Source organism: Dipodomys spectabilis, unplaced genomic scaffold (assembly GCF_019054845.1).
Source record: "Dipodomys spectabilis isolate Male_0828 unplaced genomic scaffold, ASM1905484v1 ptg000018l, whole genome shotgun sequence".
Lineage (NCBI taxonomy): Eukaryota > Metazoa > Chordata > Mammalia > Rodentia > Heteromyidae > Dipodomys > Dipodomys spectabilis.
In genome coordinates this window covers 9578265-9717610 of record NW_024870695.1, presented here as the reverse complement: position 1 = coordinate 9717610, position 139346 = coordinate 9578265, and the positions used below count along the sequence as shown (strand labels likewise).

Genomic DNA, 139346 nt, shown 5'->3' with positions numbered 1-139346 from the left:
CCAGCAGGTGAAAGACTGACAGCTGCCAGTGCTGATAATTTCCCAGAAATCCTTGCACCAGCTCCATTCCAATCCTCAAGAGGTTGTTGTTGTTGTTGTATGTTTTAATAGTTCCTCGGTCTTTCCTTTGTCCTCCTTCATTCCCTCTAGATTCTCAGCACTTTACCCAGGTAAAGAACAAGATTTTTTTTTCCCCCACTCCTACTCCTCAGTCTTAAGCCCTGGGCTCTTTGGCAGCTAGCTGCAGTGCCAGTCTCTATATGAGGAGGGTAGGGAGGGCTGAACTTGGTCAGGACCAGGCAGAGTTGGGACCAGCAGGGAAATGATATCTACAAATAGCAGTAAATTGTTCATTGATTTCTATACTGTTGTGGGGAGCCCTGGGACCAGCACGAACAGGATTGGGCTTGAACTAGAGAAGTGGGAGGGGTGATTTAGCCTGGAGCAGACAGGCAGGCAAGGTCACCTGGGCAGATACCCAGCATTCCAATGCCTCTCAGGTATCGAGGCCTTGTCAGTGATCCTACAGATGTAGTACTCTTTTCCACTCACCCTTGGAGACATTAGTTCCTGGAAAGTGGGCTCAGAATTTAGCTGGTATAAACTACAAGTGGAGAAGGGGTGGGAAATGCAAGTGAAAAAGATTCTACCACCCAAAATGCCTGATTTTCCATGATGGTCCACATTTCCTAGCCTCCTACCCTATTAGACCCTTATTCTCATAAAGAGATCAGAAAATCATCTTCATGCTTCCATTAAGTCTACCTGGCTCTGAGTTGGTTACATCGTTCCTATTCCTTGTTCTATGTCTTTGTACAGACTGCTCCCTTTGCCTAAAATGGTTTGTCCATCTCCTGTCTACAAAGCCGAGTCATACGCAATCCTGAAGACCCACACAAATCCTGACTTCTACTGCACCTTTATAGCTGTCTGCATCTTCTTGGTACTTCTATCCTTGAACTCCTGGGGTCTGTCTTAAGCAATCACACTCCTGCCTTAGTCCAACATACATGTAGTTTAAATCTCAGAGAATGTTGTATTCCTGTTGTTTTCTGGGCAACACTGGAATTTCTTCCACTGGAGGGTAAGGGCTTTGCTATCAGGAGCCACATCAAACTATCCTCACCCACATCCCTAACTTGCATCCAGAAATACAGTACATGGTAGCTACCTGGTCAGGCTGAGACATAGGCCTTGATCATTCCTGAGGCTGGAAGGAACCGCTGGGGTATCAGGTCTCCTTCTCACCAATTCAGAAAGTTGTGATGGAGAACAGGCCTGTATCACTCTAGAAGTTTCTGTCCCATCAACTACAAGAAGCAGCTTTTCAGCTCCTAAGCCCACACCACTTCATACTGTGATGTGAATGCCCCATGTCCACTATCCCAGAGCGCAGATGGTGACTTCTATGAAGCCCTTGAGTAAGAATAGAAAGCAGAAAGAGAATCCAGTCCAGAAGTCATTGCCAAGCCTGGAGCTGGTGGCTCATACCTATAATCCTAGCCACTCAGGAGGCTGAAATCTGAGGATCATGGTTCAAAGGCTGTCCAAGCAGGAAAGTCTGTGAGACTCTTATCTCTAATTAACCACCAGAAAACTGGAAGCAGCACTGTGGCTCACAGTGGTAGAGCTCAAGGATAGCATCCACGCCCAGAGTTCAAGCCCCATGACCAACCAAAAAAAAAAGTCATTGCCATCAGGTTGAGTCTTGTTTCAGCTCTGGACAAGTTACAGGGGTTCTGTGCCAGTGCCCAGGAGAGAAAAGAGGAGCCCCAAGATCACCTCTCAGGGAAGCTAGGGACAGCAGCATTTCTCAAAGGGAAAAACTGAACCTCCTTATTTGGAATGCTAGGGAAACTGAGGCCTAGTTGCAGACCTGACCATGGCATGCCAGTCAAATCAAAGAGCCAGTACCCATTCACTATATGGAGTTTGAGCCAAAGTTGGCAGCAGGCAGGACAGGGCATCACAGCTGGCAGATGCAGATCCCTAGACAGGCCCCACAAAGGCCAAGGGTAGACAGCCAGCCTCCCAAGCCTCTGGCCAAACCCAGGCAAGAGCTTCCAGGGATAGAGTGATTTCCTGTCACTCAGTTCCTGGGCCCAGAGCAGCTGCTCCCTTGTTTAATTAATGGCCCTGGTTCTGAGTCCTTGGTGAAGGGGGATCATGAGCCATCGCTCAGATCCAGCCTCTGTGGAGCTTTCATTTAAGCAGGAGAAGCCAGGAGGGGTTGGAAGGGGTCGGGACAGCTTACAGGGCTGACATGCTGAGAATCGTATCCCTTCTCACCTCTCATCCTTTCTGCCCTTGCTGCTTCTCAGCTCCTTGCTTCTCCTTCCCCTTTCCCAGGCCATTACTGCTTCTCTGTCCTCACAGGTCTCCAATCAACCTCATCCACAGCTTTCCTTTAAGCTTTGCCTTGATTCCTTCATCTTGAACCCCATACCTGCATCCTGAGCCTGGCTCTAGCAGGGGAGCAGGCAGAGCTCACTTCTTCCCACTTACAGCTTGCATTAAGGGTGATATCTTGAGGCTTTTCCTGTGAGATCAGTCCTGCCCAGAGCCATAACCCTATCTGACTAGCACTCTTAGCAACTGATACCTTGCTTAGTGGGTAGCAGCTGGACTTCTCTGAGTATATTCCAGGGCACCTCAACTCTGGTATGCTACTCAGTGCTGGCTAAGGGGTCATGAAGACCTAATCAGATAAGGATCTAGAAACCCAGCAGAAATATGACTGGCCAACTCAAAAAGCTCTAAGAGGCAGAGAAAGTCACATTGGTCTCAGTCAGGGTCAGGAAAGTCCAGCAGAAAGTGACACATGATAATAGCCAGTGATTTTTTTGGAGGGAGTTCTTGGTGGACAGATGGTCAGTAGAGAACACCTCATAATGGCTAGTTTGGGGTGGTCAGTCTGGGGAGATCTTAGTACAGGCCATTAATGGATGTTAGTTGTATAGATATTCGTAATGAGCACCATTTGGTCTTAAGAGGCCAATGTTGAAAGGCTTGTACTAACATACTAGTGTTGCACTAGCAGGGGTAGCTGGTCAGTAATGGGTGGCTGGGATGTCATTGGATAGTTGGTTGAGGTTTGGGTGAATCATTAGGTGGTCTACTTTTGAGGATGGTCAGCTTGGCTAGTCAGTGTTAAGAGGTAGATGTTTGGGGCAGAGGGTATGACTCAAAGGATAAATGCTTGCTTAGCAAGGACAAGGCCTTAGGCTGAGAATGTGACTTAGTAGTAGAGTGCTTGTCTAGCATGCATGAAACCTGGGTTCAATTCTTCAGTACCAGATAAACAGAAAAAGCTGGAAGTGGCTCTGTGGCTCAAGTGGTAGAATGCTAGCCTTGAGCAAAAGAAGTTCAGGGACAGTGCCCAGGCCCTGAGTTCAAGCCCCAGACTGGCAAAAATAAAAGCAAGGACAAGACCTTGAGTTCAATCTCCAGTACTACATACATACATACAGACACATATACATACATACACATACTTCAAAAAAAGATGTGGGTCAGTATTTAGAAATTGGGACAAGGTGGCCAATTATAACATCCCCAAGCATGGTACCCCTTCTTTTGTGTTGCATGGTGTCTAATAAAGGCCAAGCAATCCTGAGCCCAGCCCTAGGTTCCTGCCTCTGTCCTCCTCCAGCCCTATTCTCCATCTAAGCAAAGCCATCCAAGGTAGCAGTAGGAGCTTCATCTCTTGCAATCTCAGACGAGCAAAAGCATGTCCAAGTCCCCAGAAGTGATGCATAGGGTGAGCAGGAAGTAGAGTGCTTAGGGATGCAGCAAAACTACAGAGTGGGGTAAGGATCATGAGACCGGTACTCTCATTGATGAATTGATTCTCATTATTGATGATCCTTGGATAAATGTTGAAAGACGGAGCTGAAGGAGAGGATGGGGTTCACTCAGAGAAAGCCATGGTGTCGTTTGGCCACCGAGAATACAAATGAGATGCCTCCAGCCTGGCCCATACAGCTCCCTCTTGCAGCACTGGTGGGAGGTGGGGATGCACACTCAGGTTGTGTAACAAATGACAATGTGGGGGTTAGTTGGCTTATGATAGACAGTGAGCTATCATTCTTGTATGAAGTGTCCAAGCACTGGGCAAGAGAGATGGATTTGGACTTCCTGTAAGGACTATTTCTTCAGAGAGCAGGTTGTTCTCCCCAAGAGAGAGCTTCCCCAGTCAGGACTGGAAGTGTCCAAGTAGAGCAGAGAACATTCCATCTGAGGTACCAGCTCCCACCAGCTGTCCTTATATTGTCACAGGTGTCCCATGTATGCTGAATGATGAGAAATGGATGTTTGCTATGAGAAGCTAAGGGAATAGCTGTTGATGGCCATCATCAAGGCAGAGGGAAGGGCGTCCACTTAGAGCTGAATCAGTTTAATGGCGGGCATAGCAAGGGTCTTCAGGTAGGCTCCAAAAAGAGACAAGCTAACACAGGGAGGTGGGACAGAATTAGAGTTGGAGAGATGGTTCTGGATAGACCCCATGCTGCAAATGCTGTGACCATCAGAACACAGGAGTTGAGGCTTGCAAGATGCAGTCTAATGGAGGAAGTGCCATTTTTGCCTTAGGCGAATATCCCATCTGATTGGGGAGGCCCAGCCTGTGCTGTGGGAATCCGAATGTGATAAGAGAGACACAGTCTAAAGGGGGTGGCAGCACGTGCCCTGAGAGTGTTTATTGTTTGTGAGGAAATTGAGACTAGTTGTTCTGCTTGGAGATGCTCCAGGAGACCAGGCCTGACATAGGAGGCCACAATGGGAGAGCCACTGGGGCCCATAGACTTTTGCTGGATAGGTGAAGACCCAGGCATACCAACCTCCCCTCTCTAACTTTCTAGTGCTGGCCTAAATTCACTCCCATTGGCTGCTGGTCCCTGCTGTACCTCCTGCTTGCTGTTCCTGGCTCTGCTCTGTCCCTGGTGAATTATTGAAGATACTCAACCCAGCAGGAGGCCAAGGCTGCTGCTCACTGGCAGAGAGGTGGCCTTCTCCAGGTGTGCCTCTCTTATGCCAGCACATGTGTACAACTCTCTGCTCTAGCTCCATACTCTCCACCCTTTGCCCAAGCATCCCACCTACAGAGAGCCGCCAGGGAGACCTGGGCTCAGAAGATGGGCAACCTCTCTGTGTGAAACCTGGATCTAAGCAAGTTGTGACAACGCTTTGCTGTATGACTTAGGGCTAACTCTTTTCCTTCTGACCCTCTGGACATTGAGTGGGTTGAGTCTGGCCTCCCAAAGATCTCTACAAACCCTCTGGATAAAAGGCATGATGAAGATGAGTCTGTGTAGCAGACTCTACCACTTGGCCACAGACAATGATTTCACCTCCTAGAGCCTGTTTTCTGAAAATGGGCAGAAGGAAAAAACATCCTGAAGCTGGACACTGGTGGCTTGTGCCTAGGATCCTAGCTACTCAGAAGGCTGAGATCCGAGGATCATGGTTTGAAACTAGCCCATGCAGAAGTCTGAGATTCTTTTTTTTCCCTTTTATTTTTGTTTATTATTATTATTATTATTGTTGTTGTTGTTGTTGTTGTTGTTATTGCCAGTCCTGGGGCTTGAACTTAGGGCCTGGGCACTGTCCCTCAGTTCTTCAGCTCAAGGCTAGCGCTCTACCATTTGAGCTATAGAACCATTACTGGCTTTTTCTGCTATGTGGTTATGAGGAATTGAACCCAAGGGCCTCATGCATGCAAGGCAAGCACTCTACTACTACTGAGCCACCTCCCAGCCCAAGTCTGAGACTCTTATCTCCAATTAACCACCAAAAAGCAGAAATGGAGCTGTGGCTCAAGTGGTAGAGCACTAGCCTTGAGCAGCAAAGTTCAAAGCCCTGAGTTCAAGCCCCACAACTGACAACAAAACAAAACAAAAAGTTCAAGAACCCATAATAATTATTGTAAACATAATGAGATAAAGCCAGTCAAGTGCTTAATACAGTGCCTGGCATGTAGTCCATGCTTAAGAAATGCTTTGATAGCCAATGTTATTATTTTCCTCCCAGAGCTCCATATCTTGGACAGCTTTTCTCCAGCCCATCCCCACTTCTTCAGGCAACTGTACCACAGCTGTCCAATTTCTATTTCCTATGATCTCCTATGCAGACTACCAGCTCTTTTCTGCCAATGCCCCCTTCCTGTCCTCCCCTTCCCATGGACAAGGCCACACAGCCCCCTCCCTACACACTCACCACCACACAGAGGGCCCTCCACTGCTGGGCCCCCTCTCTGGCAATTATGTAGAGCAAACAAGAGCAGCTGATGAGAAAGGAGTTGCTATTAGCTTAACCTTTCGGGACTGAAGCTGCCTGGACGAGATGGGCAAGTGCACAGGGAGGGAACTCTGGCAGCAGGTGGACAGGGGGAGGGAGGAAAGGGAGCAGGTGGAAGGGGCCGTAGCTCTGAGGGACTGGTGGGGAGATATAAGCCCAGAGAAAGCCAGGAGAGGAACAGAGAACAAAAGGAAGACACAGGAGTAGAAGGAAGGAGACTGGAGCAGAGACAGGAGTGGAAGAGAGGTAGAGGAAGAAAGAAGGGCCCAGGTATCTGCATCAGATTCTTGTCCTGTCCATCACATCTTGACCCCCGGTGCACACAATAAGATGGCCCATCTTTTAGGTCTGTTATCTAATTTAGTTTTTTTTTTTGGTACCAGTACTGGGACTTTAACTCAGGACCTCATGTTCTTACTTGCCTTTCTTGTTCCAGGCTGGTATTCTACTGCTTGAGTCCTACCTTCACTTCTGGATTTTTGCTGTATAATTAGAGATAAGAGTCTTTTAGACTGTTCTGCCTAGGCTTGCTTCAAACCTGGATATACAGATCTCAAGCCTCCTGAGTAGCTAGGATTACAGGTGTAAGCCACCAGCGCCTGGCTTATCAGTTACTAGTGCATAGCTATGACCAAAATACTTGACAGAGAAACTTAAGGGAGGAAGGATTTATTTTACTCATGGCTTCAGGGGATTCAATCATGTTGCATGGCCCCATGAGTTTGGGCAAAATGTCATGGTGGCAGAAACATGTAGAAGAAGAGGCTGTTTGCCTCATGGTAGACAGGAAGCAGAGAAAAGGAGGAACTGGGGACCAGGTAAAATCTTAAAAGACAAGCCCTCCAGTGACCTTATTTCCTCCAGCTAGGCAACATCTCCAGAAACTCCCAAAATAGCATCTGCTATGGACCAGGCATTCAACACTTGGGGGTGGATTTCATAGTCAAACCATAACAGCACATTAAAGGCTAAAATGGTCAGTTTTACTCTATCTGACCCTAGGGAAAATCACTGAGTGAGGATTGCCAGAGCTGGGAGGGATCTCAGACACTGCTTGACCCAGCTCTTCCACCTTATATAGGGAGACTGAGACCCAGAGAAGGCTTCTGTTACAGTGAATGTTGATATAGACTGGGTAAGCATTCAGACTCATAACTGAGACCTTCCCTTTATATTACCTCCTATCCATTCTCTCCATGCATCCATGCATCTATGTATCCATTCACCCATCTGCTCTCCAATCACTGTAGGGACACAGCTCTCACTCAACCAGAGCTGGGCAGGTCAGTCTAATTTCCAGCCTGTAGGAGCTCTGATCTGGTGAGAGTGACCCAGATAAATAAGGAAAGGAAATACACTGTGGAGAGGTCCCTTAGAGAGACAAGGTGCCCACTGGTGGCATGACACATGATTCCCTGTCCTCAGTTGATTTGCTATTAAGGCGTATCAATATTCACGCATCACCTGTGTGAATCAGAAAGGCTTCAGGGGAGAAGTGATACTTATCTGGGGTTCAAAGGATACATTGGAGGAAGATGTGAACATTGATATTTTAAACAGCAAAGCCAAGCCAAAGGGCTGGGGGCTGGGGATGGAGAGAGGCTCTGATTGTCCCTTCCATCATCTCTCCTCTGACTCCTGGGAGGATGAAGTAGGTATGCAGGGAGGTGAAGAAGACAGATGATGGAGGCAGTTGGTCCTGTAAAAGTGGCCAGGAGCTAATTGAGTAAGTTTGCCAAGGGCATGATGGCTTAGATGGACCAGCCAGGAGAAGACAGGAGTGGGTGTCCAAGTGGGTGGTCTAGGTGAGAGTCCTCCCACCTGACCTGAGCTTGTCCAACCACAGAACCCCACCATGACCCATTCATGATACTCAGGAGGCTGAGGAAGACAAGGTGGAGGGGGAAGGGAGACCTGACTCACACTTTAGCCCACATCCTGGGCGAGACAGCAAGGAATATTTTTAGGAGCTCATTAAACAGGGAAGAAAGGAAGGGAAGGGAAGGAAGGAAGATGAGGATTATGCATTATTTTTCATCCAAGTGACAGCTCTGAGCATCTCCACTGGAACTGTCATGCAAAAGAAATGGCATGTCTAATATTATTATGGAACGGGTATGCGCGAGAGCCGATGTGCGAGTGAGCGTGCCAGATCATTGGGTAGGGGGCTGGGGTGAGCCCATGCGTATGACACCAGGAGAAGGGGCTGGAGTGTGTGGCAGGGTGGGGGCAGCAGCATGTGGATGTGGAAGGAGGTGTGGGGCACCGGGAGCCTGGACCTGTAACTGTGGGAACAACTCTGCGAAACTGTGTGTAATGGGGCATGCAGACTGTGTACAACTGTGTAATTGGGTGTGTGTAACTCTGTGTACGTAAGACATGGCTAGAGAGCTTGTACCCTGGAGCTGGGGGAACATAATCACAGGTGAAAAAGCAGCCAGAGTACAAGGTATTGAGCAGGTGAGAGGGTTACAGGGGGTGCAGAGGTAATTCCCAGGCAACCCCAGAAGGCAGTGGAGAAACAGAAAGGGTGAAGGACACATTGGGCCTAACCATCTTCATCACAAAGGGAAGCAGAGAAGTGGGCAGTGGCCCTAGCTCACACACTGACCCTGTCCTCTGTAGGGACTGAAGGACAGTACCAATCAATGTGAGTTCAACATCCTCTTTTTTTCTATATGCCAGTATTGGGGCTTGAATTCAGAGCCCAAGGTACTGTCCCTTAGCTTCCCCTTCCTCCCCTCCAAGGCTAGCATTCTGCCATTTGAGGCACACTTTCACTTCTGTATTTAGTGGCTAATTGGAGATAAGAATCTCATGGACTTTCCTGTTGGAGCTGGCTTCAAAGTGTGATCCTCAGCTGGGCACCAATAGCTCATGCCTGTAATTCTAGCCATCCAGAGGGGTGAGATCTGAGGATCAAGGTTCAAAAGCCAACCTGAACAGGAAAGTTTGAGAGACCGATCTCCAATTAATCACTAAAAAGCTGCAAATGAAACTGTAGCTCAAGTGGTAGAGTGCTAATCTTGAGCAAAGAAGTTCAAGGACAGTGCCCATGTCATGAATTTAAGTCTCAGGACTGGCACTAAATAGGTAGACAGACAGACAGACAGACAGACAGATAGATAGACAGATAGATAGTGATCCTCAGAGAGCTGAGTACCCACCTCCTAAGTAGCTAGGACTACAGGCGTGAGCCACCAGCACCATCCCAACATTTTCTTGTTAGGGCTTCAAATTTCCAGAACATTCTGGTGAGGTAGGTACTGTTACTATTCCCAGTTTGTGGATAAAGCTGGCCTTTCATACCTGAGCCTCAAGCTGAGAACTTTCCTGACATTACCGAGGCTGAGATGTGAATAAGCCTTAATGTGTCTTCTCATGCATAGAGCGGAGCCCAGGGGAAGTGACAGGAGGAGATCTGGGAGCCTTACAGGGTTTCTCTAGGGTCCTGGTGATGTGAGCCCAGAGTGTGGGGTACAGGGGACCTGGAGAGATGGGGGATCCAGAACTGGGCAGGGTGAGCAGACTCTCGACTGTCAGTGGCTGAGCTGTGGCACAGGCCCTGCCGACTCGGTAACTAAAGCCAACCTCGTAAGTGGCTAATTGATTTCTGTTCCCTGATTAAATGCGCAGCACTTTACATGGCAGCAGAAGGAGGTCAGAGCTCCCCCTCACTTCTCTAGTGCCGTGTGCGGAGAGACAAAGAAATTGATTTTCCAATCGATGCTCTGAGCAATGATTAAATGTTCTCTGCACAGCGGGCCTAATGAGTCCCAGAGGGGGCGTGCCGGCCCTTTAATTAGAGTCTCCCATGGGGGCCTGAGATTGGGATGCTTTAGAGTGAGGGGATTCAACTAGGGAGAAGACCTTATCCTCAAGGACTGGTGGGCTGGGCCTTTGGGGGAGCACTCTGGTCTGAGAGATGCTGTCTAGGGATTCCTGGGCATTGGGACCCAATGGAGGGGGTCTGTGGGCACAGCCTCTTGGAGAGGTTCTTCATCAGGGAGACATCAGAAAAACTCCTAGGCTAGGGCCTCTGAGGTGAGCCCTCCCAGAAAACCAGGGATAAGAGAGCTGGAGTCTGGAGCCCCACTAATCAAATGCACAGAGCCACTGATATGAGCAAAACCCAAGGCCCTCACCCGGTTGGTCCTGGGTACTTGGGAGCCAGCAGTCCTCCCTTTGGTCAGTCTAGCTCCTGCACTGGAGCAGAGACCCAGACAGGAAATGAATCCCTTCTAAGCGGCTGCTGCATTTTCATTACCCAGCTGCCCCATTGGAGGAACTGACTAAAGACTTTAGAAATTCAAATGAGGCTCTCCGGGGAGACTGGGGCTTAAACATTCCCCTGCGCAGGCGGCTTTATTGAAGGAATAAACTATATTTGCAAAGTAAGATATTGAGGCTGTCAGTTTCTCTTAGGGATATAATGAGATCCTGGGAGGGAGGGAGGGAGAGAGGAGGGAGAGAGGGAGGGACGGAGTGGAGGCCAGCAGGATGGAGCTCCCTAGGGTGGGAGCCCCAGCCAGGAACTCTGGACTGAGCTGCCATGAAGTGGACCAGGCAGAGCTCCACCCCTATTATGATCACCTAAGTGGAACCCAGCTCCTCCCCCTATCCACAGCTCACTTCCCTTGTCAGAAATGAAAGGTGGAGGCCAGAAGACAGATGGCACAGCTAGGTTCTGGAAACCCCAAGATAGTATAACTCCCTGAAATCCTTCACATACTTACCTGCCATCTCTGCACCCTGGATATCATTCTCTGCTCAGAATGCAGCAGAGAAAGGCAGGGTCCAGACTCTGACAGGAGCTATGGCTAAGTCTAGGCTCTATTTGCTATCTGTATGACCTTGGGAAAGTTACTTTAGCTTTCTTAAAGCCTCAAGTATCTCGCTTCTTTAAAGAGATTAAGTGAATTATTACAGGTAAAGTACTTAGTAGCTTAGTAGCACTTTACCTGTTTGTTTCTTTTTTTGTCACTTGTGAGGATTGAACTCAGGACCTGGGCTAAGTTCCTGAGCACTTTTGTTCAAGACTAGTACTCTACCATTTTGAGCCACAGCTGCACTTCCGGTTTTCTGGTAGTTGGTTGGAGAAAAGAGACTCACAGATTTTTGTCATATCTCAGACACCTGAGTAGTTAGGATTAAAGGTGTGAGCCACTAGTGCCCAGCATACCTTACCTGTTTTATAGATGACACTTCCAGCTAATAAATCCTAGCTACTATTAAAGAACAGGGGAAAGATATAGAAAATGGTAGTGATTAGCCACTTCTGTTCCTCCAAGAGGCCCCACTCTATTCTGACCATCTAAGAGCTAGTATGATCACCTTCACTATGTCAGCATTACCACCACCATCAGGCAATAATCAGCTTTGCAATTCCTTCTTACTAACTGGTAGTGGATCAAGGTAGAGCTATTATCCCTTTCTTTCATTTGTGGTGGTAGTACTGGGGTTTGAATTGGGGGCCTTATGCTGTGCCTGAGTCATAAACTTCAGCCAAAGAAAAGAACCCAGAGAACAAAATACCTGGGTCCCTTAGCTCACCACCTCAGAGCCCAGACAGGATGAGAGAGGTGCCAACCATCTCCCTCTACTCAGAGCTCCAGCATGGTGCTCAGGCCAAGGGAGGCCCTCATTCAGATCAGAAAAAGTAGGTGTCAAGTTTAATGGGTCAGGCAGCCACTGGGCTGTCTGTCATTCTCGCTCTGAGGCTGGAGGGAAGATTGGAATTGACAGTGTACAGGGTCCAGAGGACAGCAGATACAGAGCCTGCCAGAGGGGCCAGAGGAGGTCTGAGCTGTCAAGGCTGTGAGGAGTGATGTGCTGGGGGTCATTACATCTTTCTTGGTGGGACCCCAGTTTCTGTTGACTGAGAGGCCAGTGAGACCTAGAAGTAGAGACAACATGGCCAGAATCTGCTCCTACCTGGGGCATGACCTTGGGCAAATCATGAAAGCACCCTAGATCTGTAAAGTGTGGGTAGTTTTGTAGGGACACAGAAGGAAGATGGGTTAGAAGTCAAAGGACTCGGTGTTTATCTCTCCATGACTCTAACAGGTCCTTTGATATATCTGATCTCAGTGTCCTTATCTCCAAGAGGAGCTAGCACTATAGAACTAACACATACTAGGCACTTAGGGATGAGGTGAACCAGAGCTCTCAAAATCTGAGCAAGGCATTCTAAAATGAGCTCCTACCAGCACCACCAGCTCCACCATCTCTACCATCACCATCACCATTACTTTACCATCACTATCCCCACTATCACTCCTTCACTTCCATTACCACCTACAGCTGCCGCACACACAATATGCCAGCATGAGGAAACAGTAGAATATTCTGGCATTCAGATGGTCAAGGAGCAAAGATAAGCATCTCCACCCTCCTCCCCCCAAATAGGAGGTTCCCCTTAGAGTAGTCAGATTGGCTGGGAGGATGACATGAAGCCCAGATTCATGGGGTAATGGAATGCTGGGTCCTCTTGTACCCCAATAGCCCCTAAGCTCCCCACCTCTTACCAGGAGGAAAAGATGTAGTGGACACTATTGACAAAGGGGCAAGAAAAGGGGTTAGCATTAACTGAGGTCCTACTAACATGCCAGGCACTATCTCTTGGTACTTTAGATACTTAATCTACTTTGAGACTCTGGTTTCTTGTGACAACTATCAGCTACTCTATTTTTTTTGTTTTTTTGTTTTTGGGTCCGGTCGTGGGGCCTGAACTCTGGGCCTGGGCGCTGTCCCTCAGCTCTTCAGCTAAAGGCTAGCGCTCTACCACTTGAGTCACAGCACCACTTCCGGCTTTTTTCATTTTGCTTATGTAATGCTGAGGAATGGAACCCAGGGCCTCAGGCATGCAAGGCAAGCGCTCTACCACTGAGCCATCTTCCCAGCTCCTCTATTTTTTTTTTAGAGAGAAGGGAACTACAACTTGGAGGGGAGGGATTTGCCTGTGATCACCAAGTGGGTGAGTGTCCAAAGTAAGATTAAGTTTCATGCCCATACTCCTTCTCCCATTCCCCCATTCCCAGATGGCTTCATTGCTCAGAAGAGTATACCTGTAGAAGTGTGGAAGACAAGGTATTGATCTTGGGACAAAAGAGGTTTCCAGGTCTTTCTTCCTTCCTTCCTTCCTTCCTTCCTTCCTTCCTTCCTTCCTTCCTTCCTTCCTTCCTTCCTTCCTTCCTTCCTCTCTCTCTTTCTTTCTTTCTTCCTCTCTTTGCTCTCTCTCTCTCTCTCTTTCTTTCCTTCTTCCTTCCTTCCTTTTTCTTTTTGCTGATCATGGATCTTGAACTCTGGGCCTGGGCACTGTTCCTGATCTCTTTTTGCTCAAGGCTAATGTTCTACCACTTTGAGCTACAGCTCCACTGCCAGTTTTCTGGTGGTTAATTGGAGGTAAGAGTCTCATAAGCCCAGTGCCTGTGGCTCATGCCTGTAATCTTAGCTACTCAAGAGGCTGAGATCTGAGGATTGTGGTTCAAAGCCAGCATGGTCAGGAAAGTCTGTGAGACTCTTATGTCCAATTAACCACCAGAAAACTGTGTGGAGAGCCTTCATGGCTCACCAAACAATGGCATTGAGGCCTTGTCTACCCTGTGCCTCCCTGACCTCGAACCAGCTGTACACAGCAGGGATGTATGCATGCTCCTGGGCACACCCAACAAAGTCAAACAGTTGGAAGCTAAGGGGGCTGGTCACTTCCACCCTGTAATGGGAGCCCGTGGAAATCCCTGGCTTATGAATCCCCTAACCTCGGAGAGAGTGAGTGTAGATCTATCAGATTGCTGAACATAAGGCCTACACACTGTGCAATCAAGTCAGATCTGCACCTCAAGTCTAGTCTCAGGAGTCTGTTTCCCAGGTCTCGTAATGGGCTCTGTTGCTGCTTCACACATTCCCCCCTCCACCCCGCCCATCCAAAATGGATGGCAAAAAAAACTGGAAGAATCTCACAGACTTTCTTGCCAAGGCTGGCTTTGAACGCCATCCTCAGATCTCAGCCTCCTGAGTAGCTAGGATTACAGACGTGAACCACCAGCACCTGGCTTTTCCAAGTCATCTTGAAGCATCTTGCTGCAAGAGCAAGATGTTTGAGTCCTTAGGTTGGGCACTGTGACATTGCATCCTGCATGCTAGGGAATCCATTTGCTGTACATTCTGTTCATCTTTGATCAATTCTAAACATCAAGCAAGCAAGAACATTGTCTGGCTTTTTCACTGGGTCCCAGGACATAGCATAAGGCCTGGCACTGGGATGAGTAATGGTGGCTGAGTAAATACATGAATGAACCCGTGAAAACATGAATCAATCAGGATGTCAGGACCTGGAAAGCAGCTCTGACAATTGGAAACCAAGAAAACAGCAGACACCGCAGCTTTCCCTGCTTTTCATTATTATTCTTTCCTCCCCCCTCTCTGATTTTATAGAAATGGTAGCTCTCAGTTTACAGAGCACAAACTGACTGATGCCCCAAACCTAATACCCAGAGAGAGACCCAGAGGTAGAAGAATGACTACGTAACACAGCACCCAGAGGTATGAGGTGTAGGGACATCATTCTTGTGCAATAAAAAGCAGGTGAGGGGCTGGGAAGGTGGCTCAGTGGTAGGGTGCTTGCCTTGCATGCATGAGGCCCTGGGTTCCATTCCTCAGCACTACATAAGAAAAAAGAAAAAAGCCGAAAGTGGCACTGTGGCTCAAGTGGTAGAGCGCTAGCCTTGAGCTGAAGAGCTGAGGGACAGCGCCCAGGCCCAGAGTTCAGGACCCATGACCGGACTCAAAAAAAAAAAAAGCAGGTGAAATGAAGTTTATGCAAAATACACATTGAGCTCCTTGCAGTGGCTCTCTTCCCCATTCACCCCCTGCCCTCAAGGCTCTGTCTCCTGTATGGGTTCCTGGGCATGTCTGGAGAGTCTAGAGCTCTTGGTAACAGAAACTGGGCCCATACTTCAAAAATCCTGCTTCAGGGTCCAGATTCCTGGATCAGGTCTGGTTAGCACTGTCTATCCTTTGGGGAGAGGAGCTCAGTTGCTCCCCTACCCCATTTGTGACCCTGCAAGGTAAGGGCAAGCCACTGCTCATTGGTCTCATCTGGGCCCCTGTGGGTGATGAGATGGGCACTGATGGGTGAGTTGGCAGCAGGCTGGAGTGGCACGGCCAGCCGCCCTGGGCACTGTCTTCCCTGCTTGTCACCACTCCCGGCTGCCCAAGCAGCAAAGCAAAGCCGCAGTGACAAGATCCAGAGGGGAGAGGCTCCAGCGTGAGGGGGATGTGCTGGTGTCACAGGCCACTGGAGCGGCAACATGACAGCTTCTCATATGGGGGGAGCCTTTTGTCCCCAGTTCCTGGCCCCCCTGCCTTGACCCTTGTCAGTCTCCATTGCTTTGACTCGCTTTTGTCCCTGTCTTCTATTCCAGGGTGACCTCAGCTTTGAATGGCCCTCAGTCCATGCCTCTCTCCATCTCTAATTCCTTCTTTCCCTACCATCTGACCTCACGCCTATTTCCTCCTGTTCCCCTGCACGTATGCATGCATACACACACACACACACACACACACACACACACAAACACACACACAAAATAGGAGTTTCCCCCTGGGACCTGTATAACACCCATGGTGAGTGGTGTCTGGGGACCTGGCTCCTCAATGGCTTTGTAGATATGGGCTGTTATGCCTATGAGCATAAATGACATCAGTGTGGCTGTGGGAGTTTTCAAGTGTGTGTTCACCTGCGTGAGTGTGACAGTGAAGGTACAAAAGAGGTGAAAGAATCTGTGAGATGGGGGTGATTGTGACCATCTGTGTGAGCCCTCAAATGGGCTGCATGAGGTGGAAAGATGGGAGTAACTCTGGATATGGAAACTGAGCCCAAGGACAGATAAACAAATGCATTCCCCAGCAGCTGTTTCTGGATGTGGAGGCTGGGGGTGGGGGACATACCCCACTGGACTACCCCATTCTCTCCTTTTTGTCATCCCCAGCTCCCTCAAATCAGGCCACAGTGTGAGAAAGGGGGTAGTGAATCTGCTGAGCTCTACATAGGCCCCTGCCCGCTCCCTGTCAGCCACTGATCTGTTCGTGTTCCTATAAATATTTACAAATCCCAGCTGCTGAGGAGCAAGACATCCTCTGCCAGCTGGGGCTCCCAGCCTGGAAGCTGGCAGGGAGGAAAGTGGTAAGCAAGGACTGTGGGGGAGGGAAGGCAGGACTGCACTAGACAGGCAGGTGTTCAGGACTCCCCAGATCAGCTCCTAGTTCTGCAAAGCCCAGCCTGTGTGCCCTGTACAGCCAGCAATGCCATCTGCCCTTTGACCTCAAGAAGCCTGCCCTACCCCCACCTGAGGAAGAGAGGGTCCCTCATTGGTAGTCAGCCTCCTGTACCTGTTTGTCTGTCCGTGAAGGGTTCAGGAAGGAAGGAATCTTCCTATTTTTAAATTTTTATTAACTTCTTTAAAAATTGTTTCTTTTCTCTCTTTTTTTTTTCTTTCTTTCATTACTGGGTTTTCAACTCAGGACCTCAGGTTAGCCTGAATCTCCTCTTGGCTCAGTCTCCTGTTAATCTACTTAAGGACAACTTGATCATTCCTCAGGCTCTTTCTAGACAGGAGGAGGCTGATGGGGGCTACCACAACTTCAGTGAGATTCCTTCTCTATCCCAGCCTGCTAGGATCTTTGGAGCTGGGCTGGTTTTAAGAGTCTTGTAGGAGGAGTTAGATAAGAGCTGTAGGGAGGACTCACTTGTTGTAAGCCATTCACACTGTAGCCCAGCCTGGTGATCAGATATTCTGGTGAGCCAGACCCAGGGAGCAGAGATCGATTGTTGATTATTGACCCTCTAGTCCCATGCCCAGCCCAGTATCCGACATACCATAGGCCTTTGGGTAGCATGTGGGCTTGCCTTTCCTATGTTCAGATCTTTTTTTTTTTTTTTTGGGTCCAGTCATGGGGCCTGAACTCTGGGCCTGGGTACTGTCCCTCAGCTCTTCAGCTCAAGGCTAGCACTCTACCACTTGAGCCACAGCGCTACTTCTGGCTTTTTTTTCGGCTTATGTGGTGCTGAGGAATTGAACCCAGGGCCTCAAGCATGCAAGGCAAGCGCTCTACCACTGAGCCACCTTCCCAGCCCCTATATTCAGATCTTGAAGTAAAGCATTCCCTGTGGGACTTGGGAGTGAACTCCAGCTCTAAGTGGCAGAAGACATATTCCTGATAATTGGGCCCAAATATCCTGGGTCTTCAAGTTCAAGAAAGTCCAGTGTGGACCAACACTTATTGGGTACAACTGTAGTCTAAAAATCAGAGCTGGGGATGTGGCTCAAGTGGTAGAGGGCCTGTGTAACAAGCAAGGCCTTAAGTTCTAACCTCAGTTCTACAAAAAACCTTCAGATTGATGACTTAATATGAAAAATAACTTCAGATTGATGACTTATTTAGCCCCTCCTGAGTGGGACTCTCCATAACAAGGTCATCACTAGATGCTGACCTAGGTTTGTCCAAGAAGCCAGGAACTATAGTGTGTGTGTGTGTGTGTGTGTGTGTGTGTGTGTGTGTGTGTGTGTGTGTGTGTGTGTGAAAAGGGGAAGCAGGTAAAGGGAATTTTATGACATGACTGCTTGTGTGGAACACTCAGCTAGAAACTAGGCCCAAATGGGGATATTGAGGCAGGTAGGCAGAGGCTGTGCTCTTCCAGAGGGTGGAAACCAGGACAGTGACTTTCCATCTAAGTCTCTGGTGTCCAGTCCAGCTGTCTGCAGTTGGTTGGAGAATCTACATAATTTCAGTTTTATACAATGAGAAGGACTGGGGTATGCTCATATGGGCTACTTTCCTTTCTAGACTGTGGGGAGATGGAAAGGGAAAAGGAGCAGGGTGCTTAGGGATTATTTTTTCCCTTGGCAAAAGTCAATTCACCCCACCACTGAGAAAACTGGCCTTCTCAGTTGTCAGGGAGGAAGACCAGGGGTTGAGGAGAGAGCAGAGGGAAGGGACGATCTGAAGCTGGCATGTGCTCTGGAAGAGAGGTCTTGTGACAGTAGTGGTATGGGAAGGGTTAAAAATATTCCTAAAATAACCAAGTCAGAGCCTAAGCCAGCCGGCTAGTGCCGCTCCCTGAGAGCCAGATCTATAGCCGGAAAAACCAGCCTGCTCTGTGCCCTACCGCCTGCTGCCTGGCACTGTTGCTAATTAAGCCTTCCAGACCCTTCTACCAACCTCTCCTGTCCAAGCAGGGGGTTGAGTGGGTAGTAAGCAAGGAGCCTGTGTCTCATCTCACTAGAGACAGGGGACTCCAGCTAGAACCAGGAGTCTGGTACCCAGTATCCACCAGAATTGCACCCTGGCTTGAGTTAGGATGGGACACAGTCAGACAGATAGGTCCAGTGCTGACCTTGTGGATGAGATCAAGGCCAACAGGACAGATTCTACCAACACACACATCACTAGCATGGCAGGGTAGGGATCCTGGGAAGCACGTTAAGCATCGAGCTTCTCCTAGATCCATGCCCCCATGTTGGGCCAAGGAAGGATCAGAGGATCTCCTCCAAGAATATACCACATTTCCATTTCAGGGATAGGAGTCACTCCACAATGTGCAGAGCCTCTGGGAAATATAAACATGGACCCTATTCAAACACAGGAAGGAATTTCAAGGTGGTGACATCAGAACACTAAACTAAGTTCAATTCCCTTCTGAATGCAAGTTCTGTACATAGCACAGGCTACATACCCATGAAGCCAACCCTGTTCAGAGGTTCTATTGAATGAGCATTTACTAATCATCCACTGCTCAGCTCTATAATTTCACTAGCCCTACTATCTGAACTCTGCTCCTCCCGGTGAGTGTTCTCCTCCCTAACCAAATATAAGGATAAGAGGGACTAAAGGGCCCTCTCAGAACATGAACCATCCTGAACCCTGGCTAACACTGTTGCAGCCATAGTTCTACCCCTATACCTAGCTGTTTGGACCTTTCTGAGCCCTACCTTTCATTACTTCAGAGGGGCTGTGTGAACCACCTAGTAAGTACAGAGGTGCATGTTAAGCCCCTCCTCCCTGGCCATCTGATCTCTGACCAGTGAGATCCTGAAAAGAGCACGAGGGATTCCCGTCTTGGTTCTACCTAAGATCTGACCTATGATGCTGAGCAAGAGAATTCCTTCACCAGGGCTCAGTATCTCTATTAACTAAAGGGTCTATAAGATCGCTCTAGATTGTAAGGCCTACCTGAAGTAGGAATAGGAAGGGAGATTTTTTTTTTGTTTTTCCAAGAAAGGACATTGCTAGGACTAGGGGCAATGTCCTTAGTTCAAACCACAGTCATGGTAGAAAGGATAATACTTTGAAAAAGAAAGTCTTGTGCAGATATCCTGGGGACCTTCTCTCAGATGTTCCCATGCTCAGACTCAGAACCTGGGAAAACCAGTCACTTCCCATTAGCCCCAGCTCCTCCTCCCCCCTGCCTTTCCCAATCTCCCCTGGGAGTTTGGCCAGTGGGGCTAGAGGAATCAAGTCTTAGGGAAGGGAAGAGGAGGAGGAGAGGCCTGCAGACTGTGCTAGGCAGGCAGGCTTTCTCTGCTGCCTTTGCAGGAGGCTCAGCATAATTGCACTGCCTGTCACTCCTGCGTCCTGCTATCTGTCTCTCCAGCTGACCCCACGCACCCGCTATTATATTGGTTCCTGATGGGGCTGCGGAGCCTCATCACTTATACATGCAGCTGAGAGATGCAAGCGGGGCTCAGGGAAATAGCCCATCTCTTAGGTTTCCCCCGGCCTCAGTAAGGGCCTTTTCTGAGCTGTAACCCTGGAGTTGGCTCTGGGATGGACAGCTGCTGATCAGAGTAGGTAAAGAGGATGTCCAGGACTGGGCAGGTTCCTGAACGGCTCAGGCAGAAAACGGAGAGTTCTTTGGTGAAAAAATGAGAAAATCTGCTGTTGGGTGCTGGTGGTTCATGGTTGTAAATTCTAGCTACTCAGGAGGATGAAATCTGAGGATCACAGTTCAAAGCTAGCTTGGGCAGGAAACTCTTTGAGACTCTTACCTCAAATTAACTACTACAAAGCTGGAACTGAAGTTGTGGCTCAAGTGGTAGAGTGCAGGCCTTGAGCATAAAAGCTCAAGAAAAAGGGAGGAAGGAAGGAAGAAAGAAAGAAGGAAGGAAAGCAGGCAGGCAGGCAGGTGAGAAAGAAAAAGGATGGAAGGAAAGAGAAAGAAAGAAAGAAAGGAAGGAAGGAAGGAAGGAAGGAAGGAAGGAAGGAAGGAAGGAAGAGAATGGAAGAAAGGAAGGAAGGAAGGATGGAAGGAAGGGAGAAAGGGAGAGAGGGAGAGAGAGAGAGAGAGAGAGAAGAGCAGGCCACCACTCATTCTTATCTCCAATTCACCACCACCACCCCAAAAAAAAAGCTAAAAGGAGCCAAGTACTGGTGGTTCATACCTGTAATCCTAGCTACTCACGAGGCTGAGACCTGAGAATCTCGGTTCAGAGCTAGCCCAGTCAGGAAAGTCTGTGAGATTCTTTTTCTTTTTTTTATTTTTGCCAATCATGGGGCCTGAACTCTGGGCCTGGGCACTATCCCTAAGCATTTCAGCTCAAGGCTAGCACTCTATCACTTGAGTCACATCACCATTTCCAGCTTTTTCTGCTTATGCGATACTGAGAAATTGAACCCAGGGCCTCATGCATGCAAGGCAAGCATTCTACCACTGAGCTACCTTTCCATCCCTCTGTGAGATTCTTTTTTTTTTTTGGTCGGTCGTGGGGCTTGAACTCTGGGCCTGGGCGCTGTCCTTCAGCTCTTCAGCTCAAGGCAAGCGCTCTACCACTTGAGCTACAGCGTCACTTCCGGTTTTCTGGTGGTTTATTGGAGATAAGAGTCTCACAGTCTCTCCTGCCCGGGCTGGCTTTGAACTGCGATCCTCAGATCTCAGCCTCCTGAGTAGCTAGGATTACAGGCGTGAGCCACCAGCGCCCGGCTCTCTGTGAGATTCTTATCTCCAATTAATCACCAGAAAACTGGAAGTGGAGCCATGGTTCAAAATGGTAAGGCACTAGACTTGAGCACAAAAGCTCAGGTAAAGTGCCCAGGGTCTGAGTTCAAGCTCCATGACTGGGGGACAAAAGCTAGAGTGGAGATGTGATTCAGCTGGTAGCGTGCTAGACAGGAGTAAAACCAAAAGACAGTGCCCAGGCTCTGAGTTCAAGCCTTGTACTAGCATATACACAAAAAGAGTATGCAGAGGCCAGGCGCCAGTGGCTCAAGCCTGTAATCCTAGCTATTCAGAAGGCTGAGATCTGAGGATTGCAGTTCAAAGCTAGCCCAGGTAGGAAAGTCCATGAGACTCTTATCTCCAATATACCACTAGAAAACTGGAAGTGGCTCTGTGGCTCAAGCAGTAGAGCTCTTGCTTTGAGCTGAAGAGCACAGGGACAACACCCAGGCCCAGAGTTCAAGCCCCATGCCTGACCCCCCCAAAAAAAGAGTATGCAGAGCATCTGGCAATGGCAACAATATCCATCTTTATCTTCCTTCTTTTTTTTTTTTTTTTTTGTTGGTCGTCAGGTTTGAATTCTGGGCCTGGGCGCTGTCCCTCAGCTCTTAAGCTCAAGGCTAGCGCTCTACCACTTGTGCTACAGCACCACTTTCCTTTTTTTTTTTTTGTCAGTTGTGGAGCTTGAACTCTGGGCTTGGGTGCTGTCCCTGCACTCTTCAGCTCAAGGCGAGCGCTCTACTGCATGAGCCACAGCACCACTTCCAGTTTTCTAGTGGTTTATTGGAGATAAGAGTCTCACGGATGTTCCTGCCCAGGCAGGCTTTGAACCGGGATCCTCAGATCTCAGCCTCCTGAATAGCTAGGATTACAGGCATGAGCCACCGGCATCCGGCATCTTCCTTCTTTAATAAACATTTAAAAATCCTTCCAGAAGGGCTGAGAACGTGGTTTAGTGGTAGAGTGCTTGCCTAGCATGCACGAAGCCCTGGGTTTCCATTCCTCAGTACCACAAATACAGAAAAAGCTGGAAGTGGCACTGTGGCTGAAGTAGTAGAGTGTTAGCCTTGAGCAAAAGAAGCTCAGGGACAGTGCCTGAGTTCAAGCCCCAGGACTGGCAAAAAAACAAAAAACAAACAAAAAAACCCTTCCAGAAATCTGGAAATTTCCTTTCCCCCATCCCATCCCATCCCATCGCTGACTCCTCTAATTAGTCTCCAAGTCATCCTATTCTGCCTCTTGGCTTCCCAAGCCTAGAACCATCTCTTACCTAGACCACCAGAACTGCTTCCTAGTTAGTCTCTCAAGCCACATTCTTACTCTATTTTAATCTTTCTTCTCCACAGTAGCTGGAGTGATCATTCTCATCTGAAAATTCTAATTATATCACTCATTCAACACTCTTCAGTAGTTTCTAATTGCCCTTAGGATAAATTGTAAACAACTTGTCATAGCTCACAAGATTCCCACACGCTTGGTCCTTAGCACCTACTGTTCCTTCTGCATGGAATACTCTTCCTTCCCTCCCTCCGCTACCTCTGACAGTCATCTTCTTCAACTTGCCATCCTTGGTCAGAGCTTAATTTATAATATTGCCTCCTCCATGAAAACTATGCACATGATGAAGCCACGTGCTCACATAGCATGCCACACATTGCCAGGCAGCACACTTGTCAGGCTAGGTAGCAATTGCTTGCTTAATTGTCCAGGTTCCAGTGATACACTGTAAACTACATGAGGTCAGAAGCCTTTTCTGGCTCATCGCTATGTCCTGTGATAATAAATCTGGCAAGCAGTCAATTAAAAGGGGTTTATAGAATGGATGGAGGATGGATGAATAGATGGATAGAAAACAAATGACACCTCCTCTGCAAGGTCTTCCTGGTCTCCTCTGGGCAGGCTGTTTTTCATTTGTGCTTCGTAACACCTAGTTCAAACCCCTACCTGAGCCTTAGATTCCTCAGCCATAAAACAGGGAAAAACAATGCTATCTGCCTGACAGGGTTTGTACCATTAAATGTCATACGCCATGTAATAGTTTTAAATTCATGATAATAGGTTGTTAAGTTTAAAGGAGGTAATCCACATAAAGTGTTTAGAATAGGATCTTAAACTTCCTAAGTGCTCAAGGAGTTGGCTACAATGATTACATTGTATATATCATTCCTTTCTGTCTGGGTTCCCCAACAAACAGTAACCTCCCTGAGGGCATGGCTTAGACCTTCCTTTTGGGTATATGACCACCACCACCTTGCCAGTGCCCAACTAATTTTCAGTAATTGAAAAAAAAAAAAACAAAAACAAAGAAAAGAGGAATGAATGGTGAGTAAGGCTCACCTCCTTCATCACTCATAAACCCAGACACACACTAACTCAGTCTCTCACACATTCACACCCACTCATATTCATTCAGAGCACCTCAAAATACCAAGAAACAGCCATTCAATTTCCTAAACCCAGCCATGCATCAGTTAAGAGCTTTGCCTCCCCCCCACTTTCCTGTACCCCTCCAAGCTACCCCAGCATTCAGCACTCTACTCTACCCCTGGAATTGGGAAGGGGGGGGTGTAGGAGTAACCTTCACACTCAGCAAAAAAAGCAAAACCAGACTTGCAGCTTTAGTTATGGCACGGCCCCAACTACTGGGTTTGCAGGCCCTCCCGGCAAAAGCATCACTCCTGCCTCTTCCAGAAAACCTGGCCCCTGGTCTTGACCAGAGGTTGAGAAGGGGCTTCCTGGGAGCCAGAGGTTCATGCTTGCAATTCTGTTTAGGAAGTTGAGATTTGGAGGATGGAGGTTGGAGGAAAAGTCCTGGAGGCAGATAAGTCCTCAAGATTTCATCTTCAAAATAACCAGGAAAAAGCAGGACTGGAGTTGTGACCCAAGTAGTAGAACACTAGGCAAGCAAACAAGGGGCCCTGAATTCAAACTCGAGTAACAGGGGAAATTTTTTTTTTAAAGCCAGATGTAGTGGTGCACTCTTGTAATCATAGCATGTGAGAGGGAGCAGGACCCTGAGTTTGAGGCCAACTTCACCCCATATTGAGATTTCTTTGTCTCAAAAACAAATTAAAATAAAAGCAACAAGAGGAGGCTGGGGGCCAAAACTCTAGGCTTCCTTCTTGACATTTGGTTCTGTCTCTGAGCCTAGAATCTTAGGCTCATTTTCCCTCTCTCCAAAGCATAGAAATTTTCAGGAAGACGGTAGAACAAGGGTGAATTAAGACCTGGAGTGGTGACATTAGCTCTTTTTTTCTGGGATTATATAGAAGTCAGATACTGAACCCAGCACTTTACTTACTTACATTGTAGATCATTGAATCCTCATAATTACTCTTTTTCCAGAAGAAAACACTTGAGACCCGCTTGTGAAGCAGGTTACCTAAAACACTTGGTTGCATTGGCGCGGCACACAGGTCTTTAATTCTAGAATCTTCGATTAACAGGCTTTTGAGAATGGAGAAAGCATGGGGGAGTCTCCAGGAGTTAAGATGGGGAGACACCACTCAGTGAAACACATTCTTTCACAGTCAGTAAGGATCAACCCGGCTTGATCTTCAGGACCAGGAGGTCCGAGCACCCGCAGGTCGGGGCGGTCTCTTTGGGGGTGGAGGGGACCTGGGCGGGGCCTGGGCGGGGCCTGGGCGGGGTCTGGCAAGCCCAAGGGAGGGGCCCAACCGGTGGCTCAGTCTCACAGGCCAAGATGGCTGTTAATTAAAGTGCTGGCACCAGCTCCTCTCTGCAAAGTTTGAAGCCGTTATTTTCCACTCCAGCGAAGCGGGGAGAATCCGGCTGGGCTGACGGAGACGCCACACCGCGCCAGGGGAGCGGGCGGGCGCGCTTTCGGGGGCGGGGTGCGGGGCGGCGTGGCGTGGCGAGCGCGCCTCCTGGACGCCCCGGCGAGTGCCGGGGTGGCTGCTCCCGCCCCCTCCGAGGCCCCGCAGCCAGCCGGCTTCCCCCGCCCGCTCTGCGCGGGTGGCGAGTGGCGAACGAGCCCCAGCAGCTCTGCGAAGGAGGGGCCGCTGCACCAGTCCTGGCTTGGGGGAATGGGGGAATGGGGGGATGAGGGTGGGGCTGGGGAGGGGAGAGGACAGCGCAAATCAGAGTCCATGCATGTGCCCCTCGGGTCAACAGTTCGGTCGCTTTTATGGGAGTAATATCGCAGATACTGTGGGGACTGGCAGGCCAGTTGACAGCCAGGAGCTGTGGACTACTCAGCCTGGCCGGGGAGGTGGATGCCCTGAGCCGCCTCCTGCCCTCTCCCCCCTCGCTCTCCACAACCCCCCCCCCCGCACTTTAGACAATGTAATACCAAGAGGCTCCGTCGTCGTCGTGTGGAGGTTGGAACCGCTGGGAGCCAGACCGCGGGGTTGCAATCTCGACTCTGTCATTTCTTACTTTTGTGACTTGGGGCACATCTCTTAACTTCGCAGAGCCTTTGTTCTCCATCTATAAAATGAGAATAATAATGGGCTTTACATGTGGATTGATGTGAAGACCAAGAGATCTCGTACTTACAGGTCCTGACCCTGATTCAATGCTATATATTAATTTTCTTTTTTGGCTCGGTGATGAGGTGATATCACTCTTACCCGGCCCTAGTGCTTGTAAGATACTCTCCAAATACTGTCAAGTGCTCCCACATCGCTGTCCCTGTGTGCCATTCTATGGGCGAGGGTGAACAAGCTCAGCCTTGGATAGGGAGGGCCAGAGAATCATATGGACGATGAAGGGTCAGCAGGGCGAGATCATGAGCTGGGAAGGGATGTCTAGAGAAAAGAGCCTGGAAGTTTGTTTGTGGCTTTGGTTCCTCCCTGGTGGGCTGGGTTTAAAGGAGGGTGAAGGAAGTGCAGTGGCCAAGCACTGGGCCTCAAACAATGTGACAAATGTTTTGATGGAAGCAGACACATTTCAGTTTATGCAACCTAAACACTTTACTGCACTCGAAGAAGACAGCCTCTTCATACGATCTGATGGGGAGAGAAATTGGGGAGTCTATGGGAGGCTGAAGGGCTAGGGAGATTAGCTGCTGGAAAACATGACCACTGCCAAGGATATACTTAAACTGATCAACATCGAAAAATAACGTGGGATCCTCTACCTTTTCAGGATCCACATTTTTCCCTTGTCTTAGACAAGGGAAGAGGCAAGCAAAGAGGCCCCCAGGTAAAAACAGCCTGTCAGGTAACTGGATGAGGAAAGCAGAGGCGAGGGAGGGGTTGACTATCCTGGAAAATGGTGAGTCTCTGAACAGTCAGAACCAGACAAAAGGGGAAGTCAAGGCAGCTGCTTTGGGAACTCGAGATCCCTCTGGACAACCTTGAAAGCAAATGATCTAGTTGGGTGAGCAGCGAGACTTGAGTGTTGAAGGGCCTTTCTCAATTGTTCCTTTGCCTTCTCTTTATTTCCTTCATCCCTTTCTAGTCCTGCCCTCAATCTCTTCGTTCCCAGCAGATAAGGGGCATTACTCCTCGCAACTACTGTCCCCTGCGGGTTGTGGTCCTTTGCCCTTCCAGTTCTGTCTTCCTTGCAATGACCCTCGAGGCCTCGCCTCTCCCTACCCCAATCTTGCGCTTTCTAGCTCTGCTTGTGGCCCTCTCTTCCGTCGCTATGCCTACCTATACTCTAGGATCCGCTCCTGTTCATCGGACTTTAGCCCCCTTTTCATTTCCAAGTACCAGCGCATCTATTTCCCTGTCTCCCCTGGTCCTTAGTGGCGCCCACCCGCGTCTCAGAAGCCCCGCCTCCTTTCTACCCCTCCCGCCTGGATGCGCCCGCGGCCCAATTAGGCGTCGGCCCCGCCCATAGCCACGCCCCTCTCGCTCTCGGAGCCGCGCGGAACCCTTGGGGCGGGGCCCAGCGAAGGGGGCGGTGGCCGGAGCGCGGGGAGGCGGGAGGAACAAGGCGCGAGGCGGGAGGCGGCGGCCGCCTCACACTGTCCGGCCGCGCAGCGGGAGGGAGGCGCGAGGCGGGAGTCGCCGGCTGGGCTCCGCAGCGCAGTCAGCGCAGCGCGGCGCCTGGGTCCCGGCCCCATGCCCGCAGCCCCGCCGGACCGCCCTTGAGCGCGGGCACTCCGCCCGCGCCCCCCGCCCGCCGGCACCATTGCCCCGACGGCGCGGCCGGGTGGCCCGGCTCTCCCCAGGCTCCGCGCGGGCCGGAAGACACTGCTAGCAGCTGCCGCGGGCGTGGTGATGCTGTTGGTGCTGGTGGTGCTTATCCCCGTGCTGGTGAGCTCGGGTGGTCCGGACGGCCACTATGAGATGCTGGGCACCTGCCGCATGGTGTGTGACCCCTACCCCGCGCGGGGCCCCGGCGCCGGCGCGCGGCCCGACGGCGGCGACGCCCTAAGCGAGCAGAGCGGCGCGCCCCCGCCTTCCACGCTGGTGCAGGGCCCCCAGGGGAAGCCGGGCCGTACAGGCAAGCCGGGTCCCCCCGGGCCTCCCGGGGACCCGGGTCCTCCGGGTCCCGTGGGACCGCCCGGGGAGAAGGGTGAGCCAGGAAAGCCAGGTCCTCCCGGGCTGCCGGGCAGCGGGGGCAGCGGCGCCATCAGCACGGCCACCTACACCACGGTGCCACGCGTGGCCTTCTACGCTGGCCTCAAGAACCCTCACGAGGGTTACGAGGTGCTCAAGTTTGACGATGTGGTCACCAACCTAGGCAACAACTACGACGCGGCCAGCGGCAAGTTTACGTGCAACATTCCCGGCACCTACTTTTTCACCTACCACGTCCTCATGCGCGGCGGCGACGGCACCAGTATGTGGGCAGACCTCTGCAAGAACGGCCAGGTGGGCCAGGACGGGGGATGGGGCTGGCCTGGGGGCAGGGCACCTAGGGAGCCTGGGGCAAATGCGTACCCGATGGGAGTCGACGGGCCCTCCAGGCAGGCGTAGATGGAAGCTCCAAAGTGGTCTCCTTAAGCATCAGCGATCATTGGGCACCGTAACTCCTTGGTTTCAGGGTGCTAGCTCTAAGGCAGATACTGATGGGCACCGCGGGACGGAAATGGGGGAGATTATAACCTAACCAAGCCAGAGCACAGGGCTCTCGGGCGCGCGATCTGGCTCTGGGCAAGCAGATTTTGGCCATACCAGCTGAGAGCTCAGATTCAAGCTGACGCCAACGGGCGATTTAGGGAAGAACAAAGCTCTAGGGTACCGGGTAGGGAGAAGCAGACTCTACGCCCGCCCGAGGGCGCTTAGACGCGTGGGGTGCGCACAGGCGGAGAAGGCGGATGGCAGGAAATGTTTTGGGCACAAAGGCAGAGAGGGAGTCGGGCGCGCAGAAACCTTAGCTGCAGTAAATCGCCTGCCCAGGAGAAGGGACTTTTGGGCTGATCTGACATTCTGCATAATCCGAGAATGCAACCCCGCTTCCCACTGTGCCAGAGCTACCTAGCCCAAGAAGGCAGCCTCCGGGGAAAAGTTTTTCCTCCAGAGGCGGGGCGGAGAGATGGAAACTCTTCCAGGTCCAAGTCCTCCTTGAGCCTACTATGTGGTGATCCTGACTGTTCCCTAGATTGCGCCAGGATTCTGATCCTGGGACTGCCTATGCACAGCGCTCTCCTCAGAACCACCCAGTTGGGGACCAACAAAGACCCAACCCTGTTCCAGAGTGACAAACCTACCTAGGTCTCTGGCTACTCTACCTTCCTTCCTAGTGCTCCCAGATCTTGGTAGCTTGGGAGCGCCAGGGGGCGTGGTCATCGTGAGCTTTCTCTTAGAAGAGGGATGTCAGGTCAGACTAAATCTGGGCTAGTGAGAGGTAGTGCCATTGAGACCAAAGACATTGGAACCCCTCCCACCATCAGCACTAACCTGAGAGTCTGCTTACTTTGGGGTCTGTTAAGCTTGGAGAAGGGGATAGGAATACATAGAAAACCTGTGGGTGGAATCTGTCCCTTTTTCTCTTTCTTCTACCCTGTAGGTTTCTCCCGCACCCTCTCAATTCTGTCTCTCCTTTCTGCTCATGTCTATCTCCTTCCTGTGTCTGACAATCCTGTATGTCTCTCACTGGCTTTCTAATGTCTCTCCTCTGGTCTAACCCCCCCCCCCTTCTGTTTGTTAATGATTGTGTCTCTTTTTCACTTGTATCAGGCTTCCTGGTATCTCTGTTCTTTGTCCTTGCTTCCTGATCAAATGGGAGATTCCAGTATCCAGCAAGTACTCATTCTGCAGACAGCCCCATGTTTCCCCTTATTAATCACCAATAAGGGATGCAGCAATGTCACCTTCATTCATGGAATTTCTTTCTTGCCCCAAAGTTTGAGCTGGCTAAAACCTGAGGTTTTAGGACCTGAGGGTTTGTCTGGATAGGGAAGCAATCAATAGGCCATCATTAGGCCCTAGACCTTGTACTACCTCGGGGAGAAAAACAGCCTGAGAGATGAAGCAAGAGGAGGCCTCATAGATGGCATGTTTGGGGTGATGCCACTTTAGTTACTAGGAGGTAAAATTGTTCCCAGAGCCCCTTCTTTGCCCTGTAGTAGAAGCTGTGCAGGAGAAGCAGCATCTGATGAAGGGGACTCACAAGACGAAAGACCACAGGCTACTAGAAAAAGATGGATTTGGCTAGTATTTACAAAGCTTTGTTTTTTCCCTTGGTGGTCCTGGGGTTTAAACTCAGGAATTCAGGCTTCCTAGGCAGGCACTACTGCTGCGCCAAGCCTCCAATGAGACATGTTACTCAGGACCACTCTCTCCAAACAAAAACCCAACAGCAACAATGGGACGTACAGTCTTATCTCTCACATCCCTTTGTGACTTCTAGGTGCCCATGGGCTCATTTGACTCTACCAGTCATTCCACATTAGTTTGGAGCCCTACTAAGAACCAGGTTTGAGGCTTAGTCCTATTTGCCCAGTAGGACTTCAAGGCCTACGTAGGTAGGAACAGCACTAGTATAATAACACACCTCAATGAGTAAAGGTAGGCTGAGAGCCCAAGTCGTTACTCTTATCCCCAAGATAGGTAGGCTGGAAGAGTGGTTCAACATGTGTAGACCAACCTGACAGTGGGGAAAGGATGATGGTGAAGCTGGCCCATAGGTGAGGAACCACAGCTTGGGAGAAAAATAGTCAAGTGTAGGGAGAATATAAATGGCTCAGAGGTGAAAGAGAACATTTCAGTAAGTGAAGAAAACAATGACAGGGCTGGGCAATGGGTGGGAATGGAAAAGGGGAGTTTGCATCTCCCATGTCTTTCAGATCAGGGCATACCATGGGCTTTGTGTGCCTGGCTTCCTCTCTGCACAGAGGATTCCAGAAGTTCTTTGGGAAGGCAGTCAAATCTGGTTTTTTCTTGGGGCAAGACCATTTGGAGAGGGAAGTTGCCATCTTCATGCCTAGTGCTGAGATTCCTTGTCTGAGGTTCACTGACCATTCTCCCTGGGATTAGCTTTGTGTCAATACCCCTCAATCTGCTGGCCCCAATCACTGGTCATTAGGACATGAGGAGCCTGAGGAAAGGGGTTTAGGTTGGGCAGTGTTATGGGCAAACTGAGCTGTCCAAAGCCACCTCCATATTTCAAGGAGTCAGAGTGTATACAAAATTGATAAACTGGGCTGGGGTAGATACCAGAGCTTGTGGCCAAAGTGTTGCTTGGCAAAGGGGGAAGGGATCTGGGGAAGCCCTTGTCCAAATCGGCAAGGGCTTGGACAACAGGGGCTAATTAAGGTATAAATTGACCTAACTGGCAATCACCTGCTTACCTGGTGTCAGGATTCTAGCCTCTACTGACTTCTATCTTTCAGAGCACAGTGCTTGGCCAATTTATGAAAACACAAGTGTCCATCAGGGACCAGGCTGGCTGCCTGTGGGAGTTATACCTATGTATTCAAACCTACAGCCTCAATTTGGGACAAGGACACATTCTTCCCCCAACTCCTCTGGTCAGACCACTGCCTCAGTTTCCCCTCCTGGCAACTGGAGATATTTTGACAGTGCTGCCCTGGCCTCTCTCTCTCCCACCCCTCATCCCTTTACCCCCCACTCCCCGTGATGATCACAGACCCGCTTTCCTGCTTCCATGGCAACCTCAATTCTCCCACCTTCCCTTAGGCTCCCAGGAAGAACCAGACGCCTCATTCACTTCCAGTCTTGGGCAGAGAATTGGGACCCCTGGGTTCTGTTCCTGGATCCCCTACTGTCTGAGGATGGAAGGGCATAAATTCTCCCTGCCTCCATGGATAATTAGGATAATTACAGCAACAATCATGGTGATGAATAAATAATAAACAAGCATAACAGTTCTGATGCCTGTCACATCACCAGGAGATTCCTGATGACAGATGACTATATTCTAATGGATTTTGGCTATTGAGCACACTGTTTTAATGAGTTAAGGCTAAATTAATCTGGGTAATAAAAATAATTGTTATTAGTAGTAATTTATTAGCAAAGATAATGAAATGCATGTATTATAATAAATACTACCAGGATTAGGGCCCAGGGAACAATACAGAAGTTGGCTGCTTGCTTTCAGCTCTTTACTAAGTAGCTCAAAGACACAGCAAGATTGAAATTTTACTTTTCTTTGCCATCCAAATGGTTTTGTAATGGTGAAAGTTGTGAGATAAGTTCTGGTCCATCTTTCTAGACAAAGAACCTGACCTTGACAAGGACTCTTCCCTCATTTTGTTCCCTCCCATCTTTAGCTGGACTAGGAATTTTCCAGCTAATAGAACCAAATACTCCATCCAAGATTTAAGGAGGTGTTGAGGGGAGACCAAGGGCTGGAAGGATTTGGGATTTTGGGGGGGAGGATTACAAATACGTTGAGTCCTGTTCCTTGTGGCATTACTGCTGAGTCAGTATCTTTGGCCCAGATGATCTACAGTTCTGCCTCCAGAGTTACAGAGAGAATAGGCTCTTCCCCTAATTTGGCTTGGTTCAGTGGACACCTCAATCCTAGGATAGGCAGCAGGATGGAGAACTGCCTTCAGAAAAAGGAGCAGGTTAGAAATGTGTAAAGGGGAAGCCTGGCTGAGAACTTTATTCTGGGCAATCTCCCTCACCACAAGCCATGATCCAGGAGATGGCTCTACTCCTCTTCTCTATCCAGGATATATCCTGGGCAGGTCCCAGATTCTTTATTTTATTTTATTTTATTTTATTTTGTCGGTTGTGGGGCCTCAACTCTGGGCCTGGGCGCTGTCCCTCAGCTCTTCAGCTCAAGGCTAGCACTCTACCACTTGAGCCACATTGCCACTTCCGGCTTTTTCTGCTTATGTGGTGCTAAGGAATCGAACCCACGGCCTCATGCTTGCAAGGCAAGCACTCTACCACTGAGCCACTTTCCCAGCCCCATAGGTCCCAGATACTAAGGCTGAGGCATCACATTGCCTTAGCTGTTTGAGAGGAATGTCCATAGGTAATTCAGCCACCACCACATATCCTTAACATCTTGTGATAGAGCTGCTAAAAGTGACAATAGGCACCAAGCTATTGTCAACTACTCAGGAGGCTGAGATCTGAGGATCATGGTTCAAAGCCAGCCCGGGCAGGAAAGTCCATGAGACGCTTATCTCCAATAAACCACCAGAAAACCAGAAGTGGAGTTGTGGCTTAAGAAGTAGAGCACTAGCCTTGAGCTAGTGCAAACAGTCCTGGTTCTGGGATGGTAGCTTACTAGAAGCCTAGTATTGGACCAGCTGCTTGACCTGTGGAGCTAAGATGCGTCCTTTTGTTTATCCACAGATAGAAGCAGAGGTGGGTGTGGCTTAAATATAAGGCATCATTATTATTAAAGCAGAGAGGAAGGCAAGCTGAGGAGAGAGGGAAGGACGTCCAGGCTGGGCCATCAGAGGAGGTATCGAGGTTCTCATAAGGCCAGATGGGAAGACCCACTATAGTTGAGGAAGATCTATCTAGATTCCAAATTCAGACCCAGATGAACCTTGCCCTAGGATCTAAGGCTTCTCTATTTGTTTCCCAAACATGTTGTGTATATTAGGAGGGGTTGGGATAAGAATGTCATGGAAAAGCAGGCTGAGCTTCCAGAAGGGACTGAAGCTTCCTGCCATGTGGTCACCTTACCTCCCTCGCCTCTCATCTCCTATCCTTCACTGCCCCACTACCCATTCCTGCCCCAACCCCACCCGGCAGGTGCGGGCCAGCGCCATTGCCCAGGACGCAGACCAGAACTACGACTACGCCAGCAACAGCGTGATCCTGCACCTGGATGCAGGTGATGAGGTTTTCATCAAGCTCGATGGAGGCAAAGCACATGGCGGCAACAGCAACAAATACAGCACTTTCTCCGGCTTCATCATCTACTCTGATTGAGCCCTGCCCATCGCTCTCCATCCTCTGTTCTTCATCCACCAGGAACCCTTCCCAGGAGAGGCAGACACTAACCCATCCCTTACCCACTCCTGGCTGCCTGACCCTGGCCACCAGCCCTACCTGGCTGAGAAGCCCCCAGCTACCCTACTACCACCTAGGCTATAGCTAGGCATTTCCACTACAAACCCACTGGCAGTAGATGTCCTGATACCTTGGAGGCAGGATGACTGCAGGGCCGCAGCCTGCCCTATATGTTTATACAATAGGACCATTTATTGCCCACCCTAGCCTGCTAACAAGCACTAGCATAGGGGTGGCAGGGTGTGTATGTGTGGATGTTGTTTCCTGCACTGAGATAAGCTGCCCTTCCTGGGGGTAGATGGGAGGTGGTAGCTTCCCAGCACTGGAAAAACTCTGGCCAACTGGGCTCCATCTGATCAAAGTTATAATTAAAAAAAAAAAAAATTTCCATTCTGCAGGGGTTTCAGTATGTACCCTGAGGAGGAATACAAGAGGGCACCATGATCCATGCCCTCTAGATTGGTAAAGAAGTCTGTTGTAAGCTTCTGGAGACAACCAGATGCCAGAGTCAGAGCTACTCTAGGAGAGAGGATAAAAGACCTGCTACCCACTACAGCCCACGTGGGCTAGAATTGAAGCAGCTCAGTTACATCATCTTCCATGATGGAAAAATTCCATTTTTGCATTGCTGAAAGTGGCACCAGCATTCTCAAAGCACAGGCAGTCCTTAAACTAGAGACCTAGGGCCTCTTCCCTGTGATACTGTGTGTGGTCCTGGACAAGTCACTCCTCTCAGACTAGTGTTGAGTTAATGATGGCCATGTTAGAAGGAGCAAGCTTTACACTAAAGACTAGTGACCATGATCCAAGCAACTCACCTGGGGCCTCAGTTTTCTCATCAATAAAACATAGATAAGGAGAACTACCTTGCTTGAGGATTCAAGAGGTATTCTGTATGTGCTCAATAAACATAACTCTTATTATTTATACATCACTCTAATGTTTGAAAAATGCTTTCAAGTATGCCATCTTAGGTTTCCCCAAAACATCCTGGAGGTTGGATGGGTATATTTGCTGTCAGGAAGGTTAATGTGACATAGTTGCTAAGTCTTATGGCTGCATTTGAATCCAAGACACATTGTCTTGCCAAGGCCAAGTCTTTCTTCTAACTTGGGGGGGGCATGACATGCATACAGGACTTTCTTAAATAATTACAGCTAATTCTTAGCTGACACTCACTGTGCTAAACACCTTGTAAACACTTTATGAATATTTTCTCATGGATTTGTGAGGAGTAAGGAGTGGATCCATGGGAGATGAGCTCATGCCTTTTAACATAGAAGCTGTTATTTTTTTTCCATTCTATTTATTTTCATATTTGAGATGAGGCCTTGCTATCTTGCCCAGGCTGGTCACAAAGCCCCCTGTTTTGGCCTCCCAAGTAGTTGGAACTACAGGTGAACTTCACCATTCCTATTTATGCATTTTATTTCATTTTAGGGGGGGCGGGGGATCAAACCCAAGGTCTTATTGTGCTAGGCAAATGCTTTACCACAGAGCTACATCTTCACCTTGCTTTATCCATTTTAGATGAGGAAACTGAGGCTCAGAAAGGTTACATAACTTGCCAAGATCACATAGATAGGAACAAACAAATGCCAATATTTGAACCAAAGACCCAGTATATCATATTTCATAAAGAGCTAGGATTTCCAAAGCAGAATTGAGGCTGGCATTGGGGCAGCCCAGCCCTGCAGAGGCTTGGTGTATTTATAAGCATCTGCCCTGGGCAGCAGCCCTGGAGTGAGACTTTTGGAGACTCCAAGGATTTACATTGAGGGAAGGTCCCATCTGGCTCCCTAGTCTGGCTCAGCTGGAGAGGCAGGGAGGAGGGGCAGCCTCTCTCCTGGCCAGATCCCATGTATGGACCCTTGTCATGGCTGACAGACCTGAATGACTTCCTTTATTCTTCCTTCTCTCCCCTAGTTTCCCCCAACTACCAGCTGTGGCCATTTAATAAAATTAGCTTAATGCTTGTTCCTTCCCTGTGGGGTCTGGAGATTGAAATCTGCGGGTCCCCACAAACCCAATAAAACCCCTGGCAGGTCTGGCTGGAACTAAAGTCTCCAAGGGAAGAGTGATTAGATTAGAAAGTACTCCTCCTGCCCCCCCACCCCCCAGTGCTGCCCACTGCTCCCTGTGATTCTTTAATAGCCACATTGGCCTGGAATTACCCAGCTGCCACACCTGGGGGGCTTCTACTCTCATCCCAGAGGCCACAGGGACTGGCCCAAGACCTCTGTTATAATAAAAAGCATGTTAATCGTTTCTACAGTGAGTACCTCACTATCTGGCTTACTTGCTTTTCTTTTTGGTGACTTGACAATCGTGTCATTTTGGGAGATGGGATTGAAATCTCCATTTTTTGCAGATGAGGAAATGAGAGTTTGAAGAAAATTCATAACTTGTTCCATGGTTATGGAGTAAGTTTATATGACAGTTGGGACTGGATTGAAGGTACTTTCACTTTCTTCTTTAAAAAAAAAAAATCTTTTTGGGGGCAGGGAGGGGTGGAGGTGGGTCAGTCACAGGGCTTGAACTCAGGGCCTGGGTGCTGTCCTAAGTTTCTTTTGCTCCAGGCCACTGTTATACTACTTTGAGCCACACCTCTACTTCCAGTTTGGGGCTGGTTAATTGGAGATAAGAATCTCATAGATTTCCTTGCCCTGGTTGGCTTTGAAGTATGATTCTCAGATCTCAGCCTCCTGAGTAGTAGGATTATAGGCATGAGCTACCAGCACCCGCCTAAAAATTATCTTTAAGTAGTTGTATTAAGGAACTGCCCTTCAACAAAGTAGTTTATGACAGTTTATGAATACAATGCATCTTGATCAATATCATATCCCCTCCTTCCCCTCCACCCCTCTGTGAAACTAGGGTTTGAACTCAGGGCCTAGAGCTTGCTAGGCACTTGAGCCATGACTCCAACCCAATCAAGGACTTCCTCTGTTTTTTGGGTTTTTTTTTGGTGCCAGTTCCAGAGCTTGAATTTAGTGCCTAGGCACTGTCCCTGAGCTTCTTCAGCTCAAGGTTAGCACTCTACCACTTGAGCCACAACACTACTTCTAGCCTTTTCTGGGTAGTTTATTAGAGATAAGAGTCTCTTGGACTTTCCTGTGGTAGCTGCCTTGGAACCATGATCCTCAGATCTCAGGCTCCTCAGTAGATAGGATTACAGGCGTGATCCACCAGAATCCAGCTTTTTTTCTGCCTTTTCAAGTCTACGAGTGTTCTATACAGCCAGATGTTAGCTGCTTGTCACTTAGGTAACATCCTAGCTACAGTGGAATCTACAGTGCTTCTCCCATGAAACAGCTGTTCCCTAAGAGCAAAGTCTGTTTTTTTACCCTCAGACTTGGGGACACCCTGAGGGTAAAGGCTGTGTTTCCATCATCAGATTAGGAAGGCAAGTTGTGTGTCTCCATCAGACTAGGGGACCTTAAAGACAAAGACCATTTTTCTCATTAGATTGTCAGCCCCTTGAGGGTTGAGAGGTACATCTCCACTGCAACCAAGGTTATTCGAGTTCCTTGGAACAGAGACTGCCTCCCAGAAAGTGACTCTGATGGACACACTAGCCTAATTTTCTTTCTAGTTCTTTCCAGGATGAAGGGACCATGTGTACCCTTGGGCTGGGCTTTCCCTAAAGGGAAGACCGTCTCCTCAAACTTAGGGCTTTCCAAGAGCAGAGGATGTGTTTCCATCCCCCTGCCTCTAACCTCCTCAATCAGTAGTTTTTCAGGGGACAGAGTTGGGTGGGTGGTGGAAAGGAAGGTGGACAAGCGGCATGGTGGGTCCATACTGGAAGAAGGAAGCAAGAAGCCTCCCTAAGCTGCTTCCCCTTCAGAGAGATGTGTGATTAATTAGTGAGTAATGTCCTGCCAGGAGGGGAGTGTGACACAGGTGCCCCTGGAGCTCACCCACACAGAATAGTAGGCCATTTTGTGTCCAGGTGGCTGCCAGCCCAAGGGCCCAATGTCACCCCAGTTTCTGGGATTATAGGAACCAGAGGGGCAGTGGGGCTCACCACTGGGGGTTGCCCTAATTGGATGACTTTGTAGGAAAGCCAGGCAGGTGTGCTCTGCTCTCTACCTCAGCTTCCTACAAACACATCTGCCATGGCAAGGTCCAGGGGTTAATTGGCTCCTGCCTCACTCCTGGTAACCGATATTTCATTTACTGCTCAGAGGGGGAGAAGTCCAGACAATCAATCCTGGACAAGTATCCAGGAGGCAGCAAAACTGTTCTCGGAGGAGTTCTGAGCCCCAGAGGAGGAGATAAAAGGCAAAGACCTAGAGATAGTGGTCATGTTCAAGGCAGCTCTGGAGCCTCACCAGAGTTCTGCTGACCCTCACAACAGTCCCAACAACCCTAAGAATTAAGAGAAAATTTCAGGGGTACAGAGTCTTCTACCCCAACTAACTATGATGTTTCCCTATGCCCTGGTTCCTTTGCACTTATTTGTGTGCCCCCTCCCTCAGATAAAACTGTGGTAGGTTAGATGCTGTTAATAAGGTTATTTTCACACATGAAGAAGGTATATTTGAGAAGCGGAATTGGAGGTGTGAGCTCCTCACTCCCAGGTAACAAACTTAAAATCCTACAAATGAGGTGATAATAAAGTGGAAGTGAAAAGTCTACATATGTTTGGAACAGGAAGGGAATAGAAGGTTATTGAGAAGTGGCAGCCGGAGGCTAATGGGGTCAGAGGATTGTTCATTAATACCCATTCTTTTATTATTTTCAAATAGTTGTACAGAGGGATTTCAATTTAACATGTCCATTTAAATATATAATTCATTTTGATCATTGTCACTTCTTCCATCATTCGCCCCACCTATCCCATCTTCATTCATCTCATTTCTTAGTTCCATTTTCACATATGCACATTGAATATTATGACTGTATTTGCCCATTCTTCCTCTCTCAATTCATCTGCCCCCCCCCACCCTTACTTATTCCTCATTCCCCTCACACAAGACATGTTTCAACTTCCTGATACTCATTTTGTTAAGCTGTTCATTGTTCAAAGGGGTTACGCTATGGAAACACATTCCTGCATATTCCATACTTGAGTTTGTTTGAGCATGTGACATGGGGGTTTCAAAAGCCCATTCCCCTTGTACAGCCATCATTCTCCTGATGACTACTCAGTGCCTTTCCAGCTTCAGAGCTCCAGCTCAACTTATCCCTTTGCTCCATTTGGCTTCCTTCTCTTCTCTTCCACAATATTGAATACACCAGCACTACTCCCACCAAGCAAACAAATACACAGCTTCCTATACACAGCTCCTCTTCCTAGAAACTACTTGGAAAAACACCCCATCTGTGACACCTACCCTAGTCTCCTTTGTTCACTGGTTCTTTTAGCCAATATTTATTGAGTACCTATTATGTCAGGCCCCTCAAGGGCAGGAGATAGTGTGAAACTGTCTATCCAATGGGTGACCCATTTCCTACCTCATAGATTAGACAGAAGTCACAAGAGGAAGACTTCATCAATTTTCCACCATAAAAATCTACAAGTTTCCCTGCACCTGTGCCCTTTTTGTTTCTTTTCTTGCCTGCATGGAAGATGTTCTTCATCCCCTATCTTCCTCAGGGTGACCAAACTCAGGACTGTCCCAGTTTTAAAACTGAAAGTCCTGTATTCTATGGAATTCCTCAGTACCAGCCCGGCAAACTGAGGCAGTTGGTCACCCTACTCCCACCTGCTGGATGATATTAATAATTACGTGTGTGTGCATTGGTACTGGGGCTTGAAGTCAGGGCCTTGTGCTCTTGCTTGTGTTTTCCCCTCAAGTCTGGGACTTTACCACTTGAGCCATACCTCCCTCTATTTCTAGTTTTTTTGCTTGTACATTGTAAATAAGTCTTATCACATTCCTGCTCAGGATGGCTTCAAACCTTGATCCTCAGATCTCAGTCTCTGGAGAAGCTAGGATTACAGGTATGAACAATCAGGCCAGGTAGGGCAGAATATTTACTCCATTTTGTAGATAAGGAATCTGACCCTCAAGAGAGCCCAAGTATCAGCACTAGTTACCCATTGAGCCAGGACTGGAAACTTCCAATCCCCGTGCAAGGTTCTTTTGCCAGTTGCAGATCAGTATGAGACTGGCCCATCAGAATCTAAGCAGAGGGCAGCTATGGAGGATTGAGTCCTTGTCCACTGGTAGCAAGACAAGCCAACCCTCATATGTACCACAATCAGTCAGGAAATAGTCCTGAAGTAGGAAGGGATGCCAGTCCGTAGTTGAGAATCCCCTCTTAGAAATATGCATGTGTCACTTAGGCCATAGAAAAGGTAGGTTTAAAAACCTGTCCAGAACTGTGAGTGGCTTAAATGGTAAAGGACTTGCTTGGGTAGTGCAAGCCTTTGAATTCAAGCCCCAGTACTGGATAAATAAGCCCACCTGCAGTCCGGTTGCAGGAGTTGGCAATGAACCAATACCAGCAATGACAGAGAAGTGGCACCCCCGCCCCCACACACCGTACTCCCACCCCATATGCCAACCAGGCAGGTCTTTTTTTGTAGCGCACTCCTCTCCCTCAAGCTCCGGAGACAAGCCCTCGCAATCACCAGTAAACCGAGGAGTGAGTGCGCAGGCGCACCTCAACTGTGGGTTTTTTTTTTTTTTTTTAATGGTTTCTTAGGAAACAACCAATCAGAGGTCTGGACGGTGACCAATGGGAAGCCCGGAAGGGCCGACCGGCTAGTTTTAAACGCTTAGCGCCGGAAGGAGATTGGCGCGGAGGGGGAAGGTGGGGCGCGTGTTCTTCGGAGACTGTGGTCTCACGTCTGTGGTCTCACGTCTGTGGCGGAGGAGCCCGCAAGCAGGCGGCGACACCAGCGACGGGAACAGGCGAAGGGTAAGCTTTGGCCTTTGGTGGACCCCAGCCTCACACGCTGGGAGGCGCGGACCCACCTGCTTCACGCGGGAGCTGGAGCCAGCTCTCTTTTGTGCGGGACTGGTTTGGGGTGGGCACTTCCGTACACCATGTGTATAGGCGATCTGGACCTACGCTGGGCCCGCACGTTTGAATCCAGCTCTCAATACATCGGCTTTGCTCGTGAGTGAGGAGGACATTGATTTCCCCCATCCCCATCCCCTTCAAGCTAGAACTAGAGACCTGGGGCCCCTACTCAAGAGAATGGAGTAGCTACGTCCTTTCATTTCTCTACAGCTTCTGGTTGCAGCTGGGCTATACTACCTTGAACAAAGGGAAGGTTCTCCTAGCTTTGATTCTTCAGGGCACTAAAGTACTGTACCACAGAGTTCAGGGGATTTTATTGAAAAACATTCCTTCTCCCCTGTAAGGGAGAAACGCTGTGTCATATAATTCTAGCAACAGTGGTGGATATTTTTTGATACCTTAATTGAACTCCGAATCAGGTTTGACTACATTATTTTTCATAATAATATTATGGGATAGATAACAATATTATTTGCAGTTTACAGCGTTAGAAACTGAGGCACAAAGAAGTTAAGCCTAGAAGACAGCATCCACAAAATTTTTTTCCAAACCCTATTCTATTTCTTTTCCCATCAACAAATCCTATCAACAACTGCCTATATATTCAATTCTTCAGGATTCATTAGTGAATTTTTCCCATTCCAGATAAATTTTTTTTTTTTTTTTGGTCGGTTGTGGGGCTTGAACCCAGATAAATTTTTTTTTAATGTCTCAGTTTGGCTGGGCCCTGGTGGCTTCTGCCTATAATCCTAGCTGCCCAGAAGGCTGAGATCTGAGGATCAAAGTTCAAAGCCAGCCTGGGCAGGAAAGTCCATGAGACTATTATTTCCAATTAACTACCAAAAAAGAAAATTAAAGGAAGAAAAAAAAAAAAAACAGAAGTGGAGATGTGGCTCAAGTTAGGGCACTAGCCTTGTGCAAAAAGGCTCAGGGACAGCACCTAGGTCCTGAGTTCAAGGCTCAGGACTGGCACACACACACACACACACACACACACACATACAAAGGTCTCAATTTGTCAGGGTTTTTTTTTTTGTTGCTGTTTTTTTTTTTTTCTTTTTTTGTTCTGTGGTGGGGCTTGAACTCTGGGCCTGGGTGCTGTCCCTCAGCTCTTCAGCTCAAGGCTAGTTCTAACACTTGAGCCACAGCACCACTTCTGGTTTTCTGAGTGGTTTATTGGAGATAAGAGTCTCACGGTCCTGCCCAGGCTGGCTTTGAACCATGATCCTCAGATCTCAGCCTCCTGAGTAGCTAGGATTACAGGCGTGAGCCACTGGCGCTGGGCTGTCAGTTTTTTTATTATCCAGCCTAGCTGCATTTATAACCACTACTACCACCACTATCCCCAGTGCTGAGAATCAAACTCAGGGCCTCTAGTATACTAGGCAAGTACTTACCACACAGCTATACTCCCAGGCCCAGTACTTTTAAAAAGGTACAAGTAGAAAATGTTCACTTTTAGACACAGTTATAAATTTTTCCCTATCTGGTCACCAAGCAAATATAAACAATTGCCAGAGTATTGTGTAAACTCTTTCCACACCATAAATTAGGTTATAGATATACATGACTGAGACTTTTATTTTCTCTGCATGCTAGACCTCTCCCTAGGCATGCACTGAACTCTGTCTCCAGCCCTAAGTTATGAATATAAATGAGAAGTAAAAGCAACTGTATTTGAGAATTCTTAAAAAGCTTAATTTAGTCAAATAGAACATAATTATAATTTAAAAAATAATTAGTAAGAGGCTGAGGATATGGCTCAGTGACAGTGCTTTCCTAGCTTGCACAAAAGCTCTGGGTTCAGTCCCCAACGCTGAAAAGAAAAAAAGCTTTTTGACAGTTTTCTAAGGAAGAAAATTGAACCAAGAAGTTATGGAAATTTTTAATAAATCTTTTAGCATTGAAGAAACTGAATTAGTTTGAAATCTACTTTCAAACTAGAAAGCCCTACCAAACACCAGAAATAGAAAAAAAAAATTATTTTTCAGTCAGGGGACTTGAACTCTGGGGCTGGGCACTGTCCCTGAGCTCTTCAGCTGAATGAACACTCAACCACTTGAACCACTGTGCCACTTCCAGTTTTCTGGTGGTTTATTGGAGATAAGAGTCTCACAGACTTTCCTGCCTGGGCTGGCTTTGAATTGTGGTCCTCAAATCTCAGTCTCCTGAGTAGCTAGGATTACAGGCGTGAGCCACCAGTGCCCATCTTTTTTTTTTTTTTTGTGGGTCGTGGGGGCTTGAACTCTGGGCCTGGGTGCTGTCCCTCAGCTCTTCAGCTCAAGGCAAGCGCTCTACCACTTGAGCTACAGCGCCACTTCCGGTTTTCTAGTGGTTTATTGGAGATAGGAGTCTCACGGTCTTTCCTGCCCGGGCTGGCTTTGAACCGCCATCCTCAGATCTCAGCCTCCTGAATAGCTAGGATTACAGGCGTGAGCCACCAGCGCCCGGCGACCAGTGCCCATCTTAAATCTGTTCTTCTATAAACTCTCCTTCCCTATATTTATATTCCAGAAATGAAACAAAGAAATTACATAGAGATAGTTGTAAACAAATCTTCTGTAAAATATTAGCAATCCAGTAATAGCAGTGAATTAAAGGATATTATGACTATGTTGAGTTTATTCCAGGAATATAATGTGACTGACTGTGGAGGTAGAGGGTGGTAGTTAATAGTTCAGTGTTAGTAAGTATGCTTATGGTGCTCAGAGCCTTGATTTTCATCCTTAGCACAAAAAAAGAAAAATAAATTCGAAATAGAGGTAAATAGCCTTAAACCAACAAGTGTGAAATAATTGTAACATTCTCTATAAAATGAGTAAAAGAAACAAGAATGCTGCTATTCAATATTGTACTGGAGATCTTAACCAGACTGTAAGATAAGAAACATGAATTACAATGATGAGAAAGGAATAAACAAAACTATCATCAAGTACAGCCTATGGGGCTAAGGATGTAGCTCAGTGCTAGAACACTGGCCTCGCATGTTCAAGGCTTTGAGTTTAGTCCCCTGTGCCAGCAAAAAAAAAAAAAAAAAGATTAAAAATATAACATTATGAGGTTCCTTTTTTTTTTTAAGAGCACAGCTTCTTCCTCTACACAACCATGCACTATTCTGTGAGTACCAAGGTGAGAACAGGTATGAGCAGCCAAAGCCCAGACAGAGCAGCCTAAGGATGGGGTAGTATCTGTAGTTGACAGAATGAGGTCAAGTTCCTGCCTTGCTTGCTTACCACCTTCCTGTGCTTTCAGTTTCCTTGGTAGACTAGAGATGTAACATTGTATCAGTACTCACATAATGAGATTGTTGTGAAATTTAAACGGCACCATTTGTAAAGCTTTTAGCACAAAGCACTTAGCATAGTGTCTGGGATACTCACTGAAACACTCACTAAATGTCAGCTATAATGATTACTATTTTTAGACTTTTGGACTCAGACCCTTCCCTTCTCTGGTTCTTATTCATTCATAGGACAAATATTATTTAGCATCTGCTACATGCTTGGTCAGGTGCCCAGGGACCTGTGCACAGACTATGTCAAAAGCGGGTCCTCCCTCTTGGCATAAGCGTGAGAAACATGTATGAGAACTCTGAGCAGCATGAAGGGGCTTCAGGTATCCTTGCAGGCAGGGTATCCCAAGTATCCTGGGGCTAAGCTACTTCTTCTCTTCTTCATATCCCATTGTCTGAGCTCAGGGAGTCCCATTATGTCTTCAAATTCTGTTTTTGTTTTTGTTTTTGCTCTTCCTAGGGCTTGATCTCAGGTTAGTATTCTACCTCACTTGAGCCACAGCTCCACTTGCAGCTTTATTTATTTATTGTGTGTGTGTGTGTGTGTGTGTGTGTGTGTGTGTGTGGGTGTGTGTGGGTGTGGTTAATTGGAGGTAAGAATCTCATAGACTTTCCTTCCTCAAGCTGGCTTTGAACCTTGATCTCAGATCTCAGCCTCTGAGTAGCTAAGATTACAGGTGTGAGTCATCTGCACCTGACTTCCAGAGGCTTCTAACGAGCTTTTGCTTGTTGGGCCCATCCCTATGAGGGTGTGCAGAAGAGGCCACCCTGAAAACAACCGAATCTTGACTTCCCAACCTCAGCTCAGCAGCGCAACTAGCCTCTGGGTTTTAATGAGCTGCCCTGGGTTAGAAATAGGACGTGAATGTGGCTGGCTGAGAACCCTGAAGATCTTATTAAAGAATCATCTCCCTTGTACTTGGGGCTGAAATGCTCTTTCCAACTGAGGATCAAAGCAAACTTGACAAACGGTCTCTCATTAATCTCCCCATCCCCTTGAGGCGGAGCAGATCCGTAGCTATTCTCTCTGGCTCTCAAAGGGAGACATTGATGTGACACTGATGTGCTGTGACTCATGGGAAGACCTCCCCTAAGTCAGATACAGAACAAAGACCAGGACCCAAGTATCCTAGAGACACCCATGCCAAGTGACACCTGCATCCTGCAACCTTGGGGCCTCCAGCACTATCTCTGGAAGAAGGAAAACATCTCATTAAGCAGTCTTGGCCTCACTGGCCCTCAGGAGGCAGGGAGGAGGGAACTGTAAAGGTTATGTGCACTCCTTTGCCAGTGCCCTTTTTAATTTCCTGCTTAGAATGTTAGGCTGCTCTGTGGCTCCTCCTCAGCCAGAACCCTCCCCGTGGGCATCTGGGCCTGCCAGGAAAGCAGCCAATGTGGACGCAGACACTCTCTTCCTGGTAGAAGAGTGAGGCTCCCAGAGGCAAAAATGCAAGAATGAGAAATGGGAACTCTTTCGAGTGTTGAAAATTAGTTATAGTCCATAAATATCTGTGTTTGCAGAATACATAATGTAGTTCCATATAAGGGACTATAACTATTATGTAAACATAAGGGGCTCTTAGAACCATGTGATCATACGAACATAATATATAATATCATTATCAGACAGGATGACCAGCTCTGCGGTCAGGCTGCCGGAGTTGGAATGGGACTCCATCACTCACTACCATTGGGACCTTGGACAAAGTTGTTTAACCCTCTCTGTCTCAATTTCCTCATTGAAAAATGAGTGTAATAACACTATCTATCTTGGTGAGATTGAAGTAGAGATCAAAGAGTCGCTTTGAACAGTCTGATTTAGTGACCATTTAGCTAATATGTTTATTATGACAATCTGATTGCTGGGGGGGAAAAACCCTGAATTATACATATATAAAAAGGATTATTGTTGATTGATGTCTTTCCCTTGTTTGGTGTGGGGAAGAAATTAAGAAGTTTAGGGGTGAAGAGACAGGAGTTTCAAATCAGCTCAATTCTGCCACATTCCCCAAGGACAACCTGAGCTGTTTGCTAGATTATTAGGTTGGAACTCTGCTTTTCTCTGCTAAATGTCCTTGGTGATTATGACCGATCAGCAGGACTTAGCCATTACTGGGAAAGCATTCATCTATTCCTATCTCCCAGGAACAGCCCCTGTTAATATAAACCCTAAGTCTGGCTAAACTTTTCCAGGGTATCTGTGACTCTTACATTCCAAAAATTGTATCCCTACCTTTGGAAAGTTGGCAAAAAGGAGAAATGAAAACCTAGGTATAGAGGTATGGGAGAACCACAAGAAGAAATGGGTAGTAAGTGTGTGGAATTATTACCAGGTCAACATCTATTCTTACATCCCTAATGGGCGATAGTGTGTACAACTAAATAAAAAAGCTAAAAATAGAAGTAACTGTCATTATTTGCAAACTATATTATCATTTAATTGAAAGGCCTCGGAATTAATGGGCAATCTATTAGAACTAATAAGGAACTTTAGCATTGTAGCGAGATACACAATACAGATAACAGAGGCTTCTATCCTAGCAAAATATGAATTTGAAAATGTGATTTTAAGAGCAGCCCATTCACAATATAACTAAGACTGTATAATAACTAGTAATAAACCTATCAAGAAATATATGATATTCATGTGAGGAAAATTATAAAATCTTACTGAAGATTATAGAGTTGTGAAGAAATACAAAGAGAATCCATTTTAAATGAGAAGATTTGCCATCATAAAGATGCCAGCTCTTCTCATATTAATCTATAAATTCAAAATAATCCACATTACAAATTTTAGGACTTTTCATAGAATTTCATGAGCTAATTCTAAAACCATGTGCAAGAATAACTCCCCTCCCCACAAAAAGTAAAAGGTGATATATTAGAGAACTCCAGACATTACAATAGTAACATATGGATAAGAAATAGACCTATCAGAACAAAACAGAGTCCTCAAGTAAATTTATGTTTCTATGAAAATTCAGATATGTTTAATTTGGCATTCTAGCCAGGCACTGGTGGCTTACACCTGTAACCCTATCAACTTAGGAATCTAAGATCTAGAGTATTGTAGGCTGCTTTGTTTTGTTTTGTTTTTGGTGTCAGTCTTAGGGCTTGAACTCAGGGCCGGGGCACTGTCCCTGAGCTTCTTTTGCTCAAGGCTAGCGCTGTGCCACTTGAGCCACAGCTCCATTTCTGGCTTCTTTAGTAGTTTATTGGAGATAAGAGTCTCACAGACTTCTCTGCCCAGGCTGTCCTTGAACTGTTAACATCTGATCTCAACTTCCTGAGTAGCTAAGATTATAGGCATGCGCCATCAGCTCCTGACCAGAGGATTGTGGTTTAAAGCCAGCCTGGGCAGAAAAACCTATGAGACCTTGTCACAAAAATCTAAACAAAACAAAATCCCAAACCAACAGGCACTCAGGTAGGAAAGTCTGTAAGACTTATCTCTAATTACTTATCAAAAAGCCAGAAGTAGAGCTGTGGCACAAGTGGTAGAACACTAACCTTGAGCAAAAAAGCTCAGGGAGAGTGCCCAGGCCCTGAGTTCAAGCCCCAGGACCAGCAACTCCCCACCCTACCCCCCCCCAAAAAAAAGGGAAAAATAGCAAAAAGTAGGGCTGGGGGCATAGCTCAGTTGGTAGAGCTGAGCAAACAAGCCAGGTGAATGTGAAGCCCTGAATTTAAGCACTAGTACCACCAAAGGGGGAAAAATTGACATTCTAGATTGATAAGAAAGAATATACTTTTCAGTACATGGTCTTGATATAATTGCTTACCAATTAGAAAAAAATATTTGGAAAACATCATTCACAAAAAAGTAAGTTGTAGCCTAGCATTGGTAGCTCACATCTATAATCCTAGCTACTCAGAAGGTTGAGATCTGAAGATTAGAGTTCAAAGCCAGCACAGGCAGAAAAATCTGTGAGACTCTTATCTCCAATAACCCCCTAAAAAAGAAAAAAAAAAAAACTGGAAGTAGAGCTGTGATTTAAAATGGTAGAGTGTTACCATACAGCAAAATAGCTCAAAGATAGCACCAAGTCCCTGAGTTCAAGCCCCAGGGCTGGCAAAACAAAAAAGTTTTAGCTCCATAAAAAAAGAAAAAGTAGGGCTGGGAAGGAGGCTCAGTGGTAGAGCGCTTGCCTTGCATACCTGAGGCCCTGGGTTCGGTTCCTCAGCACCACATAAGCCAAAAAAAAAGCCGGAAGTGGCACTGTGGCTCAAGTGGTAGAGTGCTAGCCTTGAGCTGAAGAGCTGAGGGACAGCGCCCAGGCCCAGAGTTCATGCCCCACGACCGGGCCAAAAAAAGAAAAAGTACTTGAGAGAAACATTTGTTACTTTGGAGAAGGACTATTAGACATGACATAAAAGCCATAAAATAAAAGATTAACATTTTTGACTATTTATTTTGTTCTGGGGATTAAATTCAGGGCATTGTGCTTGTTCAGCTGGCACTCTACCACTTGAGCCATACCTCTATTCCTGCTTTTTCCTGGTTGTTTTAGAACTTATATAGTCTTTCAGACTTTCATTCCTGGGCCTACTAGAGACGGAGATTCTCCAAATCTCAGACTCCTGAGTAGCTAGAATCACAGGTGTGAGCCACCAGAACCCAGATCAGATAAAAATTTTATGTGCCTGTCAGTTCTGGGTCTTGAACTCAGAGCCTTGAGTACTAGTTTGACTTTTTCATTTGTACTGCTTGAACCATGTCTCTAATTCTGGCATTTTATTGGAGATATGAGTCTTGAAGATTTTTCTACCAAGGCTGGCTGAACCAGGATCCTTAGACTTCAGCTTCCTGAGTAACTAGGATTATAGACATGAGCCAGTAAATATGACGAAGAAATAGGGAGGTAAAAGAAAGTTCTTTCCTGATTATAAAATTACTGTAAAAATATTCAAGAAGCCAATAAAACATTGAGATTCCATGATTACATCACACTTGTGACCCCAGCACTTGTGAGACAGACGCAGGAGGATCTTGGGTTTGAGGCTAGCTTGGACGTCATAGTGAGTTCCAGGCCAAGCCACTCCATGGTGAAACCCTGTCTCCAAATAAACAACAAACAAAATGTCTGAGGGTGGTAAATATAAGACAATAGCCCAAATCTTTTTTTGTGCTTCTTCAAACTAGCACATATCAGCCGGAAGTGAAAGTGAGGGAATGTGTTCCATTCATAAAAGCAATTAAATCTATAAAATACTTGGGAATTATAATAAAAGGGCAATTTACACAACCTAGCTGAAAAGACAGAAAAACTATAAAATCTTACTGAGGAGCATAAAAATACCTGAACAGGCAATAACCACATTTTTTTCCTAAAAAGCTTAATACAATAAAATAAGCGTGTAAATGTAATGCAATTTCAGCTGTATATCCTAGTAATTGGTGTGTGTGTGGGGGGGTAATATATGTATGTGTTTGTGTATATGCATATTTGTACTGGGGCTTGAACTCAGGGCCTGAGAGCTCTCCCTTAGCTTTTTCAGTCAAGGCTCACATTCTACAACTTGAGCCACACCTCCACTTCCAATTGTTGTTTGTTTTCAGTTCTGGGCAATAGAACCCAGAGCCTAATTGAGCATCCCTCTAGCGCTTTTGTCTGTGCGCACACGCACACCAGTACTGGGGTTTGAACTCCGACTCGTGTTCTGGCTTAGCTTTTTCACTTAAGGCTAGTGCTCTACCCCTTCTACCAGCTTTTTGCTGGGCGGTTGGAGGTAAGAATCAACAGGCTTTTCTATCCAGACTGGTTTCAAACCAGGATCCTCAGATATCAGACTTTTGAGTAGCTAGGATTAGGGGTGTGAGCCAGCTAGCTCTATTTTGCTTTTGAGATAAGATCATACTCAGTTTGTCTAGGGCCAACCTCAAATTTAAAGTTAAAATCTTCTGCCTCTACTTCCTAAATAGCTGGGATTATAGGTATGTAGCACCATGCCTAGTGTTTGAATAGAGTTTTTTTTGAGAAAAGGAGATTCTGGGTTGGGCATAGGACTTATAAAACTTTTTTAAGGGGAGAGGTGCTGCTGGATCTCAAACATTGGGTATACTAGGACAGTGCTGTATCTTAAGCTAGACCCCCAGAAATAAGTCAAATAACACAAAAATGCTTAGGAATAGTGAAGAAAGTTTTGAAGAAGACTGATGAGGAATTCTTGCCTTATTAGAGTTAAAGCATGCTGTAAAGTAACATAGGAACATAGGTATAAGAGTAGAATAATAGCTTCAGGAACTAGTTATAGACCTCTGAAAACAGTCATTTGGATATGACAAAAGTAGATGCCAGGCCGGGCGCTGGTGGCTCATGCCTGTAATCCTAGCTACTCAGGAGGCTGAGATCTGAGGATCGTGGTTCAAAGCCAGCCCGGGCAGGAGAGACCGTGAGACTCCTATCTCCAATAAACCACCAGAAAACCGGAAGTGGCGCTGTAGCTCAAGTGGTAGAGCGCTCGCCTTGAGCTGAAGAGCTGAGGGACAGCGCCCAGGCCCAGAGTTCAAGCCCCACGACCGACAACAAAAAAAAAAAAAAAAAAAAAAGTAGATGCCAGGCACTAGTGGCTCATGCCTGTAATCTTAGCTACTTAGGAAGCTGAGATCTGAGGATTGAGGTTCAAATTTAGTCTGGGAAGAAAAATCTATGAGATCCTTATCCCTTATCTTAACTTGTGAATAAAGTTGGAAGTAGATAAATGACTCTAGTTGGAGAGCTCTAGCCTTGAGCAAAAAAGCCAAGTGAGGCCCTGAGTTCAAGTTTCAGTACCAGGATTTATTTATTTATTTTAATCTTAATGGGGCTTGAACTCTGGGCCTGGGGGGCTGTCCTCAAGCTCAAGGCTAGCTCTACCACTTGAACCACAGTGCCACTTCCGGGTTTTCCGGCCTTTCCTGCCTGGGCTGGCTTTGAACTGAGATCCTCATGTCTCAGCCTCCTGAGTAGCTAGGATTACAGGTGTGAGCCACCACGCCCAGCTTGGTATATTTTTTTTTAAGGAGGTTATGTTTCAAGTAAGAACAAGATATGTATTGTAATTGATATTGACACAAATATTCTTAATCTCTCAGACTGACAGTGGAGGCCAGACATTAAAAATATGGAGGGGCTGGGAAGGTGGCTCCGTGGTAGAGTGCTTGCCTTGCATGCTCGAGGCCCTGGGTTCGGTTCCTCAGCACCACATAAGCAAAAAGAAAAAAGCCGGAAGTGGCACTGTGGCTCAAGTGGTAGAGCGCTAGCCTTGAGCTGAAGAGCTGAGGGACAGCGCCCAGGCCCAGAGTTCAGGCCCCACTACTGGACCCCAAAAAAAAAAATATGGAGGAGAGCTGGGCGCCAGTGGCTCATGTTGTGATCCTAGTTACTCAGGAGGCTGAGATCTGAGGATCACGGTTCAAAGCCAGCCCAGGCAGAGAAGCCCATGAAACTCGTTTTGTTTTATTTTGGGTCCGATCATGGGCCTGAACTCTGAGCCTGGCCGCTGCCCCTCAGCTCTTCAGCTCAAGGCTAGCACTCTACCACTTGAGCCACAGCACCACTTCTGGCTTTTTTTTTTTGCTTATGGGTGCTGAGGAATCAAACCCAGGGCCTCAAGCATGCAAGGCAAGCGCTTTACCACTGAGCCACCTTCCCAGCCCCCCATGAAACTCTTACCTCCAATAAACAACCAGAAAACCAGAAGTGGTGCTGTAGCTCAAGTGGTAGTGTGCTAGCCTTGTGCTGATGAGCTGAGGGACAATGCTCAGGCCTAGAGTTCAAGCCCCGAGACTGACAAAAAAAAAAGTATGGAGGAGAGTCTGGGTGTCTGGCTCACACCTGTAATCCTAGTTACTCAGGAAGCTGAATCTAGGAAGTGGCGCTGTTGCTCAAGTGGTAGAGCGCTAGCCTTGAGCTGAAGAGCTGAGGGATAGCGCCCAGGCCTAGAGTTCAAGCCCCACGACCGACAAAAAAAAAAAATCAAGAGGCTGAATCTGGGGATCATGGTTCAAAGCCAGCCCGGGCAAGAAAAGTCTGTGAGGCTCTTATCTCTAATTAACCACCAGAAAACCAGAAGTGGTGCTGTGGCTTAAGTGGTAGAGTGCTCACCTGACCTGAAGAGCTCGGACAGCGCACAGGCCCAGAGTTCAAGCCCCACAGCGCGGATGAGCGCGTGTGCGCGCGTGCACACACAAACACACACACACACACACACACACACACACACACACTATGGAGGAAAGGACAGGAAGAGTCCCTTGAATGGTTAGGGGCACACTATGGTGGCTTGATCCTTATTCCATCATATCTCTGCACAGGTGTTGCCATGATGACAGTGGCGGAGGATAGCAAGGTGCAGGTGGTGGTGCGGGTGCGGCCCTCCACCCCTCGGGAGCTCGAGAGTCAACGGCGTCCTGTGATTCAGGTGGTGGATGAGCGGGTACTGATATTTGACCCTGAGGAGCCTGATGGAGGATTTCCTGGTCTGAAATTGGGTGGCCCCCATGATGGTGGTCCCCCTAGAAAGAAGGGCAAAGACTTGACATTTGTCTTTGACCGAGTCTTTGGTGAGATGTCTACCCAACAAGACGTGTTCCAACATACCACCCACAGCATCCTGGATAGCTTCCTTCAGGGCTACAACTGCTCAGGTGAGAACTTGAGCCCTGCTTGATACAAGCTTTGCCTCTGATTCCCAGGAAAAGAATTTCACATCCTTATTTATATCATGCCTGTAACTCAGGGCCTGGGTAGGCACTCTTCCTTAGCTTTTTCCATTCAGAGCTGATGCTTTTGCAGTCAGGCATCGGTGGCTCACTCCTGTAATCCTAGCTACTGAAGAGGCTGAGATCTGAGAATCACAGTTCAAAACCAGCCTGTACAGGAAAGACCGTGAGACTCAGATCTCCAGTTCACCAGAAAACTGGAAGTGGCACTGTGGCTCAAGTGGTAGAACACTTGCATTGATCTGAAGAGCTCAGGACAGTGTGCAGGGCCAGAGTTCAAGCCCCATGACTGACAAAAAAAAAGAGTCTCACAGACTTTTCTGTCTGGGTTGGCTTTGAACCACAGTTCTCAGATCTCAGCAACTGGTGCCTGGATTATTTTTATGTTTATTGTCAGCACTGGGGTTTACACTCTACCACTTGAGCTCCTCCCCCCGCCCCAACTTATGTGTCTTCTGACATATTAGACTCTCCTTCCCACTGAGCTGGGGGCACTCTATGGAGGCCCCCATTTGTTCTCTCTACCATGTGAGGCACTCACTGGGGCTTAACATACAGGAGCTAATCCGATACAATCTTGAGCTCTTGATGCTTAAAGTCTAAAGGGGGGAGAAGGCATACATCAGAAAAACATCCCACAAACGTGCTTATAAACCCAGGCTAGTGATGCAAAAGAAAGCACTGTGGGCCTGATGAAGGAAGGGATGGTCCCCATCCACAGTAGAGAGCCCTCTGACTGGGAATCTGCAGGTTTATGGGAATCAAAGGCTGAGCATAAGAGTGACGGGAACGGTGTATGTGAATGGCAAAGGAAAGGGACTTCAGGTAGGCGGGACTGGGCCCAGTAGAATGTGTTGGGAGCAGCTCTAGGAAGGTAACTCTGGCTCTGCTGCCACTTCCTCTTCATTCTGTGCCCTGTAGTATTTGCCTATGGAGCCACCGGGGCTGGGAAAACACACACCATGCTGGGAAAGGAGGGGGATCCTGGCATCATGTACTTAACCACTATGGAACTGTACAGGCGTCTTGAAGCCCTCAAAGAGGAGAAGCGATTCGAGGTGCTCATCAGCTACCTGGAGGTAGGCCTGTTCTCTCTCCAGCCTGTGTCATCCCTCATTCTCATAGTCATATAAAGAGAAGATGGAGTGGTAGAAAGTAGATAATGGGCCCAGGTGAGCCAGCAGGACATAGATACTGCACAGTGAGAAACTGCATGAGAGGAAAACCTGCCCTCCCTGCTCTTGGCATCCCACTTGGTCCTGCAGTGTGTCACTCATGGCAGCTGTCTCAGATACGCATCAATCTCATCTTTCCCTGTCCAGCAACTTCCTTTCTTCAGCCTCTGGACACTCAGTTGCCTACCCTAGGGAAGAATGTTCTCTCTCAGACCACTTCTTGCCATTTCTCCTCAGGTGTACAATGAGCAGATCCGTGACCTCCTGGAGCCCAAGGGATCCCTTGCCATCCGTGAGGACCCTGACAAGGGCGTAGTGGTGCAAGGACTTTCTTTCCACCAGGTAGATGCCAGATGGGGCTCAGATGGCTACCAGCCACCCTGGCTGCTCCTCTGGGGTCTTCTCACAAAGCCATTTGGGATACCCTGAATACTGCGGTGGTGGTATGGTGGCATTAATGAGGGGTGGGAGGGTACTGACAACTAGCCTTTCCTGCCAGGCACAAAGCACTGGTAGAGACCACAGCCCCTTTCCTGGGTGTCTCCTCTCTAGCCAGCCTCAGCTGAGCAGCTGTTGGAGATGCTGACCAGGGGCAATCGCAGCCGTACACAGCACCCTACTGATGCCAATGCTACATCCTCCCGCTCCCATGCCATCTTCCAGGTGAGCAGAATCAGGCTGAGCCTACAGCTGGGACTCATGATAGACCCAACTCCCCTAACCCCTGCCCTCTGCCCTCAGATCTTCGTGAAACAGCAGGACCGGGTATCAGGACTGACTCAAGCCCTTAAGATGGCTAAGATGAGCCTGATCGACTTGGCTGGCTCAGAGCGGGCATCCACCACCCATGCCACGGGGCAGCGACTACGGGAGGGTGCCAACATCAACCGCTCTCTGCTGGCTCTCATCAATGTCCTCAATGCCCTGGCTGATGCAAAGGTGAAGCATCACAGGCCTGATGCCACCCCACTCCCCCACAGGACAAGAACTGAGATCTGAACCCAGTGGTCCCTTCTCCAGCCCTGAGCCAAAAAGCTATGCCAGGCTCTACCCAATTCAATCTAGCCCAGCTGTCTTTCCCCTCACCCACTGGTTTAATTTCCAGGGCCGAAAGTCTCATGTGCCCTACCGGGACAGCAAACTGACCCGCCTGCTCAAAGACTCCATCGGGGGCAACTGCCACACAGTAATGATTGCTGCCATCAGCCCCTCCAGCCTGACTTATGAGGACACTTACAACACCCTCAAATATGCTGACCGGGCCAAGGAGATCAGACTTTCGGTATGTATCAACTAGGGATAGCCTGTGTGTATGGGTATCAGGGAGCACTCAGCCTGGGGACAGGTAGAGGAGGGCCCCAGATTGCTTCCTCAGATTCCCTAACCAACACCCCCATGCAGGAAAAGGAAGTTCCCTGGGCTCTTATCTTCTGGGAAAGTCTTCATAATAAGAGCAACTTTGACCCCATCCTCAGGAAGACTCCAAGATTCCAGCTAGACAAAGGCAGAGAATTCAGACTGTTTTAGTCAGGAGTACCATATATTCCAGTAAAATGATGTAATCATCCATATACATTAACCCAGACAAAAGCAGGGGTGCTCTGGTTTCTGCCACATCTGCTGGGCTTCGCCTCCTTGCTTCTCAGGGAGCCCTGTCTTGCCTGTTGGTCAGCACATCTCTGTGAGACAGTCAGGATTCAGGGCCACAGCCAATCCTCGGTCCCTTGCTGCGATCCCTCCCCTTCCCTAGTTCTTTTCCCCACTTGTAAGAATGAGTCACTGCAATGTGAACAAGACTTCCTGCACAATGCCTAGGCATGGAAGGTGGCTGGTTAAAAACTGCTTTGAATGAATAAACAAATCTCTTCCCTGTGGTCCCCTTCTCAGCTGAAGAGCAACGTGATCAGCTTGGACTGTCATATTAGCCAGTATGCCACCATCTGCCAGCAGCTCCAGGCTGAGGTGAGGAGCCCAGCAGGGGAGATGGTCCAGGGTAGGGAGTGAAAGCCAGGAGCTTGGGGGTGCAGCAGGGCTCTGTGCCCACCCCAGCCTCCTGTGCTTACCTGGGGCTCTGAGGACTGAGCTGCTGCTGTTCCAGGTGGCTGCCCTGAGGAAGAAGCTCCAGGTGTATGAGGCAAACGCTCAGGCCACACAGCAGGACCTCCCACAGTCCCACAAATTGGGCCCGCCACAACGGTCAGTTCTGATGCCATCCACCACTCCTTCTCTAATTCAAAGAGGACTAGGACTCCTTGTCTGTATTCTATTACCTAGGATTAGGGGTGGTTTCTACCAAGATGAGCAATTAATTGAGTGCTGTTAAGAATGTCCTGTGTCAGATGGGGAAGTGACGTCTCAACTATAAAAAAGCAAAAGGCAAGCCAGGCACTGCTTGCTCATGCCTATAATCCTAGCTACTCAGGAAGCTGAGCTCTGGGGATCACAGTTCAAACCCGGGCCCCCCCAAAAAATCTGAGAGTCTATCTCCAATAAACCTGCAAAAGAAAAAAAGCTAGACTGGAGGCAGGGCTCAAGTGGTAGAGTGGTTGAGCTACAAAGCTGAACAAGAGCTGGACTGTGGTTTAGTGGTAGAGTGCTAGCCTTGAGCAAACGAAGCTCAGGGACAGTGTCTAGACCCTGAGTTCAAGCTCCAGGACTGGCCAAAAAAAAAAAAAGAATACAAGATCCTGAGTTCAAGCCCTAGTACTGACAGAAAGAGAGAAAGAGGTAACTGGTTTTGGGGTTCTGCTGCCCATTATCATGAATGGCCTTTACTTTCTCTTTGTTAATAAACCTTACCTTATTATTGAGAGAGAGAGAGAGAAAGAGATAGAGAGAAGAAAGAAGCAGAAGGTTTAGAAGTTGGATGTGTCATTGGGTTTGGTGTGTGTGTGTGTGTGTGTGTGTGTCTCCCCTCCCCCCCCACACATATACTGGGACTTGAACTCAGGGCCTTGAGCTTAGCTATGCCCCAGCCCTTTTTGTTTTAGTTTTTTGATAGGGTCTCACATTTTTGCTAGGGCTGGCCTTGGACCAACTTACTTTTGCTTCCTAAGTAAGTGGGATTCTAGGCGTGCTTACTATATCCAGCTTGTTTGTAAAACTGGGTCTCCTGACTTTTTGTTCTTGATGGCTTTAAACAATGATCCTCCCTCCTGTCTCTGCTTCCAGAGTAGCTGGGATTACAGGAATAAGCCACTATACCAGGTTCTGGAGTTCATTGTTTTTTGTGGGGTTTTTTCGTCGGTCTTGGGGCTTGAACTCTGGGCCTGGGCGCTGTCCCTCAGCTCTCAGCTCAAGGCCAGCACTCTACTCCTTGAGCCACAGCACCACTTCTCGTTTTCTAGTGGTTTATTGGAGATAAGAGTCTCACAATCCTTCCTGATCCTCAGATCTCAGCATCTTGAGTAGCTAAGATTACAGGTGTGAGCCATCGCACCTGGCAAAGATGGTTTTATGTTTTTTGTTTGTTTGTTTGTTTTTGTTGTGGGAGCTCAACTCTGGGCCTGGGCGCTAACCGTGAGCTCTTCAGCTCAAAGCTAGAGCTCTACCACTTGAGCCACAGCGCCATTTCTGGCTTTGTTCTGCTTATGTGGTGTTAAGGAATCGAACCCAGTGCCTCATGCATGCAAGGCAAGCTCTCTACCACTGAGCCAACCTCCTAGCCCCTTTTTTTTTTGTTTTTAAACCAGAAAGTCCCTCACACCTTCATACCTCCCTTCTTCCTAAATAGGCTGCTACTTGTTATCTAAACATTTCATGTGGGCTTTACAACTAGGTATTAGAGATCCTGCCTCACTTGCTCATTGCACCTTCCCCCGCCCCACATCATGCCTCTCAAACTCTCATTTTCTCCTTGCCTCCCTAGCTCCTCCTTACTGCCCCAGCCTCCTAACCAGCCCTGCACCTCAAAACTCCACACCGAGTCTGGAGCCTTTCAAGAGGGGAGCCTTGGGACACAGGGCCAGGAACAGAGGAATGTGGAAGGAAACTCCCCAGACCAGCAACAGCTCCTACAGAACAAGGACAAAAACCCCAGTGATAAAGTATGTCTTGAGGACATGAGGCCTGGGCCCCAGGTGGGATATTAGAAGAAATAGCTATTCTCATTCTCTATCTGGATGTCTTACATCTGTCCTGTGCTTGTGACTAGGACCAAACAAGCCTTTCTGAAGTCCTGGTCATTCTAAAGCTGTTATTTTCCATTCCTGGGGGAAGGAAGGGTTTTAAGAGGTTATCTGCCCCCTCTACCTGTGCCTCCTCTAGGTTCCAACCCAGATGCCAGAGCTAAACCTCATGCATCCACTACCAGAGTCCCCTGGTCTGATCGTGCATCCGGAGCCAGTTGCAAACCACCTTTCACCACAGAAATTGGACATGGATCAATCTAAGCAGTAGGTGTCTCCTTGCCTCTACTCTGGAGTTCAAAGTGGGTTGTGATGGACCAGCCTCCTTGTGTAGGAACATGCATCACAAAGATCTCTGATTCTTGCTCACAGTCAAGTCCCTTTTTATTAGCATTATCTCATTTATTTATTTCTTTACTTGTTTGTGCTAGTAATGGGGCTTGAATTCAGAGCCTGAGCAGTGTCTCTTAGTTTTTTTGCTCAAGGCTGTCACTCTATCATTTGAACCACAGCTCCACTTCTAGTATATATGTGTGCATGTGTGTGTGTGCATGTGTGTGTGTGTGTGTGTGTGTGTATTTTTTAAATTGCTATTATAAAGGTGATATTCAGAGGAGTTACAGTTACATAAGTCAGATACTTCTAGCTTTTTTTGCTGGCTAATTGGAGATAAAGAGTGTCACATCTCACAGGCTTTCTTGCCCTTGATGGGTTTGAACCTCCATCCTCAGATCTCAGCCTCCTGAGTAGCTAGGACTACAGGCATAATCTTTTTTTTTTTTTTTTTGGTCGGCCGTGGGGCTTGAACTCTGGGCTTGGGCGCTGTCCCTCAGCTCTTCAGCTCAAGGCGAGCGCTCTACCACTTGAGCTACAGCGCCACTTCCGGTTTTCTGGTGGTTTATTGGAGATAGGAGTCTCACAGTCTCTCCTGCCCGGGCTGGCTTTGAACCGCGATCCTCAGATCTCAGCCTCCTGGGTAGCTAGGATTACAGGCGTGAGCCACCAGCGCCCGGCTACAGGCATAATCTTAACCGCTTTCAACTCCTTGTTATTATTACCTACTCATTTCCTGAGCATCATCTTTATTCCTTCCACAAAGTTGGCAGCCCAACAGGCAAGGGAAACTAAACACTAAACTCCATCCTGACAGCCAGCAGAAACACCAAGTTAGGACAGGCCATTGGGGCTAGCTAGCACTTGGCTTTCTCGTGTAGGGAGAACACAATGTGCAGCCAGGGGAAGCTGGACGACAGGCAGAGGAAGGGACAGGACAGCCTTCCTGAGCAAGTGTCTCTCTTGTGTTCTCACCAACAGCTTGTGGCTTATCTCCCCCCCAGAAGTAAACACAAATCTCCCATCACTTTTCAGCTTTCCAGCTAAAATAAAGCAGAGTAAACACAAACCTCCATCTTGAACCAAAGAGGAAAGGATATGGACCCATTCCTTGGGTCTCCTAGAGGATGCTGCTGTATATATTTTTTTTCCCTTGATCTCTAATACATAAATCCCCCACCACTTAGCTTTGCTATTGCCAATCCTACTCTCCCCTTCCCAGCACGCTTCACACCAGGCAGTGTATTTAAAGCTTCTGGACAGAAGGGCCTGTTTAATTTTATTTCTTGTTGGGGAGTGTCTGTTCCCGACTCAGCAAAAATGCTGTGGCCTGAATAATCACAGGCTCATTATCGGTCTCTTATTGCTAACTCCCTGAGGCCTAGAGAGATGGGGTACATTGGTGGGGTGCCCCATTAGTCTCCCAGGGAACAACAATGAATTCAAGGTCTCTCTGCTTGGTGTTCCTCCAGTATGAAGAGAAAGGATAAGAGGATATTATGATTCTCATTTCTACCTGGGGTTTTTTTTTGGGGGGGGGGTCTGGTCATGGGGCCTGAACTCTGGGCCTGGGCACCGTCCCTCAGCTCTTCAGCTCAAGGCTAGTGCTCTACCACTTGAGCCACAGCGCCACTTCCGGCTTTTTTCTTTTTTCTTATGTGGTGCTGAGGAATCGAACCCAGGGCCTCTGGAATGCAAGGCAAGCACTCTACCACTGAGCCACCTTCCCAGCCCCCTACCTGGGTTTTTTTTAGGGGGGAGATGAGCAGCTTCCAACAAGTTACTTCAAAACCCCTGGTTGTGACTTAGATCTCCCTGCTACTTGGTGAGGAAGTCCTAATAAAATACAGCAGAAGGCTTCAAATATTAAGGTTTATAGAACATCTTAGATCATCTCAATATTGGAAAAACCCCTGACAACTGCATAATCGAAAGTCATTTCTTTTGACTTTAGAGTTTTGAATCTTGGACCACTAGGGCACTGAACAAATCTGAGATTTTCCAGTTCAGTGGGTTTTCAAGTGGTTTTTTTTTTTTCCCCAGCTGCAGAGTCATCTCTTTACATGGAATCTCATGCTGAGGTCTAATATGTAGGACTGACAAGATAGAGTTACTCTGATTGGTGATGTTTGAAGCCTAATTTAAAAATGCTGGTATAAAAAAAAAAAAATGCTGGTATAAACCAACTCCCCATTTGTGAACGAGAAGATGAGGTCTTTGCCCAGGGTCAAGAGGTACAGGGCCAGTGTAACTCTCATGGTAGCCAGGTCCAGGCCTTTTTCCCCCAAATACCTATTTTGCTCAGTAGTCCAGTCTTCCTTATAATGTGTTGCTTGAGAAGATGCTGAATGAGTTTCTGCTGTGTCCTTTTTAATTTATGTCCTGCCCTCTTTCACAGAGGGCTGGAGGCTACTTTACTAAATGAGCTTGGTTCCCTGAGCAAACACTGACAGGGCAGTGAGGTGGGTTCATCCAAGTCCAGACAGGTAGTTACCTGAGGATAAATCATTTGCCATAAATAATCCCCACTGAGGTAATTGTGTTTATTCTTTTATCATAGAAAGAAAATTGGCTTTATGAGAATCCAAATTTACAGCATCAATAATCGCATTACCCTCAGAATTTCCTTTAAATAGTCCCTTAGTGCATGTGAAATACAGGTTGATTCACATGTACTTTTTCAAGGATCCTAACTATTAAACAGAAAGCACAGAGTGAATGCATTTTGAAGGGCTTTCTCAGAGCCCAGGTCAACAGAGCCTATTTTATTATATAATCTCCTCTTGTCCTAACCAGGTAGATGGTATTACCACCACCTTACAGAAAATAACTTAGTGTTTACTGTATGCCAGGTATTCCTTTAAATATTCTGCATATAAAAACAACAGTTAGCTGGACACTGGTGGCTCACGCCTGTAATCCTAGCTACTCAGGAGGCTGAGATTGAGGATCGAGGTTCATAGCCAGCCCAGGCAGGAATGTTCATCAGACTCTTATCTCCAATTAACCACCAGAAAACCAGAAGTGGTGCTATGGCTCAAGTGGTAGAGCACTAGCCTTGAGCCGAAGAGCTGAGGGACAGCACCCAGGTTCAGAGTTCAAGCCCCATGACTGACCAAAAAAAAAAACCCTCAGCCAGGCACCAGTGGCTTGCAACTGTAATCCTAGCTACTCAAGAGTTGAGATCTGAGGACTTTGGTTTAAAGCCAGCCCTGGCAAAAAAAGTCCTTGAGATTCTTATCTCCAGTTAACCTCAAAAAAGCCAGAAGTAGAGCTAAGGCTCAAGTGCTAGAGTACCAGCCTTGAGGGGAAAAAGCTAAGGGACAGTGCCCAGGTCCTGAGTTCAAGCTTCAGCAGCAACACACACACACACACATACACAAATAATATCTTTTCAATAGCTCTATAAAGTAGGTGTACTTGTTATTCTCATTTTAAGGTTCTAGAGATTGAGGCTAATCAATTTATTGACGATCACATGGCTGAGAAATGTTGAGCTGGGATTTGAACAGTGCCAGTTTGATTTGAGATGGATCTCAACTACTGTGGAGGTTTTTTTGGTGTAAACGTGTGCCAGCACTGGGGCTTAAACTTAGAGCATTTAGCTCTCATTTTTTTCCACTCAAAACTGTCACTGTACCACTTGAGCAACACCTTCATTTCTGGCTCCATGGTTAATCGGAGATAAGAATCTCTTGGATTTGTCTGCTTTGACTGGCTTTGAACTGCAGTCCTCAGACCTTAAGCATCCTGAGTAGCTAGGATTATAGGAGAGAGCCACTGCCCAGTTTCAACTACTATCTTACATTGTCCTGAGGGCACATTAATTTAGGATTCCAGTACTAATGTAAATGGCTGAGCTAAGGGGAAATTCAGACCTCCCAAGTCCAAGGTCACTTGAAACCCTTTCCCTACTTCTCAGGCCCCCATCTTTGTCCTGGAGCACGAATAATGGGTAATACCTACCACTCTTGCCTGGAACTTGTCAGCCTTCAGTAAGAGTGTCACAGAGCTGGAGCTGGATTGGGAGGTGCATCAGTTAGTCTGGGACAAGGCAGGAGGGAGGGAGGGAGGGGACCATCCAGATTTGCTTTCCACCATACTTGCAGTGATGAGGTCAGTGCATAGACTAGAGAGCCCTAGCCAGGCTGGATATAAGTAGCACACGACTCTTATTCCCTCTGTTCCAGGTTGACCTTACGAGTTCTGTGCTTGGCCCATCGTCAATACTCCCTGCTCCAGGCAGCCAACCTCCTGACCCCAGACATGATTACAGAGTTTGAGACCCTGCAGCAGCTGGTGCAGGAGGAGAAAACTGAGCCTGGGACTGAGGCCTCCAGCAGTACTGCTTGCCTAGCCAGAGAGGCCCCTCTGGCTCAGGAGCGGTGTTTAGAGTCAAGTGAGTGTCACCTGTACACTGTCCTATCAGTGTCACCTTCAAGGCCCAGCTAGGGCTGAGGCATTGCCAAGCACTTTATGTGCTATGGTGGGAGGATGGACCCCTGCAATTATGGGCTTCTAAGAGAGACCCAGGAGACCTAAAGAAGGGGACCTCTTTGGATCTCTAGTGCCTGCTCCTTCCTTCTAGCCAGACTGATCTCACTTAGTACCCTCCTTTTCTCTGCCCAGAGTCTCCAGAGTACTGTGGCCCTGTGACCCGGACCATGGCAAAGCAACTGCACACTATGGGGATCCCCTCTGGGCCTGACTGCAGCCCAGCCAAGGAAGCCCGACAGCCCGCAGAGAAGAAGAGGAGGAGGAGACTGAGTCCCACAGAGCCAGACTGTCCTCTGGTCCCAAAGCAGACGAAACGCCAGCACCAGTCCTTTCTCCCCTGCCTTAGGAGGGGGTCTCTGCCTAAGGCTCAGCCTTCATTTGAGCCCAGCACCCCAAAAGGGAAAAGACCCTTTTCTCCCTGCCATTCCCCTCGCTTCTGCCCAGCTACAGTCATCAAAAGCAGGGTTCCCCTGGGCCCTTCTGCTATGCAGAACTGCTCCACCCCTCTGGCCCTACCTGCTCGTGACCTTAACACCACCTTTGATCTCTCAGAGGAGCCCCTCTCAGCACTCAGTTGTCATGAATTTGGCTGGGAGAAAGTCCCCCAGGAGTTGAACAGGCCCGACCAGCCCTTCATCCCCAGGTAGGTCTCTCAGCCTCCCTCTCAGTCCTTCCTGCTGGCGGTCAGAGGTCAACAAGAGACAAGGGTACATCCAAGAAAAGGAAATCAGCCTGACTTTTAGAGTTGAGACCTGTTTCCCTTTGGTCATTCTTGAGGCCCAGAATGGAGTGTGCAGTTACTATGGAGACATGGCTTCACTCGATGCCCCTCCCCTTCTATTCATGCCTCAGGTTCACTGGCTGTGTGCTGGTTCAGTGTGTCCTCAGAGCTCATGGGACCTCAACTTGGGAAGAGTCACAGGGAATCTGGAATTAATGAGCCCAGCCCTGTCTGTTCCTCTGCTTTGCTTAGGCTCTGTGACCTGGTATGAGTTCTGTGTCCACTGGCAAATACCTGCAAATACCTATGGTTGCCCTTTGTCTCCTAGGCTTCTCTAGTTCAGCATATGGAATACAGGATATGGTCCTCAGAAAACTTTATTCAGTATTTTCTAGGGAGGAGGTAAAGTGTTAGGTTTGCCCTCTGTCCGCATGGCAGGCAAGGGGTACAGCAACCCGACAGGACAGTGGCAGAAGCTAAGGACAAATGGCAGACTGACCTGGACTTGTGAGGCAGAGGCCAGCAGGCTGCCCGCCTGTAGCCCCCCCACCTTTCATGGCCCCTGAACCAGCTCTTAGTAAAGCTCAGAGCTGGGCAGGTGGAAGGGTGAAATTGCTTGAACTCCAGTTCCCTGGACACTCCAGAAAACTGACATCTGGATGTTCTCCCAGAACAGAGCTGTCACTCAGCTGTCAGCCCAGGCAGGGAAGGCAGAGAGAACAGTCCACCTCTGAGCAGAAAGAAGCCTCAGGTCATCTTGTCCAACCTCCCTCCCCACAAGCTGGGGCCTGGAGGGAGGAAGAGTGGCCAGTGCCATTTCTGGTTCCCATCTCATCTGCCTTTCTCCTTTTCTTTTCCCCTTGCCCAGCGCACCTGTGCTGTTCACCAAGAAGGCCTCCAAGCTGCCATCTTCCTTCCCTGGCACCACCTCCTGCAAGAAGAAGCGCACCATGAGGTAAGGTCTGGGTGATGTGAAGGTGGGGAAGAAATTTCTCACTCAAACAGTGTGTGCCCTGACTGGGCACAGGCCCCTGCTGGTGTCTCTGGCCCCCTCACAGCCCAGGTCTTGTGAGCAGGGCCAGCATCTGGTTCTTTGACTGGAGTTTCTTTGGCCCTTGTTGCTATTCCAGGATCATCCCAGAAGTGAGGCGGGGAGGGTATGCACAGCTCACCCCCCCCTCCTCACTCACCTCTCCTACCCTCCCATATGGCCTTGGAAACTCCTGTCGGTGCTTGGCCTTTCCTGCTTTCAAAGAATAAGGCAGCTCAGCTACCTTCCTACTCCTTGCACACCCCAGAGCCCCATCTGTCTTCCCTTCCTCCCTTAGTTCCTCAGTCTCCCGAGGCCAAAGTCGCATTGCTCGCCTCCCCTGTAGCACCTTGAAGACATCAGCTGGGCCTCTTAAAATCCCAGGTGACTAGCATTGGGGACAGAGGTGGCTGCACCACAAGGTCAAATGAAGCTGGAGGTAAGAGGGAGGGAACAGGGTGGGCCAAGGCCCCCTGGGAGAGAAGTACTTCCAAGTATCTCAGGGACCCTGAGCGGTGAGGTAGAGGAGGAGGTGGGCGGCTGGGGAAGCTGTGGCATAGAACCTCACTTTGTTCTTCCCATGTCCTACCCCTTCCAACTGGCCTGCAGAACCACCCTTGAGTCCCCGCTGCCTTGGTGACCAGAGAATACAGAAGGAACTAATCAGGGTCAGGGGAGTGCTATCAACTGGGAGCTGTGTCACCATGGTGTCCTGACTGCCAGAGGTGTCCTGATCTGTCAGCCCATCCCCATCTAAGCTAGCCACCCCTCCTTGGTCTCTGGAGCCACTGGAGCAATTAATGCCAAGATTCCTTTCCTGTTTTAACACCCCTCCCCAACCATTCATACTCTCTGCCCTCTATTAATCTCAGTTATGCTCAGCTTCTCAGTGTGTACATATTTGTTTTTGAGTGTTAACATACAGCTGTTCTAAAGGATGCTGCCCCAAGGACATAGGGAGCTCTTGACTCTGTTTTCTACTCCTGATGTCTAACAGTAGACTCTGCCCACTGATGGCCTCTGCCCAGTAGAGGAGGGTTAAGGACAGGAAGGGGGCTCGCTGGGGAGTCCCCACTTGACTCTTCAGGTTCTGAGAGAGGCGTCTTCAGCCCCTTATCCCCAGCCTGAGGTAGGAACCTTACTCTGGCCCCTGCTCTGGTGATGATGTAGCTCCTTTGCAAAGGAAGCCAACATTATTATCTTGAGCCATTGTACACAAGACACTCAAAGGATAAGAGGATATAAGAAGAAAGGAAAATGCAGCCTTAATGCTACCACCTAGGTATAGATGCTAAATACTGGGACTTATACATCCCTCTGATCCTTGATTTCTGAACAAACGGGTATTATAAACACATGTAGATAAGAGTTTTTTTTTTTTTTTTTTTTTAACTAAAATGATCAATAAAATAAACTTCTGTATCCTTGGTGTGTTTTTCTCTGTATCCCTACAATAGCAACATCTTCCCTTTCTCATTTCCTACTTTTTAACATTTTAAAACATTTCTGGAGCCGGGGGTATAGTTTAGTGGTAAAGTAATTGCCAAACATGAGTAAGGCCCTGGGTTCAATCACTAGCACTTCAAAAACTGAGGGAGCAGCCAGTCACTGGTGGCTCATGCCTATATTCTTTCCACTTAGAAGGCTAAGATCCAAGGACCGTGATTCAAAGCCATCCCCAGTAGGAATGTCTGAGACTTTTTCTTAATTGCTTTTATTTTTTTTCTAAAGGATTTTTTAAAATTGTTATTATACAGATAATGTACAGAGGGTTTACACTTACATAAGTCAGGTAAAAAATACGTTTCTTGACTGGGAATGTGGCTCAGTGGTAGAGTGCTTGCCTAGCATACATGAAGCTCTGGGTTCAATTCCTCAGTACCACATAAACAGAAAAAAGCCAGAAGTGGCACTGTGGTTTAAGTGGTAGAGTACTAGCCTTGAGCAAAAGCAGCTCAGGGACAGTGCCCAAGCTGAGTTTAAGCCCCAGAACAGGAAAAAGAAAAAAAAAAGTACATTTCTTTTTGGACAATGTCACCCCTTCTCTCTCTTTCCGTCCTATCCCCATGCACAAGTTGTATAGTTGATTTTCCACATAGTATCTAGTGAGTATCACTGCTAAATTTGTTCACCCTTTGTCCTCCATTTCTGTGCCCCTCCCCCAAAGAGATAAATGAATAAACAAGACAAGAAGAAAAGAAAAATAACCATAAAGAAACAACCTGTTTGGGGGGAGCCTTTTTGGTTGGTCCCCAGGTCCGGGGCAATGCTCTTTAAGTGAAGGCCCCACAAGATGGAATGTTTATGCAGCCTGCTCCTGCCCCCACCCCTCTACCCGCTCCTTCAGGCCTTTCTCTCTATTCATTGGATTATATGACAGTCCAACACAGTTATCTCTGTTCTCTCCGTGAAGACATGGTTGGCTGAATGAATTAATAGAGTAAACAAAATTACAGGAGTCTGTTTAACTTTAGTCTGTAAACAAACATGTTAAGGGTATTTAGCACATTGTGAGTAGTGTATAAATAGTGCTGCTAAGTTCAAAAGGAGTCTTCCCCTCCCCTCTACCCAGTGGGCCCCTCCCACCCAGTTTCCATCACTTTTGGAGGAAAAGAGCAAGAGAATGTGCACCCTTTTCCTGTCACTGCCAGGCATCTGAAAGGGATAGATAATGAAAGACAAGCTTCACCCAACTCATTGTGAGGTAGACAGCAAGTGTTCAGGATTCAATCCAGGGTCTAGGGGCTGGGAAGGTGGCTCAGTGGTAGAGCGCTTGCCTTGCATGCATGAGGCCCTGGGTTCGATTCCTCAGCACCACATGAGCAGAAAAAATAAAAAAGCCGGAAGTGGCGCTGTGGCTCAAGTGGTAGAGTGCTAGCCTTGAGCTGAATTGCTCAGGGACAGCGCCCAGGCCCAGAGTTCAGGCCCCATGACCAGACCCAAAAAAAACCCAATCAATCCAGGGTCTACTGCTTTCCGTGATCCAAGGCTTTTCCCCTTTGGAAGAGAAGAGACAACACTTCCACCACCCCCCATTCCTTTTTTTTCTCATGCCCAGGGTTCCCGCCTCTCCAATTATCCTTAATGAGCTTGTTCCCCTGTGTGCCATGATTCCCTCCAAAGCTGCCACAGCTTCACATCTGTAGCCCCTGGCAGCCTGGCATGGTGCCTTGACCTCAGGAGGCCTTGTTGAGTGTTGGTTGGATTCAAATTGAATAACTTTCCCCATTTCCTGGGGCCCTCATATGTGTGTGTGTGTGTGTGTGTGTGTGTGTGTGTGTGTGTGTGTGTATACACATATATGCATATATATACATACATATATGCATATATATACATACATATATGCATATGTACATACATATATGCATATATATGCATATATATATATATACATACATATGTGCATATATATATATATGTATACATACACACACACACACTCACCATCACCTCTATAGATGGCACAGGCACAGAGCAAGGTGGCTGGTAACAAGGGCCAGGAAGGCAACCTCTGCACAATGGGATCCTTGCACCAAGCAGAGTTTGCCCAGGCAGCATAAGTTAGAAGAGGTTGCTCTTGACAAGGATATTCGCAGCCAGCCATTCAGTCAGCAAATATTTGTGGCTCTATGGTGCAAAATGGTGCTCTCGGGTGACCCATTAAATGTACAAAGACAGTGTTGGAGTTAGCACGTGTGGCTTCTGCCCCCAGTCATGGGAGATTGGGCTGAGAGCTTGCTGTGTGGCGTTCCACCAGCTAGTGGCAGCCTGGCCGGGCCCCACTTTGCGGGAAGCTGATAGGGGCTGAGGGCAGTAGCAAGCTGACAGCCAGCTCCCAGCTGACTTCTGTGGGTGATGAGGCTCTGAGATTGGATCCTTCTTTCACAGAGAGTCATTCACAAGACATGGCAATCAATGCTTCCCCTATCTAGTGTGGGTCCATCCTGGCCTGATGCCCCCTCTCCCTGCCTGGTCCTAACTTCATTCGACTTCCATGAGAAGTCCTTTCCCTTGCCCCTCTCTCTTGCCCCCAAACTCTTGGCACTTCCTTGGTGGCCCCCACAATTCATGCTGGGTTCCACCATGGGGTACCAATTTCTGACCAATTCACAAAATCAGGCTCTGTGCCAAAGAGCTGAGCACACAGAAGTGTTTCATGCAAGCAGTAGGGAAGCACCTGTGCCTGTCACCTAAGCATAGGCCACTTCTGTCTGTCAATGTTGGCACCTATCAAGGGGGAGAAATTGGCCTTTCTCTCTGAGCTCTCCCTACACCCAGGCTTTAGCTTGTCTGCCACAGGGCATTTTTACTATACTAGGGCGTCTCATTGGCAGTTACTAACTCAGGAGTCCTGCCCCAAAGCCCTGCTTATCTGTACTTAGGTTTCTCAGCAATAATCCTTTCTTTGGGAAAGAGGTGTTGAGGGAATTCTGGTTTCCAGCTAGAATTTAGATCATGATTATCTTCTCTTCCTGCATGCTTTTGTGAAGAGGGATTCTGAGATGAAGGTTATGGGTTGCAGGGACCAGAGTCCTCCTAGGGGCATGGGAACTAAAGGATCCCCTCTTTTTCTTTTTCTTTCTTTCCCTTTTTCTTTTCCCTTTTTCTTTCTTTCCCTTTTCTTTCTTTCTTTCTTTCTTCCTTCCTTCCTTTCTTACCCTTTTTCTTTTTCTTTCTTCCTTCCTTTCTTTTTTTTTTTTTTTTTTTGGTCGGTTGTGGGGCTTGAACTCTGGGCCTGAGTGCTGTCCCTCAGCTCTTCAGCTCAAGGCGAGTGCTCTATCACTTGAGCTACAGCGCCACTTCCGGTTTTCTGGTGGTTTATTGGAGATAGGAGTCTCAAGGTCTTTCCTGCCCTGGCTGGCTTTGAACCGTGATCCTCAGATCTCAGCCTCCTGAGTAGCTAGGATTACAGGCGTGAGCCACCAGCGCCCGGCTCCTTCTTTCCTTTCTTTCTCTTCCTTTTTTTCTTTTTTTTTTTTATTGTGAACATACTGTACAGAGGGGTTACAATTACATAGGCAAGATAATGAGTATATTTCTTATCAAGCATTCTAGTCTTTTTTTCTTTTCCTTCCTTCTTTTCTTTCTTTCCTTTCTCTGTTTCTTTTTTCTTTTCCTTCCTTCCTTTCTCTCTCTTTCTTTCTTTCTTTCTATCTTTCTTTCTTTCTTCCTTTCTCTTTCCCAGTCCTAGGGCTTGAAATCAGGGCCTGGGCACTGTCCCCAAGTTTCTTTTGCTCAAGAAGGCTCCCCTCTACTTGATGCAGCCTCCAGTGCGTTCTTTGGCCCATCCTGTCCAATTGGAAGACTGTTGTGTTGGAACTAGCAGGCCATCCACCAGTTCTGTCCTCCATCCAAGGCCATAGTTCATCTCTACTTCTGGGAGGGACCCAGTCAGGCAAGGAGACAAAGAAGGCCTGTAATCCTAGCTGATCAGGAGCCTAAGATCTGAGGATCATAGTTCAAAGCCAGCCCTGGCAGCAAAGTCCATGAGACTCTTCTCTCCAATTAGCCACCAAAAAGCCAGAAGTGGAACTTTGGTTCAAGTGGTAGAGTGCTATCCTTGAGTGAAAAAACTAAGGAACAGTACCCAGGCCTTGAGTTCAAGCATCAGTTCTGGAGCCAAAAAAAGAGAAAAGAAAAAAGTGAACTTAACAAAACCCGTCACAGGAAGTGGCGCTGTAGCTCAAGTGGTAGAGCGCTCGCCTTGAGCTGAAGAGCTGAGGGACAGCGCCCAGGCCCAGAGTTCAAGCCCCACGACCAACAAAAAAAAAAAAAGAAAGAAAGAAACAAAACCCGTCACAGGGCCGGGAGTATGTCTTAGTGGTAGAGTGCTTGCCTAGCATGCATGAAGCCCTGGGTTCCATTCCTCAGTACCACATAAACAGATATGGAGAAATTGTAAAAATGGCTCTGTGCCTCAAGTAGTAGAGTGCTAGTCTTGAGCAAAAGAAACTCGGGGACAGTGCCCAGACCCTCAGTTCAAGCCCCAGCACTGGCAAAAATAAAATAAAAAAAGAAAGAAAAAATCCAGCACATGCTAGAAACCTGGTTTTGGCTTTCTCCCTCCAAGCCGTGGTAATGGCCAGGCCTGGGCAGCTGAGCACTGCCATCTAGTGGCCCCGGGACTCAGTTCCCTTCCTCAGGGAAGCTCCAAGGGATAGATGGTGGTATCTAAGGACCAGCCAAGAGATTCAAACCCTCTTCATCTTTGCCCAGTTTTTTACCACTGGGCCATGCCAGGCACTGAATAAGTAGCAGTTGTTACAGAAGAGCTAGAAGGAAACATCCAAGTGGTAATGTGGCCATTTGAATTAGAGGTTGGCATCTTTAGAAAACACAAGGCACCTCCTGTGTAAGTTGAGGACAGAAGTGGAATTCATCTGTCCTAGGAGGAATTTGGGCTTTACCCTGAAAATGAGACCATCCATTAGATTTTGATATAGGAGAGGAGCACAAGGATACCATCTTTTTTTTTTTCCCCTTCGGTCATGAGGCCTGAACTCTGGGCCTGGGCGCTGTCCATCAGCTCTTCAGCTCAAGGCTAGCGCTCTACCACTTGAGCCTCAGCCCCACTTGCGGCTTTTTCTGCTTATATGGTGCTGAGGAATCGAACCCAGGGCCTCATGCATGCAAGGCAAGCACTCTACCACTGAGCCACCTTCCCAGCCCACAAGGATACCATCTTGTCCCAGCAGGACACAACATGGCTGCAAGCTTTGTGGAGAGGTGTCCAGGCATCTTATTTCTATGGCACTTGCTATGGGATTTAGAAGTCATCGAGTTTGATCTGAGAGTTTTGACATTTGGAACTTCCAGTTGTGAAGCAGCAAGATGTTCCTCAGAGCTGGAAGCAGGCTAGGAGGATGGGAGTTGGGATAGAGACTGAGGGCCTGCCTTGCTCTATTGGCTTTGTCTGCCTGGGGTAGATGTGCATGAGTGTGGTTTGGAAGGAGACAGACACGGTCAGAGAGATAGGTAGGGAAATAGCAATAGAACAGAGGTGAGCACACACACATTGCGGGGACGGGGGAGGGAAGGAAAAACTGTTCAACAGGGCTTAGTTAAATGAATGCATATAGTGGAAAAGCATGCAGCTGTTAAAATGATGATGTAGATAAATATTGATATGGAAAGATGGTCACAACATATTGTTGAGTTAAAAAACAAATTACAAAATCGTTTGTACAGCATGAGCTTATTCTGAAAAAAAATGAGTTTATATATATAGAAAAGTCTGTAATGTTTATCTCCATGTGGCAAAATTATGGCTAATTATTTGTGTTGCTTATTTTGAATTTTCTGGTCTTTCTACAAAAAATGTGTAAGTAAGACAATCTACAGGCATCTGGCTATTACAGTTTCCTGTTGGACAACCTGGCAGGGTCAGCCACTCTTGCCAGAGATTTGGCTTGAGGCAAAGGCTTGATCCCAGTCTTTCTCTTCCTTTGAATTCCCTATCCCTCCTCAGCCTCCTAATCCACAGCAGTAACAAAAATCACTGGGAAGCTGGGGCCATCAGTGGCTTATACTGAATCCTAGCTGCTCAGGAGGCTGAGATCAAGGATCGTGTTTCCAAGTCAGCCCCAGACAGAAAAATCTGTGACTAAGATTTTGTTTTGTTTTGTTTTTTGCCAGTCTTGGGGCTTGAACTCAGTTTGGCTCTGTCCCTGAGTTTCTTTTGCCCAAGGTTAGGTCTCTAGCACTTGAGCCACAGCAACACTTCCAGCTTTTTCTGACTAGTTTATTGAAGGTAAGAGTCTCATAGATTTTCTTGCCCACACTAGTTTGAACTGTGATTCTCAGATCTCAGCCTCCTAAGTAGCTAGGATTACAGTCATGAGCCACCAGCACCTGGTTTGCGAGACTCTTCAGCTAACCAGCAAAAAGATAGAAGTGGAGCTGTGACTCAGTGGTAGAGTACCAGTCTCCTCCCCAAGATGCCCCTCACCTCATCACTACTTGCATCCCTCTCTACAGCGGGCTCTGCTGGGGATGGGGGCTACTTCAGCAGATGGCTCATTGCATGTCCCAATGAAGAATGTGTCCCTGGTGTGGAGTTGGGGTGACGAAATGATGGAAGGAGCTCAGGGTGCCTAAGCTGATTTGAGAGCTGGGGAGGTGGGCAAACGGCCAGGTGTCTGAAAGCTAGAGACTTGGCGGCACTGGGCCGGCCACCCCTTGGAGCCTCCTCCTTGTGCCCACAGAATGACTCACCTTGGCACAGACACAATGGTCAGGGGTGGGCACACAGCCTGATTCCCCTCTATTCTCTAGCCCCCTCTCAGATATTTCTGAGAAGTCCATTGAGCAAGGGGCTTGCACTGCACCCTGGCCTGACATCCTGACATCTTAAGATAAAAGCAGTACAGCCCCCCTGGGGGCTGCCCTTGCTGTATGGCGCCCTCACTGGCGCTGGAGAACAAGGCTCTATTCAGCAAGTGCCTGGGAGTAGAGATCAGGAGCCCAAGTATGGGCAGTGAGAGGCAGAAGGAAGTAGGGGGAGTGTGGGGGAGTCAAGGGGAGGAAAGCAGGGACATCTGCTTCCCAGAAGCCCAAAGACACAGATGACTTAAGCTCCTGGGTGGGATCAGAATGGATGGAGATGGATGGACCTGAAGTCCTCAGACACTCCCTCCCAGCACTTGAACCAGCAGTTCATAGACTCCCAGACCCACCTATCCCCAACAGCCTGATGTGTGGGAACTGGAAAGATATAAATCTCTATGGAGAGTGAGGGGTGGCCAGGGAGACAGGGTGCTGCAGGAACAAAGATTTTAGCCAGCACAGCCAACTCATTCGTTACTGCTTGGTGGAGCTGTCAGACCCAGTTTCCAGGAAGGGAAACAGGGAGGCCTGGCACAGGGGAGGGGTGGCCCAGCAAAGTGGATGAGGGGAAAAAGAGTAGCCAGGGAGAAGTTCTGTTCTCTTATGAGGACTTCCACATATTCCTTCTGTCACCCTGACATGCAGAGGTCTTGGTTGACCTGCAGGAGAGAGGGCTGGGGACCAATCCTAGCCTCTCATACCAGAACTTCAGGACTGAGGAGAAGGTAACAATGCAGGCCATCTGTGTCCAGTAGGAGTGGGACTCCTGGAGGGTGGCTCAAGTGGTGGAGAGCCAGTCTTCAACAACAACAAAAAAAAAAAAAAGCAAGAGTGAGGCCTGTGTTCAAATCACAGTATGGGCACAAAAAAGTAGGGAGTGAGACTAAACAAGAAATGAGAAAATCGATTGTTTCCTGAGACAGGGCACAGGTTAGTTCTTCAGCAAATTCCTTCCATCCAGAAGGCCTGTGCACCGTGGCTTATTGTGGGCTCTGAGAAGTCATCCAGAGCCTTTTCTTGACCCAGCTTCCTAGGGAGAGGGTCTCCTTGCTCAGTGGTCTGGACTCCAGGCACTTCCTGCCTTTGGCCAGGCTGATATACTAGAAAGCCCTGACTGGGCTCAGTGACCTCAGTGGGGTGAGAAAAACTCTCCCCATGGTCGAACTACAGCTCAGCCACACCCCCTCAGGATATGCCAGAAGCCGTTGCCAGGCAGCCCAGGCACTGCAGGTCCAGCCCACTCCTCCATAAAGTCCTCTCATCTCAGGAGCCAGGAGAGAGACAGGGCAGGATGGAACGGAGACATGTCACTTCTGCTCGGCGCTCCTACACCTCCTCAGAAATGGTAGTCAGGGGCCTGGGTCCCAGCCACCGCCTGAGTGCCGGTCTCCGCTTGAGTTCCTGCCCCAGGGTCCCCCTAGCTCGAATGTCTTCTCCACTCCCAGCTCGAGTGGACTTCTCCCTGGCCGGGGCACTCAATGCCGGCTTCAAGGAGACCCGGGCCAGTGAGCGGGCTGAGATGATGGAGCTCAATGATCGCTTTGCCAGCTACATTGAGAAGGTTCGGTTTTTGGAACAACAAAACAAGGCACTGGCTGCTGAGCTGAACCAGCTGCGGGCCAAGGAGCCCACCAAGCTGGCTGATGTCTACCAGGCTGAGCTTCGGGAGCTTCGGCTGCGGCTTGATCAACTTACTGCCAACAATGCTCGGCTTGAAGTGGAGAGAGACAATCTGGCACAGGACCTGGGCATCCTGAGGCAGAAGTGAGGAGGGGGGGCAGGGAAAAGGGCCTTTTACCAGAGAACCAGAGTCCCTGAGAGGGAGTGCCGATGGGATTATATCTTTGGGCTCGTACTCAGCCTGGGTCTCCCCACCTCTGGGAAGTGGGGAGCTGCCCTTGCCCTCCAACATGATAGAAAGACCAGGAGGAGGCCCAGAGCCTCGGGGATCTCATTCACAAATACCTTGGGCTAGGTAACAGAGTACTCTCAATACCTAGGGAAGGCTGTTGGAGCAGTCAGGGCCCTAGTAACCAGGGGCTTTACGTTTCATTCACCAATAGTGTGAATGCATATTTGGAAGGGGGTATTATCTATTTTGAGCCTAGATCCATATATAAGAAGGTGGCAAAGCCAGGCACTGGTGGCTCATGCCTGTAATTCTAGCTATTCACGAGGCTGAGATCTGAGAATCATGGTTCAAAGCCAGCCCCGACAAGAAAGGCTGTGAGTCTCTTATCTCCAATTAACCATCAGGAAACCAGAAGTGGTGCTATGGCCCAAGTGGTAGAATGCTAGCCTTGAGCTGAAGAGCTCAGGGACAGTACCCAGGCCCAGAGTTCAAGCCCCATAACTGAAAAAATAAATAAGAAGAAAAAGAAGGTGGCAAGAGAAGGTTGGTATCTGCAAGCAACTGAGATTTGGAAGTCAAGGAGGTGAGGAAAAGAGTAGGCAGGCTGCTGGGCACTGATGGCTCACACCTGTAACCTTAGCTACTCAGGAGGCTGAGCTCTGAGGATGGTGATTCAAAGCTAGCCCAGACAGGAAAGTCCATGAAAAAGTCTCTGACTTATACAAGTTGTGAGGCAGAGATCATAATAAAATCCATCTCCCCAGGTAGTGTGACTAGGGGCTCAGAGGAAATCCCCCAGGGGCTAAGTGGCAGGCAAGTGCATGTAGTCAGTGGTGCAGGAGAGAAAGAGAAATGCAGAGACAGAGAGACAGAGAGAGACAGAGGAGAGAATGCTTGTGTGTCTGTGGATGCAAATGTAAGGTGGTGGATGTGCCTGTATGAGCAGGAACAGGTGCACCAACCCCGATAAGACTCTTAGTAATGAGTTAAGGCAAAAGCCCTTATCTGCTCCCCCTTCCAAACAATGCCCCTGTCTAGGACCCTCCTGGCCTTCAATGCTTTTGCCACTGTACCAGCTACCAGGGGTCTCTGTGACAGCCACATCCAGGGAGAATGGGGTAGGGATCTAGGAGTCTTTAGGAAAGCTTGGACCCAGGAATGTGTTCTACCATCCTAGGCTCCAGGATGAAACCAACCTGAGGCTGGAGGCCGAAAACAACCTGGCTGCCTATAGACAGGTCAGAGAGGTGGAGGGAAGGGGCAGGGGAGGGGAGAAAAGGGTTGATGGCAGCCTACCCAAACATCCTCCCAAACCTAGCTCTCTGAAGCTACTCCTCAGAGCCTCCTCCCTACAAGGAGGGGTAAGGCAAGGCTGGGAAATGGGGAAGAAGAGGTGGCTGGGGTCAGAGCAGCCCAATGTCCCCTTTTTTCCAGGAAGCAGATGAAGCCACCTTGGCCCGTCTGGATCTGGAGAGGAAGACTGAGTCACTGGAGGAAGAGATCCGATTCTTGAAGAAGATCCATGAGGAGGTAAGGCCAGGACAGGGGGAGGGAAGCCCAACACACAGACTCAGCTGAGAGAGACAGACACTTAGAAAAACAGACAGATTTACTCAGATACAAAAGTAGATTGGCAGATAGAAACTGAGAGAGAGAGAGAGAGAGAATGAACAAATGAATGAATGAATGAGGAGAGAGAGTGCAAAGCATCCCCAACTCCTGGGGAAGTTCACACAGATGGCATCCCATGTACCTTGTAGCCTCAATTATTCTTTCACATCAGCCCTGTAAGACAGGAATCCTTCCTACTATCCTCTTTCTGCTGAGGCCCGGAGGGGTTACAGGGCATTAAGGTCACATAGTAACTGACTCCATTCCTGCCATCTGTTCAGGCCCTGGCTTCATAATCTATGATCCTGAGGAACCTGGGTGCCCACAAGAAGCACCTGGCTCCTGCCCATCCATCTCTGGATGAGGATGCCATGAAGTTCCCAAATTCCTTTTCCTACACCCCTTAGCCTGGGCATGCACTTCCTCCAGCAAGGGCTGCCTCTCTTTCCTGGACCAACACCCATGGATGAAGTGCAAGCAGACGAGAAGATGTGAAGATGTTGGCAGAGCCTTGCCTGGAACCCTGCCATCCCTTCTCTCCCTTCCAGGAGGTGCAGGAACTTCAGGAGCAGCTGGCCCGACAGCAGATCCACGTGGAGATGGATGTGGCCAAGCCAGACCTCACAGCAGCCCTGAGAGAGATTCGCACACAATACGAGGCTGTGGCGACCAGCAACATGCAGGAGGCAGAGGAGTGGTACCGGTCCAAGGTAGCCCTGCCTTGAGCTCAGCTGGACAGATAGATCCTAGCCAGGAAAAGAAGAGGGAAGAGCAGCCCCAGAGGACAATGAAGCCTCAAGGGTTGGGAGGTAGAAAAGGGAGAGGTAGAGGAAGAAAAGGGAGCCCAGGGATCCAGCTCAGGTATTAGCAACACAAGCTGAAGCCAGTCTGAATAGGGTACTGCCTGAAGCATGTGAAGGTCTCCCCCAAAGCTGGGGGACCTACTTTCTACAGTGGGGAGGGACAAGACTCAGTCCCAAGGATGGAGCTACCCATGATTATGTTCTGGATTCTGTGACACTGTTCATCCATTTATTGGGTGCCCAGGTGCTGTGCAAGGTGTCAAGGCCCAGTAGTAGTGATACAGTGCCTTCTGTCCATTCACCGTCTCTGGGAATAATCCCAGCCAACATCCTTGGGGTGAGCTGGGGTAGTGCTTAGCTCCCTGATTTCCCAGAGATCATGCTGCACATTGGGCCCATGCTGCATCAGATGTAACCCCTACAAACACCTAGCCCTCCTCTTAGTCTAAGCCTTCTGTTTAGTTTGCGGACCTTACAGACGCTGCTGCCCGAAATGCTGAGATGCTCCGACAGGCCAAGCACGAGGCTAATGACTATAGGCGCCAGCTGCAGGCCTTAACCTGTGATCTGGAGTCCTTGCGTGGTGTGGTGAGTGCAGACAGGGCTGGATCCCACGGCCTTGGGACCATCAGCTGGGGCTGGCACTTGCTGCTGTAGGAGTTGCTAAAAGGGAAGGGGATTGGGCTGAGGGCAGGGCTCCAAAACATTAGCAGAGTTGGACATAGGGCTAGGACCGGGCCCTGGGATCCTGGCCGGGCGCAGGGATCCTAAGGGACCTGCCCACTGCCCCCACTCTGCAGAATGAGTCCCTGGAGAGGCAGATGCGTGAGCAGGAGGAGCGTCATGCCAGGGAGGCCGCAAGGTACCAGGAGGCCCTCACTCGGCTGGAAGAGGAAGGACAGAGCCTCAAGGACGAGATGGCCCGCCATCTGCAGGAGTACCAGGACCTGCTGAACGTCAAGCTGGCTCTGGACATTGAGATCGCCACCTACAGAAAGCTACTGGAGGGCGAGGAGAACCGGTGAGGCCTAATCATAGCCCCTGCTCCTTCCCCTTAGAATTCTGCCTGCTGCCTCTTCCTACAGTCCCTCTTGCTCCCTGTGCCCGCCTAACACACAGTAGGTATTCAATAAATGTCTGACAAATAGATCCAACTAGGGGCTGGGAATGTGGCTCAGTGGTAGAGTGCTTGCCTTGCATGCATGAGGCCCTGGGTTCGATTCCTCAGCACCACATAAGTAGATCCAACCAATATTAAGTGCCAAGGTGGTGGAGATGGGTCCTCCTCTAGCCTACTTCTCTTTACTTCATTGGTATTGTCTGCCTTCTTGGAAGGCTCTTCACCACTGCCTTCCCCCACCCCCTTGAATTGCCCACACTTCTGCTCTACCCTACCAAACTCTGCTGGTAGGCAGTTCCTCATCCACTAAAACTGGGGAAAGCTGAGGGTGGAGTCAGACTCATAGCCACTGAAGTGTCACAAAGAGCCTTGGGGTTGGCTTGCTGTCCTGTCTGGAACCTGGCTTGGAAATGTCCTAAGGCATTCTCCTCATCCCTGTCCCTCCACTGTCTTCCAGCATCACCATTCCAGTGCAGACCTTCTCCAACCTGCAGATCCGAGGTCAGTAGAGCTGGGCCTTGTGGGAAGATGCTGGTTTCTATGCCCCTTCACCCCCCGCCCCCAGGCCTATGGCTGCTTTGGCCTGGGATCGAGGAGGGCAAAGGAGCGTGTGCTTTTATGGGGGTCCTTCATAAGTCACTGCAGAGTTCCTAGCCAGAGCACAGTCTTCCAGAGCATTTGTAGGTAGGGGGAATGTCATTGTCCTTGTTTTGCTCTGTCCCATCCTGCATTTCTCTTCTTACACCCTTTTCCACTGTAAACCAGTGGGTGGGAGAGGTGGATTGAGGTCTCAACCAGGGCTTATTGTGCAAGCTCTGGGTAAACTCTGCTCTTCTGAGTGCTTTATGTTTTGTCTTCTTTTGTTTTAACTGCTCTTCACTACAGGGGGCAAAAGCATCCAAGAAGGGGAAGTTCACAAGGTCACAAGACATCTCAAAAGGCTCACAATACAAGTTATACCCATACAGGCTCACCAGATTGTAAATGGAGCCCCCACTCTCGGTTAGCTATCTGCCTCTCAGCCATTGCTTTTTCCGAGCTCAATAGGGAGTAGATCTCATGCTGCTTTTGGGCTTCCTCCTTCTAGGCTTCCTTTGCCCAGGAGCCTCAGACCCTAGCCCAGGACCTGGCACTGGTTAACTAGGTTATACTAGCAGAACTGGTCAATGCTAAAGGTAGTATTTCCCTGAGAGCTCAGATGAGATGCTCTGGGGCCTCTGAGCACATGCCAGCCTCTGCCTCACCTCTTCTGTCACTGGGAAGTCCCCTTGAGGTTCACTCTGCTTGATTCATCTGTCTCCAAGGTTCTGTTGCTCTGCTTGGTGCTGATTCAGCCCAGAGGATTCATTCCCTCTAGACTCCTGCTCTTGTAGTGAATAAAGTTTTATGTTCCTTGCTCTTAATTTTAAATATTAGTGAGTGTGACACGTCATATTTTTTCTCTCTAAGGGGGGCAAACTAAATTACTTTTTTACTGGTATGTGGCTCTCAAATGAGTCTTAGACTAGGGAAAAAAAATCCTCTTCTGGCTTAAAATATTTAGGAACATTAGACATACATGTCCCAGGACTTAACTGAGCAACAGAAGGTTGACCAGACTAACTAGGTAGAAGTAACACTGTCAAGTGGTAGACAGTAAAAGGTCAGTGGGGTCCAGATAAATGACAGAGAAAGTAGAAAGTGAGGAGGAGGAGAACATGTATTGAGCACTAATATGTGCCTGGTGTTTAACATACTTTATCTCAGTTAATTGCCTCTTCTCTCCCACCTAGAGAAGTAGATACCACCAGCTCTATTTTGCAAATGAGGAAATTCAGCCTGAGATCAATGAGTCTGCCCATCAGCAGTGTGGCTGATCATGGCTAAGCCGGGACTTGAGTTATTCCTCTAGACCTCAAAACCTGTGTGCTTCATCCTTGGAGCAGTGCTAGGTTGTCAGGAAGCCAGGTGCCAGATCAGGGAAAAGTCATACCAGAAGGTATAATAGAGCACTGGACAGAAGCAGGATGTGCCCTGCTGGGTACTTGGTGGGGGCGAGAGCGGGGGGGGGGGGGTCTCCAATTTCCTTTAGAAGAGCCAACGCTCTCCCTTGCTGGCTTGAATAGGTTCTTGAGCTCATGGTGTGGATATATGATGGGGAAAGTGGGGCTCAGGAGAGGATGTCTAGTGTCCTGAGAGGCCTCCTCTCCTCACACCTGCAGAAACCAGCCTGGACACCAAGTCAATGTCAGAAGGCCACCTTAAGAGGAACATCGTGGTAAAGACTGTGGAGATGCGGGATGGAGAGGTGAGGACAGGCTCTGGGTGACCCTAGTAGTTCTTGAGGCTGGCCTATGGAGAAAGCCTGGGACTTGGGCATAAATGGCACACTGATTTTCTGGAGCATCCCTGGAACTCTGGGAGCCCAATGGAACCTTAATGTAATTCCATTACACTAAGCACCACCTACACCGGTGGTGCTAAGAGGGACCTAGGTGCCTTGATAAGGTCCCAGCTCAGGCTGTATTCCTTTCTCTCCCTCTGGACTCAGGTGTCTCCAAGACCAGGCCAAAGAGAGACAGAAACACACACACACACACACACACACACACCACACACACACACACACACACACACACACACACACCACACACACACACATATACACACACACACACACACACTTAGTAGTTTTAGCTTGGGATGGGACAGCTTCAGAGATGAGGGCTTACAGATAACATATTTCCACAGCCCCTTCACATTCCCAGTGGAGATAGCAGCAAAAGCAGTTGCTACTCTTCTTATATCATTAGCTTCCCATGTGACAGGCATGGTGCTAAATGCTTTGCCAGTGGTGTCCCACCCCCTGCTCTGATAGTTACTATCAAGAGAAGAAAGACCTGGGACAGTTGAGGAATTGCCCAGCCTAGCATGGTGGGACTGGGGTCTGGTGTGAGCTCCTAACTATGAACTGTGCCCCTTTCCTGTCTCCTGCAGGTCATTAAGGAGTCCAAGCAGGAACACAATGATGTGATGTGAGGAGTACTCCACAGTAGGAGCAGTATAGTTGCTCCTCCTGGGACGATAGCTCATTTCCCCAGATCTGATTCCCTACCCCACTCCTCCCTTCTCTTCTAGGTCTCTATACCAGCTTGCTGCCCTAGTTCAGTCAACATTAGGCTGCCAGATGGCATCAACCTAGCACCCAGCACCTCCAACTAACAAGGCACTTATCCCAAGGAATAGTCTGGAGAGAGGAGGGCGGTGGTCAACAGCTTGGATTATACTAGGGAGAAAATAAATAAGTTGGGCAAGGCAGGAGGACCTAACCAATCACATCCTCCTTCCTCTTGTTGTTATGGCAACTGTTGCCAGAACTGGAGGTTTCTGGGCACTAAACTTCCAGTTTCCTCAGGCTGTTGGAGGATGGGAGGGGCCAAACCTCAGATGATAAGGGGAGCTCCCAAGGCAAGGTAGTCCTGGCCAGAGTAAGCGGGGAAAGTCTTGATACATAGAGTAGTCACAACAGAATTTCTGGCCTGTCCAGATGCTACAGGGAGAGGGCGGGGCGGGGGGGGGGGGGGGAGGAGTGTTCAAGTATCTCAGCCCCAGGAAGCTGCCATGCTGGGAACCAGTCCATATGCATATGGGAGCTTGGTTGCACATGGCAGCTTGGGTTTCAATACTTGGGGGCTAGTGTAAGTAGAGAAGGACTAGGTGCTGAGGAGTACCAGAGGGGTTAGCTGGCCCCTAAATGTGGGTACAGAGTGGTCAATCCCAGGACTCCCCCCTCTGTCTAGGGACGTTGGTAGTGGAGGTGGTTGTGAAGACAAGGCCAGATATCAGAGAGGGCAGGTGTGAGTGACTGGTTACCCCTGGGTCATGGGAATCAAGGAAGTGACTTTTTCTCTTGAAGACACTGAAACAGGAAAGGGGCGGGGGGATTGCTGTCCAGAGGACAGGGCACAGCTGTGTCCTTTTCCAAAGCCTCTTTCTAACTGCATAATCCCTGGCTACTCAGGCCTCTGTCTTCAACTGCTGCCCCTCTACCCTGGCAAAGACACCACCCCATGTGTGAGCTTCTCCACTGGATGCTGCTTTTCACTAAGCCAAGCACCCTCTGCATCCACTCTTACCTGCATTCAAAACTTCCTCTACCCTACTTTACAATGAGAGAAATAGGGGTGTGAGTTCAGTGAACACATTGGCTTGTGTTCCTGCAGCCTGAAGGCATGGCACTTGACTCCACCCTCGATGCCTGCTCTGCTCCCCATGGGTGAACAGGCAGGTGGTGGGTGTCCGTGCCCAAAATGAGGTTGAAAGGATCCACCATATGAAGCCAAGAAATGGAGGAGGGGGTTCCTTCCTCTTTCAAGACTTGATGTCCCAGACACCCCTTGCTGCCACCCCCACTGCTAACCTTCAGGGCAGTGCTGTTGCCTTTACCCACTGAGGAGCAATAAAGACATGTACCTGAGCCTTCTCCATTGTGGACTCTGCTATGTTCCTGAGACAGTAGGGCTGGGGCCAAGACCTAACCTTGAATAAGCGCCTAAGTAGCCTCTTATCATCCATCATCCATCATCTTGGGAGCCCAAGCCCTCATTGGCAGCAGCCACATGCCAACTTCAGCTCTGACCCACTTTGCTATTAGGGTTCTGATGTTCCAGCCTCTGACCTACCCTCTTCCTCCTCCCCAGTCCTCAGTCTAGGTGTAAGTACTCAGGAAAGCTTTGATTCAATCTCTTCTTTCTCCACTCATTCTCATCCTGTCTTTACCCTCATTCCTACACTTGCTGTTTCTACCTGGGGTTCCCTGAATGATGCTGGGAAGAAGGCAGAGAGGAGACATGTCAGCTCCCTCCACTCTTTTTTTTCCTCCCTGTCCCTGCTACTCCCAGTTCAAAGTACCAGTATTTTGCCATCTGGCCTTGTCCTCAAAGGCAAGATTGCAAAGCACCATTGATACTATTCTGATTACTACACTGGTAGGAGATTCCAGTTACTTCATCTCTGATCCAAGTGTGATACGCGATGACACCTGTCCCTGGCTTTTCCCCTAAACTCAATCCCCCATCTCCCACTCACCCCAGTTTTCCCCATTTCCCAGATCAAACTGCAGACCCCCCATGAAATTAGGGGGCAGGCTGTAACTAAGATATTTGTCCACATGTCCCAGCCCAAGGTTCCTATCCAGAAGCATCTGGTAATCATTTAATAAAACACATCAAAGCACAGCTGGTCTTCAGAGGTGGGAAAGAAACAGCTTAGAGGGAGATGTTGGGACAGCAGCCACAACAGTAACAGCAGCAGCGACAGAGTTGAATGATGACAAAGACTACTACAATGAGCAGGTAGGCAAGCAGGGTGAGCACCACAGCAGAACGAGTCTCAGGGTCCAACAGTGAGGCTGGGTAGTGCCCTTCGGATTTCACACCCAGCCGGAACCCAGCGATCCGTACCCCCTGCCGCCAGCAATAGTATATGCCACGGTCACTCATCTGGGTGAAGCGAATGTGGAGCTGATTGCCATGGTCAATGAACACCCTCATGGATCTGTTGACACCTATCAGGTACTGTCTACGGTACAGTTGCTCATGGTCCTTGTCCCAGGCCACTGCATGCTCTGGCCGAGCCCCAGGACAGGAAATGATGAGCCCATGACCTAGGCTTTGCTGGTGGAACTGAATGGGGACCTGGGGTATCCAGGGCTTGCTGCCCACTTTCGACATGTAGCTGTAGATGGCCGGCATGCCCTCCTGGATCTGGGTCTTCTCACAGGGCACCAGGCAGCTCTGAATCTGCAGCTCAGGCAGGTGGTACTGGGCCATGGTGCGCAGCTTCCTCGGCACAGCATGGGAGCCACAGGATACCACATCCGGAACTGTCTTTTGATATCGTGGGGAGAGGTTAGGGCTCTTCAGGTAGCAGAGGCCGATGCGCCACTGCTCTCCACGTACCCCGCAACGGTCACAGGGGGTCCACTCCCAGAAGGTAGTGAAGACATGGAGGCTGCCATGGTGTTCATCTGCAAAGGGCTCCTGTCCTTCGTCCTTGAAGGTGGCCACCATCCCATCATTGCTCTGGATGTCGACATCATAGGCATAAAAGTAATCCCCGTTGCGGGTGCCACAGAAATACAGGCCTGAGTCCTCAGGCTGGGCCCGGAAGACCAACAGGCTGAACATGCGGATGCTGAAGCGGACCAACATGTCACTGCCCACTCGCACATGAGATGCTTCCGTCAGCAACCGCCCATCGAAGTCTGTCAGCACTTTGGTGTGACTGCTACCCAGTTGCTTTTGGTAGTACCAGACCACAGATAAGACCTCCTCGGGTTTGCAGTGGCAGGGAAGCTCGAAGCTCATGTCAGCCAAATAGGCTGCATTGTCGAACATCAGAAAAGCAGGGCAAGGAGTACTCTGGAAAATGTTTTCTTTCTCCACGATTTCAAAAGCCTGGAGACTGACCCAGGTCCATAGGAACATGGTGGTATGAGCCAGGCTCATGCCTGCTGGAGGTGAGGGCTGGCAGAGCAGGGCACTGGAACTCAAGGCCTATGGGTTTCTAGAAATCACTATTGACAGGAGGTTTCTATATGGGGAAAGAATTAAGCAGCCAGGAAAAGAAATCACCGATCTGCAGAGAAAGCAGCCAAATGCAATGCCATTCATTCCCAACTGATATGTAAATGCCCTTCTAAGGTTCCAGGCCTGTTCTCAAGAGAAAATCATTCTAGAATCTGGCCCTCTCTAACCTTTCTAGAACACTGGCACTCACCTAAGAATGGGGGAAAGGAAACTAGAATGAGCTGTAGGCCTTCTGCCTCACTTTGAGAGACTCTGCTCTGCCTGTCCAGGATCAAATTCTTCACTCTCATCAGTCTAGGAGAAGGAAACTCTCGCCTATACATCTGGCCATCCTGGATGCTGGCCAAACCTGAGCCAATGGCTTGGGGCTTTTTCAGGCCCAATCTGTGCAAGAACTTAGTCCCTAGAGCAAAATTCTGTACCTCAAATGAAACAGCTGTGGATTAACTGTCCATTCATTGGCTCTGGGTTATAAATATTCTGGGAAAGCACTATGAAAACCAGTGTTTGTTTTCCATGGAAGACAAATGCGTTTGCTTTTTTTCTTCCTCAGAGAAGAAATGTTAGTATGGCTAGCATTTGGTTGGGAACATACCCCTTTCTCAGGGCCAGCAGACTAAAAGGATGGCAGACTTGAAGAGTGGTAGGTAAAACATGGTGACAATAAAGGACTAGAGAAGTAGGCAAGACTCTAGCTTTTGCTCTAAACAGTCCTAGCTCAGTAAGTGGTAAGTGGGACATGGCTCAAGTGGAAAATGTAAGGCCTCAATTTTACATACCAACAGAACAAAACACAACACAGGATAAAGGGTGTAAGTATAGATCTCTCATTGCAATCTTGCAGAAAACCTAAGACCAAACAGCACAAAATACCCACAGGGACCACTGGTATCTCTGAGGGCAACTAGTCCTATCAATGGACCTGGTACAGTTTGAGCAGCTCCTCTAGGAGCCTCTCTTCCTCCTGAAGCCCACCAGTCAGCTCCTCTACACCCAACTTCTCCTGGCTGAGCCCTTCCTGCATGGGTTTGGGGGTGCTCGCAGCCTGTAACTTCTGAAATAGGCATTGGCAGCTCTCCCTCTCTGCCTGGCTCAGCAGACTCATGTTCAACGTGAAGCGCCCAGTGTTGGCCAGGCTATGCAGGATGCCCAGCACAGCAACCCGATCACTTGGCCTTACATGATCAGCCAGTGCCACCAGCAGCTCCCCTAGAAGTCCAAATCCCACATCTGTCTGGAAGAGTTGACCCAACTTAGGACCCCCAAGCTGTAGCAGGGCCTGATAACGCTGTAGCCCACTCCTCAGGTGTCGCCTCCAATCTCGGTAGAACTCTGCTGAAGTCTTGGGCTGGAACAGAGTTGTCTCCTGGATCACAAAAGGAAAAGGGTCCAGAGCTCTTCTGGCCATTCACAGTGATGGAAAGGGAGAAAGGGGCTTGTGGGGTTTCATTTTAGCTTTGGGACTGCTAAGTAAGTCCTAGGACAGAAAAAGAGGGCCCAAAGAATCCAAGCTATTATATACATTACTCATTTGTACTGGTTTCCCTATTGAGGAAGAGGGCACAGTGCTGTCTTTCCAAAGTTTGCTCTGAGGAGAGTGCAATTTCAGGAGAGAGTAAAGAAAAAGTAAGTGTCAAGGAACTGACAGACTGTATCTCTCTTTCAACACTACCATAGAGTCATGGTACTATCAATCTAATCTGAGTACAAAACTCAAAGGACTGATGGAAGAGTCTCTGTGTGTGTGTGTGTGTGTGTGTGTGTGTGTGTGTGTGTGTGTGTGTGTGTGTGTGTGTGTGCGTGTGTCAGAACTAGGGCTTGAATTCAGGGCCTGGATGCTGGCCCTTAGCTTTTTTTGCTCAAGTGTTCAAAGCTAGAACTCTACCACATGAGCCACAGCTCCACTTCTAGCTTTTTGCTGGTTAATTGAGATAAGAGTCTCACATACTTTCCTGTCTAGGCTGGCTTTGAACCCAATCCTCAGGCCTCAGCATTGTGTGTAGCTAATAGGTATGAGCCACCAGCGCCCAGTGAAAAAACTTACTGAACCTGATTTTTCACACATTATGCCCAATTAACTCAGCCTCACCATCTACTGGTTGCTGATCGTTCTGGGTTTGGTGGCAAAATACTGTCTATTGGATTCTCAAGAGAATAATGAGGTACTGAGGTAAAGAGGCTGGGCCTCACCTACCTGAAAGATTTGAGTGGCCACATCCTGGAAGGTCCTTCCTGGAGTACTGTGGCAGTTCCAAAGCACGGTTCTCTTTCCTCCCATCTTGTCCTTCCGCTCCAGTGGCTTCAGATGTGATGCAAGGACAATACCTCTGGGGGAATGGACAGAGATTAGAATATAAACTTAATGTTGGATCACTGGGTGTGAGGCAGCCACTTTGTCTGATACAGGTAGACAATTAAGAAATGCTGTTCTCAGATGCTTATATGTATTAACTCTATTATAACAATTACTTTCTTTGGTACGTGAAGGATGGAGGCTCAGGAAGGGCAAGGAATGTGTAGATGATCATATAAATAGTAAAAGGTGGGGCCAGGATGGAAGCCCAGCATGGTCTGAATCTAAGGTGCTTGGTATAAACTACTATTGCCCACCATGACATAAGGGCCTAAGAAAAATTGTACTGTGGCTAGAAATGTGGCTTAGTGGTAGCAAGCTTGCCTAGCACACATGAAGCCTTGGATTCAATTCCTCAGTGTCACATAAACAGAAAAAGCCAGAAGAGGCACTGTGGCTCAAGTGGTAGAATGTTAGCCTTGAGCAAAAGCAGCTCAGGGTCAGTGCCCAGAGCCCTGAGGTCAAGCCCCAGGACTGGCAAAAGAAAGAAAGAAAGAAAGGAAGAAAGAAAGAAAGAAAGAAGGAAGGAAAGAAAGAAAGAGAGAAAGAGAGAGAGAGAGGGGGGAGAGGGAGAAGGAGAGGGAGAGAGGGAGGGAGGAAGGAAGAAAGAAAGGGAAAAATCGTACTGAGCCAACCTGAATTCCTCATAGGAAGGCACCCTCTGCTCTACCGCTCGCAACTTGGCAGCATTCTCCCGTTTGTACTTCTCATCAGCAGCGAGTGCAGCTTGCAGTTCTTTCTCCAAAGCCTTGAAGTTGATTATGTCATTCTTTTCCATGGTTCATGCCTGTGAAGGCAAAGAGAATGCATATTAAAGGGAGTATTAGGGAAAAGCAAATACCTTTGCATTTTCTGCCAGAACATAAAATGACACAAAAGCACTCTAGCACATATCTTGAGAATGTTGCAAAAATCTAGCTTTGTACATTACAGATAGGGATTACATGGTTAGGAATGACACAAAACTTGTCTCTGATGGGCTGGGAAGGTGGCTCAGTGGTAGAGTTCTTGCCTTGTATGCATGAGGCCCTGGGTTGGATTCCTCAGCACCACATAAGCAGAAAAACCTGGAAGTGGCTCTGTGGCTCACATGGTAGAGTGCTAGCTTTAAGCTGAAGAGCTGAGGGACAGTGCCCAGGCCCAGCATTCAGGCCCCATGACCAACAACAACAACAACTTGTTAATTTTGTTTTCTACTTTTAAAAATAGTTTAGGGCTGGGCACCAGTGGCTCACATCTGTATTTTTTAAAATTTTTTGGGGGGTCCGGTCGTGGGGCCCAAACTCTGGACCTGGGCGCTGTCCCTCAGCTCTTCAGCTTAAGGCTAGCACTCTACCACTTGAGTCACAGCGCCACTTCCGGCTTTTTTCTTTTTGCTTATGTGGTGCTGAGGAATAGAACCCAGGGCCTCAGGCATGCAAGGCAAGCACTCTACCACTGAGCCACCTTCCCAGCCCCTGGCTCACACCTGTAATCCTAACTACTCAGGAGGCTGAGATCTGAGGATCATGCTCTAAGGCCAGCCTGGGTAGGAAAGTCCGTGAGACTCTTATCCTCCAGTTAACCACCAGGAAAACCAGAAGTGGTGCTGTGGCTCAAGTGGTAGAGTGCTTGCCTTGAGCTCAACAGCTGAGGGACAGTGTCCTGGCCCAGAGTTCAAGCCCCACAATCAGCACCAAAAAAAAAAAAAAGAAAGAAAAGAAAAAAAATAGAAACAAGTTTAGGGACTAGAGGTGTAGCTCAGTAGTAGAGTATTTGCCTAGCATAAGTAGGTCCTGGGTTCTATCCCTATCCCTATCTCCTCAGCTTTCTGAGGAGACAATGAGATTTCAGAATTCAGTTCTTTCTCCCAAATAAGATCACTCTATAGTAAGTTGTTGCCATAGAGGATTTCATTCAAAAGCCTGACTCTTGTTAGCTATTTTTTAGCCCAGGAATAAAATTTCATCCTTCCCTAAATTTCTTTCATGGGGAAAGGTACTTTTCAGGCAAACAGAGTACAAATGAGGCACAAGAAGTAAAAAAGTGACAGAGGAGGAACTCAGTGATCCCCATTCCCACATTCTTCTGTTTAAGCCACGACTAAAGGCACAGGTGGGTGACACCTTCAGTTCTATGCAACCTCTGAGTATCTGAAGTCAATTGGTTTCTACAGGAAATCTATGGGTTGCAGTGTGGCTCTGGCATTTACTTGCTGTAAGACCTCTCTACCTCAAGTTACTGATGAGTTGAGCTAGATTTTGTAATCCAATCATGAACAGATCTGGGAGGGAAAGAAGTTGGTCTGAGGGCAAATTCGGTGTGAAAGAAAACCCATAGCCACCCTATCCCAAAAGTTGAGAAGGTGAATACTAAGGAGTGTAGACTGGCAGGCAACAAAACTCGTGTCCAAGTTCCTGCTCATTTCTTTTACTGGTGAAAGACAGGTTGTTTTTGTTTTTGAGAGGTGGGTCTTGCTACATCGTCCACCCTTGTCACATACTACCGGACTCCGGATCATTGCGGCTCTGCTTCCCGATTAGCTGAGCCTACAGGCGAGAACAACACCCGGTTTCCTGTCAAGTTCTGAGTCGTCAGAGGTAAAGAACAACTCTTCCATCCCCCCCCCCCCTCCCCAGTCCCCAGACCCTCACCCCAGCAGCCCTGGCCTTGGTCCCCTTGCTTTCTTTAGGCATCCCCGGAGGCGTTTAGCACATTCCGCGCCCATCAACCGAGGTTGCCCAGCAACTGCGCCAACAGGCAGACCACGTGATCTGCCCGAAGGCCCCCTTCAGGGTGGCCTCGAGGCGCCTGATCAAATTCTTGCGTCCTTAGGCCCTCACTTTATTTGGAGCAGCCCACACTTCGGTTTGGGGATCCTCAACGTCACCTCTTCGGCTCCTGTCTCTCGGCCGGCATTCGTTCGAGTCGATATTCAGGCAGAGAGCTGTCCTCAGAGGCAGAAACGCGGCCGCGGCGTCTGCGGGGTCCTTCCTGGAGACGGGCGCCGGCGTCGTCGCGGCGTGGGGCGGAAGCGCGGTCTCCGGCGGCGGACCAGAGGTCTGGGCTAAGCGGGATCGACGGGAGTTGGCGCGTGTTAGCCGCACCGCAGGGTTTCTTCGAGTGGGGAGAGAAATTAAAGGTCAGGTCGGGTGCTTTCTTGCTATCTACCCCTTTCGCTTTATAGATGGTTCGCTTTATAGACGCACCCCCTCACCCACCCTGCCTACTCCCACTGCACACAGCGATTCCGAGGGAATCTAGTTACCCATCCTCAATAGCATCCTGTCTGGGCAGAGGTCGTGTGCTAAATCTCCCGTCCCTCCTCGATTCCTTGTCCATCAGTGCTGCCTTCACCTCTCCTCTGTTAAGCGTTTTCTGTCTTTGAGAAATCGGGTGCCCCTTGGAGAGCCTGCTTTGTAGCGGGGAGGTTGCAGGTCTGGTTCCAAGAGCCACTAGTTTTGCGCAACGGTGGGCAAGTCTTTGTATTGGAAGAGGCATTCGTTCATTCATTCAACAAACACTTGAGGGTCTATTTTGTGGCAGGGTCTTTTTTTTTTTTTTTGCTCCATTTTAGTGTTACTAACGTTTAACAATAGCTGCTGCAGACCTTTCATTCGTTTACTTTTTATTTTTTTTAATGTTTTTACTATCTTGAAGTAGTTGTGCAAAGGGGTTAACATTCAACAAAACACTAGAGTTTAAGTACTTCGTTAACCTAGAATAGTGTTGGCTGTGAACATAAAACTGTGGTAGAGAGCTTGCCTAGCATGTGTGAGGCCCTGGGTTTGATCCTCAGTGCCGCAAACACACACATAAGAACAACATACAATGAAACAGTATAAGTGAGGTTTGGTGAGTGTATGGGTGACATTTTAGTAGGAACTTCAAACTGAAGTAACCAGGTATGTAAACAACAGACAGAAGAGTGCAAATGCAGTGTCCTGAGGTAAATAGCAGCTAGGCTTGTTCCATGAACAGACTTCCATTGTGTAGGTATTGCTGAAATAAGCACATGAACAGCTTCTAGGAAAGTGTCTCCAGTTGCTTGATGAGAATCTTTTTTTTTGGTCCGGTTGTGGGGCCTGAACTCTGGGCCTGAGCACTATCCCTCAGCTCTTCAGCTCAAGGCTAGTGCCCTTCCACTTGAGCCACAGCGCCACTTCCGGCTTTTTTCTTTTTGCTTATGTGGTGCTGAGGAATCGAACCCAGGGCCTCAGGCATGCAAGGCAAGCGCTCTACCACTGAGCCAACTTCCCAGCCCATTGATGAGAATCTTGGGAGGATGAAATGAACACACATGTGGCAGATTTTGAAAAGAATATGTGAGCCGGGCCATGGAGGCTCATGCCTGTAATCCAAGCTACTCAGGAGGTTGAGATCTGAGCATATCGATTCAAAGCCTGCCTAGGCCGGAAAGTCCTGTGAGACTCTTACCTCCTGTAAACCACTCAGAAAACCGGAAGTGGTGCTATGGCTCAAATGATAGAGCGCTAGCCTTGAGCTGAAGAGCTCAAGGACAGTACCTAGGCCCAGAGTTCAAGTCCCATGACCAACAACAACAAAAAAGAATATGAAAGTTTTCACAGTGACTTACATTTAATTTTTATTCTCTAATTTTCAATTTCATCTACAGTGAGTACTTAGAGCAGTTGGTGTTAAGGGAAGTGGAAGTATTATACTGTTTATTTGGTTTCTACAAATACTAGGTGCTGTATTGGGCATTGACAGGCAAAAAAATACAGGTTCTTGTATTCAAGAATGGGAAGGAAAAAAAGTCAGGTACCAGTGGCTCATGCCTGTGTCTTTGATACTTAGGCTAAAATCTAGAGGGTGGTAGTTCTGAGTCAGCCCTCGGAGAAAGAATGCAGATACAACTCAGTGCAAACATATTCTGGATTGAGTCCTTGGTTATGAAGGACATTACTGGAACAGTTTGTAAAACTTGAGTATTATGAGGGTATTTTCTGATTTTGATGATTGTATTGTGACTGTGTAGAATAATGTTAGGTGGTTGTTTTTTTTTAAGCTGTGTGTTGGTGGCTCATACCTGTAATCCTAGCTACTCAGTAGCTGAGATACGACGATCACAGTTTTTTGTTTTTTTTTTGTCGGTCGTGGGGCTTGATCTCTGGGCCTGGGCGCTGTCCCTCAGCTCTTCAGCTCAAGGCGAGCACTCTACCACTTGAGCTACAGCGCCACTTCCGGTTTTCTGGTGGTTTATTGGAGATAGGAGTCTCACGGTCTCTCCTGCCCAGGCTGGCTTTGAACCGCGATCCTCAGATCTCAGCCTCCTGAGTAGCTAGGATTACAGGCGTGAGCCACCAGCGCCCGGCTTGAGGATCACAGTTTAAAGCCAGCCAGGGCAGGAAAATCTGTGAGACTCTTATCTCCAGTTAAATTCCAAAAGCCAAAAGTGGGCTCTGGCCCAAGTGGTAGAACACTTGCCTTGAGCAGAAAAGCTCCAGTATAGTGCCCAGATCCTGAGTTCAAGCCCTAGGGCTGGCAAGCGTGCACACGTGTGTGTGTGTGTGTGTGTGTGTGTGTGTGTGTGTGTGTGCGCACGCGCGTGCACGCACGCACACACACACACACACACACACAAAAAAGATAAAGGGCCAGGCTTGGTAGTACATAATTGTAATCCCAGAACTTGGTACGGTCATGAGTACAAGGAACACCTAGCCCATATAGACCTTGTTTCAAAAATTAAAAGTAGCGATAGATACCTATAGCTCACACCTATAAACCCAGCTATTCAGGAGGCTGAGAGTAGAAGGATTGTTGTTCAAGGGTTCAAGGCCAGCCTTGAACTACAATAAGCAGAAAAGCTCATGAGACTGTCTCAGAATAACCAGGAAAAAAGTCTGCAGGTGTGTCTCAAGTGGTACTATGCCAACTTAACAACCTAAAGCCCTGAGTTCAAACCAAGTCAGATCCCCCCCCCCATCACCAATTTTTATTGTAAATAAGCCACACATGGTTGAAATTCCGTTTACTCAGGGGCATAGATTAGGAGAATTATAGTTTGGGGACAGCCTTGTCAAAAGGTTAGCTGGACCCCATTTCTAACCTTGAGTGATAAAGTGAAAGAGCAGAACCCAGGCCCTGAGTTCAAGCCCCAGTACTGGCACCAAAAGAAAGAAAGAAAGAAAGAGTATACATGGAGACAATGAGTAGGGTAAAAATAGAGAAAGTACAGGGCTTTTGGGGAATGGTTAATAGGCTGATTGATTAATAGGTTGATCAGTTGATAGTTATACCCAAAGAACAGGTATGTTAGGTGAGGGTAGGTAATAGAAATCTTGATTTTCATGCCAGAATCTTAACTCCTTTCTCCTTGAATTTTAGCATCATGGATACTGACTTATATGATGAATTTGGGAATTATATTGGACCCGAGCTTGATTCTGATGAAGATGATGATGAATTGGGAAGAGAGACCAAAGATCTTGATGAGGTAAAACAAAATATATTACCTTTTTCATCTTTTCCCTTTTCTTTTTATTATTTTTTTGGTAGGTTGTGGGACTTGAACTCTGGGCCTGGGCACGGTCCCTTAGCTCTTCAGCTCAAGGCTAGCACTCTACCACTTGAACCACAGTGCCACTTCTGGTTTTCTGAGTGGTTTATTGGAGATAAGCGTCTCACAGATTTTCCTGCCCAGGCAGGCTTTGAACTGTGATCCTCAGATCTCAGCCTCCTGAGGATTACAGGTGTGAGCCACCAGCACCTGGCTTCCCTTTTCTTTTTCTTTTGGTGTCAGACCTAGGGCTTGAGCTTAGGTCCTGATTGCTGTTCCTGAGGTTTTTTGCTCAAAGCTAGCATTCTATCACTTGAGCCATTGTTCCACTTCTGGCTTTTGGTGGTTAATTGGCATGAGTCTCACGAACTTTTCAGCCTAGGACCAGCCTGACTTTAATCTGTGATCCTCGATCTCAGCCTTCTGAGTATCTAGGTAGGATTACTCCCTCCCTCCCTCCCTCTCCCTCCCTCCCTCCCTCCCTCTCTCCCTCTCCCTTCTTCCCTCCCTCCTTCTCCCTCCCTCCCTCCCTCCCTCCCTCCCTCCCTGCCTGCCTGCCTGCCTGCCTTCCTGCCTTCCTGCCTTCCTTCCTTCCTTCCTTCCTTCCTTCCTTCCTTCCTTCCTTCCTTCCTTCCTTCCTTCCTTCCTTCCTTCCTTCCTTTCCCAAATCATCTACAGTCTCATACATTCCCTGTGTATACATCTCAAACATTATCTTTTTTACAACATGACTTACTGGAGGTCCTGCACTGCTCCAAAAGGAAGTATTAATTTCATTTTTGAGATGGCTTTGTAATTTGCACATCATTTTTCCTGAGGGTTTTTTTTGGGGGGGCTAGTCCTGGGACTTGAACTCAGGGCCTGGGCACTGTCCCTCAGCTCAAGTGGTATCACTCTACCACTTGAGCCAGAGCACCACTTCCAGCTTTTTCTGTTGTACTGAGGAATTGAACTCAGGGCTTCATGCATGCTAGTCAAGCACTCTACTACTAAGCCACATTCCCACCCCCTAAAGTGTTTTTTAGTAATCACAAATTAACCCCAACTTAGAAAAGTAGTCAGCTTTTCAAAATGCTACTACACTGGCAGCTCCTCACAAGCTCAGGTTTTCAAAAATACAGAAGGAAAACAATAGAAATAGAAAGAAAAGATACATGTTCCTGTGACTCTCCTTCAGGAGAGTTCAGAGAAGGTAAAGTCCAGAATGGTCTGAGGCTTAAGCACCAAAGGTGTCTTTTGTAGGGTTTTTTTTTTTTTTTTTTTTTTTTGGGTCCGGTTGTGGGGCCTGAACTCTGGGCCTGGGAGCTGTCCCTCAGCTCTTCAGCTCAAGGCTAGCGCTCTACCACTTGAGCCACAGCGCCACTTCCGGCTTTTTTCTTTTTGCTTATGTGGTGCTGAGGAATCGAACCCAGGGCCTCAGGCTTGCAAGGCAAGCGCTCTACCACTGAGCCACCTTCCCAGCCCCTGTCTTTTGTGTTTATTTGTCAGAGAATGAACAAGCAGTAAATAATGGTGCGGGGTACGGTCTCAATTCTCAGTGCTTGAGAAGATATGATATTCATGGACAGTAGAAAATCAGAATGAACTGCGTTCATCCTTTCCATAAAGAATGTTCTTCAAACTAGGATAGAGAAGAACAAAAAACCAGAACAAAGTGTGGTGGTACAGGCTTGTAATCTAAGCATTCCAGAGGCTGAGGCAGAAGGATGAAGAGTTTAAAGCCTGATCGTGTGGCTCATTCCTATAATCATAGCAAGACTGAAATCCAAGGATCAAAGTTATTTATGCCCTCTTCCATTCTCTTTGCCTTTCCCATCCAGAGACTGCTCTTGTCAAGGTCATTAAGTGACCTACTAATTAAATACTTGGCAATACTGGGGCTTGAACTCAGAGAGCCTCACACTTTCTAGGCTACCACTTACATGCCTCTATTTCTGGCTTTGTGTTTGTTAAAATTGGAGATAAAATTCTCTTGGATTGGTCTGCCTAGGCTGGCTGTAAACCTTGATTCTCAGATCTCAACTTCCTGAGTGCTGAGGGTTGTTAAGTATGAATCACTGGCACCCAGAACCAAGTTTTTTTTAAAAAAACAATTCTGTGATTCTAAATGAAAATTTCAAAGTTATGGGCTTTTTCTCAGTTTTAAGCTCTGGCTCCTGGTTTTTGTCTATAGAAAAAGGGGATTTTTTTTTCCCTTGAAAGGGTATGCAACTGTGGCCACTCACCCACATTTCAGAAAGGAGCAGGTTTGAAGCAGGAAGCTTCCAGGATTCCCCTGTGTGGAGGATCACAGGAATGAAACCCTCCCCACTGGCACAGAACTTGGAGGAAGAAACTGTACAGCATGAACTGGCAGTTTTTGCTTGGATGAGACAGGATCACCTGAGAAAGAAAAATGTGCCTCCTCTATCCTCTTCCCCTCTCTTGCCTCCAGATGGATGATGATGAGGATGATGATGACGTAGGAGAACATGATGAAGATCACCCAGGGATGGAGGTGGTGCTGCACGAAGACAAGAAGTACTACCCAACAGCTGAGGAGGTATATGGTCCTGAAGTGGAGACCATAGTTCAGGAGGAAGATACCCAGCCTCTTACAGGTATGGCAGGAGGCTCTAGAGTGAGAGGGAAATGAAGCCTGGGAACTAGCTTTCAACAAATCTTAAGTTCAATGAATGGACTATCCAATTCATAGTACATTCAGGTACTTTTTTCTGGACTAAGCTTGTTACTAAGCAATTAAGTATTATTGCTCTAATTTCTTTTCTTTTTCTTTTTTTTGCCAGTCCTGGGGCCTATGCACTGTCCCTGAACTTCTTTCTGCTCAAGGCTAGCACTCTACCACTTGAGCCACAGCACCATTTCTGACTTTTTTTGTATATGTAGAACTGAGGAATTGCACCCAGGGCTTCATGCATGTTAGGCAAGCACTCTACCATTAAGCCACATTCCCAGCCCAAGCTGTAGCCCAGGCTGGTCTTGAACTCTTGATCTTCCTGCCTCATCCTCCTTATTGATTACTGATGTGTGCCACCACAGATGGCTGCTCTAATTTCTGAGCTGGGCCTCCAGCTCTGTTTTTTTTGATTTGTCTTGTTTTTACTAGTTGTATATGTGTGTTTTGTTTTTGTGTACAAGGTTTTTGTTTTGTTGGCACTGGAGATTTAACTCCAGCCTTCCTACTTTGGCAGCCACTCTATCTCTTGAGCCACCTCATCCAGGCTGACCTGGATTCCAGTCCTGTCTTGCTTGAGCTTTCCTGTGTCACTGGGTATGACAGGAATGTGTCACTACACTCAGCATTGTGCTTCCCTGTAGCTGGGTAACAATAGTCATGGACCACCATGCCTAACCATTAGTTAAGATACCTCAGCTGGTCTCAAATTGCAATCATCCTCTCTACTTTCCAAGTAACCAGAATTACAGACTAAAGCCACTAAGCCTGGCTTTACTAATTACTTCTAGGATTGAGTCTTGCTTCCTGCCTGGGCCAGATCTGAGCCAGGATCTACTTAGTTTTTTGTTTGTTTATTTGTTTGTTTTTTTTTGTCGGTCATGGGGGCTGAACTTGGGGCCTTGGGCTGTGCCTCAGCTCTTCAACTCAAGGCTAGTGCCCTATCACTTTAGCCATAGCACCATTTACGGCTTTTTTCTGCTTATGTGGTGCTGAGGAGTCAAACCCAGGGCCTCATGATTGCGAGGCAAGCGCTCTACCACTGAGCCAACTTCTGAGCCCCAGGATCCACTCAGTTTTAAGCTTCCTATATTTTCTGAAATCAGATGCTCATGCCATGTGTCCAGCTGACCTCCATAGAGTTAAAGTCTCACAGATTGTGACTGGCCTGGAGCCACAATCCTTGCAAGTCTTAGCTTCCTATGTAGCTTGAGATGACCAACAGGCACCACTGAGCCCAGCTGTGAATTGAGGTTTGTAAACTTTTCTGCCTAAGCTAGCCTCAAACCATGTCCTCTCATTCTCAGCTTCCCAAGTAGCTTACATGTTTAAGCCACCAGCACCCCATTTAATAATCTGATTGACCAGGCCGGGTGCCGGTGGCTCACGCCTGTAATCCTAGCTACTCAGGAGGCTGAGATCTGAGAATCGCGGTTCAAAGCCAGCCCGGGCAGGAAAGACTGTGAGACTCCTATCTCCAATAAACCACTAGAAAAATGGAAGTGGCGCTGTAGCTCAAGTGGTAGAGCGCTCGCCTTGAGCTGAAGAGCTGAGGGACAGCGCCCAGGCCCAGAGTTCAAGCCCCATGACTGACCAAAAAAAAAAAATAAAAAAATAATAATAATAATCTGATTGACCTCTTGGAAAGTAATTGCTTTTTGCTTTCTTTTTTTTTTTTTTTTTTAGCTGTGGGACTTGAACTCAGAGCCTGGGTGCTGTCCCTGAGCTTTTGTGCTCAAGACTAGCACTCTACCACTTTGAGTCGCAGTGCCACCTCCAGTTTTCTTGTGGCTACTTGGAAATAAGAGTCTCACAGATTTTCCTGCCTAGGTTGGCTTTGAAACACAATCCTCAGATCTTAGCCTCCTGAGTAGCTAGGATTACAGGTGTGAGCCCCAGCGCACAGCTAGTAGTTTATTTTAAGGAAAGGCTGGTAATGGACACTCATTGTTTGCCCTAACTCCAACCCTCCCACCAGATAAAGTCCACCTCAGTCCAGTGTTAAGACCCTTTTTGTCATGCCTGACAACATTTGTAGAACTTCTTCAATAGCAGTAATCCTTGAGAATAGAAGAAATTGGTAACTACCATAGATTTTGAAAGCGCAATCTGATGGTAAAGGCTCATTTGTCTGTTTTATGCCACCTACATGTCATTCTTTTCTTTTCTAGAACCCATTATTAAACCAGTGAAAACAAAGAAATTCACTCTGATGGAGCAGACGTTACCTATCACAGTGTATGAGATGGAGTAAGTAATGAAGTCTCTTAGCTTCTCTGCAGGAATGGTGAGCAGGTATGAGCCACTGGCACCCTGCTCACTTCTGGCTTTTTGCTGGTTAATTGGCAATAAGAGTCTCATGGACTCTCCTGCCCATGCTGGCTTTAAACCACAGTGCTCAGATCTCTGTGTAGCTAGGATTTTTACGGTGTAAGCTGCTAGCCTCTGGCTTTTGTTTTTCGTTTTTAAACAATCTCTGAAATATCCAAAAGAGTTAAGATCCCTCCTGAGATGGTCAGTTTACTCTGTTACCATTCAAGCTTTAGTCTTTTCTCTTTTTTTTTTTTTTTTTTTTTGGTTGGTTGTGGGGCTTAAACTCTGAGCCTGGGTACTGTCCCTCAGCTCTTCAGCTCAAGGCTAGCACTTGAACCACAGTGCCACTTTCAGTTTTCTGGTGATTTATTGGAGATAAGAGTCTCAAGGGCTTTCCTGTCTGGGGTGGCTTTGAACTGTGATCCTCAGATCTCAGCCTCCTGAGTAGCTAGGATTACAGGCGTGAGCTACCTGCACCTAGCTCTTTCTTTTTTCTTTTTGAGATAGAGTCTCATTATATAGTCCTGGCTTCATACTCATGATTCTTGCCTTTCATCCTTCTGAGTACTGGATTACAAATGTGCATCACTATATCTGACTTTTTCAAACTTTTCTTCTGGTACCAGAGATTGAACTTGTGGCCTCTTGTTTGCAAGGCAGGTGTTTTAGCCATGCCCTCAAATCTCTTATGCTTTGGTTATATATCAAATAGGGTCTCTCACTTTTTGCCTTCAAAGGCCTGAATGGTGATCTTCTTACCTAGAAGATCCCATAGCTAGAATTACAGATGTGCATACCACTCCCAGCTTATTTATTGAGAGAGTCTTCCAAACTCCCTTGCCAGGACTGTCCTTAAACTGCAGTTCTGATCTCTGGCTCCTGAGTAGCTGCGATTACTGGTGTGAGCCACCATGTCTGGCACTCTTTCATATATTATAGAAAACTTTCTAGTAGCCTTTGGAGATGTTTCTTTTTTTCATTCTTGGTGACCTTTTTTCTTTAAATCTCGTTTTTGAGAGTACTTTTGATGTTTTGAAGAGTCAGTTATCCAGAGGCTACTTGCCATAAGTAATATGGATGATAAGCATATAAGACAGTGATGGTTTGATCAGAATGGAAGTCCTCTGGGCTCACCGTCAGTAATGACATGAGTTTTCTTGACTGCCTTATTAACTGGCTCCGACAGCAGTTTCAAGAGAAGCTTCCAAGAGATTTTAAGCCCCCTTGGCATCAATGAAATATTAGCATAGCCCATGGCTTTTTAAAGACACAGTTTTCAAATAGTTCAGTTTCAGATGTTGTGTTTGTTTCTTTTTGGCAACTCGGATTTGAACCCAGGGCCTCTTGCCTGCTAACCAGACATTCTGTCACTTGAAAGCACTACCCATAGCCTTCTTTTCTTTTCTTTTTTGTTGGTCATGGGGCTTGAACTCTGGGCCTGGGTGCTGTCCCTAAGCTTTTCAGCTCAAGGTGAGCGCTCTACCACTTGAGCCACAGCGCCACTTCCTACCCATAGCCTTTTTTCTCTCTTTGTCCTCCCACTCCACCAAACCAGGACACAAACTCAGTATCTACTGCTTTCACCCATTGGCTGCCATTGTACCACCTAAGCCACACCTATCACCCCCTTTTCAACATTTCTTGTTGAACAGTGTTAGCCCCTCCCTTGTTTTCTCCCACTGCCCTTCCTCCCCACTTCTTTCCCCTCCACACTTCTCCTACCAAGTCCTTTTTCTTCTTTTTTTTTTTTTTGTGTGTGTGTGTCGGTCGTGGGTCTTGAACTCTGGGCCTGGGCACTCTCCCTGAGCTCTTCAGCTCAAGGCTAGTATTCTACCACTTGATCCACAGCTCTACTTCTGGTTTTCTGGTGGTTAATTGAAGGTAATGAGTCTCACAGACGTTTCTGCCTGGGCTGACTTTGAACTGCGATCCTCAGATCTCAGCCTCCTGAGTAGCTAGGATTACAGGCATGAAACACCAGCTCCTTTTTCTTCTTTTTTTTTTGTCGGTTGTAGGGCCTGAACTCTGGGCCTGGGCACTGTCCCTCAGCTCTTCAGCTCAAGGAGAGTGCGCTACCACTTGAGCCACAGCACCACTTCTGGCTTTTTCTGCATATGTGGTGCTGAGGAATTGAACCCAGGGCCCCAGGCATGCAAGGCAAGCACTCTACCACTGAACCACCTTCCCAGCCCCTTTTTTCTTCTTTTTAATGTCACTTTTTTGTTGTTGTTGGTCATGGGGCTTAAACTTAGGGCCTGGGCTCTACCACTTTGAGCCACAGCACCACCTCCAGTTTTCTAGTGGTTAATTGGAGATAAGAGTCTCTTGGACTTTCCTGTCCATCCTGGCTTTGAACCATGATCCTCAGATCTCAGTAGTCGCTAGTATTACAGATGTGAGCCACTGGCACCCAGCTAATGTCATTATTTGACTGCTAAAACACCCATATTTCATTCCTGGGTTGTGTCATCTTGTGGATGAATCTGTTCTATTCCCAAAGCCAGAGAACTGTGTCAACATAGATATTTGTAGACATTCTCTAGTTGGTCCAAAAGTTGTTCCAGGCTAAAAATACCTTAGTACCTTTGTACCACTCTCCATTTGAGAACTTCTGCCAAAGTCCCTTTTCTTTTTTTGTCTTTCCAGTTTTTTGGCAGATCTGATGGATAATTCAGAGCTCATCAGAAACGTGACTCTTTGTGGCCATCTCCACCATGGCAAGGTGAGAGAACTTTCAGCTTCTTGGAGTAGGATTTCCTTCTGTTTTTGTTCATCTTTTGTTCACCCTGCATCACAGATGTGGTGGTTTGAGGTCATGAGGATCCAAACTGGAGAGGTGTGGGGAGATAGAGACTCTCCACGAGCCCTGTGGAAGTACTATGAAATTCTGGCTTTGCCTGAACAGCAACTGGAGCCTGTACCTAAGCCACTTTGCATGCCTGAGCCTTGTGTCTACATCTGTACAGAAAAAGGGAAATTGAGCCTTCCTCTGTTTTTATAAGTTTTTATTTCCTGGGGGATATCTGACCAAGAAAGATTTCAAGTTTCATTTAAAAATAATCCTATGGCTTCTGTATTAATCTTTTGCTGTCCCATCATCCTTCTTACTCTCTTTTTTCCTCACCCTAAAATTACATAGGGTATTGGGAGCTGGGAGAGGGACAGGGCAGATTTTCTTTTTCAGGTAGCAGATCTGAACCATCTCTTCTCTTTCAGACATGTTTTGTAGATTGTTTAATAGAACAAACGCACCCAGAAATCCGAAAACGCTATGACCAGGATGTAAGTAGAACTTCTGTCAAGGGTTCGGGAGGCATTCAGATACAGAGGAATGTTCCTATCTCTCTTTCCCCTTTCTTCATTCTTTTCACCTACAGAGTACTGCTTTATCATTGTAACATCTATTAATAGGCTGTAGAAAATAATTTTAACTTGCTCCGGAGCATAGAGAATATTAACCTGCAGTATTTTTAGAAGATCTGTTCTGCGCTTGGGATCCCTTCTCAGTTATGATATATCCTAATTTTTATGGTCTGTTCTTTCCTAATGTATTAATAGTTTGTTCTATAAATATCATACAATTGGACCTTGTTTTCATGGTAAATTTAAATGCCTGTGAATGAGGCCAATGGTGGTGGCAAGTCTCAGTGCAATAAATGTTCAGCCTCTGCTAGATTGACTGTTTGGACATGTGGGGGTTCCTTGAAGCCTGGCATGTGTCTCCCTTTACTACTCTTAAGATCCAGTGCATCTGATACAATTTAGCTCTCCAACCTTACCTGGTCTTCTGTGACCTCCCTTAACTACATCCCCACTTACCCCCCCCCAAAAAAAAAAAAAAATGAAAAGAAAGAATAAAACCTCCACACATGCAGGACTATTTTCCAGCTGGGAGGGCACTGATCTCATTGTCTGGGATTGCTGTAGAGACAGCCTGCTATCTCCAATCTATTTTCCTGAGGCAGAAGCCCTTGAACTGGGAGTTGGTGAGGAAAAGTGATTGATGGTTCATGTAAGGAGAGGAGTCTGAATTCAGTTGGTAATGATGCTTAATTTTTTTCAGCTATGCTATACTGACATCCTCTTCACAGAGCAAGAGGTAAGTGTGCCTTGGGAAATCAGATGTTGCCCTTACCAGCCCTACAAGTAATAGTTTTTTAGGGACTGTGGAGAGGCCTTTAGGATAGTACTTTGGTCCATACCTCACTACACAGAGCCCTACTCCACACTACCTCTTCCTATCCCTCCCCAGTCAGCCCCTGGTAATAACTGGGAAGGTATGGGGAAGGGGGTATCAGAGGAGAGTCCTCCTTTCCTTGAATGTATTTAATTTAGCCTATTAAGACAAATACTGCCAGGTGCTGGTGGCTCACACCTGTAATCCTAACTACTTAGGAGGCTAGGATCTGAGGATTGCAGTTCAAAGCCAGCTGTCACAGGAAAGTCCATGAGACTCTTCTCTCCAGTTAACCACCAGAAAACCTGGAGCTGTGGCTCAAAGTGGTAGAGTGCTAGCCCTAGCAAAAAAGCTCAGGGACAATGCCCAAGCCCTGAGTTCAAGACACACACACACACACACACACACACACAAAAAGTTTCTGTTTGAGAACAAGTTCATGTGTCTTTGTACTTTTTTGTCTTTACATGTGGGTCTTTTTTGGTGGTACCAGGGTTTGGACTTAGTACCTCAGGCTTTTAGGCAGGAGCTCTATCACTTGAGCCATACCTTCAACCCTTTTTGTTGCTAGCCTCAGACTGCCTCCTATGAGGCTGGGATTACAGACCTGACCATACCCAGCTTCACCTGAATCTCCCTCTGCTCTACCTGTTTTTCTTTTCCCATTCCCTTTATTTCTGCCTTTTTTTTGGGGGGGGGGGTCCAGTTGTGGGGCCTGAGCTCTGGGCCTAGGTGCTGTCCCTCAGTTCTTCAGCTCAAGGCTAGCACTCTACCACTTGAGCCACAGCGCCACTTCTGGCTTTTTTTTTTCCTGCTTATGTGGTGTTGAGGAATTGAACCCAGGGGCTCATGCATGCAAGGCAAGCCACCTTCCCAGCCCATCTGCCCATTTTTTCCTAAGTGACCATGTGGAAGACTTCAGGTACAGAAATTTGATTAAAGGAACTTAGGACCTTGCTGACATATGTTAAGCAGTCAGTGAGTGTTAGCAATGTTGTTTAAAGTTATGCAGGTTATTTATTTCCACTTTTAAGACACTCAACTGTTTGTTTCTAATGAACAGAGAAGCTAAGATTCTGCAATCTTGTATTAGCTATTAATATCTTGAGCCACCGGCGCCCAGCAGAGTGCTAGTTTTGAGTAAAAAAAGCTCAGGGACAGTGCCCAGGCCTTGAGTTCAAGCCCTAGGACTTGCAAAAAAAAAAAAAAAAGTCTCACAGACTTTCCTGCTCAGGCTGGCTTCAAACTGAGGTCCTCAGATCTCAACCTCCTGTTTAGCTAAGATTACAGGCGTGAACCACTGGTACCTGGCTTCTGTTAATGTTTAATAACTGCTTTGCTTTTTTTGTATTTAAACCCTGTACCCCTCCCTCCACACATACTCAAAAAATACACTAAGAGATTTCATCTTCAAGGTCATGCTGGATAGAGTCCTAGTTAAAAATCATATCTACTACAAGGAGACATCAGTATAAATTGCTGGCAGAGTGTACCCTCTAGCAGAGGAAGAAGGCATGATCACTCTACTTTCTCTCTGACTTTCAGAGAGGTGTTGGCATCAAGAGCACACCTGTGACGGTGGTCCTGCCTGATACCAAAGGGAAATCTTACCTCTTCAACATCATGGACACTCCAGGTGAGATAATTCTGGACTGGACTGCTGTAGCCTTGTTGTATTTTTTTTTTTTTTCTGTTCCAACTTTGCAGAGTGGCACAAAGGAGTACATAGGTTGCCTTTGCTCCTGACTAATTGGCCAGCACTATATTCTAGGCCCTGAGCTTTTTTGCTCAAGGTTAGTGCTCTTCCACTTGAGCCATAGCTTGACTTCTGCCTTTTTGGTGCCTAGTTGGAGATGAGTCTCACAGACTTTCCTGCCTGGGCTGGCTTTTAGCCATGATCCTCAGATCTCAGCCCCCTGAGTAGCTAGGATTACAGTAGTGAGCCACTGGCACCCTGCTTGTTTTTGTTTTTAGTATCTGGACAGTTTGAGGCTTGGTAGATTTGCCCTTTGCCAGATGCATTAAACCCCTGTAGCATCCTACTCCTGCCCTAGCAACATTTTGCTGGGAACTGTCTTTGAGCAACACACTGTGCTTTGAGCTTTCCTTTACCCTTTTACTTACCTCCCTGTTGCCTTAGATCTCTCAGGCGTCTGCTCACTAGACTTAAGACATCTGGCTCTCATCAGAATAAGTTGGTGTCTTAGTGTGAACTCACTATGCTGTTCTAGGAGAAACACTTCCCACCTTTTATGTATGGAATGGCTTCTTGTATAAAAGCTCAATCCCAGGATAGATCTCTAATGGGAAGAGCTGTAGAGAAAAGGGAAGGGGAATATTTGAAGATTCACAGCTTTGCAGTGCTCTTCAGGTCATGTTGTAAGTTAATTATGCCTTATCCTGCATCAGGTAATGACTTTTGATACCTATTTTTCAGGACATGTGAATTTTTCTGATGAGGTCACAGCTGGCTTGCGCATCTCAGATGGAGTGGTCCTTTTCATTGATGCTGCTGAGGGGGTGAGTCAGGCTCAACTCCCTTAGACTCTCTCCCCACATTGTATTTCCCACACACAATCCCAAAGCACCAAATGAGCTAGCAGCAAGAGAACACAAAAGTGTGTGGTATTACGACTCAGATTGCTCCAAGTTAGGAAAGCAAATTAAATTCAAAATTAATTTTCAACATGGTCTCCTTGCTTGTGCCCAGTGAGGCTTGAAATGATAAGACCCATTGTCATTCAAGGTACAGAAAGATAAAATGGCAAATGTAAATTAAAAGGAAAGAAAAGAGGAGAGCATATTCATATAAATGGATTTTAAATGTTAATGAGTATTTTAAGATATTTAAAAATCTAAGACGACTTCTATTTCTAAATTGAAAGGTTGGATAACTTGGTTTAACTCCTTTGTATGGATCATTGGTGAGATGATCAGCAGAGGGAGCCAGAGTTGTCTTTTTTAATTGACTTTTCATTGTGAAATAATTTCAAATTTAGCAAAAAGTTACATTAATAAATCAAAGAACTTGGGCTGGGAAGGTGGCTCAGTGGTAGAGCGCTTGCCTTGCATGCCTGAGGCCCTTGGTTCGATTCCTTAGCACCACATAAGCAAAAAGAAAAAAGCCAGAAGTGGCATTGTGGCTCAAGTGGTAAAGCGCTAGCCTTGAGCTGAAGAGCTAAGGGACAGCACCCAGGCCCATTGTTCAGGCCCCACGACCGGACCCTCCCCCCCCAAAAAAAAAAAAGCAAAGACCTCACCTTTGCTTTGTAACTCCTTATCTGCACCCATATACACAGATATGTGTGCATTTTCCCATTGAACAATTTCAAAGTAAATAATATACCTCTTATTTTGTTGTTGTTGGTCATGGGGCCTGAACTCAAGGCTAGCGCTCTACCACTTGAGCCACAGGGCCACATCCAGCTTTTTCTGCTTATGTGGTGCTGAGGAATCAAACCCAGGGCCTCACGCGTGCAAGGCAAGCACTCTACCACTCAGCCACTTTCCCAGCCCCTCAAAGTAAATTATAGAGAATTTCTTTTTTCTTTTCTTTTTTTTTTTTTTTTTTTGGTGGCCATGGGGCTTGAACTCAGGGCTTGGGCGCTATCCCTCAGCTCTTCAGCACAAGGCTAGCACTCTACTGCTTGAGCCATAGCGCCACTTCCGGTTTTCTAGTGGTTTATTGGAGATAAGAGTCTCATGGACTTTTCTGCCCTGGCTGGCTTTGAACCATGATCCTCAGATCTCAGCCTCCTGAGTAGCTAGGATTACAGGTGTGAGCCACCAGCGCCCAGCTTTAGAGAATTTATTTTCTAAGAACAAGAACATTCACTTACATAACCATAGTACAGTTACTGGATGTTTATTGTCAATATATTCTATGCACTGATCATTGTTCTGTACTGTTTCCAGTTCAGGATGATTCATAGCATAGCATTGGTCTTATAGAGCTTTCTCTCACTTTGGGTTTACCTATTATTTGCTTATGATCAGTTTCTTTCTTTTTTTCTTTTTTTGTCAGTGTGGGGCTTAAACTCAGGGCCTGGGCCCTGTCCCTGAGCCTCTTTAAGAGTCTCACAACAGCTTCAGGCTGCCTTTAAACCTCCATCCTCAGATCTCAACCTCTTGAGTAGCTAGGAATTATTTTTGGCAGCAATAGCACATGAGTAAAGTTATATTCTTATTGGTCTGTCATCACATCAGTAGATATATGATGACATATGATGATCCCCTATTATTGATGTTAACCTTGACTGGTTGGTGGGGGGGGGGGGCAGGTTGGCCAGTTGTTGTTTTGTTTTGTGTTTATGTGTCAGTCCTGGGGCTTAGACTCAGGCCTGGGCACTGTCCCTCAGCTTCTTTTTTTTTTTTTTTTTTTGGGTCCGGTTGTGGGCCTGAACTCCGGGCCTGGGCGCTGTCCCTCAGCTCTTCAGCTCAAGGCTAGCGCTCTACCACTTGAGCCACAGCGCCACTTCTGGCTTTTTTCTTATGTGGTGCTGAGGAATCGAACCCAGGGTCTCGAGTATGCAAGGCAAGTGCTCTACCACTGAGCCACCTTCTCAGCCCATGTCCCTCAGCTTCTTTTGCTCAAGGCTAGCACTCTACCACTTGAGCCAGGGCACCACTTCCAGCCTTTTCTTCGTTATGTGGTACTGGGAAATCGAACCCAGGGCTTCATGCATGCTAGGCAAGCACTGAGCCACATTCCCATCCCTGCCTCTTAGTTTTATCATTCTATGGTAGGTGAAAATGGTGGGTTTTCTCTCTTTTTGTTTTTTCATTCTGCATTTATTGGTTAGAATTCTATTATAAAGAACTCTTCTCCATTTGCTTATTTATTACCAGTATGGATATATAGAGTTTTATTTTATTTAGTGATTATAATCCATTGCTATCCTTAATATTTTGATGTTCTACCTATCCCAGATTTGGCTAGCTAGCAAGAGATCCTTCAGGCTAGCTATTTTATCTTTTTGGCCTGCTGTGTCTCCTTCCCCTCCCCTCCCCTCCCCTCCTCTTCCCTTTCCTTCCCTTCCCTTTTTCGTCCTTTTCCTTTCCTTCCCTTCCCTCCCATCTCCCTTACCTTCCTTTTTTATGGTGCCGAGGAACTCAGGGCCTTGTGCTTATAAAGGCAGATGCTCTACAGTAAGTTCTTGCTTTACACACTTGCTGGCCCTTGCTTCTGTCTTCCTTCTGTGCTTCCCAGTGTCTAGGGAGGACAGGCATGTGCCACTGCACCCAGCTGGCCTTTGAACCACAATCTCCCAGTTTTCCCCTCCCAAGAAGTTAAGATTGTAGGCTATGCCCAGCTGACCTGCTCTACCTTTTTTTTTTTTCTTTTTCTTTTTTTTTTTTTTTTTGCTGGTCGTGGTGCTTGAACTCTGGGTCTTGGCACTGTCCCTCAGCTCTTCAGCTCAAAGTGAGCGCTCTACCACTTGAGCTACAGAGTCACTTCCAGTTTTCTGGTGATTTATTGGAGATAAGAGTTTCATGGACTTTCCTGCCCAGGCTGGCTTTGAACTTCGATCCTCAGATCTCAGCCTCCTGAGTAGCTAGGATTACAGGCATGAACCACCAGCGCCTGGCCCTTTTTTTTTTGAGCATTTTCTTACTTTCCAATACAAAAAACATTCTAGCTGGGCGCTGGTGGCTCACACCTGTAGTCCTACTCAGGAGGCTGAGATCTGAGGATCGCCGTTCAAAGCCAGCAGGAAAGACCATGAGACTCCTATCTCCAATAAACCACTAGAAAACCAGAAGTGGCACTGTAGCTCAATTGGTAGAGCGCTTGCCTTGAGCTGAAGAGCTGAGGGATAGCGCCCAGGCCCAGAGTTCAAGGCCCACACCACCACCAACAAGAAAACATTCTAGACCTATCTTGTACTTTCCCTGCTCCAGTCTTAAAACAGCCACTTTTTCAAGGAGTTCTTTCCTTACAGTGGTAACTGCTGTTTAGAAACAAAGATCTCAGTGTGCTCATTGCAACAGTGATACATCGCTTCCAAACCCATTCACTTAGCACAGCTAGTGAATATACACCCACACATGTCTGTACATATGTATTGAAGATCACTCATTCATCCTGATATCCCTAATCCATTCCAGCACCACAGTTTATTCCTGGCTTTTCTAGCTCCTTCTATGGCTGAGAAACCTGACTCTCAACATCTGTGTGTTTAATCATTAGTCAGTCCTGCACAGGCCCTCTTAAAGTTCCTGCATCTGCCTTGGAGAACATGCACTCTGCACTCTACTTCCTGTCTCCCCAGGCTTTTTTTTCCCCTTTATATTGCATATTTTGACTCTGTTATGGACTTTCTGTCCTCTTTGCTCTTGTCACCATCTTCTGAGTCTTGTGGTTCTCAGGTAATGCTGAACACCGAGCGGCTGATCAAGCATGCAGTGCAAGAAAGGCTGGCAGTCACTGTGTGCATCAACAAAATTGACCGGCTGATCCTAGAGCTGAAGCTGCCTCCAACTGATGCTTATTACAAGCTGCGCCACATTGTGGATGAGGTCAATGGGTTAATAAGGTATAAACCCCTGGGAGTGGATTTCCCGCCCTCTGAGAGTCTAGGTTTTATAAATCCTAATTTTACCCTTGAACACCTCAGGCAGCAACTCTGATTTATTTCTTGGCATGTGTTGATGAACTGTCGAGCAACACTGAAGGCACATTTCAGAACTCTAGCCTCCACTGCCTGGCCTATTAACTCTATCACTATTATTCAGGTCAAAACTTTGGGTTCTAGAATCATTTTTCACCACATTGTATGAAGTTGGGCAAATTAAAGCTCAGGTTTTGCGTCTATTAAAAAAAAAAGATAATATAGCAGGGTATGGTGACTCAACCTGTAATCTCATTTACGTTGGAGACAGATATTAGGAGGATCTTAGTTCAAGGCCAACCTGGGAGAAAAGTTAAACCTCCATCTCAGCAATAGAAACTGGGTATGGTGGTATGGATCTGTCATAAGTAGGATATATAAATAGGAAGATTATGGTCCAGACCAGTGTAGGCGTAAAAGTAAGACCCTGTTTGTAAAATAGCTGAAGCAAGCTGGGTGCCAGCGGCTTACACTTGTAATCCTAGCTACTTAGGAGGCTCAAGGTTCAAAACCAGTCCATGCAGTAAAGTCCATGAGTCTCTTTTCTCCAATTAAGCATTAAAAAACCAGAAGTGGACTTGTAGTTCAAGTGGTATAGCACTGCCCTTGAGCAAAAAATCTATGAGACAATGTCCTGGTCCTGAATTCAAGATCTAGTACTGGCACATAAAAACTAAAGCAAATGGCCTCCCTCAGCCCATTTGCTTTAGACAGAGTGCCTGTCTAGCAAGTGTAAGGCTTTAAGTTAAACCCCACTACTGCCAAAATAATAAATAATAGTGACATTACCTGCTCTGATATTAAAGGAAATTAAATACTTGGTGTAAGCGCAGTGCTTATCACATGTTTAGATACTGAATTTGATCAGGATCCTCCCCCATTGACAGCACTAATTCTCATTGGAAATACCTCTTTTTGTATCTTTGAATTGGCTGAGGGAGAAAAATTTTTTTTTAATGTGCTGGTGCTGGAGCTTGAGCTCAGGGCATGAGCAGGTGCTGTCACTGAGCTTTTGTGCTCAAGGCTACCATCCAACCACGTGAGTCACAACTATACTTCTGGCCTTCTTAGTGGTTAATTAAAGGGACGTTGCACAGATTTCCCTGCTCAGTCCTCAGATATCAGCCTCCTGTGTAGCTAGGATTATGGACATGAGCCACTGATACCTGGCCTATAAACTTTTTTCTTTTTTTTTTAATTTTGCCAGTCCTGAGGCTTTAACTCAGGGCCTGGGCACTGTCCCTGAGCTTCTCTGTGCTAGTGTTCTACCACTTGAACCATAGCACTACTTCTGGCTTTTTCTGTTTATGTGGTGCTGAGGAATCGAACCCAGGGCCTCATGCATGCGAGGCAAGCACTCTACCACTGAGCCACATTCCCAGCCCTAAACTTCTTGTAAGACAACAACAATAGCAACAAAGACGATTTTAGAGCACTAGCCTTGAGCACAAAATCTCAAGGATAGCACCCAGGTCCCAAGTTCAAGCCTCTGTGCTCAAGGCAAGTGCTCTACCGCTTGAGCCACAGTGCCACTTGCGGCTTTTTCTGTTTATGTGGTACTGAGGAATTGAACCCAGGGCTTCATGCATGCTAGGTAAGCACTCTACCACTAAGCCACATTCCCAGCCCCAATACTTTTATTTTTAAATTAGGAAATTCTGTAAGATAATGTGCCAGCAGAGTTAGGGTTGTGGATTTAATACTGTATAAAATAATTTTCTTAACAAATATTAGTGAACCTAAGATGCTTTGGGTTTTCCATGGCTTTTAAGTTGACATGTCTGGGATTGAAGTATAGCTTAGTGGAGGATCACTTGCCTAGCATATACACAGCCCTGGATTCCATACTTGGTACAAAATATAAATAAATTAATAAATAATAAAACAGAAGTTTTGCCGGGCACAGGTGGCTCATGCCTGTAATCCTAGCTACTCAGGAGGCTGAGATCTGAGGATCGCAGTTCAAAGCCAGACCAGGCAGGAAAGTCCGTGAGACTCTTATCTCCAGTAAAACCACTAGAAAACCGGAAGTGGTGCTGTGGCTCAAGCGGTAGAGCGCTGGCCTTGCGCTGAAGAGCACAGGGACAGTGCCCAAGCCCAGAGTTCAAGCCCCACAACCGACAAAAAAAAAAAAAAGGGCTGGGAAGATGGCTCAGTGGTAAAGTGCTTGCCTCTCATACATGAGGCCCTGGGTTCGATTCCTCAGCACCACTTAAGCAGAAAAAGCTGGAAGTGGTACTGTGGCTCAAGTGGTAGACTGCTAGTCTTGAGCTGAAGAGCTAAGGGACAGCGCCCAGGCCCAGACTTCAGGCCCCACGACCGACCAAAAAAAAAAAAAGATGGAAAAAAAAAGAAAGAAAGAAAGAAAAGTTTTAATATAAACTTGTAGAACAAAACCAAATACAGAAGAGTAGAGCTGGGCACCAGTGGCTCATGCCAATAATCCTAGCTACTCAAGAGGCTGAAATCTGAGGATCGTGGTTCAAAGCCAGTCCAGTGAGGAAAATCTGTGAGAATCTTACCTCCAATAAACCACCAGAAGACTGGAAGTAGCGTAGTGGCTCAAGTGGTAGAGCGATCACCTTGAACTGAAGAGCTGAGGGACAGACAGCATTCAGGCCCAGAGTTCAAGCCCCACAACCAACAAAAAAAGAGTAGAGCAGCCAGGCACCAGTGGCTCATGCATGTAATCTTAGCTACCTTGGAGCTTAGGTCTAAGGACCACAGTTTGAAGTCAGCTTGAGCAGAAAAGTCCATGAGACTCTTATTTTCAATTTACACACACAAAAAGCCAGAAGTAGAGCTGTCATTCAAGTGGTAGAGCAGTAACATTGAATACAAAAGCTCAGGACAGTGCCCAGGCCCAGAATTCAAGGATGGGGCTGGGAAGATGGCTCAGTGGTAGTGTTTGCCACACATGCAGGAGGCCCTGGGTTTGATTCCTCAGCACCATATAAACAGAAAAGGCTGAAAGTGGCACTGTAGCTCAAGTGGTAGAGAGCTAGCCTTGAGCTGAAGAACTAAGGACAGCACCCAGGCCCAGAATTCAAGCCGCATGACTGACCAAAAAAAAAAAAAGCCCAAGGACTGGCCAAAAAAAAAAATAGGGCAGCTGAATGGCAACTGAGCATGGTGGCATACGCCTATGATCCTAACACCTGGGAAGCAGGAGGATTGAAAGTTCTAGGCCAGACAGGGATACATTGCAAGACCTTGTTTCAAACAACAACAAAAAACAGAAAAAAATAGAGAGGAACAATGAGAGTAGGGAGAAAAACTTCTCTTTTTCTTTGTCTTCCCCTCTCCCCCCAGTGGTACTTAATGTGTCTATATTTGTGAAATTGAAGTTTCTCTCGAATATATTCCTCTCTGGCACATGAGATTAATTCCTGTGATAGTCAAAGTCTTTTGTCTCCGACATCTAGGTTTCCCCTTGTCTGTCCCTTGTGGTTAACTTTTCCAAGACAGTGCAGAATGTTCCATGCTCTGGGAAAGCAGCTTGTTACTGGAAGTTAGGGAACAACTCCATCATGTCACTTTCTTGGACCAGGCTGCTGGCAAACCAGACTCTTATGCAAGCTGCTCCTGAGGTTGGAGAGTGGCTGTGACAGGGAGTTCCTGCCCCTCCTTGCTGGCAGTGTGTCAGCCTGCTGCACAGGCTGGCAGTGGCTCACCATGTTCTGTGTTTCAGCATGTATTCCACCGATGAGAATCTGATCCTTTCTCCGCTGCTGGGCAATGTCTGCTTCTCCAGCTCCCAGTACAGCATCTGCTTCACTCTGGGCTCATTTGCCAAGATCTACGCTGACACATTTGGTAAGCTCTGGCTGGCGCTCTGTCTCGCCAGTTTTCCCCAGAGTCCTGTATTCCTTTCCTGCTGAATGGCTCAAAAATTGGCTTTGTAGCCAGGCTCTGGTGGCTCATGCTTGTAATCCTAGCTACTCAGGCGGCTGAGATCTGAGGATCATGGTTCAAAGGTAGCCTAGGCAGGAAAGTCCATGAGATCTTATCTCCAATAAACCACCAGAAAACTGGAAGTAGAGCTGTGGCTCAAGTGGTAGAGCGCTTGCCTTGAGCTGAAGAGCTCAGGGACAGTGCCAGGCTGAGAGTTCAAGCCCCAAGACTGACAAAAAAAAGAAATTGGCTTCTTGTCACAGTACCTTTTGGAAAAGAGAACATTTTATCACTTGTTACTATTACATTTGAGTTTCCTTTTAGACTTCTAGCTCCTTTTCTAAGGCTAACCAAACAAAATAAATAACTAAATAAATGAAAGTGATTAGGAAGAAATGGAAGAAGTAGCTCTTTTTAGGAATAAAAATCTAGCTAGAACTGGGTGCTGGTGGCTCATACCTGTAATCCTGACTACGCAGAAGGCTGAGATCTGAGGATCATGGTTCAAAGCCAGCTTAGGCAGGAAAGTCCATGAGACTCTCATCTCCAGTAAACTACTTAGAAAAAGCTGGAGGTGGTCGGGCCCCAGTGACTTACGCCTGTAATTCTAGCTACTCAGGAGGCTGAGATCTGAGAATCACAGTTCAAAGCCAGTCCGGGCAAGAAAGTCTGTGAGACTCACCTCCAATAAACCATCAGAAAACTGGAAGTGGTGCTGTAGCTCGAGTGGTAGAGTGCTAGCCTTGAGCTGAAGAGCTGAGGGACAGCGCTCAGGCCCAGAGTTCAAAACCCCACAACTGACAAAAAAAAAGCTGGAAATGCCACTGTATCTCAAGTGGTAGAACACTAGCACCCAGGACCAACAAAAAAAAAGTGTATGTGTGTATGTGTGTGTATTTCATCCTAGCTACTTAAGAGACTGAGATCTGAAGGATTAAGGTTCAAAACAGGCATTAACTTCCATGAGACTGTCTCTAAAAATAACAGCAGAAAGCAGGGCTAGAGTGACAGCTGAGCAAGCAAGTATAGCAAATGCAAGGCCCTGAGTCCAGACCTCTGTACAAAAGAAAGAGAATAGAAATTAAAATTTCTCTTAGCCAAGCGCTGGTGGCTCACACCTGTAATACTAGCTACTCAGGAGGCTGAGATCTGAGGATTACGGTTCAAAGCCAGCCCGGGCAGGAATTTTTTTTTTTTTTTTTTTGGGTCCGGTCCTGGGGCCTGAACTCGGCCTGGGCGCTGTCCCTCAGCTCTTCAGCTCAAGGCTAGCGCTTTACCACTTGAGCCACAGTGCCACTTCCGGCTTTTTGCTTTTTGCTTATGTGGTGCTGAGGAATCGAACCCAGGGCTCATGCATGCAAAGCAAGCACTCCACCACTGAGCCAGCCTCCCAGCCCCTCTGTGAGACTCTTATCACCAATAAGCCATTAGAAAACCAGAAGTGGTGCTGTGGCTTAAGTGGTAGAGTGCTCGCCTTGAGCTGAAGAGCACAAGGACAGCGCCCAAGCCCAAAGTTCAAGCCCCATGACCGACCAAAAAAAAATCTCTCTTAGAGTGAGACAGGATTAGTGAAATAGGAATTACTCTTGCCAGCAATGCACGTGCGTGCGTGCGTGCGTGCGTGCGTGCGTGCGTGCGTGTATGCTGGTCCTGAAACTTGTAAATAAATAAATTCCATAGTTGGGCTGGAGGCATGGCTCAAGAGGTAGAGTGTCTGCTTAGCCAGCATAAAACCTTGAGTTCAAATTCTCTAGTATTCATTCATTCCCCAGATTAATGAATATGTCTTTGCATACCATATTCCCTTGGTTCAGTCTGACCAAGTTTTTCCTTGAAGTCAAATTTACAGTTGGTACAACATGAGACAAAGGTTGCCCCTGATATTTTCTCTCTAGAGACTTGGTGATGGCCTGCCAGACTTGTAGGACTTGGCAGAGCTTCATGCCAATGCTGCAGCTGGCAGGTGGCCTACAATAGCAATAGAGTATACCTTACAGATATATCTAGAAAAAAATAAGCAGTAAAGTCTACTTGCAAAAAAGATGGAGTTTCACTGAAGGCAGACAACACAGACAGGCATTTGATCCTGTTTCATCAGGAAAAGTTATAGACCATGCCCCTGTTCATAGCTCAGTCCTGCACTTACTGGAAAAGAAATAACATGGAGGGGCTGGGAATGTGGCTTAGTGATAGAGTGCTTGCTTACCATGCATGAAGCCCTGTGTTCGATTCCTCAGTACCACATACACAGAAAAAGCTGGAAGTGGTGCTTTAGGTGAGCATTAACCTTGAGCAAAAGAAGCTAAGGTACTGTGCCCAGGCTCTGAGTTCAAGCCCCAAGAGGGCAAAAAAAAAGCCAAACAAGTAACATGGATTCTCACTTTTGGCTCTCTCAACATTGCCCTAGCCCTGTTCTTTATACCTCAATGGCCATGTCTTCCTGCCTATTAAAAGGAAACACCTAGAGAGCCGGGCGCTGGTGGCTCACGCCTGTAACCCTAGCTACTCAGGAGGCTGAGATCTGAGGATCGCGGTTCAAAGCCAGCCCAGGCAGGAGAGACCGTGAGACTCCTATCTCCAATAAAAACCACCAGAAAACCGGAAGTGGCGCTGTAGCTCAAGTGGTAGAGTGCTCACCTTGAGCTGCAGAGCAAGCCCCACTACCAACCAAAAAAAAGAAAAAGGAAACACCTAGAAAGAAACCCTTTCTAGAAAGAAATTCCTACTTATAACATCTGAAAGAGAATTTCAGTCAACACTGTGCTAGATAGATTATAATCATGTGGCTTCTTCTGTAGGTGACATTAATTACCAGGAATTTGCTAAAAGACTCTGGGGTGACATCTATTTCAACCCTAAAACGTAAGTACAGTATAAAACGAGAGTCTGCATCTAGCATCCCAGTAAGCAAGGGCAGATAAGTTCCTAAGATTAAAACCTATTTTAGGGCTGGGAAGGTGGCACACTGGTAGAGTGCTTGCCTTGCATTCATGAGGCCCTGGGTTCTATTCCTCAGCACCACATAAGCAGAAAAAGCCGGAAGTGGTGCTGTGGCTCAGGTGGTAGAGCGCTAGCCTTGAGCTGAAGAGCACAGGGACAACGCCCAGGCCCAGAGTTTAGGCCCCATGACTGGCTGGTGACTCATGCCTGTAATCCTAGCTACTCAGGAGGCTGAGATCTTAGGATCGGGTAGATCAGGTTCAAAGCAAGCCCAGGCAGGAAAGTCCATGAAACTCTTATCTCCAATAAACCACCAGAAAACCGGAAGTGGCCCTGTAGCTCAAGTGGTAGAGTGCTAGCCTTGAGCTGAAGAGCTGAGGGACAGCACTCAGGCCCAGAGTTCAAGCTCCATAACCGACACAAAAAAAAAACAAAAAAAAACTTTTTTTTTTGCTGGGAACCAGTGTTTTATGCCTGTAATCATAGCTACTCAGGAGGCTGAGAACCGAGGATTGCCATTCAAAGCCAGCCCGGGCAGGAAAGTCCATGAAACTCTTGTCTCCAATAAACTATTCAGAAAAATCTAGAAGTGGTGCTGTGGCTCAAGTGGTAGATCACTAGCCTTAAGCAAGAGGAGCTCAGAATCAGCACCCAGGCCCAGAGTTCAAGCTCTAGGACAAGCAAAAAATTTAAAAATGTACTTTTTACATAGATATAAACTGTTCTTTCTCCTGTCTTGAGTGGATTGACATCCATGAGCTGTGTTAATGAGAAGCTCGTTTTTTCCTGAGTATTCAAGTTTAGCTGAGGCATGCAGGAGAACCACAACGTATATTCTTACTATGATCACATACATAGACCTCTATTGATTACTACTCAGATTCATAGTTTAGACAGTGCACCCTGTGGTCATTCATGTTGCCTTCTACCTCCAGTGTCACTCAAAGAATTCTTTTCTCTAGGCGAAAATTCACAAAAAAGGCCCCAACTAGCAGCTCCCAGAGAAGCTTCGTGGAGTTTATCTTGGAGCCCCTTTATAAGATCCTTGCTCAGGTAAGTGTCTTGACAAGGTAGAAAAGCTGGTGAACTCAGTTTCTTCTCTGCTCTTCTCTGCTTAGTTTGTTTTGCTAGGATGAGAGTGTCACCAGTTGTTTATTATAAATCTTTTGTTGGTGGTAGTGGTGGTCGGTCGTGAGACTTGAACTCTGGGCCGAGGTGCTGTCCCTGAGCCTCTACCACTTGACCACAGCTCCACTTCCAGTTTTCTGAGTGGTTTATCGGAGATAAGAGTCTCACGGACTTTCCTGCTCAGGCTGGCTTTAAATTGTGATCCTCAGATCTTAGCCTCCTGAGTAGCTAGGATTACAGGCGTGAGCTAGGATTATACCCGGCTGTTATAAATCTTTTTGCATCTAGAATACAGTACTTTTAATTCCAATAGTGCTATGTAAGTTAGAGGAACACAGGAGGTGGAAAACAAAGAAAAGGCATAATCTAGAGAAAGTATGTGGACATATGCTCACTAATTAATTAACTTACTGATATAATTGTGAAAGCTTTCCCTGTATTAATGTATATTAAATAAAGCTATGTTATAGCATTGTCTGATTGAATGATAAGAAAAAAACTTAGATGTTTATCAATGAAAATCTGATTAAATAAATTTTGTTACATCTCATAAAATGAAGTGCTTTATGCATTGGCTACAAAGTGGTGACATTGTCCAAAAAGAAAGGTACTCATTACCTGGCTTATATAACTGTAACCCCTCTGTCCATCACCTTTATAATTTAAAAAAGAAAAACAAACAGACAAACTCAGCTACAGCTGGGCACTGGTGGCTCACATTTGGAATCTAGCCTACTCAAGAAACAAATCTGAGGGCTGGGAAGGTGGCTCAGTGGTAGAGTGCTTGCCTTGCATGCATGAGGCCCTGGGTTTGATTCCTCAGCACCACATAAGCAGAAAAAGCCAGAAGTGGTGCTGTGCTGTGGCTCAAGTGGTAGAGCGCTAGCCTTGAGCTGAAGAGCTGAGGGACAGCGCCCAGGCCCAGAGTTCAGGCCCCATGACTGACAAAAAGAAAAAAAGAAACAAATCTGAGACTCTTAGTTTGAAGTTCACCTGGACAAATAAATCCTCAGGACTCTTATTTCTAACTAGCAAAAAGTCAGGAGTGGATGTGTGACTTAAGTGGTAGAGTGTCAGCCATGAGCAGAAAAGTCTGAGTGAGAGGGCAAGGCCCTGAGTTCAAGCCCAAGTTCTGGGCATGGGGCTATATGCCTGTAAGTTCAGCTACTTAAGAAACTAAGGCAGGGAGATCACCTGAGCCCACCTGACCAACTTGGGCAATATAATGAGACTGTCTAGGTTTAAAAAGAACCTAGGAAGTATGGCTGCATGAACTTTATTGAAATTTCCATTCTGAGCATGATTGTGTATGATGTTTGGCAGATTGAAAGGACACTTCCGTAATTATTAAAAATAAAGTTCAACTTATAAGATGCTCTAAGGAAAAGAATGAAACGAAAAGAAAAGAATGAAACTGTATTTTTGTTTTGTTAATAATACTGGGGTTTGGGCTGGGAAGCTGGCTCAGTGGTAGAGCGCTTGCCTTGCATACCTGAGGCCCTGGGTTCAATTCCTCAGCACCACATAAGCAAAAAGCAAAAAGCCGGAAGTGGCGCTGTGGCTCAAGTGGTAGAGCACTAGCCTTGAGCTGAAGAGCTGAGGGACAGCTCCCAGGCCCAGAGTTCAGGCCCCACAACTGGCCCCCCAAAAAATAATAATAATACTGGGGTTTGGACTCAAGGCCTTATGCTTGGGTTCTACCACTTGAGCCAACCCCCAGACCTTTTTTTGGTTTGGTTATTTTTCAGGTAAGGTCTTGCATTTTTGTGTCCCCCTCCTACCCACCAGAGCCATTATTAGACCTAGATCCTCCTATCTACCTATGGCCTTTTGTATACCTAGGTTCACAATTGTGTGCCACTTTACCCAGATTGTTGATTGAAATGGGTCAGACTTTTTGCCCAAGCTGGCCTTAGACCACAATCCTTGAACAAGGCTTGAACCACCACACTTGGCCAATATATTTATATGAATTTGTACTCCTTAAAGTGCAGGACTATGAATGTAAAACTGGGACTGTTTAAGAACAAGAACAAGCTGCCAGGGGTGGGCAAAGAAGAGGGTAATGGGGAAATGGTTTTGGTTGACATAATTTATATAAAGGTCTGAAAATAGAATAATGAAACCCATTAAAAATTAATTAAAATGGAAAATAGAAGGGTGAACTCAAAATATATTGAATGCATATATGGAAAAGTCCTTTGTACAATTAATATATGCTAATAAAACTAAGAACATGCTAAGGGGATGGGAATGTGGCTTAATGGTAGAGTGCTTGCCTAGCGTTCATGAAGCCCTGGGTTCAATTCCTCTGTACCACATACAAACAAAAAGCTGTGGCTAAAGTGGTAGAGTGCTATCCTTGAGCAAAAAAGCTCAGGGACAGTGCTCAGGAAGAGTTCAAACCTCAGGACTGGCAAAAAACAAAAACAAATACAAGAAAAACATGCCAAGTAAGAGTAAAAAAAATGAAGTGCAGGACCACAAGGATAAAAATATCATACAGGAATTTGCATACAGACTTCTCTCCCTAGACAGTAATAAAATGCACAGGTGTTTAGTAAGCCCCACACACAGAGGACACAGTCTCAGTATGTGTGTGGCCAATAACAGAACAAAACATAGCAACAAGACAAAATAACAAGTAAAATTTATCAGTCCTGAAAAACATTTTGTATCTCATGTCAGACTGAAATGGATTAATAAAAGAAATTTATAGAATCTTCCTCAATAGAGACCTTGAGTCTACTGAGAATGATTTAGCCTGGCCCTATCCTGTCAGGATGGACTGCCAAGTGGCCTTTTTTGGTTCCTTCTAGTGCACTAGTCTCTAAATCTGAGCCCTCTCTTAAGTAGGAAGGTTGAGGGATTTCCTGAGTGAGAACAATACTGCTTTTCAGACACCAGGAGGCAGCACTCACAATAATGAAACTGAATGCTTGGTATATCCATCAATTTGGGAGTTTGATTTGAAGGGTTTCCTGAAACCAAACTGTTCTTGCCAAGAGTTCTCCCTGTATAAAATTGCTCTTCAGATTACCTTTTGGCCTCCTTCATTCTCTTCTGTATCACTGAGGCTCTTACTACAGCTAACCTCGTGTCTGATATGCTCACAGGTGGTGGGAGATGTAGACACCAGCCTCCCAAGGACACTAGATGAGCTTGGCATCCATCTTACCAAGGAGGAGCTGAAGCTGAACATCCGCCCTCTGCTCAGGCTAGTCTGCAAAAAGTTCTTTGGAGAGTTCACAGGTGAGAAAGAGCTCATGGCTCTTAACATTATCTTCTGTGGGTCCTGCCACAAGTAGCATGAGAGAGCTCTCCTTACTGGCAGTGGTGGCCAGAGTTCTAAGACTTTTTTTTTTTTTTCTGTGCTGAAGGCTAGCCACAGCTCCACTTTGAGCTTTTTGTGGTTAATGGGAGATAAGAGCTTTACAGACTTTCCTTCCCAGGGCTGGCTTTGAACCACAGTCCTCAGACCTCAGCCTCCTCCGTGGCTAAGATTACAGGTATGAACTACTGGTGTCCAGCTGTAAGACTGTTAGACTGCAGTGTTTTTTTTACTAGATGTTTTGCCTAGTAGAAGGTATCAAAAATCTTATCTCTGCAAAGTATAATAAGGAATCAGATCTTCTCAGTACTCTCAGATTCAAGTCTGGTGGGAACTAGGTGTCTGGACTCCTCAAATAGGTAATTTTAATAATCCATTATGTCTGGTCAACAGTCTGAGACACACTGGACAACAACAAAAAGTAGACACATCTTGAACAGAGAATGTTGCTCAGTTATGAAGCACTTGTCTTTGCCTGCTCAAGACCCTAGGTTTGATTCCCTCCCCCCAATATTGCAAAAAAAAGAAGAGAGCATCATACCTATCCCAGTGTGCTATTCAGTGGTCTCTTTTATGGTTTACTAATCTGTTGGGAAAATAGTAGTTTGACTAGAAACATATACGTAGTATCTCAAAGGGGAAGAATTTTGAGATGTAAATATAGAAGCAAAATGGGGTGCTTATCTAGCAAATGTAGGTGGTCAGTAAATGCTTATACTCAGTAAAGGTATATATCTCTGGCTGAGAACTGTTACAGGTGCTTTAAGTTTCTCAGCTTTCAAGAACTCATGTACCACCAAGACCTGGTTCTTCTATTTCTCTTGACTCCTAATTTTTTAGTATTCTCCTCCTATTATCACTTCCCCAGACTCAAGGCTGCATAGCTTTTGAGCTAAGCATCAGATCCCTAACAGTTAGCTTTCTGGCTATTATGAATAGGTCCAGAATTGCTGCCCACTTCCTCCTATGAGAATGTGTTGTAATAGCTTTCTCTTTTCCCTTCACAGGCTTTGTGGACATGTGTGTGCAGCATATCCCTTCTCCAAAAGTGGGCGCCAAGCCAAAGATTGAGCACACTTATACTGGTGGTATAGACTCTGACCTTGGCGAGGCCATGAGTGACTGTGACCCTGATGTAAGGAAGTGTGATTCCCCAGCCGCCCTCCTATTCTAATTCTAATTCTTGAGAGATGTGATTTCTTTTCCATCCTTGCCTGCCCTTCCCTGTGACAAGAATCAGGCTAGATTTCAAAGCTTTATGTTGCCCGTACTAGTGATGTGACCATGGGGACATTGCTCATACTTTCCGAATCTCAAGGTTATGGTCTATAATATGAGGGTAGTATGTGAGTGATTGTTATAAGAATTAAAGCTGAGGGGCTGGGAAGGTGGCTCAGTGGTAAAGCGCTTGCCTTGTATGCCTGAGGCCCTGGGTTCGATTTCTCAGCACCACATAAGCAAAAAGAAAAAAAGCCAGAAGTGGTGCTGTGGCTCAAGTGGTAGAGCACTAGCCTTGAGCTGAAGAGCTGAGGGACAGCGCCCAGGCCCAGAGTTCAGAGTTCAGGCCCCACGACTGGATCCAAAAAAAAAAAAAAAGAATTAAAGCTGGGCCGGGCACTGGTGGCTCATGCCTGTAATCCTAGCTACTCAGGAGGCTGAGATCTGAGGATCATGGTTCAAAGCCAGCCTGGGCAGGAAAGTCTGTGAGACTCTTTATCTCCAATAAACCACTAGAAAACTGGAAGTGGTGCTGTGGCTCAAGTGGTAGAGCACTCGCCTTGAGCTGAAGAGCTGAGGGACAGTGCCCAGGCCGAGTTCAAGCCCCACGACTGGGGGGAAAAAAAAAGATTAAAGCCGGATACCAGTGGCTCACACCTATAATCCTAGCTACTCAGGAGGCTGAGATCTGAAGATCACAAGTCAAAGCCAGCGCAGGCAGGAAAATCCATGAGACTCTTAACTCCAATTAGCTACCAGGAAACCAGAAGTCGGGCTGTGGCTTGAGCACTAGCCTTGAGCTGAAGAGCTGAGAAACAGTGCCCAGGCCTAGAGTTCAAGCCCCTAGAGTTCAAGAAAGGAAGGAAGGAAGAAAGAGAGGGAGGGAGGGAAGGAAGGAAGGAAGGAGAGAAGAGAAAGGAGAAAAAGGAGAGAAAGAGAAAGAAAGGGATGATAACTGGCGGAGAGTAAAGATTCAGCCAATGGGAGCCCATTTTGTCAGTCTTGGTGTTGAAAAACCTTTTTCCAGGGCTGGGATATAGGCCTCACTACTAGGGTGAGGCCCAGGTTTAATCCCTAGGCACCCAAAAAACAAAAACAAATATCTTTCCCACCAATTAGTTAGGCAATCTAGTTTATCTTTATAAGCCTACAATAGGTTGAGAATTGTGAATTCTATTCTCAGGAAATTTAGGACAAGTAATCTTGCTTATTCCAATCTGCCATTCTAAACTGACACTCTCCCTCTGAAAAATAAAAAAAGCATTTTCTATGCTTGTGTTTCCTATTACCCCTAGTTACAGGGAGGGGATAAAGCATGGTTTGGAATTTTCCCAGACAACCACTACATAATCCTTTGTTGGGTTTCTCCTTATAGAGCTCATGTTGGGTTTCTCCTTATAGAGCTCATGTCATTGCCATCAAGGGAGGTGGAGATGGGTTCTTCCCCACAGAGTGCATGTGGTTGAAACTTCATTTTGTCCCCTCTTCCAGGGCCCTCTGATGTGCCATACTACTAAGATGTATAGTACAGATGATGGAGTTCAATTTCACGCTTTTGGCCGGGTGCTAAGTGGTACAATTCATGCTGGGCAGCCTGTCAAAGTGCTAGGGGAGAACTACACACTGGAGGATGAGGAAGACTCCCAAATTTGCACCGTGGGCCGTCTTTGGATCTCTGTGGCCAGGTACCAACAACCAGAATATTGGGCTTGGGCAAGGGTCATATGTTATCCACTGCCCTAGGACTGAATGTTTCAGGATAGAAAGGGGTGTTTCCTCCTTGGAAACATAGGAGTTGCCTGGCTCCACAGAGTGGGGATAAAATGTACCTCACAGCACATCTGTCAGCCTTTTTTTGTGGGGGGGGGGGGTCCAGTCGCGGGGCCTGAACTCTGGGCCTCTGGGCCTGGGCGCTGTCCCTCAGCTCTTTAGCTCAAGGCTAATGCTCTACCACTTGAGCCACAGCGCCACTTCTGGCTTTTTTCTTTTTTGCTTATGTGGTGCTGAGGAATTGAACCCAGGGCCTCATGCATACAAGGCAAGCACTCTACCACTGAGCCACCTTCCCAGCCCACATCTGTCAGCTTTTAAGGTTGTTTGAGCCAAAGGGCAGCTACTGTTGGCATAATGCCACCAGCCTTTCTTTCTTTTGGATGAAATTTCCTTTCCTTTAGAATGAAATTTTTTGGCAAGATTTCTACTTTTACTTATTTTAATCCTTTTTTCCACTTTTGTGTTCCTTAAGTTACGACCATCTTTCCCCCCCTCAAAAAAAAAAAAAAGAAATTGTTTCCCAACATCCTTTGTTTATTCTTTGACAAGACCATAGGCTTTTTTGTGTTGCTTGTAGCATCCTACTCTGCTGAATCAAATTTAGCTTGGACCTCTGAGCTACTTGTCAGTTTATGAGTTTGGCATCTCAGTTGACAAGCCAGAACGAAGGCAGTACTGTCCTTAATATGTATGCTCTGCTTCAGTGATGACTGGGAAAAATCAAAGGGCTTGGAAAATTGAGTGTCTTTTGCATTCCCTTAATATTTGACGTCTTGAACAAATTTTTTTTTTATCATGAGCTTCCAATTAAAATTAGATTTTTGAAGAATGAAAACACTTTTTAGTACTTGTCATGTATTTGTGGTTATATGATCATTATATCTCTCCAGGTAGAATGTATCTGTTTTGCTTACTTCTACTCCTGGCCCATAGCCTATACATTTTTATGAAATGTGCCTAAGTTCCATGGCTTTTTAATGAATGTTGCCCCAGGTACCACATTGAGGTGAACCGTGTTCCTGCTGGCAACTGGGTTCTGATTGAAGGTGTTGATCAGCCAATTGTGAAGACAGCAACCATAACTGAACCTAGAGGCAATGAGGAGGTAAGAGTTCTACAGAGGCCAGCTGGATGGGCTTAAGCTAGAGGGGCACAAGGAACCACAGTACCTGTGAGCAAACACAGTAGAACTTAAGGGCTCTGACCCAGAGTCACTGCCACTTCTTGGTTCCAGCCTGGACTCAGCCTCCCAGTTCTCATCCTCCTGCATTCTCCTCTGTTTAGTGCTAATGCTAGGGATAAGGAAGTGTTCTTTTTGTTTTCTTTCTTTTTGTCAGTTGTGGGGCTTGAACTCTGGGCCTGGGTGCTGTCCCTGAGCTCTTCAGCTCAAGTCTAGCGCTCTACTGCTTGAGCCACAGAGCCACTTCTGGTTTTCTGGTGGTTAATTGAAGATAAGAATCTCGCAGGCTTTCCTGCCCGGGCTGGCTTTGAACCGTGATCCTCAGATCTCAGCCTCCTGGTGGCATAAGCCACCAGTGCCTGGCTCCTTTTTGTTTTCTACTTCTCTTTTGTGGGGGATATAGGGAGGGGATAAATAGGGATTGGACTTGAGGCCTTGCATTCTAGCACCTGAGCCATGCTCTTAGCCTTTTTGTTTTTATTTTGTTGGGTTTTGTTTTGTTTCAGATAGAGTCCTAACTTTGCCTATCTGGCCCCAACTCAAAATTCCCCTGAATGTGCCTCCCAAGTAACTAGGATCATAAGCATATACCTCCTTGCCCGTTTCTACCTATCCTTTTCTGCCAAGACATCTGGGAATTAATAGCCTTTCAGATTGTCCCCAGAGCTTCTGGCTGAGAAACATCTCAACTTTAGCAGGTTCTCAGTCTGTTCTCTTTCTTTCTGGTACTGTGGCTTGAACTCAGTACCTTCTGCTTTGTCTCAGCTGGCATGTGCATAGCTCATACCATTTTTTTTTTTTTTGGCTGTGGGGCCTGAACTCTGGGCCTAGGCGCTGTCCCTCAGCTCTTCAGCTCAAGGCTAGCGCTCTCTCACTTGAGCCATAGCACCACTTCCAGCTTTTTCTACTTATTTGGTGCTGAGGAATCGAACCCAGGGCCTCATGCATGCAAGGCAAGCACTCTACCACTGAGCCACCTTACCAGACCCACAGCTCGTACTGTTACTTGAGATAGAGTGTCACAGGCTTTAGTCCCAGCTGGCTCTGAACTATAACCCTCCAATCTCAGCCCCTTGAGTAGCTAGGATTACAGACGCAAGCCCAGACTCAGTCCTTTCTTATTTCTGTACCCACTGCCTACTTTGCTAAGATGCCCTCGTTTCTCTTCATTTTGGATTTCAGGCTCAAATTTTCCGGCCTTTGAAGTTCAATACCACATCTGTTATCAAGATTGCTGTGGAGCCTGTCAACCCCTCAGAGCTGCCCAAGATGCTTGATGGTCTGCGCAAGGTCAACAAGAGCTATCCTTCCCTTACCACCAAGGTATGTCTGAGATCCTCAGTGACATCCATGCCCTGCTTACTCTGGCTGTTTTATTTATGCCATTTGACTCATCACATTCACCAGGTGGTCCTAACCTGTTGCCTTTGCAACTTATGTTAGAAACCATACACAAATGAGCATGAATATGTATGTTTCTCAAAAATGTCTTTAGGTATTTTCCTTGGGAAATACCCTTTGAATTGATTTTCCAGACAAGTAAATTAATCAAACTCGATACACTTTTGAGTCTGAGCAGCTGGCCAGGGCAAAAGGGTCAACTTATATGCATGATCATAGGGTAGGATCTTTCCCTAAAAGAATAAAATAAGAATGAAGACAATAATTTCATTCCCAGTAGCATTATGCTGAGTGGTCCTGATGTCTGAAGGACTAACTGGTTGGTACCCCCGCCTTCAGTGAGCCTTCTTGAAGAGGCTGGAACAGTCACTGTATGGAATATTGTGTTTCAGGTGGAAGAATCTGGTGAACATGTGATTCTGGGCACTGGGGAGCTCTACCTGGACTGTGTGATGCACGATCTGAGGAAGATGTACTCGGAGATAGACATCAAGGTAAAGTAAAGCCCTTTTTAGCCCCTGCCTGGGCAAGAGCCTGTCTCCTATCTTTAGAGGGATTTCATGAGCCAAATCTTAGATCCCCTGACTCTTAAAAGATAAAGGGAGTCCATGAGAAGAGATCTGTCTATGAAAAGCACTATCTGAGGCTGGGAAGTTGGCTCAGTGGTAGAGCGCTTGCCTTGCATGCATGAGGCCCTGGGTTTGATTCCTCAGCACCACGTAAGCAAAAAGAAAAAAGCTGGAAGTGGCGCTGTGGTTCATGTGGTAGAGCGCTAGCCTTAAGCTGAAGAGCTGAGAGACAGCGCCCAGGCCCAGAGGCCCAGAGTTCAGGCCCAACGACCGGACCCAAAAGAAAAAAGAAAATCACTATCTGTTGCTCCTTCTCAGGGAAGATTTTAGAGACCTGGTTGCCTGTCACTGAGTTTTTCTGTGTCCTATATTTAAAGTCAAGGCTTTCAAGACAAGAGGTTTTAAGGAGAATCTCCCCTGAGCTGGCTTTTCTGGGTTTATGTCCAGGAGATTGGCCTCCAACTCTCAATCAAGGCAAACATTTTCTCCAAAGCCCTGTGCTACTGGGGCAGGTGCCATCAATATACCTCTTAGATGCCTCTGCTGGTATCCCCAAGGGACATGGCTTTTCTGGCCCGCAGACCAACCAGGAGCATCATAAGCTGGGAATGGAGCTGGCACTCACCAGTAGGTCTCCAACAGTGGCTTCCTCAGACCCCCAGGAGTTGTCAGTAAATGGCAGTGAACAACCAAACAGATGTTAGAAGCTATCTTGGAAGACCATAACTAAAGCCCCACTTTGATCCCCCACTAACTCATATCTTAGGAGTAGAATATCTTTTAGTACGCCAGATTTTACCAGACTATTTAATAGTGGTATATGGAAAGCTTTTTAACTTGTTCTTGTACCTGTCACTCAATACTGGTTATAGCAGAGGGGGCTCACAGAGAAGTTAGAACTTCCAGCAAAATTAACTTTGCCACAATTTCTTTCATTTCCCAGGTGGCTGACCCAGTTGTCACATTTTGTGAGACAGTGGTGGAAACATCCTCCCTCAAGTGCTTTGCTGAAACACCCAATAAGAAGTAAGCTATGGGGACTGGGAAGGTGGCTTGGTGATAGAGTGCTTGCCTTGCACCCATGAGGCCCTGGGTTCAATTCCTCAGCACCACATAAGCAGAAAAAGCCGGAAGTGGCACTGTGGCTCAAATGGTAGAATGCTAGCTGTAGAGCTGAGGGACAGAGCACAGGCCCAGAGTTCAGGCCTCACAACCAACCAAAAAAAAAAAAAAAGAAGAAAGCTAGGGCTGGGAATGTGGTTTAGTGGTAGAGTGCTTGCCTAGCATGAAGCCCTAGGTTTGATTATTCAGTACTACATGAACAGAAAAGACCAGAAGTGGCACTGTGTCTCAGATGGTAGAGCACAGAGAGACTCAGGGACAGACCCCAGGTCTTGAGTTCAAGCTCCAGGACCAGCAAAAACAAAAAAAGGTAAATTGAATACTGCGTGTTGGTGTCCACCAGTCATCCCAGCATGGAGAGGGTGAAGCAGGAGGGTTGAGTTTGCAGATAATCCAGGTGCTGGTGGCTCATGTCTATAATACTAGCTATTCAGGAGGCTGAGCATCCTGGTTCAAAGCCAGCCCAGGCAGGAAAGTACATGAGACTCCTACCGGTATTAATCACAAAAAAAGCCAGAAGTGGAGCTGTGACTCAAGTTATGCAGTGGCCTTGAGCAAAAAAGCTCAGGGACAGTGCCCAGGCCCTGAGTTCAAGCCTTAGTACTGACAGGTATGAGAAAGAGGGTGTGTTTGGGGACAGTGTGGGCTACTTACCCAAACCATGTTGCCAAAAAACAACAAGTAAGCTGGGAACTCAATGTCCCTGGCCCTGACAGCCTCCCTCCTGTATTTAACAAAGTTCTACCCCAGCCAAAGCACTGTAAAATTAGAGACTAGGGATTGGAGTGGGGTACTTAGAGTACTTGAATTTACCCCAGCTCCTTGTCCCTTCACTGTGCTGTGAAATCCTTTGACTTAGATGCTCCTAAGAGAAGTTTCGTAATTGCTACTTCTCTATGTCATATCATAATTTTAAAATTTTGCCTAGTCCTTTGATTTTTGCAATGTTAGCCATGGAACCCTACACCTTACATACTAAGCACATGCTTTTTTTTTTTTTTTTCCTGTCAGTACTGGGGCTTCAAATCAGGGCCTATTGTTTTTGCTCTGCTTTTATGCTCTCAGCTGACACTTGAGCCATACCTTCACTTCTAGCTTTTGCTGGTTAATTGGAAATATAAATCTATGTATTTCTCTGCTTGTACTGGCTTCAAAACTTGATTCTCACTGGGTGCCAGTGGCTCATGCCTGTAATTTTAGTTACTCAGGAAGCTGAGATTTGAGGATCGTGGTTCAAAACCAGTCTGGGCAGGAAAGCCCATGAGACTCGTACCTCCAAGTGGCTCAGTGGCTCAATTGGTAGACTGCTTACCCTGAACTGAAGAGCTAAAGGACAATGCCGCAGCCCAGAGTTCAAGCCCCGTGACTGGCCAAATAAACCTTGATTCTCATATCTCTGAGTAGGTTTATAAGTGTGAGCCACTGGTACCCAGCTTACTGTCTGCTTTGTTACCATTTTCTTAGAAATGTCCCCTATAAGTTTTTTGAACCCTCCTTATTGCCCATGTCCTTTCTCACCAGGAATAAGATCACCATGATTGCTGAACCTCTTGAGAAGGGTCTTGCTGAAGATATAGAAAATGAGGTGGTCCAGATCACCTGGAACAGGTAGGGATGCAGCTGTACCTCCCAGAGCTGATGACACAGCTTACCTGCCTGGTTTCTAACATCACATATTCTTTGGGGAAGGTGTACCTCCTTTGCTATTGTCCTGGACCCAGTGTGTCGGTGCAAGACTGTCCCCTAAAAAGGCAGGCTCCAGGGGCTGGGAAGGTGGCTCAGTGGTAGAGTGCTTGCCTTGCATGCATGAGGCCCTGGGTTTGATTCCTCAGCACCACATAAGCAGAAAAAGCCGGAAGTAGCACTATGGCTCAAATGGTAGAGCGCTAGCCTTGAGTTGAAGAGCTGAGGGACAGAGCCAGGCCCCATGACAAAAAAAGGGGGGGACAGGGGAGGCTCCATTGCTTTAGAAATCAGCAGCATAGAGCTTTCCACATTCTCCTTCTCTCCTTAGGAAGAAGCTGGGAGAGTTCTTCCAGACCAAGTATGACTGGGATCTGCTGGCTGCCCGTTCTATCTGGGCTTTTGGCCCTGATGCCACAGGCCCCAACATCCTGGTAGATGATACCCTGCCCTCAGAGGTACTGCAGACCCCATAGGAACTGCATGACAATCTGTAAGCTTCTCAGTAGAAGTGCAAAGTGTTATTTCCAAAGGGCATTTGTGACCCCTGATGAAGAAGTGTGTGCTGTCACAGTTGTTCCTCTGTTCTTCTTCTCCCTCTAAATTCATTGGCTATTGCCAGGGGACTGCTAAGGAGCCCTTATGTTTCTGTGCAGGTGGACAAGGCTCTTCTTGGTTCAGTGAAGGACAGCATCGTTCAAGGTTTCCAGTGGGGAACCAGGGAGGGGCCCCTATGTGATGAGTGTAAGTCTGCAAGTACTTCCTGCGTCTGTCCCCAAAACCCTCACACCTGGCCATCTGGGGTGGGCTCTTCATGTATGGGACCTAGCAGCAAAAACAACTTGAAGTATATTGAACCATCCTGAGCCATCCTTTCCTCCTCTCCTGGATTCAGTATTTGGTATATCCTAGAAATGAACTCATTTCTAGACTGACATTACTCCTTATTCTTGAAGGATCTATCTTTTGATGTGCTAGACTGACATTACTCCTTATTCTTGAAGGATCTATCTTTTGATGTGTTAAGAGGAGTTGTCCAAAAGATAAGAGGCTGGAGATATTATTCAAATGATAAAGCACTTACCTACTATACACAAGGCCCTGAGTTTAATTTGGGAAGAGAGGGAGGGAGATAAGTAATTAGAGTGGTTAATTGACCCCACACCTACAGTGGGAAAGTTGTGAATGTCCAAGCATGGCCTGAAGCAAACACTATGTGCTTTACTGTTGACCTCTTTGCTACAGGCCCTGCTGATTGTGATATTTGTCCTATATCTTTTATGGCTGAGATGGGGCAAGATGCTCTGGCCCCAGGACTAGCCCTAGAACTACGTGCAACTGTCCCCATCTCCTTTTCAGTGATTCGAAATGTCAAGTTTAAGATCCTGGATGCAGTGGTTGCCCAAGAGCCCCTGCACCGAGGTGGGGGCCAGATCATCCCCACAGCCAGGAGAGTCGTCTACTCTGCCTTCCTCATGGTAAGAGAGAAGGATTGTAGGGGACCGTCCTCCTTGGTTGAGGAGAACCCGGCTTTGGGGACCTAAGGAATCTTAATCCTCAGCCTAAGCCCTTCTTGCTCTGTGCAGGCCACCCCTCGTCTGATGGAGCCTTACTACTTTGTAGAGGTTCAGGCCCCTGCAGATTGTGTGTCAGCTGTTTACACTGTCCTGGCCAGACGCAGGTAAGCAGCTCATCATGTTAGAGAAGAGTGCTGAGAGGAAGAGCAGAACACCAAACCCCTCAGCTCTACAGGAGAGAAAAGCTGAACCTCCTCACTTCTCCACTCAGAAACCCAGTGAGCTAATTTCCCAGAACAAAGCAGTAAATGAGGCATTCCCCAGCTTACTATAGATGAGAATATATGATTTTTCTGAGCTGGGTGCTGGTGGTTCATGCCTGTACTCCTAGCTACTCAAGAATCTGAGACTTGAGGATCGAAGTTCAAAGCCAGCCTGGGCAGTAAAGTCTATAACTCTTATCTCCAATTAGTCACCAAAAAAGATGGAGGTAGAGTTGTGGCTCAGTGGTAGAGCATTAGCCTTGATCCCAAAAGCTCAGGAACAGTGCCCAGTCCCTGAGTTCAAGCCCCAGGACTAGCTGAACAAAAGGGCAGATTGGTCAGGAACCAGTGGCTCAGGCCTGTAATCCTAGCTACTCAAGAAGCTGAGATCTGGGGCTGGGAAGGTGGCTTAGTGGTAGAATGCTTGCCTCGCATGCATGAGGCCCTGGGTTCGATTCCTCAGCACCATATAAGCAAAAAAAGCTGGTAGTGGCACTGTGGCTCAAGTGATAGAGCGCTAGCCTTGAGCTGAAGAGCTGAGAGACAGTGCCCAGGCCCAGAGTTCAGGCCCCACGACTGACTAAAAAAAAAAGAAGCAGCAGCAGCTGAGATCTAAGGATTACAGTTCAAAGCCAGTCTAGGCAGGAAAATCTATGAGACTCTCCAATTTAAAAACTACCCAAAAAAAAAAAAAAAAAGCCAGAAGTAAACCAGGCACCAGTGGCTTACACCTATAATCCTAGCTACTCAGAAGGCTGAGCTCTAAGGATCGCAGTTCAAAGCCAGCTGGAGCAGGAAAATCTGTGAGACTTATCTCCATTAACCACCAGAAAAAAATAAAAAAATGGAAGTGGTGCTGTGGCTCAAAGTGGTAGAGCACTCACCTTGAGCTGAAGAGCTGAGGGACAGCACTCAGGCCCAGAGTTCAGGCCCCACAACAGACCAAACAACAACAAAAAAAAGCCAGAAGTGAAGCTGTTGCTGAAGTGGTAGAGTGCCAGCCTTGAGCATAAGGTAAAAGAAGCTTGGGAACAGCACTCAGGCCCTGAGTTCAAACTCTAGGACCAGCACAAAAAAAAAAAAAAAAGCAGATTGCTTCATTGCTTTTGACTTACGTGTAACTGTGGATTCTGCCTTTCTTTTTCTGTCTTAGGGGGCACGTAACTCAGGATGCACCCATCCCAGGCTCCCCTCTCTACACTATCAAAGCTTTCATCCCAGCCATCGACTCTTTTGGCTTTGAGACTGATCTGCGGACTCACACCCAAGGACAGGCGTTTTCCTTGTCTGTCTTCCATCATTGGCAGGTGAGAATACAGGGCAGGCTGGCCAGCTTGCTCTCGCACTTTTACAAAGCTCAACCCCTCTGGCCTGCTCCTCCTCTAAATCCCAAGTGAGATACCTGACTAGAGAAGAGGCTTGCTTCTGGTCAGGACTTTCTATGGAGTCTGCTTGGATCATCAGAAACCCCTCTTATTTTCAGATTGTACCTGGTGATCCTCTGGACAAGAGCATTGTCATCCGCCCCTTAGAGCCACAGCCAGCTCCTCATCTTGCCCGGGAATTCATGATCAAAACTCGTCGGAGGAAAGTATGTATCCCTCAAACCCATTGTCCCCCCACAACTCCAGGTCTCTGAGCCCAGGTCTCTGAATCCTTTTGGATTCTTCTCCTAAGTGCCTATAAACTGAAAAGCATTCACTGCACAGCAAGGAAAAATATGAGCTGTTCATCCTCAGGCAATTAGAACTATAGCCCAAAGGAAATAGGGCAGTGACAACAACCTAAAGACAGCTTGTAGCCAGGCACTAATGGCTCACTTCTGTAATCCTAGCTATTCAGGAGGCTGATATCTGAGGATCGTGGTTCAAAACCAGCCTAGGCAGGAAAGTGCATGAGACTCTTATCTCCAATTAATCAGCAGAAAACGAAGTGGCACTGTAGCTCAAAGTGGTAGAGCTCTAGCCTTGAACAAAAGCCTAGGCCCTGAGTTCAAGCCCCACAACTTACAAAAAAAAAAAAAAAAAAAGCTGGGTGCTGGTGGCTCACACTTGTAATCCTAGCTACTCTGGAGACTAAGATCTGAGGATCGCGGTTCAAAGCCAGCCCAGACAGGAAAGCCTGTGAGACTCTCATCTCCAATTAACCACCAGAAAACCAGAAATGGCATTGTGGTTCAAGTGGTAGAGTGCTGGCCTTGTGCTGAAGAGCTGAGGGACAGCACCCAGACCCAGGGTTCAAGACCCGTGACCGATCAAAAAAAAAAACAAAAACCTTCTAGAACAGCCCATTCTTCCTCCCCCCACCCCAGACAGGTCTTGGACAGTGCACAGCTCAGTTAGCTGCTGCATGAGCTTGGTCTTACATTTGTCCCATTCTCTACAGGGCCTGAGTGAAGATGTGAGCATCAGCAAGTTCTTTGATGATCCTATGTTGCTGGAGCTTGCCAAACAGGATGTTGTACTCAATTACCCCATGTGAGTGCAGTGTCTGCTCCCTGTGGTGGGCCGCAGGTCCTGGACTTGAAGCAGAGATCTGTGCCATTTGACCTTCATGTCAGAGTGTCTGGGAACTGCTGTGGCCATCTGGAATAACCCACAAACCACCAACCCAGAGTCCCAGTAAGGAAGGGGCACTTGGCCTCCTGCTAACTTCTGTGGCCTCTGCCTGGCTCCATTCCTGAAGAACAGAGAGAAACTTGGGCCTCGGGAAAGAGAAGGGAAAGAAAATGTTTAACCTCAAAGGGCCCCATTGTCAGGATTTACATGGAATTTTATTTTTTACAAATTCAACCTAACTATGGTTTGTAAGTGAACAGAGCATTTTGACCTCTGTCTTGCTTGGCCTGCTTCTTTTATCTAACCGGCTCTTCTCTAGTCCTAATGCTTACATTCTGGATATGTGATCTCCCATGAGGCATCACCGGCCTGTGCTCCCAGCTGTAACCTCCTTCCTGCCTAAGTCTCCAGGGAAGCAGTCTGTGGTGGGAGGAAAGCCTGCCGCCTGCCTCTGGTTCTGTGTTCCCGTGAGCCTCAAGGCCCTGCCCCCAATCTTCCACTCCACTCCAGGCTGCTTCCATATGTGGTCTTGAAGTAGCATGGGAGTTGTTGAGATTCTGTGATCCAAAGCCTCCTGGCCTCCTTACCTCCTCAGGAGACTACCACTTCTGTGTGTCTCCCTGGCTGAGTTGGGGTCAGAGCCCTTTGGTTTCCCGCCTTTGCACTGGGTTCTCCTACAACCACCACCATTCCCTTTCTCTACTCTCTGCAGGTGAAGAAAACAGTTGGCTTTCCACAATACTACTTTATTAGGTACATCAGAGACTGATGCAAGGTATGGGCTGTTCTGCCCACTCAGGTTTCCTACTTCTCTCCAGAGTCCTGTGCCATCCTCTTGCTGAAATCTCTGTACATTGTGTATACAGCACCTGTGCAAGGGAGGAAGAGAGTTGCCTCTTGGCATCCAGTCCCCACACTTGTCCTCTGGCTCTCCCAGATGTCCCAGTGGTTCTTTTAGCCATTCCCTTGAGTCTAGCTTCCCTGTTTGGCTTTCTGTTCCAGTTTCCCAACAGCTACTCTAAGCATCCAACCATATAGCTTTGGGAACATCCCATCTGACAGCTCACAAAGCACTCTGACATACCTTCTGTAAGAAACCTCAAAGTGACCAATCCAAGGCTAGTTACTGTCATGTTATACTGATGTCTAGTGGTGTTAAAGCTAGCAATTATATGCTCTGGGATTTTTCTCACTGCTATAGCAAACTCATGAAACAGACTGCACCCTGTATCAGTCAGAAACAGGGAACCCTGAGAAAGTCTCAGGAGCTCTTGTGAGCTCTTGAGCTCTATGATGAAGAGCCCAGGCTTTCTCTGTTCTGCCTTGATTCTTCTGTGGCCTCACCAAGTTGCTTACCCAGCATGATCGCACCCACAGCACAGGCTTGTGCTGCCACTCTGGTGTGAATCAGGTGTATGGACATCTTGGTAGAACCTCGAGCCTTCAGCCGGTAAATCCCATATGCTGCCACCACCAGGAAACCTCCTAAGCCTAAGGGCAGAAAATGTGATCCTTGGGCCTTGTCCTCCAAGCCCAGGGCTCTCCTGATGAGATCATCTCACTAGGCTAGGCAGGCAGGACCCTTGATTGAACAACTGTTTTCATGGGAATGGAGGTAGGAGTAGTGGTAGGGGACTCATTAGAATGTTGAGTTGTGGCCCCACAATGGCATTTCAAATTGGTTGTGTCCCTCTCTTGATGCCCTTGCCTCCTAAAAAAATAAAACATCATGGGGGCTGGGAAGGTAGCTCAGTGGTAGAGCGCTTGCCTTGCATGCATGAGGCCCTGGGTTCGCTTCCTCAGCACCAGATAAGCAAAAAGAAAAAAAAAAGCCGGAAGTGGTGCTGTGGCTCAAGTGGTAGAGCGCTAGCCTTGAGCTGAAAAGCTGAGGGACAGCACCCAGGCCCAGAGTTCAGGCCCCATGACCGGGCCCAAAAAAAATAAAAAAATTAAAAAATAAAACATCATGGTCTGGGAGTGTGGCTCAAATGGTAGAGCCCCAGCCCAACAAGTTCAAGATCCTGAGTTCAAACCCCAGACTTCCTCCACCTCAAACTGTTTTGTTTTTTTAATCTGAGACCTGAACTCAAACTCAGTATCTGATGCTGTCATTGGCTGGTGTTCTGCCACCTGAGCCATGCCTCCAACCCCATCGACCTCAACTCTTGGGTCCTCCTCCAACCACTGCTGGCTCCTACCTCCCAGAACAAATCCTTAAGCCCTGAGAGGTCCATAATTCAAAGTCTCCAGTGGCACCAGTGGCTTACCTATAATCCCAGCAACTCAGGAGGCTGAGCTCTGAGGACTGCAGTTTGAAGCCAGCTAGGGCAGAAAAGCCCCCAAGAGACTCCAATTAACCACTCAAAAAACGGAAGTGGCATTATGGCTCAAAGTGATAGAGCACTAGAGATTGGTGATGGTGCCTAGGCCCTGAATTCAAGCCCCACAACCCACAAAACAAAAACAAAGTCTCCATCCTGAGGCTAGTGTTGGTGCCGTTTGCCTGTGTCCCCATGCACTCAGTTGACTGGCACCTCCTATCTTACTCTAATTGTAGCAGTTTCTTGTGTAGCAGACAGACCACATAAGCTCTGCTGTCCCTATATCATTCACCTTCAGAAAAAAAGATGAGATATGATTGCTCTGAGAGAAGGCCTACTTCCATTCTTTTCCCCCACTTACCTATGGGCACCAGAGGAGACTCCCTGGTCTTCCTTAGGAACTTCTCAGACACTGTGTCCTCACCGTCAGATGGCTCCCACCAGCTTTTGTTAGACATGATCCTAGACCTGGACGTTTGCCCCTGGAGCTCCTAGACTTCAGCCAAGTCCTAGAAGGAGATACCTCAGAGTAATAATTCCTAGTTCTCTTCCACCTGGAGTGAAAAGGTGTTACCTGCTAGTATCCTTCTGTGCCTAGCCCAGCCTCCACTTGCAAAATTGCTTCTTCAGGTAGCCTGTCTCAGGGGTGTGGGACACTCGTAGCCACTTTCTCCATGTCTTTCTTAACATCTGCCTCTTTCCCAGTTCATTTTTATTTTACTGATTTCTGCTTCCCCGTCCTCTGCATCCCTATGGGTGTGATCCTTCTGCCAAGAAAAACAGCTGGGAAAATCCAGTGATTGGAAAGCAACAGTCTTTGAATCTTAGAGGCCCCCTCTAGTCTTGGGTCTGTGACAGTTGCTCCTGAGGGATCTACTGAGCAAAATCTGGTAGCAGGGATCCAGAACCATCCAGTTAACAGCACCAATTACCCAACCATCAGAGGCAGATTGATGTGTTGGGACATTAAATTCCGATAGAATTTAGCATACTTTGCACATTAATACTAAGTGAACAATTCTGGTCCCTGAACTGTTCCCACTACCTTTATCCCTGGACTGAGAACCCCTGTTGCTCCACCTGCCACTCCCTGTAAATATCTGCTCTGGTCACTAACTAGCCCTGGGTCCTTAGAGCAGGGGTTCCACCAATAGAATGCCTGATTCTCCATCCCATCACCTGCTCAAGTCAACTTCTTTTCTGGGTCTCCCCTCCTATTCAGGTAGAACAAGGACTGGTGGCCTGGTCCTGGACATGCCGTTACTTACCCTCAGAGAGAGATGGCTAGAAGGTGGAACTTGGGCACCCAGGCCAAGGCTCAGCATCTGCTGTTTTTAATCAGCTGAAAGTTGATGTTGGAGCTTCCACTATGAGGTCAAGAAATCAGTGACTGGCTTTATGGGACTTTGAAGTCAGGGAAGAGGGGAGGAGATAGAACAGAGCATCAGTCTTAATCCCCCATCTGCTGAGCTCCAGGCACTGGAAAGTTGTTAGGCCAGATGGAGGAGAGCCCTTAAATGATAGGATTTTGTTCCCACGGACATACATAGCTGAAAATGAGAACTATGATTTGAAGAACTGAGATTGAGAAGAGATCCTGGGTTTTCTCCCAAGCGACACTGTCTCAGATGCTCTTAGGAAACATACGGAATGTAAGTAAAATATCCCAGTTGTGGGAGAGAGGTTCTATTGTCTTGATTTCCATCCCTTCAAGTATGCTTGATTAAGGAGATTTGTTCAGGAGTTTGAAATAGCTGGGGCTTCCCTCTTGTCTACAGAGCCCTTATGTGCTACTTGTGATGAGATGCCTCTCTCCAGTTTCAAAAATGAAAATGACTGGCATTAGCACCTATCTCTACTAAATAACTGTTTCAGACTTCTCAAATGGAAAAAATTTCAAAGAGGCTAAATGACCCACGAAGATACACAACTGCTGGGTGCCAGTGCCTCACAGCTGTACTGGTAGCTACTTGGGAGGCAGAGATCTGAGGATCACAGTTCAAAGCCATCCTGGGGGCTGGGAAGATGATTCAGCGGTAGAGTGCTTGCCTCACATGAGGCCCTGGGTTCAATTCCTCAGCACCACATAAACAGAAAAAAAAAATCCGGAAGTGGCATTGTGGCTCAAGTGGTAGACCGCTCGCCTTGAGCTGAAGAGCGGAGGGACAGTGCCCAGGTCCCAGAGTTCAAGCCCCACAACCGAGGGGGGAAAAAAAGCCATTCTGGGCAGGAAAGACTGTGAAATTCTGATCTTCAAACTAATCGAAAAAAGCTGGAAATGAAGCTGTAGCATAAGTGATAGAGCATTAACCTCAAGCAAAAGAAAAAAGATCAGGAACATTCCCCAGGTCCTGAGTTCAAACCTCAGGACACGTGCGTGCATGCACATACACACACACACACACACATATCCACTCTGGATATCACCTTTATAATAACAATTTAAATGAACAAGATATACAACTAGTACCAAAGCAGTATCATGATCATCCGCCCCAGGCTGGGCTGGCTCCAAAATTTGCATAACCTGAACCCTCTCTAGATTAGTAATAAAATTTGGGAATGCTCATCCATCCTAGCACACTTGACAGATGACAAATCTCTTACTAAGTAAATGAGGAAGGATCAGGGTACAGCATGGAGGACTCTCACTATCCCAGGCCTTCTTTCTGCAGATTACTCGGACTGTATATGTTTATGTGAGATAAGTATGTTTGTGAGGTGGATATATGTGGTATAGGAGAGAGAGAGAGAGAGAAAGAGAGAGAGAGAGAGAGTGTGTGTGTGTGTGTGTCCTAAAAGGGCTCTTTCAGCATTGAAAATGTGTCCAGCAGCTGATGTTCATCTTTTTTTCCTTCTTAACACTCCTGCTCTATGAACAGACCCAGGGTCACAGCAACTCCCCAGGGCCTTCACATATCCCTAGTGTCTATGGGAACTCTCCTCTCTGCTGTTCACACACACACACCCCTGTGCTGCCTCTCCAGTGGCCTGAATTCTCAAGAGATGGATGGTATATAT

The 139346-nt window shown here is 47.3% G+C and overlaps 6 protein-coding genes across 12 annotated transcripts; 4 read left to right on the top strand and 2 right to left on the bottom strand.

Moving 5' to 3' along the window:
• The first annotated feature begins 27358 nt into the window (after positions 1-27358).
• Positions 27359-34583, top strand: C1ql1 (complement C1q like 1). The gene is made up of 2 exons (XM_042673899.1): positions 27359-28077; positions 33394-34583. Exons 1-2 carry the CDS (start codon positions 27481-27483, stop codon positions 33571-33573), a joined length of 777 nt encoding a protein of 258 aa, XP_042529833.1. The 5' UTR covers positions 27359-27480; the 3' UTR covers positions 33574-34583.
• A 5850-nt stretch (positions 34584-40433) lies between these two features.
• Positions 40434-65936, top strand: Kif18b (kinesin family member 18B). 2 transcript variants are annotated; one of them, XM_042674112.1, is made up of 16 exons: positions 40434-40527; positions 52224-52556; positions 53553-53710; positions 54044-54148; positions 54359-54469; positions 54548-54745; positions 54912-55088; positions 55694-55768; positions 55905-56002; positions 57675-57852; positions 58073-58200; positions 62457-62665; positions 62896-63406; positions 64353-64439; positions 64813-64898; positions 65124-65936. In XM_042674112.1, exons 2-16 carry the CDS (start codon positions 52232-52234, stop codon positions 65228-65230), a joined length of 2553 nt encoding a protein of 850 aa, XP_042530046.1. In that variant the 5' UTR covers positions 40434-40527; positions 52224-52231; the 3' UTR covers positions 65231-65936. The 2 variants fall into 2 exon arrangements, with proteins under 2 accessions (XP_042530046.1, XP_042530045.1); XM_042674111.1 differs by having other exon boundaries at positions 57675-57885.
• An 8197-nt stretch (positions 65937-74133) lies between these two features.
• Positions 74134-81518, top strand: LOC122103505 (glial fibrillary acidic protein). Of its 2 annotated transcripts, XM_042674113.1 has the most exons (10): positions 74134-74606; positions 75872-75932; positions 76129-76224; positions 76854-77015; positions 77571-77696; positions 77909-78129; positions 78686-78729; positions 79114-79230; positions 80430-80515; positions 81205-81518. In XM_042674113.1, the coding sequence occupies exons 1-10, from the start codon at positions 74134-74136 to the stop codon at positions 81244-81246; spliced, it is 1428 nt and encodes a 475-aa protein (XP_042530047.1). In that variant the 3' UTR covers positions 81247-81518. The 2 variants fall into 2 exon arrangements, with proteins under 2 accessions (XP_042530047.1, XP_042530048.1); XM_042674114.1 differs by lacking the exon at positions 79114-79230.
• Positions 81519-83425: 1907 nt separating this feature from the next.
• Positions 83426-92659, bottom strand: LOC122102331 (Ig-like V-type domain-containing protein FAM187A). 4 transcript variants are annotated; one of them, XM_042672975.1, is made up of 4 exons: positions 89784-89865; positions 87786-87937; positions 86992-87124; positions 83426-84764 (listed from the first exon to the last, which is right to left on the bottom strand). In XM_042672975.1, exons 2-4 carry the CDS (start codon positions 87926-87928, stop codon positions 83475-83477), a joined length of 1566 nt encoding a protein of 521 aa, XP_042528909.1. In that variant the 5' UTR covers positions 87929-87937; positions 89784-89865; the 3' UTR covers positions 83426-83474. The 4 variants fall into 4 exon arrangements, with proteins under 4 accessions (XP_042528909.1, XP_042528915.1, XP_042528923.1 ...); XM_042672981.1 differs by lacking the exon at positions 89784-89865 and adding an exon at positions 89633-89662; XM_042672998.1 differs by lacking the exon at positions 83426-84764 and adding an exon at positions 85602-86163.
• On the top strand, positions 90127-134280 carry Eftud2 (elongation factor Tu GTP binding domain containing 2). Of its 2 annotated transcripts, none has more exons than XM_042672965.1 (28): positions 90127-90276; positions 93481-93589; positions 96090-96252; positions 98498-98576; positions 101286-101361; positions 101856-101921; positions 102703-102738; positions 104362-104452; positions 105254-105336; positions 109186-109352; positions 113119-113243; positions 116120-116183; positions 117224-117314; positions 120506-120641; positions 121728-121855; positions 123430-123623; positions 124705-124816; positions 126074-126214; positions 126685-126786; positions 127805-127887; positions 129505-129591; positions 129998-130124; positions 130323-130410; positions 131026-131144; positions 131253-131347; positions 132600-132753; positions 132930-133037; positions 133832-134280. In XM_042672965.1, the coding sequence occupies exons 2-28, from the start codon at positions 93485-93487 to the stop codon at positions 133925-133927; spliced, it is 2916 nt and encodes a 971-aa protein (XP_042528899.1). In that variant the 5' UTR covers positions 90127-90276; positions 93481-93484; the 3' UTR covers positions 133928-134280. The 2 variants fall into 2 exon arrangements, with proteins under 2 accessions (XP_042528899.1, XP_042528890.1); XM_042672956.1 differs by having other exon boundaries at positions 96087-96252.
• A 77-nt stretch (positions 134281-134357) lies between these two features.
• Higd1b (HIG1 hypoxia inducible domain family member 1B) lies at positions 134358-137404 on the bottom strand. Its single transcript, XM_042673011.1, has 3 exons — positions 136687-137404; positions 135361-135495; positions 134358-134873 (listed from the first exon to the last, which is right to left on the bottom strand). The coding sequence occupies exons 1-3, from the start codon at positions 136781-136783 to the stop codon at positions 134809-134811; spliced, it is 297 nt and encodes a 98-aa protein (XP_042528945.1). The 5' UTR covers positions 136784-137404; the 3' UTR covers positions 134358-134808.
• Positions 137405-139346: the final 1942 nt, after the last annotated feature.

Bases quoted from the DNA above. Each gene is read 5' to 3' on its own strand.
- Higd1b (XM_042673011.1), bottom strand. From the start codon at position 136,783: ATGTCTAACAAAAGCTGGTGGGAGCCATCTGACGGTGAGGACACAGTG. The intron at 135,496-136,686 runs GTAAGTGGGGGA...TTCTGCCCTTAG, and splicing joins GTCTCCTCTGGTGCCCATAG to GCTTAGGAGGTTTCCTGGTG. The intron at 134,874-135,360 runs GTAAGCAACTTG...TCCCTTGCACAG, and splicing joins TGTGGGTGCGATCATGCTGG to GTGCTGTATACACAATGTAC.
- LOC122102331 (XM_042672975.1), bottom strand. From the start codon at position 87,928: ATGGAAAAGAATGACATAATCAACTTCAAGGCTTTGGAGAAAGAACTG. The intron at 87,125-87,785 runs GTTGGCTCAGTA...CCATTCCCCCAG, and splicing joins CCTTCCTATGAGGAATTCAG to AGGTATTGTCCTTGCATCAC. The intron at 84,765-86,991 runs GTAGGTGAGGCC...AGAAACCCATAG, and splicing joins TGGCCACTCAAATCTTTCAG to GCCTTGAGTTCCAGTGCCCT.
- Eftud2 (XM_042672956.1), top strand. From the start codon at position 93,485: ATGGATACTGACTTATATGATGAATTTGGGAATTATATTGGACCCGAG. The intron at 129,592-129,997 runs GTAGGGATGCAG...TTCTCTCCTTAG, and splicing joins GTCCAGATCACCTGGAACAG to GAAGAAGCTGGGAGAGTTCT. The intron at 133,038-133,831 runs GTATGTATCCCT...CATTCTCTACAG, and splicing joins TCAAAACTCGTCGGAGGAAA to GGCCTGAGTGAAGATGTGAG.
- C1ql1 (XM_042673899.1), top strand. From the start codon at position 27,481: ATGCTGTTGGTGCTGGTGGTGCTTATCCCCGTGCTGGTGAGCTCGGGT. The intron at 28,078-33,393 runs GTGGGCCAGGAC...CCCACCCGGCAG, and splicing joins ACCTCTGCAAGAACGGCCAG to GTGCGGGCCAGCGCCATTGC.
- LOC122103505 (XM_042674113.1), top strand. From the start codon at position 74,134: ATGGAACGGAGACATGTCACTTCTGCTCGGCGCTCCTACACCTCCTCA. The intron at 75,933-76,128 runs GTCAGAGAGGTG...CCTTTTTTCCAG, and splicing joins ACCTGGCTGCCTATAGACAG to GAAGCAGATGAAGCCACCTT. The intron at 76,225-76,853 runs GTAAGGCCAGGA...TCTCCCTTCCAG, and splicing joins TGAAGAAGATCCATGAGGAG to GAGGTGCAGGAACTTCAGGA.
- Kif18b (XM_042674111.1), top strand. From the start codon at position 52,232: ATGATGACAGTGGCGGAGGATAGCAAGGTGCAGGTGGTGGTGCGGGTG. The intron at 56,003-57,674 runs GTCAGTTCTGAT...TTGCCTCCCTAG, and splicing joins AAATTGGGCCCGCCACAACG to CTCCTCCTTACTGCCCCAGC. The intron at 64,899-65,123 runs GTGACTAGCATT...ACTGGCCTGCAG, and splicing joins TGGGCCTCTTAAAATCCCAG to AACCACCCTTGAGTCCCCGC.